The sequence below is a fragment of the Amblyomma mixtum genome, chromosome 5, assembly GCF_055824585.1.
Source record: "Amblyomma mixtum isolate Tamu chromosome 5, ASM5582458v1, whole genome shotgun sequence".
In the NCBI taxonomy this organism is placed as follows: domain Eukaryota; kingdom Metazoa; phylum Arthropoda; class Arachnida; order Ixodida; family Ixodidae; genus Amblyomma; species Amblyomma mixtum.
Window position 1 is genome coordinate 150,091,849 of NC_143016.1, and position 144,179 is coordinate 150,236,027.

Sequence of the window (144,179 nt, forward strand, 5' to 3'; positions counted from 1 at the left end):
GCATAGCACCCCTGGTTTTACTTGATGATCGCTGGAGCGGCATGAAGGCGCCCAACTTCGAAGATATTAAAGTGGCGTATTTTCACCGAATGCTACGTCAGCTCTGCAGCCAACGGATATGAAGCATCGACAGGTAACTAAGACTCATGCTGCCTTCTCAGATGTATTGCCTACTATATGGTAACCTAAAAGTGATATTATTACAAACTGCTTCAAGAAAGCTAGACGACAGATGTTTGGATTCTGCAAAGGATAGGGACGCATGGAGTTTAGACACTCGTGACAGAACTTTTTGGAGCTGATGAATTTTCGGAATATGTCACTTTTGACGACGACGTTGAGAACAGTGAAGAGCTGAGAGACCAGGAATTCGCAAACATAGCCAAAGGCCCGCCGCTGTATGTGTAACATGACGAAAGCATTCACGATGAAGGTAGGAGAGCACAGAGTACGTCCCTGGCTAAACTGAGCTCATACGTCGTCATTTGACTCACTGAAACTGTCAAGGTTTACTTCCAACTATAGAAAGACAAATGCTCTACTTAAGTCTTGCAACTAACACAAATGCAGCGGAATGTTACTACCCGTTTGCTGAAACGACCGCGCCAGATCACCTTTACGTAGTTTTTTTTAACAGATAAATAATGTGCGCCGAAATTTTGTTGTTAAAGATTTGATTTTGGCAAAGAGATATCGCGCGAACCCATTCACCACACCGAAACAATAAAGGAATTCTTCAACAGTAAGACAACTACTTTAATGATAGTCGTAACTACGCACTAAAAATGCAATGCACAGTTGGTCGCGGTTCATTTAAAGACTACGACAGTCGTTTTCAAGACAAGAATAAAAGTTTCAAGACATTTTGCCTAAAAATAGTCTGTTATTTCTCCTCTAATTTCGCAGATATTACAGATTTCTTTTTATGGTTTATGCGATTGCATTGTAAAGTACAGCAACCACATATGAAACTACAACCTGCCATGAAGAAACCTTAAGTAAATTTGAGCAGGGTGGGATGTTCAGAAGCGTTTGCTATAACCAGCAAGGTTTTGGGTGATGTTTGCGAATGTAGTGTTAGGAATGTAGTCACCGCAGATCGCGACAGTAAGAGTGAAATTGGTAGAAGATGAGAATGAGGCCAAGTGCCTTTAACATTATTGTGAGGTCACCAACAGTAGTTTACCGTTATCTCTAAGCTAGAAAGCATGGACAATTCTGTTTGTAACGAACCCAGGTCTTGATGGTGACAGGGGTGTCACAAAACAAAAAATATCCGCTAAGAAGCTATCGGTAGTGTCGTTGTCGCACTCTCTGTGTCAGTGGACTCAGGGCAGCTGGGGCGTTTCGTTTATTGGTTTCGTTATCTGCTTGAAATGTCGGAAAGATATTCCAGGCCACATTTCAAAAAATATTCCAGTGAATATAATAGCGCATGCTCCTGTGGCTGCTTTTTAAACTCCACATGAATTGGGAAAATTTTCCAGTGTTCCAGTTTTATGGAAACGATTGCAGTGTTCTCTGAGCGCCCTTCCTTTGTCAGACCATTCACGTATGCATCAACAGAGACCTCTTATGCTCTCGGGAATCACGGGGTCGCAGTGGCTAGCCAGGAAAAGAGAACCAGCGTAGCAGGCACTCGGAACTTAATGGTGAGCGCAATGCGTTGCCTGTCATTATTCTCTTCACAGTCGGATCAAAGGCGCCGCTGTGAGAGCTGTTTTCATCGCCTCGGCGGTATAGCGTATGGGGGTTATTCTTGTAGTAACGCTCAAAGGGCTAGAAGCAGTTGTCGCTCTCTAGCCCCAGCGTGCCAGCCCTAGCAGTCAGAGCTGTGACCCCCAACACGCGGTGCAGTAAGTCGCAACCACGGCGGGTTCGGGCCAGAGGGGACAAACACGAGCATGCTACTCGGATGAGCGTTTATTGCTCCCGAGCAATACAATGCAGAAGCAACAATACAACCGCCGTAACAAGGGAGAGTGTTCCGCTCGCGTACGGGGGTGAAAAACACAAAGGGCAGAACGCACGCAAAAATGTGGGGGAAGGAGGTTCCGCTCACCTCGCGTGGTTCCTAGCTCACGGCCCGCGGCGGTCAAGTCACACACGGTGGCCGGGCGATAAGGGCAGCGGTCTCCGTGGCAGATCTCTGATCCGTGCGTGTGCACGGCTCCCGCCAGAAGACGAGCGAGCCTCGGGAGAAACGCGTCTCCTCCCGGGCTGTGGAGAGGAGGTCTCTCCGTTGTAAGAGAGGAAAGAGTGAAAGTCTCCGCCGCGGCGTCGCGGCGGGGAGCGAAAGGAAGCGGGGGTGGCGAGAGTGCCCTCCCTCGCAAAACCTCCCGAACGGCGCGCGCTAATTACGCGCGCCGTTCGGGTGATAATCGCGTGATAATTACGCGCGGCCGTTATAATGGGGCAGGGGATTCATGTGTATCCCCACATCCCCCCCTTCTTAAAACTGCCCTACGGCCGAGAAGTGACCACGTTCCCAAAGAGGGTGTACCGAGTGGGGCCGGCGAAACGCCGTTTAACTTTAAAACGAATTAAGAAAAGATTCAGCTCACAGCCAGCAGTGCCGTCGTCGAAGGCTGTGGACGCCAGTGCAGGAAGGCAGTGTAGACGACCGCCATGGACGACTGTGGAGCCCAGGGTTGAAGGGGGTCGATGACCGCAGGTCCCGTGAGTCGGCTGGGGCAGCCTTGCCGGGACCCGCGGGCGGCAGGCAGGCTCAGGCAATTACGCACCGTGTCGTCCCTTTGCACAGCGTACGGCAGGCCTCCACTCAGCTGGTTGAACCGCTCGCTTTCGGCTCGCCTTTTTTTTTCCTCTCGGTGGGGGTGGCAATGGCACGCCGACCCATTTTCCCTCTGCCGCGGAGGGCTTGCGAGGCGGGCCCAGCGGGGCACCAAGCTTCTCTCGTGGGCGAAGTCGCTGCCGCGGGGACGCGGGGAACTCCAAGGCGGCTTCTCTGCTGCAGTTTTCGCCATGGTCGACATAGGCCCCGGTTTCTCCGAACACCCGCTCGCTCGTCCCGCGGCCGACCGGAAGCTGTTTTTTTCGGCACGGTTGCTCGGTGGTGACAGCGGGCTCTTGGCTTTGGAATGCGGCCGCCCTCCAAACGGCCTGGCTCTCGGTGTTCGAAGAAGCAACGGTTGTTGCGGCGTCCGCTGGCTCTCCTCCGGGCACGCTGTGAAGGCTGGCCTGCGGCTGCAAGGCCGTCTTTTCTTTCTAGTTACTCTCCAGATTTACACTTTCTTTTTTTTTTAAGCTAGTCTAACTCCGCTCGGTCTTTTCCGAAGATAGAGCGTGTGCTTGCTCCGGAAGCCGTGGTGCGAAATATGGAAGGAGTGTTCCGTCCATATTAAGCAGGAGAAATTACTCCCTGCGCGTTGGTCACAGTTGTTTCTGCCGCGGGCGCAAGTTGTAACGAGGTGCTGGGCTCTGTTGTCGAGCCTTGCCTCTCGGTGCGGCTGCCTGCTGGCGGGGAAGGGTGTTCTCCACAGGCGACTCGTTCCCTCTGTCAAAGTAGGGTTTGAGATCACAGACATGCACTGGCCCGCCGGTCGGTCTTAGCGTCAAGTCCGCCAGCCTGTAGACGAGAGAGGAAAGTTTCTCCCGAACTACATATGGTCCCGTCCCTTTCGGCGCCAGAGAAGCAGAAAACCGCTTACTGGCGCCGCTGTGAGAGCTGTTTTCATCGCCTCGGCGGTATAGCGTATGGGGGTTATTCTTGTAGTAACGCTCAAAGGGCTAGAAGCAGTTGTAGCTCTCCAGCCCCAGCGTGCCAGCCCTAGCAGTCAGAGCTGTGACCCCCAACCCGCGGTGCGGTAAGTGGCAACCACGGCGGGTTCGGGCCAGAGGGGACAAACACGAGTATGCTACTCGGATGAGCGTTTATTGCTCCCGAGCAATACAATGCAGCAGCAACAATACAACCGCCGTAACGAGGGAGAGTGTTCCGCTCGCGTACGGGAGTGAAAAACACAAAGGGCAGAACGCACGCAAAAATGTGGGGGAAGAAGGTTCCGCTCACCTCGCGTGGTTCCTCGCTCACGGCCCGCGGCGGTCAAGTCACACATGGTGGCCGCGCGATAAGGGCAGCGGTCTCCGCGGCAGATCTCTGATCCGTGCGTGTGCACGGCTCCCGCCAGAAGACGAGCGAGCCTCGGGAGAAACGCCTCTCCTCCCGGGCTGTGGAGAGGAGGTCTCTCCGTTGTAAGAGAGTAAAGAGGGAAAGTCTCCGCCGCAGCGTCGCGGCGGGGAGCGAAAGGAAGCGGGGGTCGCGAGAGTGCCCTCCCTCGCAAAACCTCCCGAACGGCGCGCGCATAGCATCGCGTGATAATTACGCTCGGCCGTTACAATGGGGCAGGGGATTCATGTGTATCCCCACAAGCGCAGGTGCGCGCTGCAGAGCCCCGCCCCGACGGAACTGCGAAATGGACATGCCGAAGAGGCAAAGATGGAACAGTCTTTGTGGTAGACAGATCGGCATATATGAAAGTGACATCCGCGGGCGTCTCGAGGTAAGCCGGTTTGATGTGGTCCAGCGTAACAACCTCTTCGGTATCATGAAAAAGTATGGTCGCTGAATTGGTCAACATCTGTAGTAGACAAAACGGGCCATCGTATCCAGGCGTAAGATGCGAATGTACAACGCCTCGCCTAGCAAAGCGGCTGCCCTGCCTCTCACACCGGATTATGTTGCGGATCACGCATGGGGTCCGTTTCCTGCCACGTTTACCACTGACCAAAGGCGTGGCGCAGAAGGCAGGAATCAAATCACCAGTGTAAAAATCGGAACTTTTACATACGCACGCACACGCAAGTAGACGGGGTGAGTGCGGCGCGGGCTGTCAACTGGAGGATTTGTTCGAGCGGCAGATACTGAAATGTTCCCGTAACTAGGAGAGCTCACCTTTCCGTTTTACTGCTTGCTTATATAAAGCTCGCTGCGGAGCGCGCCTCTGCGCTGCTAGCTGCAGACACCGACAAAAGCAATACCAGTGGCCGACGAAGGCCAAGCTCCGCATCTCCGTGCTTGCCTGCTGATGATCACTTCATTTTCGCCAGTGAATAAATGAACTAAAAACATGGTTACGAGTCCCATTATTAATCCTTGAGAGCATACATGTCGTTTATATTTTTTTCCAATGTGCGCAATTTCTACTGAAGGAGGTGACATGTCAACAGGTAAAACGTCGAGGATGCGGATGCAGTGAGGGCACGGCCAGTCAACATGTCTTTTCGGTACTAGTGCAGCTGCATGTCTTAAAGTGGATTTTCGCCCAAAACACTTCAACATGATGTACCGATGAAACCCTCTTCTTATGATATAGCATTAGGAGGGACATGAAGACGAAAATTGTTGGGTGGTGGCTTAGACCGCTGCTTGGGCGTGTGGATGTCCATAGCCGAAGCGGACGCCTTTAACCCTCTCTCCCACTTCGCTTTCGCATTTTCTCTCTTCGTCTCTTCCTAAAAGAAGAGAGGGGGATTTTCTCTCTCCAGTTTGGCGCCCATATCCCTTCGTCACCTATATTCGCCCCCTATTTTTCCTCTCCCTCCGATCACCTAAAAGTTGACAGTGTGTTTTCTCTTCCCGCTTTCCCACCAGCCGACGTAGGGAGGTGGCAGGCAGTGCGGTGAACGGTGACAAGGACTACAGTACGAAATGGACAAAGCAGCCAATAAAGTCTAACGTTCTAAAATTACGCGGTGAACAACGGGCCTACGTACAAAATCGACAGCCTTTAAGAACTATATGTGCGCACATTATGCTTCCGAGAGATATTTCTCGTTCAATTACACCGGAAGAGAAACCTAGGTCTCACCAGTCCTGTCGGTGACTGTGCTTCTTGAAGCAGCCACCTGCCGACGCTGTGATGGATCGCTTTACGACTGCGCCGGTAGCGATATCATGACTCGCCGCGATCTATTAATGTGACACATTTTTGGTGGTTGCGTAGTTGGAAGTGTTTTAGAATTGGAATATATTGAGGAGTGCAAGACGGTGAAATCAAATTGGAATACACTGATGAGTGAAATGATTCTAAAGAGTTTCTTTCGCGTCAAGCCAATTGATGATGCCTCCCCCCATCCGTTTTTTGTGGCTTATCGGCACATCGGGATCAATAAAAACATGTCCACGGGTCGTGCACTGTCGACAACAGCGAGGTCCCCAGCGGTACGCTTGCAAAAAAAACTGAACGACACTGGGAGCTTGACCTGGCCAGTCGGTAACTTATGTCGCCAATACTGTGGTTTCACATTCGTTACATGACGGATTTTGTTAGAAATGTTGTTGGAAGTAGAGTCCTCAGTTCGAAATAAAGTGTCTGTCGGCTGTGGCTTGCAAAGCACCCAACGCCACCTGCCACCGTTGGCTGATGGCAAAGGGGAGAGTAAAACACGCCTCTCATGTTTCAGAGGAGAGAAGGTGGGAGAGAAATTAGGGGAGGGAAGACGATGAGAGGTTGGGAGCTGGCGGGTGCGGGACATCTTTAACATATATTTGTCGCACACTCGTTTGATACGAAATGAGAGCACATAAAGGCATGTAAGAGAACGCAAAAAAGATATGCCTAATGGTGCCGCATTTCTACCGTATTATTCCCATTGATTCAGGGAGCATTACAGTGCATACGGAAGACAAGCACTAAAGAGAAGGGCATAGGACAAGCCCTATCATCTCATTTTATTTGCAGCCAAGGATATCAAAATCTGAGGAAGAGACGACACATGCGCAGTATGTATCACCATAAACAACCCCCACTGAAGAAAACTTTTGGAGTTACAATTCAGCCAGAGACGTATCGTACACACATTCACTTTACCTCTTTCTTTTAGTTGAAAGGCTTGCAATATTTCTCTTGCCTATGTTTCACAGCCTGTGCCCAGAATTTTTATCTCGAGTAGCGGCTGCTCACACCGTCTGCAGTAGGCGCAGTGCTCAGATAAACGCGTCCCTCCATACATTAACCAGCCAAAATGTTCCCCTAAGCTGTCATCATCGTAATGTTCCGTCTGGCTATGCACGACTTCCTGCAGGACAATTGAATTTCATACACGAGCCCTGTCACGTATACCACGATTAGCATGCCTCTGCATGCACCCGTTCTTTCTCACATCGCGCGCGATTTGCGAGCTAAATTTGACGAGGAGACGTGTATGAAATTGCATTGACCTGCGGTAAGTCCTACATAGGTCACACGGGGCGTTACGTTAAAGACAGCCGAGGGGGACATTAGCGCTCGATAATAGATGGAAAGACGCATTTATGTTATAACTGCTCCCACTGCAAACGGAGTGAGACACGGTTGCATGCGATATATTTTGGGCAGAAGCTGTGAAGCCAAGACACGAGAAGTGTTCGAAGCCTATCATCTAAAAAGAGGCAAAGTAGTTGTGTTAACGGTAAGACTGTGGCGCGCATTAAGACTGCCTTGTTGTAGCATGAACAGTTTGCTCGAGTGGCTATGGCGACGAAAACTACGCATGTCTTGCTCTCACCTTATGTTTTGCGTTCCTAGTAAGCAAATAAAGTCAAACGAAAGTAGGCTGTGGTCCCGTTTCCCTCTTGTCCTTTGCGTTTTTCTTTCGTGTGCGCTATAGTGCTTTCTTAAACTACTAAATATCAGGCCATCTGCAAAATCCGTTACTTGCATTGATCATGTATACTTTATTGGCAGACTCTTGGTCACTGACGTTCTCCCTTCTGGCGTCAGAAGATTCTGAGGGAAACCCTGGACAAAGTAAAACCGCTGAAATCTTGCTGTCAATTCTAAACCCCCAGTCTCAATGAGATGCTAAAATCTATGCACTAACAACCGAAACGACCGAGCTAAGTGTGAGGTGTTACAGTCAAGGCTGGGTATATCGAGCCCGAGTATTTAGAATTTTTGGGCATTCAGAAAACGCACATCCTTGAAACTCCTGCGTAAAAGTATAAGTAGCGCTGTATATCGAACTCCAATTTTAAAGTCTATAGAAGCATCGAACAGCGTGCCTCAACCCTGCGATTAGCGCCTCATATAGCAGCGCTTTGATCCCTTCCTGCTCTTTGACACCGGTCTTCTACTCAACCTTGGACACCTGCCGGCAGCGCTAATGCTGTCCAACTGCTTGATATGGTGACCGTGGGGTTTGTTCAAGGGTGCCCTTCGGACTCTTGTATCCGTTTTCTACTTTACGTCGTAGCAGTGTGGTGAAACCAAACAATTAAGGCCTAACGGCGGTCCTAGCGTTCCATGTTTCGCTAGTGAAGGCGCTGGAGAACCCAACGGTTCCTTGATTTTAATCACCGATTATTCTATTTGTTGTGTACTTGTAACAAGATTGGACATCTTATGCCAACCAGTGGTTAGTTACCAAGAACCATCTGCTGCGGCTTCGATGTGAGTCAGGTAAGGCGGAGCAACGGCTAGCGAACGATGAGCAGGCAGCACGTCGGCAGGCGGCACGTCGCGGCGAGAAGAGTTTCGGTAGCGTGGGTGCCGCGTACTCTTGCTTCTGTTTTACAATCGAGCTTATCTGCTGCCATTTTTTATATATCGAATTATAGATAGATCGAAATCTGTCGTGATCCATTTCGAGTTCGATATATCCGGGTCCGGCTTAGAATGACTGGACTTCGTGAGTCCATAGTAGAGAGAGGGCAAGTAGATGGGCTTCTTGCACACATAAGTCAACTAGGGAGAATAAAGCATCTTAGAGATTGCTAGCACTTCGACAAGGGGACTGTTCTTCATCGGGGCAAAGGATTCATCTTTAGTGTGTGTGGGGGGGGGGGGAGGGGGTATAAATCAGGCCTTCACTCCGAGGAGGAAGGTCCGGTTTAGGGGAGGAGGATTTGAAGTGGGAAAATTATAGGATGGGGTGCGTGGATCTTATCCACGCATGACGGCTACCTACCAAAATATGAAAATAAAATACTCCAGCTCAGCAGAACAGGAGTCCGGGGAATGAGAGGGTTGAGAGATAGAGAACGCGGGCTTCAAAGTCAGTGTGTCCACACATGTACAGCTGCGACAGGTGGGATGGTATGACTCGTTGGGCGACCTGGAAAAACCATAACGCCATATTTCAGCCGTACGGACGGGCTAAATACCGTGAATCTAAAAAAAAAGGAGACGGCTGCAGAGCGACAGAGCGGAAGGAAGGCGGAGGGCAAACAAGGGAGAACAGGAAGGGTAAAAGAAATCATAAAGAGGCGAAATAGAGCACTAAAAATACTCATGTAACTATTTTTCTTATCTTTTTTTTTTCCTGCGAACACGTGCAAGACCTTTTTAAAGAATTAAATCAGTGCCGTAATGTAGCGGAGAGATTCCCTGGAGTTTTCTTAGGAGATTTTGATGCCTACTGGATGAAAGGTCTTTAATTTGTGGATTAGGAGTACCACGCTGTATTTCTATCCCATCAATTTCCAGGAAACGAATTGTTACATAAAGGTTACGAAGGGCCGTTGGTTCAAACGTGTTATAGGGGCACCTAGTGAGCGTGTTGCGGTGCGTATGACTTAGTAACGCGTGTTTGGGATGCGTAATGACCTTATAGTGCTAAAAAACTAATTAGGCGTCAGAAATTGCGCGGAAGGAAAGAAAATGTCAGGGTGCATCATTTCACTGAAGTATTTGTTGTGTATGACTATCTAGTGGCGCAGTATATCAGACAGTTTAACCTAGATGGTGATTCGTGATTAGTGCCTGGTAATCGAAAAGTGTTACTTTTGATTGGTAATCTGTAATGTGATCGAAGTCGAAGACCGTCTGCGGTAATGAAATCGCGGCTTTGTAATCTGTGGTAAATGAGAAAGAAAAAAAATTAAAAGAGGGAAAAAGCGCTACCACCTCTGCTCTTAAAGCGAAGCTTAAGCGTCCTCTTAGTTTTTATTACAGTAATGAAACCAAAGCATAGGACATTTTCTTCCTCAGGCATTGCAGATTAGCTGTGGATAGAATTGGCGAAGATATCTGCTAAACAATCGCAACTAAAATTTTCATGTCTCGGACATTCCATGCGACAGCTACAGTTGGTGAGAATTGGTCAATGGTATTATTAATTAACGTTCAACCTGTACCGCTACGCGACCGCAGGTAGAGAAACCATGAAATCTTATTTCAATGTCAAATAGCTCTAAAAGGAGGGGCCACGTAAAATACATCTCCGTCGCCGTTACTTACGCATCATCCAGTCTACACTGTGATTAGCGTCGAGATAACTCTCGCAGATTATCTGGACTCTCAGTGGCTCATGGGGATGGCAGCCTGATATTAGTGTAGACGTCTGATGGAGGACAGCTAAGGGGACTGCTTAAAGGAGCTAAGCGTCAAAGTATTAATGGGTTGGGAACGGATATTTGCTCAACTCAATGATGCTAATTCTCCCCCGGCTGAAAAAGCCTCGTTGCAGTGGAAACCGACCGTCGGCACATCTGTACTCCATTTCACACATCAGGTGCAACGCTGTCACAGCTAGCGCTCTTTTTTGCGCAACCAGCATTCGTGACACGAAATAGTGCGTTGCTTGTGGTGAGCGAAAAATTAAAACGCTGTTATTGCGAGCGAATCGATCGAGGTCTGTGTTTTTGTAGTTTGCGTTTGTCCTCTTTTCCCATTTCACGTTATCGCTGTCTACGCTGGCAGCCGTGTTTACTCCTTCCGTCCGGCTCCCTTTCACATTTGAGAAAATAGCGTCCAGCTGAGCTGCCCTGACCAGCCCTCCTCTACGCAAATATGTACTCTCGTACCAGGATCCGTTTTCCGGAGAAGCCTGTTCGGGAAGTACTGAGTGCTGTGAGCGAGGACACTGGAGTATCTCCCCGTACCGTTGCAAAAACCAAGGCGGAGCGTCTGTGCGGGCCTTTGGCGTCTACAAAGAAAAGACCTCGCGACGTGAATATTTCAAGCTGGCGAACAGTGAAGAATGACAGCTTCACAGTCCATTCCATCCATCTGAAAGTGCACAGTATGTACTATCGGGGACAAAATTCATATACTCCACGCGGCGAGTGCCGAAGCAACGGAAAACTGCGGCATTTTGGCGAGCTAAAGCATGAAACATTGAAACGAGCCATGCGACATGCTTGCTGATAATAAAGGCCTCGAACTGGCTGTCTCCATCCCAGATGGCGCCTATAGATGGCGTTGCAACGCAGTTTTTCATTGCTCCGGCTCCTTCCGCGTGGAATATACCACTTCTGTACCCGATAGTACGCGAAGAGGGAAGTCCCAACACTGGACAGAGTGCTAAAGGCTGTGAATGAAGACGACGACCTGTCGAACTTCAAGAAAACCACACTGTGGAGGTTGATAAAGGAGATCTTATTCACATTTGAAAAAGAAAACGGAACCTTGCGCTGATCGAGCGAAGTGGCATCATTGCCTGGCGTCACAGGTACCTGCGGGCGATCAACGAATACCGTGGACAGGGCAGGTACGAGTCGTTCCTTGCTTATTTTCTTGTGCAGCCCGTTTAGACTGGCTTCACATAGAGCTTGATGTTAGCTTTGCCACCTCGTAAGAGTAACAGTGAGTGTTGCTTCGGAACTACACATTTAGAAGAAATCGTCTTAACCACGTTCCTGTTGCCGACTTTTTGCGTACAGGTGACGTTTCACGGCGTTTTGCACTGCGTTTGGGTGGGGCACGTGTCTGCCTGGGTCAGATTTAATCGCTCAATCTCAATTGGTGCGGCAAGGAAAAACAACAAAACTGCGAAAAATGTAGACTGCAACGGCCAGGCCATCCCGTCGTCACCGTAGGAACGAATGAACACCCACTGTACACTGCCCGTTGCTCCGGTGGTGCGAGTTACTGGCGCTACTGCTGCGAAGTTTGGCAATTTTTGTTCGCAGTCGCCGCAAGTGAAGAGATTTCAAACGTTGTCGAATTATTCAAATACCCCGTGCAAACATACAATGAATATAAACTGTCTACCAAATGCCGCCTAGGCGCGAAATATAAGCACGAACAAGGGAGCAATAAAGCCGAGATAATTCTTTTTCTCGAGTGTCTTTGAGCGGCTGTTTGTGAGACAGTGGCCAGCAGCGTGTTTGTTGCAGTGTGTTGCCTACTTACATGCTTCAGCGTGTTTGTGTCCGGCAGGACAAGACTGTGAAGTCTTCTCAGGATGCCTTCATGAAAGGTTTAACAACGGGATTGACTGCACCTTCGGGAAAAGGGGCCTGTTTGATCCTTGTACTTGCTGGGAGCAGTGCAACAGGATTCGTAGAAGACGCTGGTGACTTTTTCAGAGCAAAAAAGGGAAACCACGCTGACTACCACTCTGAGATGGATGTCAGCTACTTTGAGAAGTGGTTCACCAACAAGCTTTTGCCAGACAATCCGGCCAATAGCATTGTCATCATGGACAATGCTCCATATCATAGCTCTTGAAAGAGCACATACCAATTCTATGCGCAAAGGTGATATTCAGCTTCGGCTTACAAGGAAAGTTGTTCCGTGGCCACAGGACATGATGAGAGTAGTACTGCTGGAGCTTTCTGAAGACGTAACACACCCAGCGTTATGTACCGCATCGACACTCTGGCTGCTATCCATTATTAAGACTGGGGCACCCCACCGCTGCCACCAATGTTGGGACTGGGAGTCCGAGCCAGGAAACGGTCGAGGCGACGGTGAGTAAAAGGACGTTTATGTACAGTATGTACAAGGGCATTTACATGATACAAGGGTCAAGAGCACCACGGGCAGGCACACAGAAGAAAGGCGGCCCCGGCGGCGAGCGTAGCTCCGGCGTGATGGCTCTTCTGCTGCCCGTCTGCTACTCGGGTTCAGCGCGGCTCCGTTTTTATAGCCGCTGGTAACGGTTACGGCAGCCAGCCGTTCAAATCCTCCAATCACTGGCCACCGTTCAAATTAGACCAATGGTCGAGAGCCGGCGAGCGGCGGAGGAGTTCGCACCGACGGAGAGGAGGACAGGAGGAAGGGTCCGTGCCGGCGCCGCGGCGTCGGGGTGAGTCACGCTGCATGTCGCGACTTGTCCGAGAAAGTCTGGGCCTGCTTTGAGCGTCGGCGAGCGCGCAGCGCTTGTTTCCAGGGGGGCCAGCCAGCGAAATGGGAGCTCCGGCACTACAGCACCACCGCCGCCAGACAATGCGCCACGAAGACGAGCTACTTCCGCGTGGCTCGGATGCGGGGCGCGCTCGTACGCCAGGCTCCTCCAAGTTCTCGTCCGGTGTTCAGCCGCAGGTAGCTCCAGGCTCCTTCCCGAGAACGGGTCCCTCTCGTCAGGACAGGATCACTGCTCCGCAGCTTTGTCGCCCAGGTGACTGGATCAGCTTCGCTCGGTCCTTCGGAAGAGCTTGCTTCTCAGCATCGGTCGTTGATCGTTCTGCATGTTGCCAAGAACCGACCGACAACAGGCAACACCCAACACGAGCAAGTGCCTTCTGTCACCCGTCAATACACCAGACTTCAAGTAAAAAAACTCTGCTGGCTATATTTCTGTCCCCTTTTTGTTCCCTCTTCTACAAGAGACACATGTGGGATACAAGAACTCCAATGTAATTAACTCAGACAAAGTGTCAAACACATGAAACACTCGGAATGAAATGAATGCAAAATAAATTCGCTCTCTTGAGATCACTCGGCCAGAAGACACTCAGCTGAGGCCACAAATGAGGATATCAATTTTTCCCCGATCTACGAGCGAACTTAACAGCGGTTCGCGAAGAGACAAAATGTAGGTCACGAGGAGGCGGAGCCAGCCTTGCTTAGAACACACGGCTTAGTGCGTCTACGTTCGCGTTTTCCTCGCTTCTAACGGACGGTAAACGACACCCGCTACAGCGGAAACTAGTGACTCTGCCTCTTTCGCTGTGCTGCGCTTTTGTCTCTCTCTCTCTCTCTCTCTACTACCGTGGTAGCTAACGCCTCTGCCTCTTTCGCTGTAGACGCGCTTTTCTTTCTCTCTCTACTACCGCGGTAGCTAATGTCTCTGCCTCTTTCGCGGTATACGCGTTTTTCTTTCTCTCTGTACTTGTCTTTCCAGTTTCTACGGGAGCTACAGTACGAGAGCGATTCGCTTTCATAGACTGGCAACTTGTCCCTTTCTTTGCGCTTCGCGCGCCAGTCGCGACGTCCCATAGCGAGTGCGCAACGCTTCCGATGGGACCTTCCTTTCTTTTTCTTTGTTTTTGGCGGCAAGTGAGACCTTCCACGAGTCTTTAATTTCTCGCGCACCTGTTTGCCTTTCCGCTCGATGTGTGGTTCGCCTCTACCCAGCCTGTTGATTTTACGCGTACTGGAGAGCGTTATCCTGACACACGGCTTCCCATCGCGATAACCGTACTTGGCCGGGCGCTTAGACGGTTTGTTGCAAATTTTCTTGCCCCTGTCACTGCGGCCTCGTACAATCTTTCGCTCTTTGAGCCGTACTCGCGTTTTCCTTGCGCGCACGTGCCGCTTTCTGTGGGAGCGCGGTCTCTCCCGTGAATGCAGCGGAAAGCGAGAGCCGTTATGAGAGCACGCGCCTTTGTGCGTCTCGCTCTCTCTGTGCTGGCGGCAAAATTCACACTTGTCCCGCTCCTTAATTTTTCGCCTCCTGGGCAGCGCTCTATTGTATCGCGGTTTCAACCCTTGATACTCTTTCCCGAGTGAATGCGTGTATGCTTTCTTTTTCCAGTTTATTCTACTGCCCAGATCTATGTGCCTCGACACACTTATGCGCTTCGCTTTGCGCAATAGTGATGCCTCGCACCTTTCTCTAGCTCCGATTGTGACGCTAGCTTCAAGGCTAGCAACGTGACTCACTTTACTAGAGTCATTTTGCCGGCGACGTTGGCGCTTCCGAAGGTGGCAACCCGTTTTCGCGCGTTTGCCCTTTCTCTCTTTTTGGCAGCGCCCGTCTTTCTCATGCCTGCCTTTCATCTCTCGGCGGCACCACGCTTTCTTTTGCCTGCCTTTCACCGTCTTTCGGTGACAGCTCTCTCTCTTGAGCTTGCCTTTCCTCCCCTTTCGACGGCAGCACTGTTTGTCTATCACCTTGTGGTGATAGCTCACTTTTCGGAACTGGCTGGTACTTTCCTTCCGGTTGCAGCTTTCTTTGTTGTGCTTTCCTTTCATTTTCTCCTGAGGAAGCACATGCTGCTTCCGTAGCCTAGGTTCCTGCTGTCTGACAATACCGCTCTGATTGTCAGCCGATTCACCTGCGCTACCTAGATCAGGCCTGTCTTTGGCGCCTTCACCAAGTTCCTCAAAGCTGCGCTGTTCCTCGTCAGCGTCTCTGAGTGCGCATTCGTCCTCATCTTTCTCGGACGGGTTGACGTCTACCGCCCCTATGTCGTCTGGAACGTTCTGTTCTCCACTGTCGTCCAGCACATTAGTTTCTTCAGGTGCAGACGAACCAGTGTTTTCAACTGACATTACTGCTGACACGCAGCTCTCGTCATGCTCCTGACGCATTTCAGCCGATTGCGGATGAGGGTCGGCTCTGCACTCAGTCGCGATGTTCTCGCTACTGCAGCTGCTTTCTGGAATGTCGCAAAGCTCAGAGCAGTGCGAAAGCACGGGACTCGTTTCGCCTCGCTCGCTAGAGACACCAACGCACAACTCAGCGTCTGCAAACTCTACATGCGTCCGTATCCGTTGATCGGAAGTCTCAGGTTTCTGCATTTCTGTTGAATGCGATGCACAACACGGTGTGTCATCCTCGTTTACTTCGCTTGCGTCGGCGCAGGCGTTTTCATTAATGTCCAGATGGACGTCCTCTTTGCCCTGTTCGGCAACTTCTCCTGCTTTCGACGCGCTAGGAGATTCGCTTTCCGGTAACTCCGCCACAATTTCAATAGGAGAGACCTCTGTAAGTGCATCGTCCGATGCTGTGACAACCTTATCCGATGGTATAGAGGTTTTCTCGGTTGGCGAATGCGGGACAATTCCCTGTGTTACAGCAGCAGTCACATCTGCCACGTACGAATTACCTTCCTCTGTGCCGCACTGGCAGGGCTGCTCTACAGCGACGCATTCTACCTCTGTGTCACGATCTTCCGACCCTTCAGCATTTTCGAGCCACTCTAAAATGTCGGCTTTAAACTGGTAGGGAAAATCGTAAAACGATGGGGTGTTATTCTCTCGCAGGTACCTTTGGCGAAGGTCCAGCGGTGACACGTTATACCTCGTCAGTAAGAAGCTTTTCAGCTCATCGTAGTCCGCCAAGCCGTCGTCCAACAGGCGCTTCACAACGTCATACGCTTCGCTAGAAAGCAGGGCTACCAACTTCTGTGCCCAACCATTCCGCTCAACGCGCTTTCTCTCGCAGACGCGCTCGAACTCCGCCAAATATTTCGCCATATCTTCGGCGATCACGAAGGGCTGCGGCCTGTCTCTCAGCTGCCGACCGTTAGTCTCATGCAGAGCGGACAATGTTTTATATCTCTCGAAATCGATCTCATGCGCTTCAAGCTCGAGGCCCCTCAGTTTCCTGACGCGAGCACGCCGTTTTGTCTCAAGCTGCTTCTGTTTTTCGGCCTCCTCGCGCTCACGGCGTTCTGTGATCTCTTCCCAGGCCTCATTAGCTTCCTCAGCCGTTACATTCTCCTTCCGCATGACCTCAAGAATTGCATGCTTTCGTTTTGCGGGGCCCAAATCAATGCCCAACTCTTCACAAATTTCGATGAGTTCCTTCACTGTGAAGTTCTCCATCGCGCACAATAGCCTCTTGTAGTTTGCCCTTTTCTTAGAATTCCCTTGCCGTTCACTACTATAGAGCTACTAGTATGACACGCGCAAGTAATTCTTTCCAACAACGCCTCGTTTACTCCCTCTGCACCAGCTTTCGTTTCAAAGCGCTCCGACTTGGCTCGAAACTGCAAAGCTCTCTCCAGTGCAACACACACAGCCCTACTCTAGACTACAATCACGTGTGCTAGAGCAGTCTGGCGAATTGAGGGGAAAACATCAGGCACTCACCGCGCCGAGATAGCTGACGCCGGTCGATCCCGCAGCTGCCATCCAATATTAAGACTGGGGCACCCCACCGCTGCCACCAATGTTGGGACTGGGAGTCCGAGCCAGGAAACGGTCGAGGCGACGGTGAGTAAAAGGACGTTTATGTACAGTATCTACAAGGGCATTTACATGATACAAGGGTCAAGAGCACCACGGGCAGGCACACAGAAGAAGGGCGGCCCCGGCGGCGAGCGTAGCTCCGGCGTGATGGCTCTTCTGCTGCCCGTCTGCTGCTCGGGTTCAGCGCGGCTCCGTTTTTATAGCCGCTGGTAACGGTTACGGCAGCCAGCCGTTCAAATCCTCCAATCTCTGGCCACCGTTCAAATTAGACCAATGGTCGAGAGCCGGCGAGCGGCGGAGGAGTTCGCACCGACGGAGAGGAGGACAGGAGGAAGGGTCCGTGTCGGCGCCGCGGCGTCGGGGTGAGTCACGCTGCATGTCGCGACTTGTCCGAGAAAGTCTGGGCCTGCTTTGAGCGTCGGCGAGCGCGCAGCGCTTGTTTCCAGGGGGGCCAGCCAGCGAAATGGGAGCTCCGGCACTACACCATGGCGCAAAAGTGCTTTGTTTGCCACCATACCACTGCGAGGTCAATCCCATGAACTTGTCTGGAGCCAGGTGAAGGGATACATCGGAAGTGGCAACAAAAGTTTCACTTTGGCTGAAGTGGAAAAGCTTCTGCCGGAAGCACTGGCGTCTGTAAGCCAGGAAAACTGGCTGAAGCATGGCAACGCGATATGATTGTTGACGCTAAAATTGAACCGGTTGCCTTAAGCACTTGTGACTTGTGCAACTCCCCTTGTGATGAGACCACCTCTCATTTCAGTGATGAAGATTTAGGTCGCATCGAGTAACTTCTTTGACCTTGAATGGATGTGTACTATACATGCTACTGAGAAGAGAGAGATAACTCACCTGCATGCTGTGACTACCTTTGTGAGTGTGTGGGCGGAAACGTTAAAAATATGTGTGCATATGAGTATGTGTGTTGATCAGTCTACTGAGGAAGTAAATAGGACTCATCGGCATTCTGTGACCACTCTTGTGTGTGCATGTGTGCAAAAGTACATGCTCAATAGGATCAGATTGTATCAGGCAGTAACTTATAGCGTAGGTGGTGAGGTGTGTGTGAAGGACGTGGTGGTGGGGGGTGCGTGGTCGTGTTAATAGTGCGTGCATAGGAGTAGAATATGTAAGGGACTGCACATAGTACTTTTCCAATTAGAACATGAATTCTGGTACACGTCGTCAATGTGTGCAGGTTTTGGAAGATTCATTGCAGAAAACTACAGGGGAACTTAATCAAGCGTTGTGTCAATTATTCTAAAATTACCTGAAATTTTGAGAGCAAATCCGATTTGTTTAAAATAATTTTGATCATGTACCGTTTGATTTGTTCGACTAATGGAACAAGAATCTATTCAATTTGCTGTCCAAAAATTTCGAACAATCACACCCTCCTAGGAATGGGCTTCATTATTTTGTGTGTGAGGGCTGGGAATGATTTGGGTGTCTGATCTTCACATCCTGAAAAGTGAGTTCTGATTTGGTGTTGTCTTACATTACTGTAAATCTCTGGTCGTTTTGACGTTATGCAGTGCTGCAGTGCCAGTGTTGAGGTAGCGGGTACTGTATGTTTTCTCCTTAATTTCTGAGAGGTGCGAGTGATTTCAAGCTGGCTCTTGCTCAGTTCAGTGTGAATTTGTTTGTTTCGAGCTATGTCTTCATGAGTACATGTCCCAGGAATTTGATTTCGTGGACTGAAAATGCACTGCTTTTTGAACCCTGTCCAGACACTGCTCAGGTTCTCGTTGTATGAAATATTGTTGTTCGATGGCCTGCACGTTTTTTCCCAATTTTGGAGCACTTGACTGATTGTGTGTTAGTTTACCTCCACTGCCCGTGTCCTTTAATTCGTATGCATTGTGATCCATGACACTGGCTGTTTCCAGAATAAACCATTTCTCGCAATCACTGCAAGGTCAACATTCTTTATTGTCTTGTCTCATTTATTCTTTACTCTTTGCAAATATTTCTTCATAGCGTTGTACAACTTTTCTGCATTCTTACTCGAAGCTCCCACAGCTCGAAACTCTTTTTGCCTGGTTGGATGAAAATCCTTCCTGAGCAGCTTCTGCTCATCAAGGAGAGCAGAGAAATCTGTACAAGCTCACTTGCCTCTGTATTGCCTTCATGTACATTTGTGCACTACAACAAATCTGTAACTCTTTATGCAGAGCTATTTTCTGTCCCTGTGTGAATCAAGACTTGTGTTCTAAATTTAACACTTAACTTGGGAAAACAGGCCATAGGTGGCGTGTGTAAAAATAATTTGACCCATCAGTTTAAATATACTGCTCTTTTGCCACCATAATGACCCAGTTATAGAGCTCCCTTTTCAATGGCAAAGGAAGACGCGCTTTGCTTAAGAACGAAAAATATATTAACAACAACAAAAGTATTGCAGATATGTACAAGAATCTTACATATATACAGTCAGAAAATACGCAATTATGAAGTCTAGAATATGTTTTCTGCGCTCCTGTATGATAAACCAGCTTTCCTAATTAACAGGCTTCTTCTTTGTGAACTTTACGATGAATAAAAATTAATTGGTCTCGCCATGTCGTTTGGGCTATTCTACAGCACACTGCCAAAGTCGGCCCCAGACTCTTTTGGCGAAGTCTGGATCCGCAGCTAACCGATTGCAAGGAATAATTCTTAAAACACTCCAGGGGCCTTAAGAGAGGCCCACAAAAGAGTGGGCACCTCGACAACGGCGAAATCGAAAGTTGCAGACAGCCACTTGTTAATCGGGCTACGGCGGAGCACTTCGCCCTGTGCTAATTAAACCCGACGAATGAACACAATCTTTCTCCACAAATCTCTGACTTCTATCGAAAAAGTGTAGTGAAAATGCTGCAGAATCTGGAACAAAACCGCCACAGCTGACCAAAAGCCGGTGGGAGCTCAGTGACCGCGAATTTCGGACTGCTCACATTAACGCGGTATGCATCAAATGAACAGATGCATGCAGTTCATTTCAGAACACGGCGTAATATTCAAGCGATTCTGACCAAAACTAGATTTCTAATTCAATCACGCGAAATGGAACTTTCGATGAAAAAAAGTGTGCGAAAAAAAAATTTCACCATGCGGCAATTGAACCCACGTACCCCCCGTGGCCTGTCGACTCTCGGGAGCGACGAGTTAGAGCACACGGCCACAGAAAAGCGCGGAGGGATGCGCCTCTATTTTTTTTTTCTGCGGGCTGCTTCCGTAGCCTTTACAGCGTTGCATTTCATGTTTGAAACAGGGTATAGCATCCTCACGGACGCAGCAAAAATCATTGAAAAAAGCTATCAAAGACGATTAGGAATTAGAATAGAAGAAGAACTGGAACAGAATCAAGAGTGGAGTACTACCATGTTTACTTCGCGTAAATTCAATTCTTCGCCCATAAATTTTTTGCTTGTAGAATGTTGTGCTTTCAAGACAATTTATGTTGCGAAAGTGAAAACCAGGAATTCGTCAGAGGCGATCTTCGATACAAGGGGTTTGGGATGCAGCGAATTTTTTCTCCCCAAGCGACCCCTGCTCAAGAAAACTGCGAAGTCCTCAGGAACTGTTCTCAGTGCATGCACATAGTTTAGAAAGAGAACCCATGTCCTTATCGTTAAACGTGACTACTTTTAATTTCTTAAAGCAAATATCTGACTACGTAGATACCTGCTGCAGTTCAAAATATCCAGGCAGTTTGTGCTGAGCGGAGTGCGCAAAGTCTAAAACACGTCGCAGCTGTAGGCCCGGTGTAGCTCCATAGATGCAGAAAGCTGAGCCGCTGTTGCACAGAAATCAACAGCGCTTGTTCTGAGGCGGCACACACGTGATGATATATGTACCCACCTCTTCATGTTCGACTTGTACTTTCTTTCAAGTTCAACGTTTCACTTTTTTTTACCGATCATTAGGGAACGACAGGAACGTCATGCTAAGACAACAATGCAACCTATCAAAACGGCTTTACTGCCTGTCCTTCAGGCAGGATGAAGACGCTTTTGCTGTGCTGGAACATTTTAAAGGAATGTTTTCTTCGATTGTTGCATTGCCGATTATTATATTAACTTGAAAATACAGTTTCACGCAAACAACCTTTGCCTCGCCTACTGGGTAAACGCGGTGGAATGAGTGCTGAAAAGCGCACGCCACGTTTCTCTCATTAGGCTGTCTGCTGGCCGTACAGTTAAAATCGCAAGTGAGGGCGATGCACTCTACCGAGTCTAGACAGTGCGAAGACAGATTGTGCACCCATAGCGGAGAATAATCACTGATTAGTCTGTGACAGAATTGCCGACGATTACGTTACTTCCTAATGAAAAATAGCTAATAAGCTGTTCCAGCTCTTCGATAGACTGAGGCAAAGAGTTCGAGCAGGACATGTATGTACAATTACAGACAACTTGTTATTTTTCAGACATATTCCTTCTGCAACAAGCACTACACTAACAGATTTGATTGTCTTGAAGGCAGATTTGTGGTCGGAAAAAAGACGGATATATACTCTGCTTGCTGCATCAATGCCTGGTTCTCAAAGACGAGGTCTGCGCAAGTATTTCGCGAGGTTGTCAAAGTCGTGGGATCGCTTACGAGCGAGAGGAACGGGATGTTCTTCCGCGTCAATGGTAAGAAATTCCTGTTTGTGTCCGTATCTACTTTAAAATCCCCACCCAGCCTGCCATACTCGCAAGTGGAAATTAATGGTTGATGGCGAGAGTTCCCTCACCTTTCTCAGCGCTAACGCAAGCAGCCCATATCTGTCTCTCATCATCCCACGTACCTACAAGCGCGATTCAGGCGTCCAGGGAGCCAGTTATGAGCACTTCCTTTCCTTAAAGGGATCAGAGTGTAAAATGTCATCGCCAACGCCAATGAACACCATGGACTCCGACGGCTTAAAGTGTCAGCACCGAGTTTCTGGCACAATGTTGTCAATGCCAATGTATGCAGCGCACATCTGTTACTACCGCTACGTAGTTTAAAGCATGATTGAGGTGTGAACTGTTCCAAGAAGGCAGTTATGTGGCTTCCCTCTCCTTTCCAAGCTCCCGCTCTATTGGTCTCACAGCTTAAAGCACGACTAAGGTGTCCACTGCTGGTAATAACAGACAACGGCCACGCCGCGAAACACAGAAACGTGCGCCATAGAGCTGCGCTCTGAACGCAATAAAAACGTCGCTCGTGGACCGGCTCTCTTTCCTTGACTACGGTTTACAGCCTTTGTGATGAGTGTCCAGGTCTGAATTTTTGCGCTTGAACAGTCACTTCACTTTTCTTTGGAAAGGCTTCCAGGGGCATTACACTTGTCTATGATCTTTGATGTCTAAGCCGAAGTGAAGTACGAATAGAGGAGTTTAAGAAACGAAAGTGCTCATTATCATTTAAAGAAGAAAGCGGTAGCAACTAATGCAAAGAAAGCATAGGGAGTGTAATGTTTTTAATTGCCGCTCATTCTGGTTTTAAATCATCAGTATGATTATTAAGTTAAAAATAACTATGCAGAAAGGCGACAACAAGAAATCTCCGCCGCCGGAAACATGAATTCACCCTATACCGCGCGTTGTTCTATCACTGCGCTGTTACCGCTCTGCTCGCCATATGCGCAGGTCGTTGGTCCCAATACCAGCGTCGGCGAGGATGTCTTTTCTTCTACTCTGTTAAACTACCTTACATCTTAATTATTACGCTGCTCATTTTCCGCGCTAATCAAGAGCAGCTTTATAAAATTACAGCTGTTTCCATTTTAGTTCTTTCAATTGCTCGTTGGTTTTTTTCGCATAACAGATACCAGAACTGCCTTCAGCGTACAGGCAGTCAGGATATTTGTAAGTTTCTCTGTGTAAATTTTCTGTGAAGACAAAGTAGAGAAGTGACTGCCTCAGAGTTCTCTGGAGAGGGGAGCCAACAGATAGAAACGTAAACATGTACTAGCCAAAATAATAAAAAAGACGACTTAATTATGTTTCACCGCAGCAACTGGCCCTTTATTTATAACGATGGTGGATTTAAAGGCTTTGCTTCAAATACGGCTTAGGTGGCGAAATGAAGTTTATATGTAAGGAAAGTTCTCTCGTGTCCAGTTTTGCGTGTTAGCCGGAGGGTGCCGAAATGGAGATAAATTGACGTGTTTCAACTACCGGCCGGCACTTACGAGCGAACCAGGCGCTAGGCGTCGACTTAAGCACCGGGATGCTCTTTTCCCTGAGCAGGTGCACTATCCGGTGAGTGTTAGGGTGCAATGTGGGGCAATTTATTAGGTGTAAAAAGCTAGCAATGCAGGTGCGGCGCGCCTAAACAATCTCCACGCCCAACCCAAAGAGAGCCTGGAGACCATATGAACTTGTCCGTTCTGTGTCGAATGACTACCGCGCTCTATTGGCAAATGTGACGCTTGAAATGAAAACATCTGTTCTATGCCTGAAATTTTTTAAATAATTAATACTGGTATTGCTATTACCATTCATTTTTGCAAGAATAGTGCGGTGACGCTAAGGCAGTTCTTTGGCTAACATCTCTTAGTCTCGGCTTCATGGTCATTCATTTATAAAACATTTATCACGCAGTTGCGAGGGCAAAATCGTAAATTTTGCGGTGAAATTTTCTGAGCACCCAATGCTCCGTTTGCTGGCGAACAAATATCAACACTGGGGTAAAGAGTGGTAAAAATCGGTTTGCAGAGAGAGCATAAGCATAATGCAATAGCCCTTAGTGTCCTTTTAAACGCACACGGTGAGTTATTCCAAGGTGTTTGACTGGCGTTGCTTGCTAAGCCAATCAGGACATGAACTGCAAAGCATAATTAATGCGTTAGACAGGCAGAGTAGAACGGTGGGCCTAAAAATTAACATGCAAAAAACCAAAGTAATGTTCAACAGTGTAGCAAGGGAACAGCAGGTCACAATTGGTAGCGAGGGGCTGGAAGTAGTAAGAGAATATGTCTACTTAGGGCAGGTAGTGACGGCTGATCGGGATCGTGAGAGGGAAGTAACCAGAAGTATAAGGATGGGGTGGAGAGCATATGGCAGGTTCTCTCACATCATGAATGGTAGCTTAACGATATCCCTGAAGAGAAAAGTATACAACAGCTGTATCTTACCGGTACTCACCTACGGGGCAGGAACGTCGAGGATAACAAAGAAAGTTCACCTTAAATTAAGGACAACGCAGCGAGCTATGGAAAGAAAAATGATAGGTGGAACGTTAAGAGATCGGAAACGGGAGGGGTGGGTGAGGGAACAAACGGTGGTAAATGACATCCTAGTTGAAATCAAGAGGAAGAAAGAAATGGGCTTGGGCTGAGCATGTAATGCGAAGGCAAGATAACCGCCGGTCCTTAAGGGTAACGCAGTGGATTCCAAGAGAAGGCAAACGTAGCAGGGGGCGGCGACAGTTAGGTGGGCCGCAACTACGGTGGCCGCAAAGGGCAAAGGGCAAGGTTAATTGGAGAGACATGGTAGAGGCCTTTGCCCTGCAGTGCGCGTAGTCAGGCGGATGATGATGATGATTCCTTGAATGAAAGTTATTTTAACCGCCGCTATATCGTCACATAGTTGTTACTGCAGTCAGGCGAACAGGAAAACAGCGAGGGTAGCTTCTAAACAAAACTCTTTATTTTGGGCTGCAAAGAACTGAATCACTCGGCGGCGGCGTTGTAACAAGCGCGCTCTACGGTCGTCGAAAAGAATGCCCGCCGCTCGCTGCATTGCTCAATTTATTTTCGGCTGTGAATCACTACTTTCGTCCTCGTTTTTGGCGCTAAATTCATCAAGAATAAGATTCAACTTGCACAAAATTCTACCTTACTACCAGCAAGGAAACCTCGAGATAACAGTTGAAAAGTAAGTAAAGTAATCTGGAAAAACGTAGATGCATTTCTTCATGGCTGTGATCAACCGAGATTAGTCCGGTCGCTTGTCGCGTCCCGAACAGAAATGATAACGCGCCGTTCCTGCGACCTTGAGCGCAAAGGAACGAACACAACAATGATAGGTGCATTACCGCCCTCCCAAAGAAGCATCGCCTCGATGCTCTAAAATGAAAATAAACACGTAAAATGTAAACTTCGAGTCCTTTAGCGTTCATAATAAGGTTTAAGGCGTATGACATGTACGACTTCCTGTCGTGGCGCCAGGGATACCTTCATAGTCTAGGTCACCGATGCGGCGGACAGCCCTGTACGGGCCAATGTAGCGTCGCAGAAACTTTTCACTCAATAGACGGTGGCGAATTGCCTTCCATATCCAAACACGATCACCTGGATTGTAATGCGTGTCTCATCGGGACAGATTGTAGCGTCAGGTGTCGGTGTTCTGCTGGTCTTTAATCCGAAGCCGCGTAAGTACTCTGGCTTCCTCGGCGCGATGAAGGTAGGCGGCGACGTCGAGGTGGTCTTCGTCTGAAACGTGCGGGAGCATTGCGTCGAGGGTAGTTGTGGACTTCCTGTCGTATACAAGCTGGAATGGGTTGCCTCCTGGGCGGCAGTGTTAAAGGGAAAGATCACGTAGGCCAGAATGGTGTACCACGTCTTGTGTTCGGTGTCGATGTACATGGAGACCATGGTTGCGATGGTTTTGTTCAGACGCTCTGTGAGTCCGTTGGTTTGCGGATGATAGGCAGTTGTCCTCCGATGGGTTGTCTGATTATAGCTTAAGATGGTTTGCGTCAGCTCCGCTGTAAACGCCGTTCCTCTGTCTGTGATGAGCACTTCGGGGGCGCCGTGTCATAGAAGAATTCGTTCGACGAAAAATTGTGTTGAGTGGTATGGGGATCAGGAGTCCGGCTGGTCTAATCGGAGGCGTTTTGCGTCGCTGACACTCACGGCACGTTCGTTTTCGAGTAATGAGAAATGTCGGCAGATAGCCGCAGCCAATAGCACTTCTCCTGGATGCGGTCTAATGTGCGAGCAATCCAGAGATGCCCTGCAGTCGGTTCATCAAGACATGCTTGCATAATTTCTTGCCTGAGATTTTTGAGCACGACAAGAAAATGCACTGCCCCCTTGACCGCGAAGTTTTTCTTCAAGAGGACATTATTGTGAAGGGCGAAGATCTACAGTTAGCGCTTGAACCCTCGGGGAGGCGATGCGGTCTTGCCTTTAAGGTAATAAACTAGGCTTTGGAACTCAGGATCCGAGCGCTACTGGCGCTTATCGGTCCAAAGAATGCGTCGTCGTCTTCCTGTACTTCGGCCACGGGGGCTAGCGACAAGGAGTCTGCTCCGGAATGCTTGCGGCCAGATTTCTAGACTACAGTTATGTCGAATTCTTGAAGACGCAGGCTCTAATGAGCAAGGCGGCCGAAGGGATCTTTCAAATTAGCCAGCCAACACAGAGCATGGTCATCGCTCACAACCTTGAATGGTCGTCCATATAAATAGGCGTGAAATTTTGACGTGGCCCAAATAATGGCGAGGCATTATCCCTTGGTCATTGAATAGCTGGCTTCGGTTTTCGACAGTGAACGGCTAGCATACGCGATAACTTTCTCCTGCCTACCATTTTTTCTGAACGAGGACCGCTCCTAAGCCCACACTGCTTGCATCGGTATGACTCAGTAGCGGCGTTTTCATCAAAGTGCCCAAGCACAGGAAGGGACTGTAAGTGGCCCTTCAGCTCCTTGAAAGCTTCCACTTGCGGTATATTTCATTTAAAAGGCACGTCAGCATTTGTGAGTTGGGCCAAAGGTTCAGCGATTCGCGAAAAGTTCTTAACGAACCGCCAGTAATAAGCGCACACTCAGAGGAATCTGCGTATAGCTTTCTTGTCATTAGTCTGCGGAATCTGCGGTTGCAGCCGGCTTCTGAGGGTGTGGGCGAACTCCATCCTTGCTTACGACGTGACCGAGGAACAGCAGCTCCTCGTAGGCGAAGTGGCACTTCTCTCGTTCCAGTGTTAGGCCTCAAGACTTCATTGTTTCCAGCACTATCTGAAACCTTCTCTGGTGGTCTTCAAAGCTTGAGCGACGACAACAACGTCACCTAAGTAAACTAGACAAATTTACCTCTCCAAGCCTGCGAGCACCGTATCCATTACTCGCTCGAACGTCGCTGGGGCAGATCAGAGGCCGAATGGCATCACCTTAATCTCAGAGTCCGTCTGGTGTGATGAACGCAGTCTTCTCGCGATCTCTTTCGTCGACTTCAATTTCGCCAGTAGCCGCTCTTCAGGTCCATCGGTCAGAAGTAATTAGTGTAGCCCAGCCGATCCAAAAAGTTGTCGATGCGGGGGAGGGGGTAGGCATCCTTCTTCGGAATGGTGTTCAGGCGGCGGTAATCGACGCAAACGTGAAGGGTGCAGCCTTTCTTTTTTCACTGCCACGACTGGTGCCGCCCAGGGGTTCCTTGATTGCTGGATGACGTCGTCGCGAAGCATTTAGTCAACTTGCATGCGGATAGCTTGGGGTTCAAGCAGCGATACGCGGCACGGGCGCTCCCGCAGTGGTCGGGCTTGTTTGTCTGTGACAATGCAGTGCTTGGCAAGCCGGTTCGTCGCACATTCGATGCTGATCAGAAGCAATCGCTGTACCTTTGAAGAAGACTGCCTATTTGGTCTTGTCTGCTCCGGGGTAATGCCGGGTTGATGTCGAACGTGGGTTGATGGCTTTGGTCAGATGGTTCTGCGGGTTGTTCGGGAAATTCAAATATGTCTCTGATGTCTGACAGCTCGTCAAGAAAAGCAATCGTCGTACCTTTGTTTCGATGCCGGTATTATTCAGTAAAGTTGGTCAGCAGCACCTGGGCTTGGCCATTTCGGATTTGGGCGACTCCCCTTGCGACGCCCAGGAGTAACTGGGTGTTACCTTCGACGACGCCTTCGGCAGTTTCGGTGTCTCCAGTACCTATGCAGGCGAGGACACTTGTTCAGGACAGCACGCTCAATGCTTCGTCGAGGCCGTTTAAGGCAACGTGATGTGTCGCACTCGTCGCAGCAGGTATGGCTTTGTTAGTGGAAAGCTTGAGCGACTTAGATCGAAGGTCAATGATCGCCCGATATTGATGCTCATTCAGGAAGTCTACTCCCAAAATCACGTCTCGCGAGCATTGCTGTGGGACCAGGAAGGTTGTAGCATAGGCTCAACGATTTACTGCAACTCTCGCGGTGCAGCTCCCGTGTCGACGAAGGCAGTAACCGCGTGACCGTCGACCGTAACTTCAAGGTCACTTGTTCGCGTCCTCGTGCTGCGCGTTGTCTTCGGTGTGCGATCTCGGCTGCGTAAAGTAGGTGAGGCCGCGGTGGGCGTACTCCGACGTTACTTTTCTGGGCAGCGCTAATAGCTTCAAGTCTGACCGCGTCGTCGTCGGTGTTGTAGTTGAGGCATGGTCTTGCGTTTTCGTCGATGGAGGATCTTTGTTGCTGCGCGTAGATGCAAACTCACCTCCAGAGGCTGCTTTATTCAGTTTATCCTTCGAGGTTGGGGTAGCGTGCAGGCACGGCGTAGCCTCGGCTTGGAGACACAAAGCGCTGTGACGATGGCGACGGGGAACGTGATAGACGGCTCGGCTATGAGCATTATTCCCGACGCAAAGACTCCTCGATTTCGGCTGGTCGCTAGCTGGGTCGGGGTCGCGGGGCGTCGTAAGAGACCCTCGGATGCCCATTCTTCTGTGTGGGCACTGCCGGAGGATGTGACCGGTTTCGTCACAGTGGAGGCATAGTGGGCGGCGCTGGTCGCGAGTTCTCCATTGGTCGCATTTCCTAGTTCCGTTGCGTCACTCATAAAGTGGACGGGCGGGAGCTAGGGGTCGTCGTTCTTGTAGAGCTGGTGCTCGTCGAAGAGGGCTTGGGGGGTCCCGATGGGGTGGTGGACTGCGTAGTGCAGCGGCGTAGGTCATGGCTTTACCTTCCGATGCAGTCTTCGTTGACGGGGAGCCAAGTGCATGCTGTACTTCTTTACAAATGGTGTCCACGAGCGCCGCCGCCTGAGGCTGCTGCGTCTGCTGCGTTGGGGATGGTAGCAGCCGAAGACGTTCTTCGCGAACCATTTCGCCTATCAAATCTCGCAGGTTATCTCCGCTTGCAAGAGTATCTTGTTGGCGCCTTGCCGTCAGTTCTTCAAGTAGCCGGTTGTAATGACGGGTCCTGGCATCAAGGGTCTTTTCAATGGTGGAAGCTTCAACTAAAAACTCCGCGACGGGTTTTGGAGAATCCCGATCCAGACCGGCGAAAAGTTGCTCCTTTGCCCCACGCATCAGAAAGTTGAGCTTCTTTTCCTGAGCCATGTAAGGGTTAGAGCGCATGAAAAAGCGTTTCATTTATTCCACATAAGCAGTCACGGTCTCGTTTGGGTGTTGAATTCGTATCTGCAGCACAACCTCCGTTCTTTCCTTCCGTACGACGCTAGTGAACGTACCCACTAGCTGCTTCTTGATGGTTGCCCAGGTCGTGAGGGTAGATTCGTGGTTTTCAAACCACGTTCTCGCAGTGACATCCAATGCAAAATATACGTTTCTTAGCTTTGCGTTGTCATCTCAGGCGTTCAGTGCTGCCACACGGTCGTACATGTCCAGCCAGTCTTCTAAATCCTCATGTGGCTCTCCACGGAAAGACGGAGGCTCACGGGGCTGTCGAAGCACGACGGGCGTTGGCTGTGCCCCAGGTTCAATCGTGAGGGACTTAACAAGATAGCAGGTCAGCACCACCATATCTACCCAGCACATCCACCAGATGTCACGTAGTGAGTCTGCGGTCCGGCAAGCAAGAAAACAGCGGGATGGCTTCGAAACGAAACTATTTCGGGCTGACACTCGCTCGCAAAGAACTGAATCACTCGGCGGCGGTGTGGCAACAAGCGTGCACGGCGGTTGTCGAACAGAGTGCCCCCCGCTCGCTCATCGCTCAATTTAAAGCCGGCAAGGAAACTTTGAGACAACAGGTTAAAAGTAACTACAGTAATGTGGAAAAACGTAGGTGCAGTTATTCATGGCTGTGATCAATCGAGATTTGTCCTGTCGCTTCTCGCGTCACGAACAAAAATGATAACGCCCCGTTCCTGCGGGCTTGAGCGCGAACGGACACTACAATCACGCGTGACAATAATGCAATGCAGAACCCTTTGCTTCTTTTCGTAAGCATGTAATCCACCACTACAAGAACTTCGCAGCGCCTGAGTAGGTGCAACCATACACCTTTCTGAACAAAAGCAAAATTTCGTATGAGTATGGCCAAGAAAAGTTTGCGAAGAATGTACAGGTGCGGCCATAAGTAAACGGAGCACGCTATTGCGTTCTAAGTGCAATCACGCTTTCTCCATTGGTAATAAAGTAGCGTTGCTTGTTTACAAGAAAGCCCACCAACCTCCTCTACCAGCATGCGCGTACCACTGCTGGAAATTTCAATTAGGTTACGCGTGAAAAATATTCGAAGACAGTTGCGTGCTCCGTTTACTTTTGTCCGCGCCTGTACGTAACACTTCCGAACACCGTCTGATAAAGCATGCTGAAAATTCTCAGTTGCAGCTGTCAAGTAATGTCACATAGTATATCTCATTACTTCGGGACAAGAGATCATTCTAGTGGAAATATTGCTAAAATGGTTCTTTATACTGTTTTATTTGCTTGGGTTTTGAATAAAACGACTGCGTGGAAAATGAGAAACAAGATAAAATTGGTGATTGACATGTGCTCGCCTTTTTATATGCCCTGTTTTGTTTTGACTCTAGTTTTGGAAACACGGCCACTTCTGTTTGCTGTTAGAGTTGGTTTCTCTAACGATAAAACGAAGACATTAAGAGATGCGTAGTGAAGAGTGCGTGCCTTATTCAATGTTATCCCGCCTGGTATTGAAACGGCACCAAGCTGCCATTCTTTTTTGCTGATCGTTCCTTTTACTATGTTTTCTGCGATCCTTGGAGCCCCGTAAGTCTGAAGTTTTTGATAGCTCGTGTTGTAGGGCAGTCGCAATGACATTTTTCTCTACTGACAGCCGTTGTCGTTGCCGGCCGTTCAGTTGCTGGCTCGTCCCGTCTCGTTGCATTTGAGCGGTCCACAGGTCTTTTCTGGCAGATACCACGGATGCAAACCTGAAAAATAGGTCGAAACGCCGAATTTATCTACTGCCAAGTCAATCGCGCCACAGTAAGCGTTTGGCTCCGTCATATATAACGGTTATATAAAAATACATTACGGATTATTCTCGCAATGGTGGCCAAATGTCAGCACTGCTAAATTAATTGACCTTCATCAAGTCTATAACCTAACCTAAATATGAAAAAAACACTATTCTTTCTGTTGTATCAATGAAATCAGTTATATTTTGTCAAATAAGCAAGCACCAGCTTTTCAACCAAGCAGGTGCTGATAACTTATACCGCTAGTTTCAGCTACAGTCCTTAAATAACCACTGGCTAATTAAAGGAACATCAGTATTGCAGCATGTGCAATAATATTCGCAGTTGGCGCAGTAAATATTTTATAACTGTAGATCATTAGAAGGCAGGGATCACAACAATTGTGGTACACCTCAAAACGAAACTTTTAATGCCTGAGCATGATCCCTTGTCGCCGACTTTGATCCAATTTTTATTAAAACCATCGTCATAATTTGCGCGCTTCCATGATATGTTTTATTTCAAATCTACTGTTCCGTAGCCCTTACGACCGTATAGACGCGTGAGCAGCACATGCCAAAATCTCGCTGCGCGAATAAGAAATGAAAACTGCGTAGATTTTTGTGCAATTGCCTTCATGAAACGGAGTTTCCTGTTTACCTTGCCTTGGCCGCACGGCATATAATCCAAAGTGTTGTGCAGCTGGTAGTTAAAAACGTAGCTGCGATACAAAGCGCCGTTGTAGTAATATGGCTGGTACACTAGATACTGGCATTTCAGCTTGCACTGTTGGAGTGTAGGTGAGTTCTGAAAAAGAACAAACCCCGTTTTTTACTGACCATGAGGTAAAACTGTTAAATTACTTTAAAATTACTTTTTATGGACGCTCCCAAATATGATGCAGGTTCTGAAGCAGCATTAACACGTAAAACAACTGACCCTCACTTACAGAATACCGTTTCCGTTCTGACTGCTTTAAACACTCATCTTTTCTCGTTAGTGACTGGAGAATGTGACAGCGTAGGTCCAACCATTACTAAAAGTTAATCATTGACAATACTCTTTACTGCAGTTGACAGTGCGTCGGCTTACCTTCAAACAATTTGCTTAATTCTTCGATTTTGCTATTATGCGCTTCCGTACAATCTACTATTCATGCTTAATCTCGTTATTCTACCTACGCCACGTTACAACTACCAATACAATTTTCATGTCGTTTGCAGCGTATTTTTGCAATATTTACAACATAAGCCTTTGGGCAAAATTGTTACGTAGCTTTGCATTAGTTATTGCAACACATCCCATCATCACAGCTTAGAAATTTGGCTCTGGATAAAATGCATCAAAGAGTGACAATGTCATCGGCAGTTATGTTGCCCAGTAATTACCGCGCTGACAATATCTGCCTCACTTTCAGGACGTAATTATTGTAAATTTACGTACAAGATGCTGGGCCACCATGCACTGTGTAATCGTAAGCTTTGTCTCGGATATGTGAACGTGTCGCATTAACTTGCTTGAACATGAAAACAAGTGCTCTCGTGGCCACAGCTAGAGCAGGCAGCTCGCTGAGAGCAAGGAAGGGAAGAGTTATCTAGCAGGTATTTATAGATTTTCCTCACGGATAGGGTGGCCTTCTTGGCAGAAGGCCAGCATGCTTACAGCGGCGTGACGGCGGTGCCTTCGCGTGTGCGGCGAAACCACATCTCTTAATTGGTCTTAGTTTTGGTCTTTTTGCGTTGCCCCCGTCCCTCTGCTTGCTTGGTCGCCATTGCTCTGCATTATTCGCTATGTTCATTTGTCCTGTTCCTTGCGACACAGTTTCATATCCCTATGCACACAGTGCTGAGCTTCTTCAGCTGCAAGGTTGTTGAGAACCACTTTACAGCTTTAGGTGTAAGGCGAAGGGTCCCGGCCGTAAAGTTGGCGTCATTCGAGCAGCCGCAAGTACGTGACCATCTGTTGCAAATATCCCGTGCCTCGCGCTGATTTCATCGTCACCAGGCGGGGTACTCTGTCGAAAAGAGATGCTGAAAAAAGAAATTTAACGCCTTTAATTAAACAAAAATAGCTGAGGTTTGGCTTTGGTTAAAACCGGTAGGTTGCGTAAGCACAGCGCACAGCGCGCCCGTCTAGCAGCATCCTGAGCTCGCCGTTTAGCAAGCCGCTGTTCATGCTCTTCATCGGTCTCTTGCGCCGGCTGTTGCTTCCTGGCTGCTGCAAGTCGCCGTTACTTCTCTTTCGGTTTATCGGGTAGCATGTTGAATGAATCCAGCAAGCAAGCGAACGCGTTTTATACCCATTCTTCCCCCTTCTCCCTCACATCTGGCGAGAGAGCAGCGCAACAGCGCCTCCACTCAGTAGCGACGGCCGCTGCCGCGACCACCCGAGCAGCGGTCGCGACCACCCCACGGCTTGAAGTGAGGGGCCATCTACAGCCGATCTTGTTGCTATGGCAACGACGCTCCATCTGTTGCGCGCCCTGCCTACCGCCACGACCACCCGACGGATTTCAATTTCAAATATTTATTCCAACATTACACCATACAGATATAATGTCGAGGATGGCAGGCAAAAAGCCTCCTGGAGGCTTGACCGGTCCTGCATCCTGGTGTACACTTGGTCCTGCATCCTGGTGGACACTCCCCACTTGAAGTGGGGAGCCCATCTGCGGTCGCTCTAAAGGTGAAACCTGCCTACTGCCGTGGCCACGCGAAGGGGCTGAGACCTGGCGTAATATTACTTACGCAATAAAAATCTTCCAATGAGTGGATGCCGCAGCATTTTACGCGTATGCGCAGTTGCTGCCGTAGCACGTATGATACATCCGCCAGCGGCGACGTCGAACATCAGCCGCATCGAGAAGGGGGCCTCAAATGCAGCCGTGGCGAGGCGGTGCTGCCTCAGCTATGAACTCTTCACGGAAGTAGGAGGCCTGAACCAAAATCATGCGGCAGGTCAAAGGGGACGTACTCGCAGGACGCTGCTCGAAAACGCGTTGCGCAAGAAGGGGCTCAATGCTGCGCCTACACATCTCTAGTGCCGTGAAGCACTCGCTGTAACACTTCCAAAACATAAACACGTTAAACACAAGTTCGCATCGCAGCAAACAGAACCACTATAGAAGCACTAAGTGTAGCACTAAGTGTAGCACTAAGTGTAGCACTAAGTGTGGCACTAAGTGTAGCACTAAGCACTAGGAGCGCTAATAATTCGCACTACGACGGGTGAAATATCCATTAAATTCACGAGTGCCGATATTTTGAACCCTTTTTGGCACTGCTGACCTGCTAACCCCTCTAGAAAAGATCTGTGGGGAACGTAACGGCAGTGATACCCGCTCCCCAATCATGATTGTGATTTCCCTTTTATATTTATTGGTTTCCCTTTCTTCACTTGCCGCCCTTAACAAACCAGTTTGTGTTCCCTGAGCGGCTCGTTCTGCCGTGCGGAGCGAAGCCCTTTAGCAGAAAGTCGAGACCTTCGGACGTTACGTAAGGTTGCTCGCAAGAGCATCCATTTTTCATTTTTTAACGCTACAACAAGGGCGCTTAAATCCAATGTGTTCATTTCTCTAAGTTGTATAAACTGGAAGGAAGAAAGGCTAATCCTACGTGTGCCACTGACTGGACCTAAGGACTCGTGATTTAACCGACGAAAACGTCATACGATAAGCAGCGATGCTGTCCTCGCAGGAACTTCGCAACACATGACTTGCGAAGCTTGCATGGGTAGGTCCACGCCCTTTGCAAAGTTCCTGTTTACTAGATTTCGCATGTTTACAACTGTGCCATTCCAATTAAGTGATGTGACTGTATCAAAGAGAGACTGTCGACAGATGCTGCTGCATGCAACCAAGGAGGTAATTGGAGTATGTGAAGAATAACGTAATGCAAAAAAAATTCCACAAGGAGAAGCGGAATGAGGCAGCATGTTACTTTGCTAATTATCGGCATCGAGTCTCTCCGTTCTTGTTGGAAGGGGAAGCCAGGTTTAAATTTTTGTTGCGAAAGCAACATTACTGGAGCCCAGCTCGGATAGCCGCGTATGCTCGTGGAGGTGCGGCTGCCAAATGACCTTGAGTCACCGTTTCCTAGCAACCGCTTCAGCTGCGCTTCAACAGATGGCGCCGCGCCGCTGCCGCCTGTAGGGTGCCTCGATTCCTACCCGCCCTGCCGGCACGGCGGGCAGGCATCGCGGCACCCTACAGGCGGCAGCGGCGGGCAGGCATCGAGGCACCCAAGCCGCCTGTCGCCTACACACCCAGAGGGCGCCACCTTCGCACAGGCGCTGGGTTTCACAGCTCATGACTGCGTCGTGCCGGCCAGTGAGCCGGCAAGAGCTAAACCAAACGCTTAACCACAAGCTAAGACCAAAAGCGTATTGGCAAGAACGGAACGTACTATCTTGTGCCGTTACCTAGCAACCCGAGTTACTACCCGAGCTTAAACGAGTTACTCGGGTAAGCTCGGGTACTAAGTCGGGTAAGCTCGGGTAAGTTCGGACGAGCGTCGTGCCATCTGCGCGAGAGGTCGCTCGGGAAGAGCAACATGGGTTGCAAAATCCCGATGGGTGGCTGGGATCGCAACAGCCACCTGCCAGTGCAATGACGCATCGCTTAACCGCAGCGCCACTGCACTAGTAGTGGTACAGCAGAACTGGCCGGCATCTATGAATATGAAGTAGGAATTACCAATTCAGCCTACATGGACATTAACCCACTAAAGATATCATGCCACACCCCCAGAGTGGAGCTTAAGTGCCCCCTCCAATTGAAGAATGAACCCCTGCTTTCGCAGGTCTACTCGGTTTAACTACGTTAAGCCCCTATCAGTTTTTTACGTAGCGTTCCTTCCATACTGCTTGCAATGATTTAAGCAACAGCTGTCTTGCATAAAACGTCTGTTCTTGCTTTGCCACAAGTGCGGTCATGTTGTTAATTGTATCGTTTAGCCCTCGAGAGCTCTGAGACTTCTAGAAATCATTCATTGAATCGAAATAAAAGAAGTCTAAATTTATCAGCGGAAAATTTTGTTATGGTCCCATAAAGTGCGCAATATTAAATGAATCGCTGTAGGAAGCTACACTGCAGAAAGTGGAATGCAAAGGAAACAAGCGAATACAACTATCAACATGCAACCTGCCTTTGGGATAATAACAGACGTCATCGTGAAATGCCCACGTATGGCATGTCCACCCGTGCACCACACACAGAAGAGGTAAGAGAACTAAACAGTGTATTTGCCGGTCGTCTAGATAGAGATACGAAAAGGCTAAAGCGCTTAATATATCGGCAGTTTCAGGTTGTTTGATAAACATTTTTCGCGAAGTGCAAGTGAGTGCGGCCTGTGCGGGTAGCTTGAACCGAAAGACAGATATTAAACATGTGAGGGAGTTCAAATCAAGATTCTGTTAACTAAAAACTTTTTATCGTCATGGAGCAAAATATTTGAATTCAAGACTGGAACGTCGTCGACATTGAAAGTGAGCCAACTTTTTAAAATCTCCTAATTGGCACGATGGCTAGAGAGATCGAACGGAAAAAATGCATGAATGCTCTTTGAGTTGGCCTTCGCATCTTGCAGATTCATGAAATGACGTCGCTGTACGTCGTGTCCCCCCGGAAATGCCATAATATTCAGCGTTATAATTAAGACACGTGACTTGCGTTGAAATTTCCTGCATAAATTTTAAAAGTGAAGAGATCTCACCATCGTACAGCGACCGATGATCACACTAAAAAGTTTAGAAAAGCGTGTTTTCCATGGCCGCTATGTCGGATTCATACTGCTGATTGCGAGTTCTGAAAACTGAACTCGCCTTCAATGTCCAAGGCCTTCAATTTCACTTAAGCTAAGCCCTAAAACCTAAGTGAAAAATATGAAAAACTAATAGACGAATGCTGTGTTCGTTTCAATTTTATCAAATAAATAATTTCGAACATGTCAGATAATCAAAACCCTCAGAAAACGATGGGTCGAATCAGCGGAATGACCAGATGCATCGCCAAACACCGCGAAAGAATGAGAGAAAAAGACACAAGACACAGTTATGCTGGTGAATGCCCTCATAAGCCGCCGGATCGCCTTTGGTCTCTCTTGTCAAATGCTACAACAAAAGCGAACAGAAGTTAGTTAGTTAGTTATATGGGGTTTTATGGCGCATAAGCAACTATGGCTATCATGCGCCAAACACAAGGTTAAGCAGATTGATCCAATCATTCGACCTGCATACCGTATGGACCTAGACCTACCCTTCAGTACATCTAAGGTAAAGCTCTTAGCCCTCGGACTGCATAACACTTTTCACAAATTACTTAACGCAGTCCTCCCATGGCAGGAGACCAGGATCCAGACCACGTTGATGGCCAGAGACATCCTGAAATGGGAAGACACCACGGAAGGCCTCAGAAGCACTTGGATCAAATCAATCACTCTCGCTTGCGATCCGATACTACGTTCAGGTGTCTGCAGTACCAAAGCACATGTTTCACTAAGTGCAGGCAGACCGCTGCCTGGCCAGGGTGCCTGCACAAAAAGCTGGATACACCGAAGCATTGCATATGGGTGAGGCAGCATATCCGGACGGTGACGGTTTTTCGATGGCAGCCCTGGGCCAGTACCAACGGGGTGCCGATGCCCTTTATAGGAGCCGAGATCCCAGCCACAGCAAAGACCACTGCAGTTGTACTTACTACCAAATATTTTGAAAACATCGGTGCCCCTTCCCATACCGTAACCGACTCTCAACGAGCCTGCCACGAGTATACGACAGGCCGTTAACTCGAGCGGAGTTATCCTCTGGCTTCCGGCTCACCGAACATCACCGCATTGCGTACACTCCAGGCCTCGAGGACCTCGGAGGGAAAGAGAGGATTGGTGCTTTAGCTCGCGATCTTACCAACCGAGTGGAGCTACCTATACCCAGCTTCACCCCAATTCATTAAGAACGCTTTGAGACCTATCGGCTCGACCATCGTCAGATTTGTCCACCATCACACAGGCGCCTCACCTCAGAGGAAGCCTACGCCTGACGTCAAATTTGAACAAATACTTTCCAAAAGCTTTGTAGATCCCGCGCAGTCCATCCCGCTCAATAATAAAACACTTGCCATTGGTGCACCGCTAGTCCGACGCTGTTTCACATATATAATAGGAATGCCGAGATAAAGCGCAACTTTCACGACAGCTCGCCTGTTACTGCAGTAGTGGGAGGCGCAACTTGTATGGCATTAATTAGACAGGAGCCGGCCTGAGCGGCGTCACGCCACACGCGCAAGGCACGCCCCCTTATCGTTTCTTTCGTCATTTGGGCTGGCATGGCTTATTAAACAAGCACGAAATGAAAGCAACGCATTCACCTTCCTGATGTCCACCCGTCGCTAACAGAGCGTCGATACGTGGCGCCAGAAGTGAATTTCCTAACTCTACAACGCACTGAACAGACAGAAGGCTTCGACGCCAAGCTGCTAGAATGAATTTTCTGAAGCCGTCGGACCCACTTCACATCACAGGTGATGTCTAAAAAAATTGGCAGCTAATAAGCAGAACCTAGAGCTCTACTTTAGCGCAGTGAATCCAGACGGCGGGCTTTTGAGCGCTCCTGCAAAGACTGCAGTGCTGTTTACTTTAGCCGGTGAGGACTCCATCGAAGTCTTCAACAATTTACTTTCAACGAAAACGAAAGCAAAGCAGACAATAACACGGTGGTAAAAAAGTTCGACAGCTACTGGGGCGCCCAGACGAACGATGCGAACGAACGATACTTGTTCCGCACGAGAAGGCAGAAGGCAGGAGAAGCCTTCAAGCAGTTTTCATGTGACCTAAGAAAACTAACGCGGCACTGCAATTTTGAAGGTCTAACATACACCATTTTCCGCGACCAGATAGTAAACGGAATCAGTCATGAAAACCTCCAAGATAATCAACTGACATTGGTCAAAGCGGAACAAATATGCAAAGGAGCCGAGGCAGCAGTGCGTCAGAATGAAGCCTGAGCATAGAAAGAAAACGAAGTGGGCCCTGTAAAGAGGACTCAAGGAAGAAGAAGGCAAGACTTGTACACCATGCCAGGAAAAAAATCACTTTGCAGCATGTTATAGAAAAGCAGCGCATGTCGGTGAATTGAGGAATGATGATGATGATGACTACAATATCTTGGATGTTTGCGTGGACAGCGTTGAAAGGCGGCGGCACTTTATTAAGGTAAACGTTGGAAATGCAACTGTTCTCACTATCATCACAAAGTTTTACTCAAAGTTCAGTCAGAATCCCAAGCAATCCTACTGCTCCATTCTGACCACAAAAACATCTAGCCTACGCCGGCGCTCAAGTGCGGCAGTTCGATCGTACAGCGGATGCAAAATCAAGCACTTGGGCGTTATCAACCAAGGAGTGGGCATCGGCAACCGATGCTGTAACTAGCAAATTTTCGTGGTCAAGAAAAGATGACGGGCACTTCTTGGTCTTCAAGCGACCGAACGGCTCGAGTTGGTTTCCCAAAAAGTGGATTCGATGATAATGAACAGCGTCTAGAAGCTGCTTTAAGAATACCGATATATTCTTCAAGGTACCGGCGCCGTCCAACGCCAGTACAACATGGTGCTGCGCGGAGCCTCCCAGCTAGCCGTTCGAGACGCTCGGCGTGTACCTTTGATATTGAGGAAAGGTCAACTAACCGACGGACTGGGTAACTCCTTTAGTTACTGTCAAAAAGAAAGACGGAAAGCTAAGAGTCTTCATGGATCTGAGAATGATTGACGCTTGCACAAAGAGGGAGCATTACAAGATGCCGCAGAGGGAAGACGCGCAAGGAGAATTGTCAGGAGCGAAAGTATTCGGCCGTCTTGACGGAACGGCTGGTTTCCATCAAATGCTGCTTGACGACAAGACCTCACGTATTTGTACTCTCGCAACCCCCTTTGGCACGTACCAGTTCTTGAGGCTGCCATTTCGTATTTTTTTACTCGTCGGAAGTCTTTCAAAACATACTTAACGAAATCTTCGAGTCTCTCCCTGGTGTTCACGTGTACGTATACGACATTTTGGTGGGGGGAACGTCGAGGGAGCAGCACGATTAGCGCTTAAAATCGGTATTTAAAGCAGCAAGGCGGGCCGGAGTTGTACTCAGTCCAGAGAACTGGAAAGTTGGAGTCAAAGAAATTGTTTTTTTGGGCCATGCAATCTCTGAAAAGGCATAACGTGTAACCAAGCACTGGTGAAATCCATAACTGAGATACCTGTTCCATCAGACAAGCGTGCGGGGCAAGCTCTGCTCGGCGTAGCAAATCTTTTTTCCAAATATATACCGTTCCTGGCGGTAAAGACACCGCAATTTCGCACTTTGATCAAGCATGATGCGGTCTTCGAATTGACTCTCAGCCATACGCAAGAGTGACTAGAAATCTATAACTGCCTGAGCGAACCACCACTGCTTGCAATCTTCGACCCTGGCAAAGAAACAAAGGTGGCGTCAGATCTCAAATCGAGAAAGAAGCCATTTGCAGTGACGTTCGGCTGTAGGAAATTCCACTACTTCATCTATGGCCGAAATATGATATTTGAGACTGATCACCGACCACTGATTCAAATCGCTGAAAAAGCAATAGGGGACATACCACATAGACTTCAAAGATTTTTTCAACGCTTGCTAAAGTATAACTTCACTATGCAATACGAGGGGGTACCCAAAAGAAACCGGACTTATTTTTGTTTGCACTTACTTGTTCACATTTTAAGCACAGACCTTCAATCTCCTTCAAAGTATTCCCCACTTGCAATGATACGCTTGTCGAATCTTTCATTCCATTTTTCAAAACATTGTTTAAATTCATCTTTTGTGATGCTTGACAGTGCCTCCGTCGTTTTTTTCTTCACCTCAGCAACATCAGCGAAATGCTTTCCATTCACCTGTTTTTTCATTCTAGGAAACAAAGAAAGTAGCACGGGGCAAGTTCGGGAGAGTATGAGGGTTGAGAAATAAGGGTCATGCCAGTTTTGGTCCAAAATTATCGTAGAGACAGGGCTGTGTGAGCAGGGACATTGCCATGATGGAAAAATCGGTCACCCGACCGCCACAAATCTGGCCGCTTCCGCCGAACACTGTTGCCCAATCTTTTCGAATCATCCAAGTAGAAAGCCTGGCTAACTGTATGACCCTGCGGAACAAATTCTCAATGGACGACTTCTCTCACGTCGAAAAAACAAATCAGCATTGTTTTGAGGTTTGGTTTCACCTGACAAGCTTTCTTGAGGCGAGGTGAATTTGAAGTTTTCCATTGGCATGATTGTGGCGTTGATTCAGGATTCGATTCAGGAACACTTGAGTTGTCCCCATAGCATCGTCCTTGGACGTCTTTCTTAATATTTCAAGAGTTTCCATTCAACTTTTTCCGAGCAAAAATCAGAATTTCACCGGCGCACGCTGTTCACGAAAATCAGCCATTGCAAAAACGACACTCATACAAAACAGTCGTCACTCTAAAACTCTGCCTAAACTAGTCTGACCTCCTTCAACGATGGCACTCGGCTTACTGACTCTGGAATGTTCGTTCTATGCGCTCCTAGTGATAAAACGCGGTACCACAGAAGCTTTGCCGACCAAAAAATTTAGTCAGGTTTCTTTTGGGTACCCCCTCGTATGTTCCAGCAAACACGTTCTGCCCGAAATGCTAAAGGGGCTTGCGGACACGACTATTAAGGGCCCATACCTGTGTGCATGAAGAGAAGCTATCTGTGGAGGAGAAAGCCTACATGGAGAGCTGGTACCTTTCGCCAGCGAACTTTCTGTTCTGAAAGGTGTTCTGCTAAAAGGCAGCAAAGTTGTAGTGCCTGCGGTCATGAGAAAAGAGGTGCTACAACGGAGTTATGATGGCCACATAGGCTTGAATAAATGTAAAGCGAGGGCGCGAGGATTTGTGTTATGACCGGGCTTGAATATGCAGCTTACTGCCATGATACAAAAATGCCGAGTATGCAGACGCCATGGGTACAGCCAACCAGCAGTACCACTACTTACCAGCCCGGCAACGGACTACCCGTGGTATAGGGTGGGCGCAGACCTATTTCAGTAAGGCGCAGATTCCGTATCTGTCTGTGTGACCCTCTCTGAAATTTTCCAGAAAGAGAGAAGCTTAAAGACACATCTTCGGCAACAGTCATTGCGAAGGTGGGAGCTATATGGGCAAGATATGGAATCCCGGTAGAAGCGTACATCGACAGCGAGCCGCAGTTAGCAAGTCGGGATTTCGGTTTTTGGCAAGAATGTACGATTTCAGACATGTGGCATCGAGTACGGAGTTCCCGAGTGCAAACGATTTAGCGGAAAAGGTGTCCAGATCCTGAAACGGGTTTTGAAGAAAACCAAGGCAGCAGGCGAAGATTTATTTTTTCTTCTAAGTTACAGTTCGACTCCTGTATAAGATGGACCGTCCTCGGGAGAATTGTTACAAGGAAGACGGCTGAGGTCAACCGCGCCAGACTTCAAGGAGCAAACAAAGGTACCAGTGGAAAAACACGTCCATACGGAATGATCACGAGGCCCATTTTCGCCTTTTAAAGAAGGTCAAACTGTCAGGAGGAAGAACATGGTCGCACAAAGCGAGTGACCGTCACAATACTTCCGAGATCGTACAAGATCCTGACAAAATAACAAGGTCCTTCGACGTAACCAGCAACCTTTGCTACCCACAGGCGAGCCTTTCAACCAGGACGTGCTTGACAATGATGTCACTAAAGCTGATCACCAGACCACACCATCCACATCAGTTCCTGACCATACGAGCTCCACCGTTCCAGCTACAGCGCAAGCTTCCACTCCTCCCCCGAGACGATCCAGTAGACAGAGACGTCCTCCTCAGCGCCTGCATTACTACAGGAACTTTAGTCAAATCACCTGAAGCACGTAGTTCCTTTGGTGTTTTCTTTTTAAGTGGAAAAAGATGTATCGCATTGTGATAACAAATGAGCATGACCAGCGTCACCTTGTCGAGCCAACGAGCGCACATCCAATTGGTCCGCTCGTCGGCCAACCTTTTTGTGGCCAATTAAATGTTTTTTCTCCTCCTCGACCATGGAGCCAAGATTACACCCAAAGACATCACAGTCATATTTACTCTTAAAAGAATTGCATCTGTAAGAAGCAAGATGAGCAGCGGCGGCAACCTCACCACCAGCGCGTGGCGCGAGATCGCTGGGTTGATGACCGAAGCTCGGACCGGCATTTTGGCTAGCTGTCTTTAAGCTATTTTCCCGAAAATCCTGTTACAATTTTGTGGAGCTGTGCTGGGGACAGCCTTTGGCTTAAGTCCTGGAGCTTCGCCGCAGAACCACCGCTTCAGTTATGTCCACCGACGCAAGCCAGTCATCCTCCCCTTCGCCTAAGCCCATCGTTTGCCCTGGTGCTCTCCGACAGCGGGACCCAGTCAAATTTAGAAGGTCCGATGATCTCGACGTGGAGGATTGGCTTGCCTCCTACGAGCGGGTAAGCGGCCACAACCAGTGGGACGACGCCAGGAAACTGAACAACGTGGTGTTTTACCTCTCGCACGTGGCCAGCATATGGCACAGGAATTATGAAGCAGACTTTACCACCTGGTCTGCCTTCAAACGAGCCTTTTCAGATGTCTTTTGGCGCCCCGCAGTACGCAAGCTGCGCGCCGAACAGCGCCTGCGAATGAGAGCCCAACTGCACGAAGAATCTTTCGCCAGTTATATCGAGGATGTCATCAACCTCTGTACAAGGGTAGACACGTCTATGACCGAGGCGGATGGGATTAAGCATGTCCTGAAAAGCATCGAAAATGAAGCATTTCAGATGCTTATCGCCCGGAACCCTACCACCGTTGCCGATGTATTCACCCTGTCTCACAGCTACGACGAGCTCCGCAAGCAGCGCATTCTGGTGTCATCACCTTCCGTGCAGCCTGACTCTAACAGCCTCTCACAGCTCGCCGCTTGACCTGATCAAAGAATTTGTGAGTGAGGAGGTGGCTCGACAGCAGTCACTTCTTCACGGCGTTCAGTGACCTCCCCCCAAACAGGCTTCGACCCTCCAAGCTGTCATTCGCGAGCAAGTGTCCGAAGCGCTACCACCTGTTCGTCCGCCGGTCCCTGCTGCGGCGCTGCTCACTCACACCGACGCCGTCCGAAGATCCAGGGCCGAGCCGTTCATCCCGTTCTACTGGACGCCGCCCCCTGCCTTTCCAATCCGGCCACCTCCTGCTCGTGTCAACCCTTGGCTCACCCGTGACAACCTCCCCATTTGCTATGCATGTGGTGTCCCTGGTCCCGCTGCGCGCCTCTGCCAAAGCCGAGTGCTACCACCCGTGGATGACCCCAGAACCTATGTCTACGCGGAACCACAGCCCCGGCCACGTCTGTCGTCTGCCGAACGGCTTGATGCCTCCGATCGCCGCCCGTATTCCCGCCGCCGTTCGCCATTCCCGCGGCGCCGCTCTGCTTCACCACTGCGTCCTCATTCCCCTATGCACCAGGAAAACTAGTTGCCGCAGTTCCCGAGAAAAGAACTGCGTATTTGGCGGCAACTTTAAGGCCTCGTTTGTCTCCAGCGAATGTGCTCGACATTTCTGTAGAGGGCCACACTGCCTTGACACTTGTCAATACTGGCGCTGCTGTTTCTGTGATGAGTGAGAAACTGTGCCGCAAACTTCGGAAAGTGACGACGCCGTTATCAGGATTTTCGCTTCATAGAGCTAATGCGCGGCGAATCTCGCCTTTAGCCGCCTGCACAGCCAGGGTCATCATTCACGGTACTTTATACACTGTCGAATTCAACGTTCTCCCATCATGCTCGCATGGCATTATTTTAGGTTGGGTCTTTCTCTTCCGACATGAGGCCCTCATCGACTGCGCTCGTGCCGAGCTCGAACTTCTTCCGTGCAGTGCTACCTCGCTTGATACGTCATCTTCGTGGGGCAAACTGTCTGCGGCCAACCACCTCGAGATTCCTCCATGCTCATCGGTTCCTGTCCCTGTCTCCTGCCTCACTGCATCTGACGGCGCCGTCGTCTTTACACCATCCGACGTCTTCATCTCTCGACACCTTCTGCCTCTGCCATTCACTGTGCTCACTGTTCAAGATGGCTTCAGCCTCATCCCAATCTCGAACCTTTTTTGAGCCCCTGCATAATTCTCCGCGGCGAATGAATTGGCCTTATTCAGCCCGTCGACCCTTTCTCGAACCCGAACGTTGCGCCTTCCCACTAATTCTCTTACTTTGCCCGCATGTCCCGCTTTGGCCACAGACGACGCCTTTGCTGATTCCGTCGACGCCAGTCTTGCCACACCGCAAAGCGCCCGACTTTCGCTCTTCTTTCCACTTTCGCCACTTCTTTCGACGTAGCTCCGAACTGACTCGGCTGCACGTTTGCCGTGACCCACGAGATCGACACCTGAGCCCACTTGCCGCTTCGTCAACGCCCGTACCGAGTTTCGACAGCCGAAAGCCAGATTATCATCACTCAGGTGGACGAAATGCTTCAGCGAGGTGTCATTCAACCATCCAGTAGTTCGTGGGCCTCTCCTGTCGTTCTAGTGAAGAAAAAGATGGCACAATACGGTTTCGCGTCGATTATCGGCGCCTTAACATGATCACCCCCAAAGACGTATACCCGCTGCCGCGAATGAATGACGCCATTGACTCCGTCCAGGGCGCGGAATTCTTTTCATCTTTAGACCTGAGTTCGGGGTATTGGCAGGTCCCTGTGCCGGAGGCTGACCGTGCCAAGACCGCTTTTGCTACACCAGATGGCCTGTACGAATTTACCGTCATGCGTTTCGGCCTCTGTAATGCCTCAGCGACTTTCGAGCGAATGATGGACTCCATTTTATGCGGCCTGAAGTGGACAACAAGCCTGTGCTACTTAGACGACGTTGTCGTCTTCGCGCCTGAGTTTGAGACGCATCTTCACCGCCTGGAGCACGTGTTGACATGTTTATCTGCCGTGGGGCTAAAACTTAATCTCAAAAAGTGTCGCTTTAGCGCCGGCCAACTGACAATTTTAGGTCACGTCGTCTCTAAGGACGGCGTACTTCCTGACCCATCAAAACTTCGTGCCGTCGCTGAGCTCCCCAAGCCGTCGATTCTGAAAGAACTTCGCAGCCTTCTCGGCTTGTGTTTGTACTTCCGACGTTTAGTCCTAAATTCTGCCTCTATCATAGCACCACTTGCGAACCTTCTTCGGGGCGCCAACGACCTGTCCGGTTGATCACCTGACCGCGACGACGTCTTCATCACCTTACGCCGGCTGCTCACAGCTCCTCCCATTTTACGAAACTTGGGCCCTACTGCTCCCACTGAAATTCACGCCGGTGCCAGTGGCGTTGGCCTCGGTGCTGTCCTTACGTAACGTAAACCCGGATTTCCCGAGTATGTCATTGCTTACGCGAGCCGTGCACTCAAAAAACCGGAATCCAACTACTCAGTAACTGAGACGGAATGCTTGGCTATTGTTTGAGCGATCGGAAAGTTTCGCCCTTACGTTTAAGGCCGCCCTTTTGCCTTCGCCATGGATCATCATTGCTTGTGCTGGCTGGCCTCCTTGAAAGACCCTACAGACCGCCTCGCTCTCTGGGGCCTACGCCTTCGAGAATACGATATCCGTGTCATCTATTGGTCCGGCCGAAAACATAACGGCGACGCTTTGTCCCGCGCTCCACTGCCGCCACTCGTTGTCTGCCACTCGCCAGTCGGTTGCGCTTCGTTGTCGTTTCCAACAGATACCATGGGCAGCCAGCAACAAAAGGACTCCTGGATATCTTCGCTTGTACGTTTTCTCTCAAATTCCACGGCGGCACACGTGCCTCGTGCCTTACGCCGCCAGGCTGCTCACTTCGCCATTTGTGGTGGTCTCATGTAACGCCACAACTACGTCTTTACCGGCAGGAAGTGGTTGCTTGTCGTCCATAACCATTTGCGGTCGACATTCTGCGCCCTGCTTCACATTGACCCGCAATCTGCTCATGCCGGTGCCTTTAAAACATACACGCGACTCCATGCCCGCTATTACTGGCACGGTATGTTCACCTACGTCCGCAAATACGTCCGCTCTTGCCCTGACTGTCAACGTCACAAGCCGGCTCCTCACCACTCAGTCGGCCTGATGCAGCCTCTCTCTCGCGCTTCCCGTCCTTTTGACCGAGTTGGGATTCACCTCTACGGGCCCCTTCTTTACACTGCTGCTGGCAACCGCTGGGTTACTGTAGCCGTCGACCACTTCACGCGGTAACCCGAAACCGCGGCTCTTCCTGCTGCTACAGCACCACACATTGCCTCTTTCATCTTGCATCACTTCATTCTTCGCCATGGAGTGCCCCGCGAACTGCTGAGCGACCATGGGTGCGTCTTTCTGTCCGAGGTCAAGGAATCCTTTCTCAAACAGTGTAAGATCACTCACAATACCGCCACAGCCTACCATCCTCAGACTAACGGCTTTACAGGAGGGTTTAACCGCACCTTGGGCGATGTGCTGTCGATGTACGCGTCTTCCGACCACTCCGACTGGGACCAGATCCTGCCATTCATAATCTACGCCTACAACACCGCCTCGCTGACCACCACCGGCTTCTCGCCGTTTTTTTTTCTCTACGGGCGAGAACCTTCCTCAACGCTCGACCCTGTACTTCCTTCCCGGCCCGACGAGTCTGAGTGCACCACTATTTCGGACGCTTCCAAGCATGCCGAGGAGTGCCGTCAGGTCGTTCGGTCGTTAACATCCAGCGAGCAGGGGCGTCAAAAATTACGTTTTGACACAAGCCACACTGCTGACAGTTTTCTACCCGGCTCTCTCGTCTGGCTCCGCGTGCCGTCTACCACACCCGGCCTCTCCTCCAACCTTCTCCTTAAGTACCACGGACCTTACCGCATCGTAGAGACCACTTCCCCGGTCAGCTACATTGTCGAACCCGTGACACCAGCCACCGATCAACGCCGACGTAGCCGCGAGACTGTTCATGTGTCACGCCTGAAGCCCTACTATGACCCGTGTGTATTGTTGTCTCCCTGATTCGCCAGGATGGCTTCGCCTTCAGTCGGGGGTGATTGCAAAGAGGAAGATGAGCAGCGGCGGCAGCCGCACCGCCAGCACGCGGCGCGACATCGCTGGGTTGATGACCGAAGTTTGGAGCGGCATTTTGTCTAGCTGTCCTTCAGTTATTTTTCCGGAAATCCTGCTGCACATCTAATATTTTGAAACAAGAGGATATAAAGCTTTCAGGCGAGGTGGCAGAAAATAGGTGAGGTACTAAGGCGTTGGCGCTTCACCGAGTTTCCGTGGAGCTCATCTGCACGCAAGCACCGCACATGAACTGTACTTTAGCCACTCCGCCTGTCTCCACCGCCGATCATAGATCGAGCTGAAAAACTGGCACAGGCCAAGGAAAGCGGACTAAGTGGCCATTTTGTACACATGGCAGTAAGGTCTCACAACTGTATTGTCATTAATCCCAAAGAGAGGAAGAGCCACGTATGGCTATGCGTTTTGAAATGCAATAAAAACTAACTTTGCTCGCAGCGTCCTGGTTTAAAGAAACAGTGCCTACTTTCATCATCATCATCAGCCTGACTACACCCACTGCAGGGCAAAGGCCTCTCCCATGTCTCTCCAATTAACCCTGTCCTTTGTCAGTTGCCGCCACTGTATCCCCGCAAACTTTTTCATCTCATCCACCCATCTAACTTTCTGCCGTCCCCTGCTACGTTTGCTTTCTCTTGGAATCCACTCCGTTACCCTTAAGGACCAGCGGTTATCTTGCCTTCGCATTACATGCACTGCCGAAGCCCATTTCTTCCTCTTGATTTAAACTAAGATGTCATTAACCCGCGTTTGTTCCCTCACCCACTCCGCCCTCTTCCGATCTCTTAACGTTACACCTATCATTTTTCTTTCCATAGATCGCAGCGTTTTCCTTAACTTAAGCTGAACCCTCTTTGTTCGCCTCCACGTTTCTGTCCCATAAGTGAGTACCGGTAAGATACAGCTGTTGTATAGTTTTCTCTTCAGGGATATGGGTAAGCTGCCATTCATGATCTGAGAGAACCTGCCATATGCGCTCCACTCCATTCTTATTCTTCTAGTTATTTCCCTCTCATTATCCGGATCTGCGGTCACTACCTGCCCTAAGTAGATATATTTTGTTACTATTTCCAGCACCTCGCTACCAATGGCGAACTGCTGTTTCCTTGCTAGGCTGTTGAACATTACTTTGGTTTTATGCATGTTAATTCTTAGCCCCACCGTTCTGCTCTGACAGTCTAACTGATTGATCACGCTTTAAAGTTGTTGTCCTGCGGGGCTTAGCAAGGCAATGTCATCAGCGAATCGCAAATTACTCAGGCATTCTCCATTAACTCCTATCCCCAACAGTTCCCAATCCAGTCCCCGGAATACCTCCTGTGAGCAGGCAGTGAAGATCATTGGCGAGATCGTATCTCCCTGCCTGACTCCTTTCCGTATTGGAATTTTATTGCTGACTTTATGGAGAACTATAGTAGGTGTGCAATGGTTATAAATATCTTCCAATATTTTCACATTACACTCTTCCACACCCTAATTCCGCAATGCCTGCATGACAGCTGAGGTCTGCACTGAGTCAAATGCTTTCCCGTAATCAAAGAACACTATATAGGTATAGGGGTTAGTTATATTCTGCGCATTTCTCTATCACCTGATTGATAGTGTGAGTGTTGTCTATTGTCGAGTATCCTTTACGAAAGCCTGCCTGCTCATTTGGTTGACTAAAGTCCAAGGTTGTCCTGACTCTATTAGCGATTACCTTAGTAAATACCTTGTAGGCAACGGACAACAAGCTGATTGGTCTGTAATTCTTCAAGTCCTTGACGTCTCATTTCTTATGAATTAAGGTAATGTTAGCGTCCTTCCAAGCTTCTGGTACTCCCGAGGTCACAAGGCATTGCGTATACAGGGTGGCTAGTTTTTGTAGCACAATCTCTCCTCCGTCCTTCAACAAATCTCCTGTTACCTGATCCTCACCAGCTGCTTACCCTCTTGCATTGCTCCTAAGGCTTTCTTTACTTCCTCCTTCGTTACTGGCAGGATGTCCCATTGCTGTGCTCGACTGCCTCCCTCAGTAACTTGATGATTAGATTCGCTACTGTATAGATTTTTGTAGAACTCTTCGGCTAATTCAACTATCTTATCCATATTGCTGATGACATTGCCCTGTTTGTCTTTTAGCGCATACACCTGGTGTTTACCTATGCCCAGTTTTCTCTTCACTGATATTAGGCTACCTCCGTTCCTTAGAGGATGCTCGATTTTCTCCATGTTAAACTTTCTTATGTCGGCTACCTTGCGCTTATTTATTAACTTCGATAGCTCTGCTAGTTCTAGCCTGTCTATGGAGTTAGACGTCCTCATGCTTTGGCGTTTCTTAATCAGATCTTTAGTCTCCTGAGATAGCTTGCTGCTTTCCTGTCGAACCATCCAACCACCTACTTCTGCTGAGCACTCTGTAACGATAGCTGTAAGATTATCATTCATTGTTTCAACACTACGGTCGTCTTCTGCAGTTAAAGCAGAAAATATGTTTTGCAGCGACATTCTGAATTCCTCTACCTTTCTTCTTAATGTTAACTCGTTAATAGCCTTTCGCTTCGCCTGTTTCCTCCGTTCCCTCTTCAAATCTAAGCTAACACGAGACCTTATCATTCTGTGCCTACTTTATTGTACAGTAAAAGAGCATCTGCCCTCCTCTCTACAGAGCGCTCCTTTGTTTGGAAGTGTACGGTCATCGCAGGGAGTCTATTGCCCTCATCGACACCTCCTGTGACGATTTGTATCATACATTACCCAGCATATCCAAAAAATTTTACGTGAAGGCTATAAGCAGCAAAGGAAATTTTCTAGGCAAAGGATCGACGACCTGGGACAGTCGCACCGCACACAAGCGCGCACAACAGCGTCGTGTTCGTTCCGAAAACACTTCGTCGTCCTCCCATCGTCCGTAGCAATATAAAGCTTATTTCTCAAGCTCTTTGAACTCTACCTATAGGTTATAAGATAAGGTTTATTTTTACTACCTTTTGTTTTATGAGAACGTAACACACTCCACATTGAAGAATGCACGTGCTTACACGCTAATCGTTAGGCTTCTAACGGTCTCTCTAATTCGCCAAATTATGCGCAATATTTGCCACATGTGACCGGGTCGTTTCCTGACTTTTTTAAATTGAAATTTATTTGATGGACCGCATATCATGTGAACCTTTTGGTGGGCACCAGAGTTGAACAATTTTGGGGGGATTATGTTCCAGCCATAAATTGCATGACCATCTGTGAGGGGCGTAATGGGAAGCAAAAGGACTGATGCGATTTTTTACCTCGTCGTCATATCTGATTTTGTAGAAAATGTTGCCATAACTGTAATTCAGTTCGCAGTACAGAAATTTAGCACTTTCTCTGCGCCCTCCAAAGGCAACCCGTGTGATTCCAGACGCTTGAAAGGCGACTCTGGCCACTACTTTGTTTATTTATGATTTATTGAGTATTTGCGGCAGACTGGACAAAATATACGAAAATTTACTCTGCTGGCGTGTTTCCACGTTTTTTTTTTATTCATGATATACACATAAACTGTTGCGGGTCCTGATCGTTAAGAAACTTTCTCCAAACCTAGAGTCGAAGCTCAACTTGAGTTAAGCAGCGGTGACAACCAAAGCTGATCACAATGATCATCAGCGTATCTGCTTCTACAGGAGAACAAAGGCATTTCCCATATATCTCCTGATAACCTTGTCGCGTAGTAGTTGCGGTCGTCGCATGCCTGCAGATTTCCTAATCTCACCCCCCAATCTGACTCTGTGACGCCCCTTTATACGATTTCCCTCTCTTTGATCCTTTTCTGCTACCACCAGTACTCCTGTTAACTGGCTATCACCGTATATCCCCATTTCCTTTTCTTGTATTAGCGAATTTCATCTATCTTGGTCAATATCTTGGATTACGATGTAGTGAAGACCACTTGCACTTTATTTCTCTCGTCAAATAAAGGCTTGCAGTTTTAGCGGCAGAAGCTTTTTTGTTCCAAGTCTGCGAAATTTTAGAAAAAGACTATCCTTGAAAAAACGACAAGGACGAGTCGACGCACTCTATAGTAAACATAAATCGCCTCTAAATGTTTGCCTTTCTTGCAGTATATTCGAACTGTTCGTAACTAAATTGGACCAAAACTGGAATATGCACAAAAAATGAGTCTCTTTAGGATGCCGTATGAGTACATCAGCAATATTACGCAAAACATGCTTAATACTCCCGAATATTATTAGGGTATATTTTACAAGCAGATAATATCCAGATTATGAAAAAGTATTTTTTTTAATCGTCGAACAATATCCTGTGGTTCTGCAAACTCGAAGTTTGTGCATTATTTCTCTAGCCAAAGTGAACGGGCCCATAAATGTTAAATTATATAGTCGAGGTACATGCCTAACTTACTGTTGCATTTGTTAACTGTAATAGCTGCTCTGTTCTTTTATTAACACCTCAATATTTAGGAAATAAGCATTTCGTGGACTATTAAATGAAAATTTAGAAAAAAGAAAATCTACAAAACGAAAAAAATCTCTCGGTGGACAATAGAGGTGTTAGCGTTCTGCTAAAAAAATTTTCAGGCTTCTCATCTTAATGCATATTACGATTCGTGCCGAAATTTGGCAAAAACAGCAGTGCCTATGAGCGCGGGAATCAACCTGTTCAAGATGAAGAATTTTCTTCATTCGTTATATTTTTCTCGACAAACATAACTGCAGGCCCCTTCTTTCCCGTCATGAGGCGAAAACACATATTCAGGAAATCTAACATGTTGAGCAACTAGTCCCTGCATGATCTTATCCGAAATCACCCGGCAGTCCTACGACTGTTACAAAATAACTGACTAAATCTAACAAACGGCCTCTTATTGAACAATAAAAAGCACAGGCGCTAGCCTCGCAAGTTTCATTCTAGAGGACATCACACATCACACAAATGTGCATAGAATTGCAATGTAGCTTGAATGCGTTGAGTGGGTACAATACACTCACTGTTACATTTTTTTTTTTGCAATTATGAAAGAGGAAGATCCATCACTTAGCGGAGGAGATAATTATGTTGCCACGGGCCTGGCTCGAGCTACCTGCGCACTAAGCCGTGACGAGGACGAAGTGGTCGCCTTTCTATGTGACCGTCGCACTGTTGTCCTTGTGACCAATTTTAGGAATGAACACCGCCATTTATTTGGTGGCACAGCCATAGCCCACGTCGACCCTGTCCAAGAGGTGGCTGAGTGTTTCGCATGCCTAGAAATCACACCTGGTGAAGCCGACGAAGAGGCAGTACGTGCCGTTCACATAAACGAGGCCTCTCGCCCGCAGAAAGGCAGCAATTGCAATAATTGTTGCTGCAGTTTAAGTACTGCTTCACCTCGTCGTCTAAGGTACGCCAGACGCCCATCACTAAGCATCGGATAGTCACGCACGATGGCGCGCGCCCAATACATCAACAGCCTTATCGCGTATGTCCCCGAGAGCGGGAGGCCACCCAAACGCAAGTGAAGGAGATGCTCAATGACGGCATAATCCAGCCATCGAATAGTCCCTGGTCGTCTCCTGTCGTTCTCGTAAAAAAGAAGGATGGCACGCTGCGCTTCTGTGCGGATTACAGAAAACTTAACAGCGTAACAAAAAAAATGTCTATCCGCTACCTCGTATAGATGATTCCCTCGACAGACTGCGCCAAGCAAAATACTTTTCTTCGGTAGATCTGCGCAGCGGATATTGGTAAATAGAAGCTGATGAGAGAGACCGGGAGAAAACCGCCTTTGTCACTTCGGACGGCCTCTATAAATTTCGTATGCTCCACTTCGGACTCTGCTGTGCTCCAGCAATGTTCCAACGACTGATGGATACCGTGCTCACCGGCCTTAAATGGCAAACATGTCTAGTATACCTGGACGATGTAATCATTTTTTCAACAACGTTTTCGTAACATCTGCAGCAGCTCAGAGTAGAGTTAGAAGCCGTCCGGTCAGTTCATCTTTCTCTCAAGCCGCAAAAATGCCATTTTGGCTTTACTGAACTCAAGTTTCTCGGGCATGTCGTCAGCACCGAGGGCATCCGGCCAGACCCTGACAAAATTTCTGCCGTTGCAGCCTTTCCGGTTCTCACTGATAAAAAAGCCGTCCGATGATTTCTAGGCCTCTGTTCGTACTACCGACGTTTCGTAAAAAAACTTTGCTAAGCTGGCCAGTCCTCTGACGCGCTTGACACGAGATGAGGAGCCATTTTTGTGGGGTGCCGAGCAGCAAACTGCTTTTGACGATCTACGACGTCAGCTACAATCACCATCAGTACTAGCCGATTTTGACGATGAAGCCGCCACTGAAATTCACACGGACGCCAGCAACGTTGGTCTTCGAGCGGTTCTCGTCCAGCGTCCAAACGGTGTCGAAAAAATGATCACTTATGCTAGCCGTGTACTTTCCCGCGCAGAGTGTAACTACTCTACAACTGAGGAAGAATGTTTGGCCGTAGTATGGGCCATCACAAAGTTCTGCCCCTATCTGTATGGCAGGCAGTTCCATGTTATTACTGACCACCACTCATTATGCTGGTTGACAAACTTGAAGGACCCATGTGGCCGCCTAGCGCGTTGGGCGTTACGCTTACAGCAATTTGACTTCACCATCATCTGGTCGCAAGCACACTGGCGCTGACAGCTTGTCGCGTTCACCCGTGCAACCTTACCAAGGTAACGCAGAAGAAGATGCATTCCTTGGTGCAGTCACGTCGTCCTACATCATCGCACAACAACGTGCGGACGACGAGTTGAAGCTGCTTATAGAGCATCTAGAAGGTCACCATCCCTCGATACCCTCCCACCTGGATCATAGGCTGTCATCCCTATGTCTTCGAGGCGGAGTGTTGTATAAGAAAAACTCCGCATCCAGTGGTAAGAGTTACCTCCTGGTAATACCAGCCACCCTCAGCCACGAGATCCTCCTCGCCTGCCGCGACGAGCCGACCTCTGGGCACGTTGGATTCACGCGAACACCTGCCAGACTGCGGCAGAACTACTATTGGCCCATCCTTCCCTCATGTGTGAAGCGATACATTCGGACCTGCCGTGCGTGACAGCGTAGGAAGACGCAGCCTCTGAAACCGCGTGGCATGTTGCACTCTATCATGCCTCCTAACACACCCTTTGAACAAGTCGGCAGGGACCTCCTCCGACCGTTTCCTATGTCGTCGAGAGGAAACAGATGAATAGCTGTTGCAACAGATTACCTGACGCGTTACGCCGAAACGCAGGCTTTCCTTCAAGGCACAGCGTTCGAGGTTGCGCACTTATTTATGCGTGCAATAGTGCTTCGACAAGGCGCTCCGTCCGTCGTCATTACAGACTGAGGGAAGGTATTCACAGCTCAGCTTGTCCACGACATCTTTGAGCTGAGTCACACCAGCCATCGAACTACGACAGCATACCATCCCCAAACAAATGGGCTCACAGAACGCCTGAATAAAACACTGGCCGACATGATTTCCATGTATGTGGAAGTGGAACACAGAACCTGGGACCAAATACTCCCTTACGTCACATTCGCGTACAACACAGCGACTCAAGAAACAACCAGCTTTACACCATTCCGTCTAGTCTACGGCAGAGAAGTGCGGATGATGCTGGACGCCATGCTCCCGTGCGTGGATGATGACTTGACACCAGATGCAGGCTCCTTTGTCGAACAAGCCGAGCAAGCTCGCCAGCTTGCTCGTTTGTAAATCACAGCTCAACAAGACACGGACTCCAAACGTTACAACCGGCGCCACAGGGAGGTTACCTACAACACCGGTGACCGTGTGTGGGTGTGGATTCCCGTCAGCCAAAAGGGATTGTCCGAAAAACTGCGGCACCGATATTTCGGACCTTATGAGGTGCTCCGTCGTGTTGGCAACGTGGATTATGAGGTTGTTCCCCCATGGAACTGTGTCTATCGGTCGTCGGCAACCACGTACTGACATTGTGCATGTAATGCGCCTTAAGCCATACTTCTCGCGTGAGAGCGATGACGCTCCACTTTAAACTGTGTTGTGTTCGGGTTCTGCGTTTTAATTTATTTTTTGTTCGTTTTCTGCTTTGTAGAGCCTTTGTAAAAAGTTTGGAGCCCAGGGGGTTTGCTTCTGAAGCGCACTGTCTGGTTCGTAATGCATCACCAGCGATTCCAAATTTGCCGAAGGTAAGAAGATTTCTGGTCCTGCCTTCTCCAATGGCTAGGACTACCACGAATGTTACAGGAGTCCCACTACGAGGCTTAGAAGAAAACCCCCTGGGGTCTAAATTTTTGGCAAAGACTCTACATACCCTCGCATCGGGACGACGCTCTTCTTTTTCGGGGGACTAATGCCACGGCCCTGGCTCGAGCTACCTGCGCACTAAGCCGTGACGAGGACGAAGCGGTCGCGTTCGCGTGAGGCGTGCTCGAGCTGGCTCTGGTCTGGGCGATTAAAAACCCCGGCCGTTCTACGGTCCCCCTCTACGTCTACGACTGTGCTCCGTCTGGCCTGTGACAATATAAGAGCAAAACCTTCTGGGGATAGAACCAAAGAACTGATCTTGTAGCGGGTACCATTCTATTACGCCTCAGAGCAGGACAGCAGAGTTGCTCAGGGTGAATTCTTGATATGCACTGTCGTGTTGGAGCAGATAGCTAGCGCTGGTGGTGTTGCAGTTATTGGCCGCTATTTAGATTGTCGGCAACTACACAATGAGGCTACCGTGACGTAGAGCCCAGGCGATGCTGAGAGAACTCTATGTTTATTGAGAGGGAACGCCATGCTTTTCACTTCTCCAATTTGTCTACCCAATCTACTTTTTTCTTCACCACGTATATTGAGTTTTATGCAGTGTATACGCTGCGTGATGTGTGGTTTTAAGGGATAGTTTTTAATGCTTTTTTTTTCAGCTACCATTTTTGCGGAATCGCGCGATGCAGCCGGACTTTGCGTAACCTATGTCTACTCGGTGATTCTGTTCCGAGCTCCAGTGCACAACCGACACAGGCTACAGCATAGTAAAACAAAACGTACCATGTCAGCAGTGACGTTGAGCTGGTTTGGAACTACTTGTTTGCAGTACTCATCGGGCGACACCTCCGTTCCCGGATACTTGCCATCTTCTCTTTTTTCTTCACGGGTAATTTTCCAGCAGTCCCAACCTCGCGTTCTGCGGTCAACAGAAAGAAACGTAAGCTCTTTTAAAACATCTTAATACGCATTATCAAGTGCGTTATTAATGTTTATTCTAGGCATTATCTGTGAAACCTGGTATAGGGTGAGTTGTTTCACTGGATTCCAATATATTCTTGTGCAATTTCAAGTCTGCACAAGAGGGAGAGAGGAAAACGTTTTGAGGCATAAAATAGCTGGGTGGGCTCTCATTCCAGGAGCGCATTGTCTTTTGCCCCGCTCTTGCCCCGTTTACCAGCAAAGTTTCGTGTGGCGAATATGAGTTGGACACCGCCGCCTCCCTGTCCTCAGTTGTTGGGTTCTTGATTCTTTGTATAGCTGGGTTTTCTTGCCAAGCCCATACCATATTGTATAAGTTAGCCAGCTCACTACTGAAGGCGCAATGCGGATCGTACGAATTTGCAAACATATCCCTGAATTTGAGAGGGTTTATATAAGTATTCGAATGCAATTTCCGTAAAATGGCCACTTGCTCCTTGCTCACATTTTTGTGGGGTTCGGCGTATAATGCCCCCGTCAGTTTCATATGTTAGAGTAAATCCCTATAGTTTAATAGCGGTTCTGAATAATTATGCTCCTGCGAATGTTGGGGGACCTGGCATAATCGCGTGCGGGCAGCGGCGTGAGCGTCTTCGTTTCCAACATCTGCAGAGTGTCCTGGAGTTCATGTGACTTAAAGTCTGTATTTAATCTATATAAAAAATGTATATTTAAAGCCTGTATCATCTTTAGTTCTAAGTATTCTGGGTGCGTGTTTACCAATCCTTCTTGTGATATAGTTAGGATATGCAGTCTGGGAGTACGCAGCTAGAGACGAGGCCCCCGGGAAACCATCGCTGATACAAACACCGCCTCCTCCGCCTGGCGGAACCCGAAAAAAATAGAGAAACGCTTCTAGCTTGCACGGCTGACACCACATACTGCGTGGCGCTGTACACTCAAAATCATCGTATATAAATATTTTTAAGAAAGAGAACTAATTCACAATTGCGAAAAAGGACTAGGAAACTAACCAGTAAGTATGCAGGACACGAGGACGAAGAACTACCGAGCTTTAAGCGACAGGTTTAAACAGTGGCCGGTAAAAACTGGATTAATTCAATGCAAACGAAGCATAATGTACAACCATATCGATACTGGAAGAGGCAGATCCGGAAGTAATTGTTCTGTAGTAGCTCAAGAGGCAGTGCCCTACTCTTTAAAGCCAGATAAGGGCGTCTTAGAACTCACTGCTACGAAAAGAAATATAGCCAAGAAGATGACACCTGTGCAGTCTGTGGTAAATCTGCCGTAATTACTGAACATATTCTTGAATTCGGTAGTATCTATCCGAATTTAGATGCAGACATAGTCACTCTCCCTGTGGCCTTAGGATTTAAACATACCAATGGTCTTTTGAATGAATCTGCGGTGAATATGAGCAAAAAGTGATTAGAAGATTGGTGGGCAAAACGCGGAGGTGACATAATATTAGAAGTGTAGAATTAAAAATCAATTTAAAGAAAATGTCGAGTATACATAACGGCCGATTCATAGCACCGTTACAGAAATATGAAGAAAAAAGTTAATAAAAGAACAGGGCAAGCATGGTTGCAACTTACGCCACCTCTTTCAATGGGGATGCTGATCTTCCATCCATCCATCCACCGCGCGAGTTTGGAATGTTTGGTACATCTTACTCATTTCCGGTGGCCGTCGGAACGAATTGTTGAGTGCAGGAAGCACTTTATAGGTAAAACCTTACAGCGAGGAGGAAGATTCGGCCACGGTAATCACCATGTTGATGGGGAACTTCTCAGGACTGCGTTTTTTTTAGTAATTAGAAGTTTAAACATTCCATTTCATTTACATGGTTTTCTCTACTGGCAGCGTACAGATAGCGCTAGTTGCTGAGTATCCAGGAGAGTTGAGCATGAAATATTATTATGCATTCTCCAATAAACAGAAGTTTTTGCCTCACGAGCGCCATGCTGACCACAATTGCATGCTTGACTACACAGGTGAAGGTGCTCGTTACCTGGTGTGGGACACCACCTTGTATTTATTTTTGCTAGTCAGGTCAACCTCGCTTACTACATCTCTGAGCCCCTAAGCGATTACCACATGAACTCCTTATTCTCTTCATACAAGTCGGCATGATGCCTCTGATGTCGCCTTCGTTGGTCATACGCACGACTCACATACAACCACCTGCGGGCACCTCGCGCTGGGGATCGAACCCAGCAGCAAACTTATGAACTAAGAGTTACCCCCCGCCCCCACCTTCCTCAAAAGCGAGACCTCATCGTAATAAAGTTTCCTTTTTGTTTTGCGAACTAAGAATACATTCCTACACGTGCGGGTATTGTTAGAAGTGTCCCCCAAATTTTTCATACATAACGAGAAGAGAGTATAGGAGGATATAACTACAGCACCATGGGTACTACCTGAGAGGTAACTAAGGAACGGTGATTACTGCGGCAGTTCAGCTTGCAGTATCTGAGTTGCCAAGTGGTGCCTCATTAAAGGGAAAATATTTTTCTAAAATAATGGCGTTCTCTCATGAACGAGGCGATATTTGGGCATGCTCTACAGCTTTCCAGTGCCCTATTAATAATGGTCTCCAGCATGTGCTCGACTGAGACAGAACCACACATCAAAGAACTTAACGCGAAGTACTATCTTATAAGGGAGTAATTACTCATTGGCATCCACCCAAGCGCAGCCATACGGCTACAAAGGAAAGCTATACAACTTTCTCAGAAACTTCGTAGTTAAAGAAAAATTCGTCCTGGTCCGGGGTTCGAACCCGGAACCACCGCCACACCGGAGCAGTCGCTCTACCAATTGAGCTAACCGGGACGGCAAGCTTATGGTAGGGCGAGAGCGAATTGATCAGTAACTCGAAGTGGGAAGAGTGTTGGTCAAATGTTTAGGGGAATCCCCCAAGGTGGAGTAGATTTCTAATAAGTAATTACCAATGAGTAATTACTCCCTTATTAGAAATCTACTCCACCTTGGGGGATTCCCCTAAACATTTGACCGAAGTACTATCTTATATGCTTCAAAAATCAGAATTACGACACCGGCAAGCGTGAGAACGATTCATCATTGAATCGAAAAAGTAAAGTTATTGTCATGATAAAATGCTAAAAGAGGCTCAACGGCATGCGAAAATGTCACCTTTGAGTGAACCCCGGACGTATAACAGCACGCTAAGAACACTTCAAGAACAGCTACCTATTTTAAAGCAACTGGAAGCAGGCTAGTGGGTTAGCCGTGGCAGCAGCAACCCATAAAAAGGCCGAGGCAGAAGAGCGTCGTTTGCATCCTAGCTTGATATTTTGCACGAAACTAAATTAGTGATTGCCAAGATGTAGTCATTAGTGGTCACGTAGGCTTTCTCTGGAACAGGTCCTCGTCGGGGGGGTTGGGGCGAGAGGGGTCCTCAGTCCAGGACTCCGATAGCTTCTGCTATCATGCGGGCCGCGCGATCAAACAGCCCAGACTATAGCTGGACAGAGCAGCTTCCCGTAAGGTGCAGGTAGATGCCAGGGGTGTTGGGAGGGAAGGTACCACAGGGTGAGTGCGGCACCCAGCGCTAGTGGGTGGTTTCTTCCTGCCGTGACCTTAGTCAGCTGACATCAAAATCAACGCGCTGCCACTGCTCGTGAAATTTTGTGAGCCTCTCTACGTGTCCAAGTACACACACAATTTGCAAAAAATATCTAGCCCCCTGGGTTCACCTGAGACCAAAGCAGTGCGGCTCATTTTAAGTGGCCAGCTTTTCAAATCTCTGTACGACAAGAAGCGCACTCAACGTCATCTCTGCGAAAAAGGGGGCTTAGTCTTCTGTACATATTAGAATGCAATCTCTTCGGCGATATATTTGAAAGAGCTGAATTCGTGCTGTTCCGCGAGATTGTGCCGTCGTCGTCACCGGCGTCGTTCGTACGCGCCGAGGCAATGAGGCCGATACTGCATCAAGATGAAGTAGGGACCTCGAATCATTGCTCCGAGAAATTACAAATATCACATTGCGCTCGTACTTATTTAGAAGGAATTTCCAGGTTAGAAATACGACCTTAGTGACATACCTAACAGAAAAATTAGAATATAAAGTTCAGGTAGCACTCCGACAGTCTGAAGTGCGTAGAGGCGAAAGCGTTTTCCGCATCACTTTGACTGCCTCTGTGACATTGGCGACGTCACAACTAGACGACGTCACACATAATTAATGACTAATTACTAAGTATTGACAAATTACTAATTGCTGGCTAATTTCTGATTAATAGCTAAATACTAATTGACTGCTAATTATTGACGCTTAAGCCTCGCCTTTAGGAGTGGAACGCAAGACCTTTTTGCGCTGCATGTCAATCCACGGAACGCCACCACCCGTTCGACGCGATGCCTTGCCCTTTGAACGCAACGCTTTTTGACGTAAGGAAATGGCGCAGTAATTCTCTGTCATCTTGGTGGACACCCAAACCGCACCGTAGAGGAAGGGAGGAAATGAGAGTGAAAGAAGGAATATAAAGAGGGGCAGTAATGAAGAAAATGAAAATTGTATTTGAGGAAAGGAAATTACGCAGTAACTGTCTCAGATATCTCGTGGACACCCGTCATCCAGGCGCTGGATGTAACGCCGGACAGACGGACGGGAGAATGAGCCAAAATTACCGAAGACGCTCTGGAAATTATAGAGTGTGCTTGGCAGAAACCTTGTCGTCAACTCACTGCCGCGTCTCCGAATCGCTTGGCGCGGAGTCACTGTTCCGCTTCGGAGCCATGCGTCTCAGTCACTCGACTGCAACGAGACGTCTGGTGAAAGAGCGGCGGTGCAAATGCCACCGGCGGCGCGCGCGAGCTTGTTCTACCGCTGTGTGACGTCCCGGTTGCTATGCACCGCTGCGTCCTCAACCGGCGCACCGGTTGTTAAGGAGGGGCGAGGTCGTGCCGCTGCGCGGATGTGAGGCTGCAGCTGGCAGGATTCCAGCGCACGGACCGACACCGCGAAGGTGAGCCATTAACGGCTTTCGCCTTAAAATCTGTAGTCTCCTGACCGCGCACACCTGGAAAGTACAGGAGAATGCAAAAGAACACAGCGCGGAATGGAAAGGAAAATTATAGGCGCAACATTTACACAGAAACAGCGAAGTGTAGATTCGAGAAAAACAGTGGTTAATGGCGTGCTGTTCGAAATGAAGAAAAAATGCACCTGGCCGTGACCTGTTAAGCTGAGAACAGACAACTAATGATCGGTAAGGGTAATAAAGTAAATTCCAAGGGGCAGAAAGCCAGTGCCGCCGCAGGTCAGGAAATTCACTAATCTGTAGCGGGGGGTTGCTGCTGCAGTAACAGAATACTAGGAGCGGCCTTCGTACTGTAGTTGGTGCAATGCTGCTGGTGATGATGACTGTGCAGACCAATGATGACTAAAAAGGCATGAATCTTCAAACCTAATCTTGGAACCGTTTAAGCATAAAATGAATTTTGACCAAAAACGTTTCGCCTGCCGCTCTCTGTATTTTTAAGCGCTCTTGTAGTCACGCATGGCATATATCTTTTTGCACTTTGCGTGCTCTGTACAGGTTAGTGCGATTTTTAAAAATATATGTTGCCGAGAATTGGGGTACTATCATGCCCTGTTAATACGACCCTCACTAATATGGACGACTCGAACAACAATTTTTCTGGGGACCAAACTTTATAAACGTATGGAAGCCTCGTTAGCATGGAAGCTCGCTGCCCAGATGATCTACAGGGTGAAAATGAACGGACCCCTTTGGAAACGAATATAGTTTTGCCATGTTATTTTGTATAGCAATGAGAATAATATCCCGACTACCTTTGATAGAGTTCCGCCCTTTCTATTTTTGGTGGAGAACACCAGCGAAAGGCAGTGCGGCAATGCAAATGCCTCAGTAGTGGCCTCTCATGCATGCGTGTTGTTTCACGCTTTGCTGTGGGAAGGTGCCTGGCTGACTCCATTTACCAATTGCGCGTTTCATGAATGGTACGGGAAAAGAAATTCTATCTGGGCCATACCTTTAAACTTACATTAACCAGCTGTGAGCCGAGAGAGTAAAGAGTTCTTTGATATGAATAGTCGCAGAAGGAAATATAAAGAAGTCACACCAAGAGGTGTCACGAAGCGCTTCATCCTTTCTTCAACCTGCACCGCGTGATTTTAAAGATTATCGAACTGAACTTGACATCACGCCACTGTGCGCACAGACGGTCCGTAATCACGAAAGTTTTTTTTTTTTTTAATATATACTTTGGTTTTCCTTCATGACTCTTTATTACGGACGCATGGCTTTATGGACACGTTTGCTCGGGAACCATGGTGTCCGTATTCACGAGGCATGATTGCAGATTGAAAGCATCTGAGGACAGTTAAAATGCACCAGTCGCTCATGAGATCACGAAAAAAAAAGTGGGTTTAGAAAGCTCCATGAACCCTTTGTCTACTCAGGAAATGGATTGCAAGCCTTCGCATCCATCGATATGCAGATATAGCAACCCGAAATTTTTTTCTCCGTGGTCTCTGAGCTTTTCCGTATATGGCTTCATGAAAACCTTTACTACCATCTCCTAAGTGTATTATTACCGGTGATCACAGCGCTACAAAATTTCGGTGCGCAACCCTTACAGTTACAGTAGGGTCATTTCTCTCCGATAACGGTTGTTTTCGTGCAATTACAATACTTTGCTTTGATTGATGATCGTATATTGGTTTTAATATTAGGAGGTTTTGAATTCTGTGTAGATGTCGAAGAACAAAGGTTGTCTGGAGTACACATTTTTCTTCAAAGCAAAGATAATTATAACCAAATATATGAGAAATGGCAACACTGCTTACCAGCTTGAACTCCTTAAATTCCCGTTGTAACAATTTCAAGACGGCGCACTTTCCCTTTAGTCAGACGACAGCTTCCACCAAAGACTCAATAAAACGGTCATTCAATGACAAACGCACCAGTCTTTGCGCTCGATGTTCCCCGATTTCTGCCGTAACATTTATGGCAGTTTATACCACTCTGGAAATTCTGACTTTCTTTTAAAAAATTTGCTTCTAAGCTAACTTGCCGGACATATGAGAACCCTGAGATTTTTCCTGATGAGTGCAAAACTTGGTCATTAAAAAGTTCCAAAATATTAGCTCTTTTATTCCTGGGCTGAAACATTTTACAGAGCAACGTAGACGTTGCACTTTAAGATCAGCCAAGAATGATGAGCCAAAAGAGGCGTTAGTCCATTTTTGTTTGCACATTTTCCCGAAAAATTATGATTTTTATGATGTATTACCAGATATACGCCATATTCGTGAGAAAATAGAACCATATTGTCAGGTAGTGGTGACTGCAGTCCGGAGAGCAGGAAGACAGCGAAAATGGCTTGTAAACAAAACTCTTTATGTGGACTCTCTTGCGCCCGCAAAGAACTGAATGAGTCGGCGGCGGCGTAGGAAGAAGCGCAATAAGCGGTAGTCGAATCGAATGCCCGCCGCTCTCGGCCATGCTCTTTTTAAAGGTGATAAAGAACATTCTAGAAAAAGCGTGCAAATTTACTAGAACATTCTGAAACAACGCAGAAACGGCTCCGCCTGGATGCGCCAGGATGGTTGCGTCTTGCATCCCAAACAAAGTGGTACCAAAGTGTGAAACAAAATGTGGTTTGGGGAGTGTAACGTCCCAAAGTGACTCTGGCTATGAGGGACGCGCTAGTGAAGTGCTTTGGCAATTTCGACCACCTGGAGTTCTTTATCGTCCACTGACATCGCACAGTACCGGACCTCTCCAACGAAATTCTACCGCCACGACCGGGATCGAACCCGCTTCGTGCGGGTCAGCGGCCGAAGGCTTTGACCACTGAGCCACCACGGCGGTAAAGCAATAAATCAGCGCGCCGATAGCTTTGAAGAATGAAGGAACAAACACAACAAAGACTCGCGGAAACATGATCGACTCTCTGGGGCATGTGCTACTTGTTAGAAGTGTTTTGACTCGAAGAAAGCAGCATACCTTCATGAAAAAGAAGCGGCGAAGTTGCAGAAAAGGTTTGGTTTGGTTTATGGGGTTTAACGTCCCCAAGCGACTCAGGCTATAAGAGACACCGTAGTGAAGGGCTCCGGAAATTTCGACCACCTGTGGTTCTTTAACGTGCACTGACATCGCACAGTACACGGGCCTCTAGAATTTCTCCTCCAAAGAAATTCAACCGCCGCGGCCGGGATCGAACCCGCGTCTTTCGGGTCAGCAGCCGAGCACCATAACCACTGAGCCACCTCGGCGGCGCAGAGAAGGTGCGGTTTTCCGGGTATTTAGCCTTAAATTTCATAGTGAGGAGCTCTAAGTATAAACAGAAAATACGACTCATTATATAGCTAACATTAGTGCATCTGTGCTCGTAATTTTTATCCGAGTCCTTCTTATTTTATGCGCGAAAATGTATTTAATGTTGAACGCCATCACCTCCGGGGATTGTTACCCCGCTATGCCACTGCACTGCGCAACACTGCAGCACTACTGCTCCCAATCCTAATGCATCCTGTACTCACACGTTCGGGCATTCGTGCGGCTGCACCAGGATCATAGCCGCTATTAGCGCTTCTCACGCGCTGTGTTTATAGAAGCATTGGCGCGCGGTATCACGTGATTCGGGCATCCGGCACAGCGCATATAGGAGCGCGTCTCGCCGATGGAGGTTCTAAGGGACAAGGGATTGTGATCAACAGAGCACAGTACTGCAAGCGGTAGCTCTAGGCTGTATAGGACAAAAATACAACCAGACGCGCTGTTACAACGCGTGGACACGGCACCTGCATTCGATCGTGGTACCCAACCCCGCACGACCGAACCGAAAGCGTATTAGTAATATTGAACTCGAATCCTCACTTCATCACAAAGGAAGAAACTTGTTTCTGCAGCTCTCAAGGTACGCGTGGAAACCAGAGTACAAAACTTACGACGTGTTCCTCTTAGCAGCTGGCGAGAGCGTGCCACGGGTTGGAGTGGCATTATGGGGCAGCAGCCATTAGGAGTGATGGCGTTGAACTTCAAATATTCTTTCTTGACTAAAATGAAAAATGATTTGCCAAAGATCACTGAGCGATATTAAAATTACATAAGCTATGCAATTAGCCGCATTTTGAATTTTTTTTTTGGAATGCCTAAGCGCGGAATTAGGCGCTGAATAAGTGGAAAATGCCACTCTTTTGCAACCTCAGAATTTTTAATAACTTTTTTTGCAGAAAAATACTGTTGAGCTAGTTGGTACATAATTCCGATGGCAAACCGCAGCGCTGTGACATGTTACAAGGAAGAAGATAGGGCCGGTGCTGCGTATCAATTCAAATGCACCACCCGCTTTAGAAGGCCAGCTTACGCTGCAAGCAATAACTAACCACTGTTCCTAAATAAGCCGAGACGCCCGGCGGGGAAGAGTACGTATTTCCCAGCTACTGCGGAAGTCTCCATCTTCCGAAAAAAACTCCTTCCAATGTCTGCCGTAGTACTGAACTATGCCGAAGGTCCTAAGGAATCCATCATCATAAACTATATCAGGAACATCCTGTATCAGTAGAACACTGTTGCTGCGCATTACTTTACTTTACGTGGACTTTTTTTACCCTTCTAACTTTACAAAATGCTCGAGTAAGTCTTTTTGGTTTGGTTTGGTTTGGTTTATGGGGTTTAACGTCCCAAAGCGACTAAGGCTATGAGAGACGCCGTAGTGAAGGGCTCCGGAAATTTCGACCACCTGGGGTTCTTTAACGTGCACTGACATCGCACAGTAAACGGGCATCTAGAATTTCTCCTCCAAAGAAATTCCAGCCGCCGCGGCCGGGATCGAACCCGCGTCTTTCGGGTCAGCAGCCGAGCACCATAGCCACTGAGCCACCGCGGCGGCGAGTATGTCTTTTTGCTTAACGAATAGTGTCTGCTGTTAGTCAGTACCAGTCCCTCCTTCTTCCTTGTCCCTTTTCGCGGCGATGTTCTCTGGCTTCAGAACGTATTCTTTTTTTATTCGATTTTACAAACACTTTTAGCAAGTACAACTTCACAGATCCGATGAAGGATTTGATACTGCTCACGAATAGTTGGTACTTTTTGCGCTCAAGAAAGTCAACAAAATGATGAAAACATTTTCTGTTGGTACTTGATTTTTGACTGACACTGAAGTGCAATGCTGAAGTGCAATACATTGTTCGAGGAAAAATTTCAACAAAGAAATGAAAGAAATAATTTTTATTATTTTTTGAACTCGACTTAGTTTTGTACTCTTCTCGAAAATTCAAACCGATGGCAGATGACCGGAATTTTTTTCCCCAGAAATATTTGGGGAGCACTCCTTCGATAGTTAAAGAAAGGGCCATAACTTTTCCTTAAGAAATCGCCGAACGCTGTCCGGGGGAGTGTAGGGCTTGCGTAAAGTCTGGTAAAGTCTGCTCCGTTTGGCATGGAGTGACCGAGAAGCAAAATTGCCCTTGACCTTATCCTGTCATTGCAACCTCTGCCAAAGGTGGCTCTCCACTTAGTTCACTAAAAGCCATCAGCCGCTTATTTCGCCCTGCCACTTTAAGTGGCTGCTTTAGTGCAATTTATTGATCTTTCAACTAAGATAATGTTTCTCGCTAGGTCTGTACTGGCAACTATTCATTCTTTGTTACTTAATGTTACATCGTTTTTTTTTATTCGCAAAACTGACTTTCGTCTCTTTCGTCCACCAAGAAACCTTCTTACAAACTTCCAAAGTTCATTCGCGTTTGAGAAGTTAAAAAGAAAAACTTACAGGACAACAAATCGCATTTGGGCAAGACTGCATTGAGAGAAGCGATGGCGATTAGGCCCGTTGTCGATGTAGCTCATGATGAAGCCACTCTCCCAAAGGCAACTTAGGGAACCTGGGTGTCCTGGCATTGAAGGCAGTGGCGGACTTTGATCGTGAGCAGAGCCGAGCCTTGAAAATGAGTGAAAGAAGAGCTGCTAGAGCTGTGTCTTTTCTGCGTTCTGTACGCGACATTACGGCCAAAATGTACTGCTTCGCAAACTCACACTACCGCCGTAACATTCGTTAGGCCTCCAGCACGAGTGGAACAAAAAAGCGCCACTTAACATGTGCTAAGAATCCTACTGGCCTGCATATGTGGAAGCATGTGTGATCATCTTTATTCCTTCTTTATTTCTACCTCTCTGGGAGTACGTATACTGCGCTATGCTATAACCCTTGCTGGTTCGTCAGTCTTCATAACACTGGAATGGAACTAAATGGACAATGATTTTCGGAGATGTCCGAAGCATGTTGACACATTACATGTTGTCATACGTCGCAGCGTTGCAAGTGCTTCACTGCGAATGTTCGGAGTTACTTGACAAGAAACTAAGCAGTTGTACTAAAGCTAACAGCAAAACTATGATAAGTGGAATTGGCCTCAATTTTCGTTTCACTCTGCATTGACTCTCAGTTAATAAAAGGAGTACTTTGAATGTATTCAGTCATGTAGTTTTATGTATCCTAACTAAATTGCTACAAAGTAACTTGATGAGCTGAAAAAAAAGGCGCAAGAATCAGGAGCTTTAGTTTATCGGCAAATCATTTTGGTCAAGGGAGAAATATTGGAATGCAGTGGCTTTTTTCTAAAGTGTGTATACCCCAGCTGATGATTAATATGACCTAAAGTCGCGTATATAAAAAGGGGAATTCTCACAGGTTCTCCGTTGTAAGGCTACTCAAGAAATAAAACGAACACGTGCTGTCATTGTCATGCATTACAATAAATTTGGTTGCCGAAGTAATGATAAAGTACAGTGTTCGAGAAACAAAAAAGCAGTTGTTTTCCTACTGACACAGTGTTCAGGACTAATGTGTGCGACAAGTTTTTTGCTCTCGTCCTGTACGCTGTGCCTTCCTAAGAAAGCGAAATGCCATCATGTCTTACACGTGCGCGATTTCGTGAGCCATGGTGTAAATTCCAGTGTAGAATCCGGCTGCATCCTCTCCAAGACCTACATAGTAATCGGTGCACACGCCAGCCTGGTAGGCAATGCCTGAAACAAAAAAAGCAACCATGTCTGAAATGGGGCAATGCTTCAGTGATGAATGTGCGCAACAAAAATGCAGTAGTCCGTGGAGTCTACTTAGGGCTTTGAAGGCGAAATCATTATTTTTATTATCTTTTTATTTGTTATTTGTTATTTTTCTCTTTCTTTCTAAAGACACACCTACTCATTAGCAAACAGTCGTACGGCAACCTATACACTGAGTATATGTGATGTGCACACCAAACCATCGAGGGATTTTTGGAACGCGCCGTGTCGACGGTGGTGCGTCGGACAGTGGAACGCCGCGCGTGCCAGCCACGAGTGTGTGCGTGTGCGCGTGCGGGGTGAGCGCGAGGCAGGCAAGAGGAGCGGAGAGCTGACGTGTCAGTAAACCGAGGTGTATAGGAAGACACCGCTGCACAAGTATGGTCATTCAAGCGTGGAAGTGGCTGCTGTCGGACGTTGCGTCCGTGCTGCCGGTGACTTCCCTTGAATCATCGACGCAGGCCTACTGCGTCCCTTTCGAATTCGGAAGTGGCAGCTGATGGATTGAGGGTCCTGGCTCCGGAGGCTTCCTTGGATAGGCTGCACAAGCTTACGGTGTTTTGGAGCGCCGTCGACAGGACCTGGCTACGGTTTTCCTGCTGCAGCTGCCCAGTTCTTGGGGGCGGCTGACAGGAGTTCGTTAGAGTCTCCCGTGTCCATCTCCGTTCCTCATCTCCTGGCTCTCTACCATCGCCTCCCCGGACGCAACGGCAACGACGCATCAGAAGTCACCAACCCGTGCTCTTGCTGCTCAAAAGGCATCACACTCTATCGCACTCAACTTATTTGAGAAAATTACCAGCGATGGAGCCGAAATATTTACGCATGCACTTTTACAGCATTAGCGCACGGCAATGCTGAAAACAATGGGCAGTATCGTTTTGAGAAACAGGATGTCGGCAATTGTCCTCAAACGCTGAACAAACGTGTGGGGTCCAGATGGAATTCGGCAAAACCAAATATGCAGCTGGTGGGAGTGATAAGCTTGTTTTTGGTGCTCGCGGCATGCGCTCTAAATATCATTGTATTGCAGTGGGGCAAGTATTTTAAGCGCAGGCTCTCTTAAAACAACGCATATATCGCACTTGCCTGTGCGAGGCCTTCGTCGAGCAGCGTGGTACTCAACGCGTGAATTACAGTTCCGTGAAGACTGGAACACTAAAATCTGCGCATGCTACATATTTACTTGTTATTTGAACCACCACGGGAGCAGACAGTGTTCAGGCTAAAGGGAGCGGCCACAAAACACCACATGAAATTGCACCCGTCTTTTTTTTTGTGGTTCCTCTCCTCTGGGTGCTCAATTAACCAGCACAGTCGTCTGTGCTGACAGATCCGAGAAACCCCTGGACAGTCTCGTGAAAGCCATCCATCATTGTCAACGACGCTGCACGCATACGCAGCGGGAGGCAAACAGCGGTGCCGAGCCTCGAGGGTCCATCCTTCCACAAAAAGTGCGCGAAATGGTCACGACCGTCCTTTCGCCCTTCGTGCCACCAATATTCATGAGCGACAGACAGCCTGTCATGTAGAAGATTGTCTGGAGGCATTCAGAACACGTTAGCTTGCAGTGTGGCTGTGCAACGGAGTATCAGCAGACCGAAAGTGGTGTGAGCGAGCAAAGCCCGGCAGGTAGCCCGCTAACGACTGCAGACGCAGCAAACACACCCAATGGCGAAAACACTCCGAAGTGGTTTCCCGCATCGCTTCTTTAGCTCTACCTACGACAGCGCCAGCACAAAGAGAAGAAGCAGCAAGAAACCTCGAAAAAGGACTGAGGCGTTCCATAAGACAACGCATACCGGTGCAGCGTTCTCAATTTTAAGAAGAAATGCGGCATATTCCGTTCAGTAACCTTCGCATTGCGCGCGCGTAATTAGCGCGTACCCTTTCATTTCATTGAGGCAGCCGCTAACACCGCTCTCGTTCCCTCTCCCTTTCTCACTTGAGGCATGCCTATAAAGCAAGCCTAGCCTGGAAAATAAGGTCAGTTTCTGCTGCCTTGGTGACTGTCGTTCTGTTCTGCGTGCCTTTGGGGCGGACACGGCTGTGGAAGAGGTGGCAAAGATCAATCTGAAAAATCGGCAGATAATTATAGGAATAGCACCACAACCACGCACACAGATATGCTCGCGGCTACGAGCATTCCACTTTTATACCCATTGAACAAAAACACTGCTTGTTTTTGCGTGTTTGTTAATACTCGATAGCACCCGTAAAAATGGGTTACTCGTGCAACCTGGCACGTGGCGGTTAAATTAATAATCGGACGCGATACGTTTCTCGGGAAACGCAACCAGGATCGCACAAGTGCTACCAGTGGGAGCACCTGTAATCCCAGGGCAGTGGCTCGGCAAAAGCAATATGGTTCGCAGAAATTGTAGCGGTGGCTGCACCTGACATCCCAAGGCACTGGCGCATCGCTTGCCCGCTGCACCACCGCGCCAGGAGTGGCATGAGGACTGCCAGTGATCAAGCAGAGACAGACGAATTATACATATATAGGCAATGACACCCTTAATGCGTACCAGTACGGCGGCGACTGCCTTCACAAAGTTAGCGCTTAGATCAGAAGGGGTGCGGCGGCGGCTACGTAGAGCTGTACAGAAGTAGAATTTCCAGCTGCATGACATCGGGTTTCATCATGCTGCAGTAAGCAGTAACTGCATTTGCAAAGTGAGCGGAAGGGCATGCGCCCTCTCACATGTAAGCTTTCTTAACTGTTTCTGCCGACTTTATTTACTCGGAACATATAAAGTAATTATTATTATTAGTAGTATCATTATCATTAGTTGTTTTCACTTCAAATCTCGTGCACACGGGGCACATCATGGTGGAGTGGTGCTAACTATTTAAAAAAAAATGCTGATGTTGATTATCCCTTCCTCAATTTTCATTCTTCCGAACGAGTGTTTGCTTATTGACGTATAGAGTATATTATTTCCGCACGCTCTCCATGTACCGCCTTTGCCAAAAGTAACCAGAGAGGCGCGAAGAGTACCGGCAGCGGCATTGCGGTCGTGAGGTGGCGCAGCGTTCGCAGGCTCTTGCTGGAGAACGCTCACTACGATGTTTCCGTCGATTACGTTGCTTTGCGGCCTCACGTTCACTGCGTGGCTGATAAACACCACGCAGCATCCAGGGAACGACCGTAAAGGCATAAAGCAACGTCATCAGTGGCAATCTCGTGGCACTCTCGCGGCAGACGTTCGCCAGCAAGCGCAGGCAAAGGCAATGCTACCTCACGACAGCGCTCCTGCTTACGGTCCCTGCGCTCGTGCCTGGTTACCTTTGGCAACGGCGGTACGTGGCGTCGTGCTCAGATGAGCGACCCTTGACATATTCGATTATTTAATGGCCCCACGAGGCCACTTCTCATTCATGCGTAATTAAGTTGGCGCTGTAAAAACCTCCCACATAAATGTGATGTTCTGGACACAGACAAGCACACATCTAAACACGCGCCAGTACGCAAGCGTGTGTGTGCAGCTCTGCAGTGTTATCTTTTTTTACTGTAGAGAGTGGCCAGGCATTTAAGAAGGAAGAAAATATTCACAAATTTCTTTGTTCCGGGGAAGTAGTCCCCTTTTTCGCATACAGTGGCGAAGTACTTGGAAGAAAGCGGCTCCATGCAAAGCCGTGATTCTCCTACGTCACTTGGCAAAGGTCATTATGCTATACTACTGACATCGGTACGAGCAACTTATGTTTCCTTATATCTCAGTCGTTTAAAGCTTAGAAGATTCCTGTTGATACTGTAAGTGCCGGATTCCATTACGCGAGCGGGATTGCAGCGTATATGGTGCCAATGACTTTTGCAAAGTTCCTAGCCAGCACTGCGTGTACGGCGGTTTCGTACGATGAAACATGAGAAAGCGTTAACAGATGACGAAAGCTATACATAGGCAGTTAGTAGGCTGTGCATGCTGAATGTATCAGTCGCGCTGTACTGTCACTATGGTGAGCATGCGGACGAAACTAGGACAAAACGTACGCACTTTACCTTTCTTGGTCTCTGTTTTGCCCACCTGTTCGCCTTAGTGCCTAGGTACCGCGTATTTGATACATTCAAAATGAACAGCTCGGTGCGGACATGTCAAAAGTGCACACTAAATTCCTGTTCTATCGTTAAACGCAACAAAACGCTTTCTTTTAATTTCTACCTGCCATACCATAAGCAGAAAAACGTGGAGAGAAGTTCTACTCTGCCAGCAAGCGTCAGCATTCATTTAGAGGTTTAAAAAAGCCGATTGTTTACCTATCCGATTAAATATACCGTATGATCTTTGTCCAGAAGATTAATTCAAGTTACATAATGCTCACAAGTAAAAAGAGACGTCATTCTTCACACACACTCCGCTTAACGATGCAATATTTCTAGTGCGTTCATATTCATGGTCTTTCGCGCAATTATTATTGCGATTTGTTGCTGTAGTTACTTGGTCAAGTGCGTCATCAACAGTGGGTTAAGTGACCAAAATCTTTTTCTGCCTTCTCATGGCAATTCGAATGAATTGCGTGTTTTGAGCACAGAGACACGAGCGGGTATATGGAACTGTAAACCCCGTAATTTCGAGTCAAAAGATAGGATATGGTTGCAATATAATTTTGCTCCCGCCATTACCAACCATGCAAAAACTGCGCCTCATGCATGCGCTTAGTATTGTAAGTGGTTTTTTCCTACCAAGCAATGCCGATATATCAGTTACTAGAATGCTAGAAACACACGATGTCAGCACGGTACATCGCTATAGTGGCTGCACGTGTCCACAGGGCAGATGTACTATAACTACAGCATTTGGATTTCGTCAAAGTTCAGCACATCTAAGTTGTCTAAGCAAAATTAGGTTCAAAATCAGAATGTTTGTGGAAGGGATTCGGGATACAAGAATGACCACCATTCTACCGCTAGAACGTTTTGAATTTAGCAGCTTAATTAGTGCACGGAAACGTGAACGTGACCCTCAAATGATGCAGAATCTGCAGAGTTAGCCATAAACCTGTATTGGTAATGAAAAAAGCTCAAGTAGCTAACAGACTCCGTTAAACGCTATGCCTGCCAGTGCATGCCTTCTCTAATCAGTACAAAATTAGAGCAGTATTACAGCCACCCAGAAGAGACTTCCATATCAGATTAAGTGCAATCAGCGAGGAAAGGAATTTTGTAAGGTGCGCAGGTCATAAGAGGCCATAGCTGCGTGAATTTCGCCAGTGAATGGAGGAGAATCGTCACTGATCTGCTATTCTTCAGAGTGAGTCTGCGGGGTGCCGCACCCAGTATCGATACACGATCGACTGCAGCATTCTACTCGTCTGGATATTGAGAAATTCAGACGAATATGACGACAATATCAGCCGCTTAGCCCTTCCGAGCGGCTTCTCAAAGAACTAGTGGACATTTTTCTTTTCGTGACGCAACAAACTGAGAGTGGAAAACCTGCCGGCATCTTGCCCTCCACATTACAGCAAAATACACCGTCGGCCCGCACCACATGAATATATACAACGCTCTCTAGAGCGCCATCTTTACGGAGGAATCCTGGCTGCTTCTATCACCTGAACAAAAAGCACTCATTCTCTACAACGATAACTGGTTGGTTTGGTTCGTTTATGGGGTTTAACGTCCCAAAGCGACTGAGGCTATGAGAGACGCCGTAGTGGAGGACTCCGGAAATTTCGACCACCTGGGGTTCTTTAACGTGCACTGACATCGCACAGTACACGGGCCTCTAGAATTTCTCCTCCAAAGAAATTCAACCGCCGCGGCCGGGAACGAACCCGCGTCTTTCGGGTCAGCAGCCGAGCACCATAACCACTGAGCCACCGCGGCGGCGCTACGATAACTGCCGTCGCCATCATGAGACGGCGCCCTGCAACGTCCATATAGGCAAGCCATTTCTGAATACCTTGATGACGTACCGTTTCTTTTAAACGTAATCACGCTATTCGGCTTGATTCTAAATCGTATAATGGGGCACTTGCCGCGCCCACAGAGACCGAAAGGTCTCGCATGGTCAGGGCAAGTATCCTCCTTGCCTTAACATGCTTTAGATTTTAAAAGCACTTTCCGGTAAAACCAAGGGCTTGAGTGTATGAATAAGATACCGCATTCTAATCTCAGACAGGCGACTCTCACCGAAGACGGAGCTTTGATCAGCTCCATCACCAGCCCGTATTTCAGGTAAATGGTTGTGTTCACATTGACTTTTGGGCGCATACCAAACGGCTACGCGAGACCCCTATTAACTTGTTAACTTGTAAATGTTGGCAACTGGTCCTTTTTGTTACCAACATCATGAGTTTGAATCTTCTGCCGGGAAGACTTTTACTTTGCATTTTCTCGCCGGTGAATGCACCTGTTAGAGGCGGCTGACCCTCAGCATAGCCAGTAAGAACTAGGCGATAAAATTTTGCTGTGAACACTATTTACATGCAGTTGTCCGCAATGGCCCTTTTAGGGGTGTGATAAGTGCTTTGCTACACGGCCACGAAACAAATCTCCTGTGTTTGTTAATTTTTGCAAAGACGGTACGCCATGTTTCGAGCAGCCCCTGATTCCCACTCATCTATAAAATATCGAAATTTGAATGGCCTCCTCAACGAAAATTCATGTGCTGCCGTAATACGCAGCGCCGAGACCATTCATACAGGCTTCAAAACCTGCCTTCCGTAAGCGCCGAACAAAGCGCAGGAGAGTAGTAAATGGGAGAGATGTTTTGTGTAGAGAACGAGACGACGTTAAAGTACCCCTGTGTAATTTTATTCTCATCTTCCCCTCTTACCTATGATATTTGTGCTCGGCTTTCCGTCCGCACCGGTGCTGTACAGATCTCGTCTGCGAAAAAGCAGGCAATACATATTTAACAGATCTCGACACGTTACAAAGCTTGTACAAGGATCCTTTACTTACCCTGTAACTAAGTACACGACATCAGGGTTTCCATATAAGTATCTATTTAGTACGGCTTGCTGTCGGAAGTTTTCCAGCCCCGAAGTGTCGTGAATATAGTTACTAGATCCTGCTATGTAAACATCAAACTGAAAATGCAATATCAATTAGAGCAGACGACAGCCGCATTCAGTTACAAATGAATCATTTCTTACGGGACTCCGCTGGACTCCAGTAAGAAGGAGCTTTATTGCGGGATTTCTTGTCTCATTGTACCTCATGTTGACCTGAAAAAATCAGAGCAGAAGTTTAAACGAACAAGACGCGCTACTCAGATAGCACAAGTAAGTAATGAGAGGATTATTATCATCATCCCACTTACTTCTACTTCATAACAAGCACCTGTCCCCCTGGAATCCACTTAACCATAGCATGCGCCGCCTGCGATCTTCCCATGCCCCAAACATCCTAACCACATTCGCTCTGCTTACTTGTGACCACCTGCTACGCTTGTCTTTCGTTATACTCCACTCTTTCACTCAGCTATCGCTTGAAAGCATTACTTGGAATACAAAAAATTCACAAACGATTATTAGCAAAAATTCACAAACAAGGTTTAACAAGGCTTGTTCCGGGGAAAAGGCTATTTTCGACGTGGCCATCATCATGTTGCCCACGGTACCACGTCAACGTTCACTATTCTGTTCTTCTGTACCAGCGAAGAAGTGTAGGAAATGTTTTTAATTCTTTATTGAGCGATAGCTAAGAAATGTTTTCTCGACGTGCTTTGCTGCTTGTGGGACCACATGAAAGGAGAACGGTAGAGTGCATGGGCCTGTCTACTGGCGCCAACTAGGCCATCATCACTGCCGCGGGCACAGAGAACTGAGTTGAAGGATATGATAAACAATCAAAAGAAAAGGTGCGCGTTGCAACAAACGCATCCGCCAAATGTGACGAGGAGATCTGCTGCTTGAGCTGCAGATACTACCAGGCCAAATTTTTGCCAACCGCGAAGCTCGTTCATCCGGTGTTCCCTTTTATAGAGCACCCGTGATGACCTTTCACTGGGTGTTCGAGCAAAGGATAACACGTTCGCTTGAAGGCCGCTATGCTTGATCTTGGTGTCTCCCTTTTCTTGCAGTCGCCTCGCATTCACCCCCGCTTCACGAATGCCATACTGAACGGCATCACAAGCCAGTTCTACATGGTTGCATAAACATCAAATTGGGACAATCAAGCGGTCAGACAAGCTTCTAGGGAAACGCAACAATCTTGTGCGAGTCACTATAAGTGTACAGTGGATACCTTAATGGGGAGATGTGGAGGGCGGCTACAAACAACACGAGAAGCAAGAGACAAGTAGAACACACAATAAGCAATATGATATGGGTACCAGCACAGGAATTTAAAAGAAAGAAACGATATGGCTGACAAAACAGCCCGAGCTCACACATGCCGGGTCCTAACACCTCCAGTCTCCAAACCGTCAACCCCTCTGACAGACGGCGAGTTCATAGGCCACCACCGACTACGAAAACCCACTAGGCAGAAAGCCACAACAGAGAGAAGCAAGCAAGCACGTACGCTTCTAAGTTCAGTGCGGTAAAACTAAATCTGGCCTGAACAATAGCCTACTATGCATGCCCAGACTGTGGGGAGGCATCTGGCAGCATCTACATAGTGTGGAACTACCCCGAACAAAGCAGTGAACAAGACAGGGAGGAAATCAGCCATGAACAATGGCAAACGAGGCTGGCTGACACAAAGCTTCCCTATAAGCGACAGCTGATCGCCCAAGCCCAGACGGCTGCCTACAACAATGATTTTCCCGATTCGGACGAACCACCCGCGTTAGCCCAAAGCACCAATAAAGTTTGTTCTCTATTTCTCTCACTCAAGCTGTCCAGCGACACCAAGTGAGGCAGCTTGAACATATTTCCGCGAATGTTTGTAGTGTTTCTTTGTTCATTGTTCAAAGCTGCCGGCAGGCCGCTTAATCGCTTTGTTTGTGATGCAAGACACGCCTAGATTTATCTCGATCGACCGCATCCAGTCGGAGTCGACTCTACGTTGTTCCAGAGTGTTCTAGTAACTTTCCAAGCTTTGATCTCGAAAGTTCGCGATCAGCTTCAAAAAGAGCACGGCCGAGAGCAGCGGGGATTCTGTTCGACGACCGCCGAGCACGCTTGTTGCTACGCCGCCGCCGAGTGATTCAGTTCTTCGCGGGCACAAGTCCGCCGAAATAAAGAGTTTTGTTTCGAAGACATTCTCGTTGTTTTCCTGTTCGCCGGACTGCAGTCACTACTACGTGACAATATGCATGCACTTATTGTTAGGGAACAGTATATGTCTTCTTGAAATCTGTAGAAAGGTTTTGAGCTGGATATTAAAACCAGAGATAATATTGGTTGATTATTTCCTAACTTTAGAATATGATTCCGGTTTATTCATACTGTAACGTGCAACACGAAGGAAAACCACCAGAGCAGAGACGAAAAACTGCGAAGGTTTCTAAGTGGTCCTAGCTCGCGAGCGAGAAGCAACCAACCTCTTCCTCTACTAGCGCATGTGCTACCTCTGCTTCTAAAATGACATGTATCACTGTCAATCTCTTCTGCAGCATCGACACGATGTGGCTAGAAGGGAAAAGTCAGCAAAACGGTAGAATAGAGTTGCAGTAAACCGCAGTTCTGTAAGGTAGCCTGTCGAGGTGAGGCTTCATACGAACAATGTGCACGACTTCAGTACGGTGCGAATGGCGCGATGAACAAGCCGTCGGGCGGACCCAACTGCATAAGTCACGCCACTGAGGCGGCGCACTATTTCATAAGGGCCGAAGTATCTGCGGAGCTTTTCAGAAAGTCCACGGCGATGAACAGGTATCCAAACCCACACAAAGTCGCCGGGCGCGTAACTGACGAAGCGGCGTCAGAGGTTGTGCGTGGCGGCGTCAGTCTGCTGTTGACGATTAATTCGTAGGCGTGCCAGCTGCCGCGCTTCCTCGCCACGCTAAACGAAGGTGGCTACGTCGAGGTCATCGTCAGAGTCACAGTAGGTGTCCACGGGCAACATAGCATCCAATGGAGTGTTCACCTGCCGACCGAAGACAAAATGGAAGGGTGTCGGGCTGTTTCGTGTAGAGCGGTGTTGTAGGCAAACGTTAAGTACGGCAGAATGGTGTCCCAAGTTCGAAACTCGGCTTCAACGTACTTACATTGAAAGTATGTAGGCTAGTGTGTGGTCGAGTCACTCTACCAACCCGCTTGTCTGCGGGTGATATGCCGCAGCACGTTCGATGGCTGGTGTTCGTCAGAGTCATCACGGACTGGGTTAAGCGGGCCTTGAAAGCAGTCCGCCGGTCAGTAACAACAACGGCGGGTGCTCTTTACGCAAGACAATGTTGTCTACGATGACATGCGCCACTTCAGCAGCAGTGCCTTTCACAAGAGACGTGGTCTCAGCGTCTCGCGTTAGGTAGTCGGTCGCAACGACTCTCCAACGCTTCACAGACGGAGACTTCGGAAAAGGACCAAGGAGGTCCACCATGCCCACTTGGTGAAAAGGGGTCTTTGGTGGATCGACGGGGTGAAGAAATCTGGCTGGTTTCAGCGGAGACTTCCGACGTTGGCAGTTACGGCATGTTTTTACGTTGGCCCGCGCCGATGGGACTAACCTGGGCAAGTAATACTTTTGTCAACCGCGAGAGTGTACGGCTCACTCCAAGATGGCCGCTGGATGGTGCATCACGTAAGGCACTCAAGATCTCAGGCCGCAACTGTGATGGTACGACAAGTAGGAACTCTTCTTTGTTGTTGCCAAAGTTGCTGTCAAAGAGAACTATATCGTAAAGAGAAGGTGTGGAGTCCTGGAAGAAAAACATGCTGAATGTGAGCATTGAAGCCTTCGAGGTAATCGATGAGCGGCGTGAACTCCGAGCTCGCCGTCTGCAGCTGCGCCGTTTCGGTGTACTAGCAGCGCACAGGAAAGGAAAATTATCGGCAGATTCTTGGGCATCTATTCGGATAGGCGCGCGCGACAAACAGTCGGAATCCTGATAATAACGGCCCGACTTGTAAACTAGTGTTAAGTCGTACACTTGAAACCGTATGCTCCATCTAGCCAAGGGCCCTTAGGGGTCTTTGAGGCTCGCCAGCCAGCATAAAGAGTGTGGTCGCTTACCACACGGAAGGGTCGCCTGCAGAGGCACAGTCGAAACTTGCTGATGGCGCATATCGCCGCAAGACATTCTTTCTCCGTCGTAGAATAATTGGTCTCGCAGCGCGTAAGTGTTCGACTGTCATAACTGGTGCCCGTTCTTCACAGTCTTGCCAATGGATCAATATCGTTCCAAGGCCAACATTGCTGGCATCAGTGTGGATGCCAGCGTAACAGCGTGCTCGTCTGAATGGCTGTGTATCTGAGTACTTTGCAGACGCCTGTGAAGCTCGACAATTGCAGCCTCTTCGTCACTCCTCCACAGGAAGGGCGTGTCATCGCGAGTCAGTGCAGTTAGCGGTTCAGCGATGCTCTAGAAGTCTTAAACAAATCACCTGTAATAGGCGCACGGGCCCAAAAACCGGCGAACGGCCTTCTTGTCAGTAGGGCATGGAAAACCTGAGACCGCAGCTGTCTTGTAGAGGTTCGGGTGAACACCTTGTGTGCTGACATGACCAAGAAAGCGAAGTTCCTCAAAGCCAAACCTGCATTTATCGGCTTTGATGGTAAGTTGAGCGGAGTTGAGCGCGTGTAGCAGATGCACTACTGCTCCAACTGTTGGTCAAAGTTGGTCCAAAATATAACGACATCGTCCACGTACACCATGCAGGACTGCCACTTCAAGCCGGGGAGAACACTGTTCATCATGCTTTGTAACGTGGCCAGCGCTGAGCACAGACCAAATGGCAGCACCTCAAACGCATACCGGCCGTCGGGCGTGACATGATATCGCCAATGCTGCTGACCACCTGCTTGCAAAAGGTGTTCTGAGGCTTTCAGTGGGACCAGTTGGCGATAAGATTTAATAGAGAATACCTAAGTAGTCTGCGACTCGCTGATGACATTGCAAAGCATGACCAATGAGTTCTACAGCTAAAGCAGAACAGTCGGTCTAACTAAAAATTAACGTGCAGAAAACCAAAGTAATGCCGAATAGCCTCGCAAGAGCACAACACTTCAAAATTGGTAGCGAAGTGCTGGAAGTGGTAGAGGAATACACCTACTTAAAGCACATAGTGAACGCTGATCCCCATCATGAGAGGGATATAACTGGAAGAATAAGAATGGGCTGGAGCGCATATGCCAGGTGCTCTCAGGTAATGAACAACAGGTTAGCAGTATGCCTCAAGAGAAAAATATACAAGACCTGTGCCTTACCTGTACTCACTCATGCGACAGAAACATTGAGGATTAAAAAAAGGTACAGCTTAAGTTAAGGACAAAGTAGCGAGCTACAGAAATAAAAATGGTAGGTGTAATATTAAGAGACCGAAAAAGGGCAGAGTGGGTGAGGGAACAAACACGAGTTAGTGTCATCCTAGTTGAAATCAGGGGAAGAAATGGGCTTGGGCAGGGCATGTAATGCGAAGGGAAGATAACCGCTGGTCCTTAAGGGTAACGGAGTGGATTCCAAGAGGAGACAAGCGTTGCAGGAGGCGGCAGAAGGTTAGGTAGGGGATGAGATTAAGAAGTTTGCGGGTATACGGTAGCCGCAGTTGGCAAAGCACAGGGTTAACTGCAGAGACATGGGAGTGGGCTTTGCCCAGCAGTGGACGTAGTCAGACTGATGATAATGATGATGCCTTGCGCTCGCAGCGTGTTGTAGCGATTCTATGCAAGACGCTGAATCTGCGGCTTTGCACCGACGACGGCTTTTTCATTGTGAAGCTCTACAAGAGTATAAATCTAAGCAAACAGCTGGGGAAGCGTTCCGGGTACCCGATCGAAAGGTAAACCACAATCGAAAGAAGGCAGAGTATGCATGTGAGCATACCGACACCGAAACAGGCCTATGAATTGCAAAAACAAAGGTCTGCCTCTCCATTTGCTAATGCTAATCCGCTTTCGCTAGTTGTTGTGTGAAGCTGGTACGGTTACCCCTAGTAATTTTTGCCCATGTGGCCATGCACATTAGTAGAAAACTGGACAAATATAATACCCGCGAAAACGCATAGGATTTGGTTTGATTAGAACGAACGCCTTTCACGTACCAATATGGGTACATGCAAGGCGGCGCACTAATGGTCAACGCTGTTGCTCCTGTCACTTAGCATGCGCGTCTAAGAAGCGTAGCCAAAGAGAATTTTGAACCGTAATAGCTTGAAATGAGTTTGCCAAGAACAGCAACATGATTCCTAAAAGCCTGCGCTTATTATTACCTTGGCAGCGAAGCACAAGGAGGAATGCTTCGCATTCAGCAGCGCGTAGCGGCACGAGGACAGAACACAGAAAGACAAACAAGCGCGTGTTTTTCTTCGTCTTTCTTTGCTCGGTCATCAGACTAATACGGGCTTCTGAAAACCATGCATAACAGACTAGCTCGATATCTTGCCCGATTCAAGGAGGAAAGCAATGTTTTAGGTAATAGAGACACCGCGTACCAGAGATGAATATCATCCGCTCATCAATGCCCGGTAGTTTCACGAGATGACCAAAGAGACTTATTGAAAACGTTTCCAGCTTTTTGTCATTTTGGAATACGTAGAGTTTTCTTGCGACGGCAACACTACGCCCACCGTTTCGCCTCTTCAGCGTAGCCACACTTTCGCCGTGGAGCGGCTCGACGAATGACCTTGAGCCGTCGCCCAGCAATCGCAGCAGCTGCCGCCATCGCGTTGTCCAGATGGCGCCGTTATGAAGAGCACGGAGATGGGTGAAGACAGGCGAAAACGATGGAACGAATGTGTAGTCTTCGTGTATAAACAACAGAGCTTAGCCAAAACTCCTAACCACAAGCGAATCCTAAGCGTAGCCAGGCAGCCTTTGCTTACGCAACTCAACGAGTTTTAACCAATAGCTAAACCACTGCCATTTTTTCTTTGTGATGCGTTCTCTGTTGCGTTAAGCTCCCTAATAACCTCCCTCGTACGTCCACGCGCGCGGGTAATTGTGGCCACAGCTTCCCTTGTCTTCGTCTGTGATAATTTTGAGCGCGATTGCTCGCCCCGGGTATACAGTGAGCATAAGAAAACTTGGGTGCTTTCTTAACCACAGTTCTAAAAAAGCGGTGGCATTTGGAAGTTGGTCTGCCTCACAAAATTCTAAAACACCCTGAATTTTTTTAAATAGGCAGACCCCAGAAAACGGATTAAAGTGGATTAGTGGACAGGGCTAGTATATTCCCATACGATAGTCCAATAAAAGGCACTCGGATATTCTAATCCTCAGATTATAAAATGGGCCGTGCTGTTGGCGTCATAACCGTCTGGACCAATCAATCTTTACGGAGAAGCCACAATTCTTTTTTTCGATGGCGACATCCTAAATGCTATGGCATTAAAATATATGAATATGCTTGTGCCAACTCTAGTGTCTTCGTTCCTAGCTCTGCCAGACCGACCTCACCTGGAACGTGCGACACTATTGAAAAATAAATGAAGCTAAAAGCTAATACTTCCGCTGGGACGGCGGTAATCGGTGGTAATGGGCGGAGATCCAAGGTACGAACGGTGTACAAGATACGCCACCTCTGGTGCCTCGTGGGTGCTTAGAAGCAACGTCACAAACAGGGCATGAAATTTCATGTAGTGACAGTCTCATTTAGTGACAATCTTCCTTGCGTTGTTGTTTTAGAGCGCACCTCTTTGGCGCCCAGTTTTGCGTTTCGCGAAGTCGCTGTTGTCCGTTGTAATAAGCAGTGGACACTTTAGTCGCGCTTTAAGTTGCAAAACCTATGGAGAGGGAGCTTGGAAAGCAGAGGTTAAAATTGGTGAATTTAATTTTGAGGAAAGGAAATGGCACATTATTATGTCTCATACATCTCGGTGGACGCCTCAACCAGAGAGAAGACTCCTAACTGCCCTCTTGGAACAGTGGGCACCTCAATCATGCTTTAAGCTACGTGGCGGTAGTGACAGATGTGCGCTGCATGCGTTGACATTGACAACGTTGTGCCAGAAACACGGCGCTGAAGCCATAGGCCGTCGGCGTTCATTGTGCCATGGGTGCTGGATATTGGCGTTGGAGTTAACAAGGTTTCATGCTCCGATGATTTTAAGGAAAGGAACTACGCAAAGCTGGCTCCCTGGGTCAGAGGACGCCTGAATCGCGCTTATAGGTACGTGGGGTGATGAGAGAGAGATATGTGCTGCATGCGTTAGCACTGACAACAGTGAGCGAACTCTTGCTATCAACAATTAACTGCTGCCTGCCAGGTTTGCAGAGTGGGTGGGGACTTTAATAGAGATATAAAGCTAAACAGGAATTTCTTGCCACTTATGCGGGAGAACATCCAGTTCCTCTCACTCGTAACGACTCCCACGGCTGTGACAACCTCGCCAAATACTTGCGCAGACCTCGTCTTTGAGAACCAGGCATTGGTGCAGCAAATCGAGCTTATATCCATCTATATTGTGACGAAGACGAAGCTGCAGTGGCGCGGGACGGAGCGCCCGCGCTAGGCCAGCGGCCATTAAATCATCTCATAGCCATCGTTCACCACGCCTCATTCTTCGGCTGGCCGCCGCGTTACATTTGGTGTGAGGTGCTGGGGTTCCTTCATCGCCATACTGGTCACGGAGCTTCGGCGTCCTGGGCATGCCGTGGACGTCGGCCGTGAGTACCTGGTCAGCGCCGCACGGCCGTGCCCCAGCCCAGCCGACCTGAACCGACCTCGCCGCTCACCCCAGCCCCGTCCCCTACCCGGACCACACGACACGACGACCCAAGACCCGACGGACCCAAGACCCTACCGACCCAAGACCCCACCGACCCAAGACCCAAACGTAAAGACACCGCCCCCCTGCCCCCGCCGTTGGGTGCGTCCAGAGACCTCGGCCGTCAGTTCCTGGCACCCTACGGCGCGGATGCTTCGTGGACCGGGTCTCATTCTCTCATCTTTCTCATCGTGGCGGCCAGCACTGCACCATCTTCTACATTTTGTTCGATCCCTCACTCAAGAGCATCGCCATTTCGCCGTCTGTTCGTCACCGATCGGGACGATCGCTCGGTGGCCCCGGGTAGTGTGACGAAGACGAAGCTGGCAGTGGCGCGGGACGGAGCGCCTGCGCTAGGCCAGCGGCCATTAAATCATCTCATAGCCATCGTTCACCGCGCCTCATTCTTCGGCTGGCCGCCGCGTTACAATATCTCCGACCACAAAGCTTCCTTCATGGCAATCAAGAACTGTGAGTGGAGTGTTTCTTGAAGAAGAAATATGCGTGAAAAAAAAAATAAGCTGTCTGTAATTGTACATACATGTCTTGCTTGAATTCTTGGCCTCTATCTATCGAAAAGCTGGAACAGCTGCTGAGCTGCGCTCAAATTTTGTATTGGGAAGTAACGTAATCGTCGGCAATTTTTTTGCGTTTGCATGAGGTGAAAACGTGAACAGCACGGATGCATTCATTCGGCGGGGTGATCTATGGGTAGTCTGGATTAGACCTCAACATTTTTGGATATTACTTAAATACGAACGGAGCAGCCGCAGAGGATAATAGACTTATTTCGCTAGAGGAATGTATAACTTCCTAACCAGGCCTCCTTTCAAACAATTAGAGAGTTTTAGTATGGTGAGCTTTGCGTAATTTCGGGCATAGCGGAATAGCGGGTCCAGAGTGCGCATGAGCAGAACGCTATAGGGTAAATAACGTTAGCGTACGCACGCAATTTTCATAAGATAGCATTGCGGAAGTTGCGGCTTTTGCGCCCTTAGCCTGAAAACATAGCGGCCTGCTTCCAAGCGAGAGCCGCCCCCTTCAGCCGATTCAGCAGTCCTTGAGATTCCGTTCGGCAAGTTTACCGGCAACTACTGGTGTTGTTGCCTTTTGTTAAGACTTGCCTTGCTTCGACACTTCGACGATAAAGTTTAAGCTGCAATTCAGCCCAATTTTTTAGATACACACTCCATGCTGGTGCACACAAGCCTAATGGGACCTGAAGCCGCGCTGCTACCACCTGCGATTGCCCAAAACGTAGCACGAACGTCCGGAGAGAAACTAAAATACATTTGTAGCAATGTCGCGGTGTTTTATGTACTGAAATGATGTAACACAACAGTATTAAATTTACAAACTTTTTTTAACATTATATGTCATGTGATGGAAAATATTCTTGCTCGAACGGATTGTAGTTAACAATGTCTTGACTAGATGGCGACACTGTTTTACGTTTATTATTTAATTTTATTTCGATTTGCAGGTTATTTCGCTGATGAAAATAAGCGCTTCTACAATATTTGGCTTAAAAGGCTCTGAAACTTCATACTTCGGCAAGTTAGCGGCAGTGGTGACCATTTTAGAAGGACCTTTTGCCCCTATGTCAGCAGATTGTGTTAACTTTTTCAGAACTGTTTTTCCTAAAACTGTATTTGAGGCTAAGTTGCTTGCGGCACGCTAACCTAATTTCTCTACGGTCCGCTATCACGCTAACGCTTTACTAAAACCAGCTATTGGTTGTACCCGAATCATTTTAAGTTATTTTTTATTTCTTTAACTTTAATTTCCGTGTATTTGACGCGTCAGGGAAACGAGGGATAAGTATCGAAGATCGCTCCGAATAGTTTCAGTTCTGTTAGCGATTTAATTTCCTCGTAATTGATTTTCAACATTAGGGAGCGACTGTTGTAGACTTTCCCCAACTATTTCCACTAACTCAATATGGATTCCAGTAAAAAATTCCGACTACAAAAGCTTTAAGCGAAATAAAGTAACCTTTCGGTACACCTCCAGATTTAGTTAGCATGGCGTCGTCGTACCGACCTCACACTACGTTTGCTAATCGTTCACTCCTCAAGCACAACACCCAACTACTTGTAAAACTTGCTTACACGCGTTATTCGGCGCTAAAAGAGATTACAGCGCTGCCATTTGGGACCCTTGTCAACCCTACGCCATCACTGACATCAAAGCCTTGCGAAGGCGTGCTTTCCAATTTATCTTCTCAGACCATTTCTTTTTTACAAGTGGGTCACGAATAAAAAAAAAACATGTTGAACAGCACGAGTTATCACATCGCTGAAAACATGCTGGTATAACAGTTTTCAATAATATTCGCGGCGATCTTGTTTTCAACCCCCTCTGGTTAACTTTCCATGAACAGACCATCCTTTGAAAAATGACACTCATTGTCTTGGAATTCATTGTAAAGTGGCACTCATTGTCTTATGCTAGCTCATTCATTCCTCGCACTATCATTGAGTAGAATGGCTCGCCCATAAGTTCACTAATATAGCTTAAAGCAAAGCGGTGCTACACTTCATCCACCATGGAGACGCGCAGGAATGTTGGGAAGACGAGATTTTTTACTGAGCCTTGTTATTGTTGGACATAAAACGTGGATTCAGCTGTAAAAATACGAATCTTTTCAAGGCAAACCTCGAAAAAATGCCTCGAAACCTCGAAACCTCAGCAAACCTAAAAAAAAAACATCGAAAAAATTCGACGAGAGCTATGTTGTATATGTGGTTTCGGTTCCGGTTTGGGGATCACCTGCCGCCAGAGGCACCAGTGTCGCTATGTGTATATATATGACTGTATGTGGCAATAAAGCGGGATTGTTTGGTTGCTAGCAGTTCGTGTACTTGGGCGGCACCCGCCGCTACAACAGACTTTCCGCAACTATTTCCACTAACTCAATATGGATTCCAGTAAAAAATTCCGACTACAAAAGCTTTAAGCGAAATAAAGTAACCTTTCGGTACACCTCCAGTTTTTTGAGCAGGCGTACAATGATCTGCAAGAATTTCCTTCTGTAGATGTTGGACGCATAAATACTCGTGGAAATACGCCTACGCGTACACCAGAATCCGACGAGAGCTCGAAGCGGTCGCACAACCGCCAGTCTCATTGTTACAACTGCGGTTCATCCCAGCACAATGCAGCATCAGTTCGCTGTCCAGCCAAAAGCAAGCGCTGTCACCATTGCGGTGTCTTGGGTCACTTCCGCTCTGTTTCCCAGAAGCGAGGCTCCGCTCCGGTGCGTGAGGTAGACAGCGAAGATTCTCCTAGCGAGGAAGTTTTGAGCATTCTGGCTGTGACGTCGGCCGCTCGCTCCGCTGTTCACGTCACAGTTTCGATTGGCCGTGCGGACATAACTTTCCTTGTAGATTCTGGGTCGTCAGTTTCCATTGTTGCACACGATCTTTTTAAGCAGCATTTTGAAGGCCACGTACTTTTGGCCCCGACTGTTCGGTTACTGGACTATTCAAAACAGCGAATTCCGGTTCGTGGCTGTTTCTTCGCTGACGTTACGTACAAAGCTAGCACAACAAGCCTTCTTTTCTACGTCGTAGAACAAGGCACCTCACTCTTGGGTATCGATTCCATCAAGGCCCTCGGTCTACAGATTGATGGGTCATCGCTTCAATGCCTTGAAACGACGCTAACTTCTAATTCATGAAGGGAACAGCGCCCTGACCCGACGAAAGCCGTGCAGGATATTAACCTCCCAAAGGAATTAGTTGGCCAGTTTGGATCTCTTTTCGATCCAGGCCTTGGCCTCGCGAAAGGTTTTGTGCATCACGTCAAAACGCGATCCACGGTGCAGCCAGTGCAATCCAAACTTCGGCGCCTTCCGCTCTCGCTACGACCATTGGTCTCGGAAGAGCTCCATCGGTTGGAAAATCTGGACGTGATAGAGAGGGTGGAGGCATCTGAATGGGTGTCACCCATTGTTGTCGTTAAGAAGAAAGAGGGAGGTATTCACCTCTGTGTAGACCTTCGACAAGCAAACAAAGCTGTCGTTATAGACAGCTTTCTCCTTCCTCATACTGAAGAGCTATTGCATAGTTTAGTGGGGGCTACAAAGTTTTCTAAGCTAGACCTCGCATCAGCTTACCACCAGGTCCTGCTTCACCCTGCGAGCCGCGATTTGACCGCATTTATAAGTCACGAAGGCCTCTTTCGTTTTAAACGAGTGTGCTTCGGACTGGCTTCCGCGCCTTCTGCATTTCAGAGTATGATGTCCAAAGTCCTGCAAGGATGTAAGGGCGTGCTCTTCTATATAGATGACATTATAGTCTTCGGGCGGGGCCGGCAGGAGCACATAAATAACCTTGCAGCAGTACTTAAGCGCATTAAAGAGGCAGGACTCAAACTGAACAGCAAATGTATTTTCGATACGCAGGACCTTTCATTTTTTGGTCACAGGATCACAGCAAGTGGTATTGTTCCGCTGGAGAAAAAGGTTGCTTCCATCAAGGATACACCGGCACCCACCAATGCAGCCAGCCTTCGATCGTTCCTGGGACTGGTCGAATACTACTCTAGGTTCGTTCCCAACTTTGCCGATATGGTTGAACCGAAGCGCGTTCTGCTTCGAAAGGGGCAACCATTTGTTTGGTCTGGCGACGTAGACTCCAGTTTACGAAATATCAAAGAGGCACTTGCGTCCAACATAGTCCTGCGGATGTTCGATGCATCTCTTCCAGTTGTTGTTTCCACTGACGCTTCAAACTGTGGGCTTGGAGCGGTTCTCCAACAGGTGGAGGGAGAGAAACTGCACACTGTCGCCTTTGCTTCTGTAGCGTTTTCATCTGCAGAGAGGAGATATTCAGTAGGAGAACGCGAAGCTCTTGCGTGTGTTTGGGCGTGCGAGAAGTGGCATGTTTAATTGTGGGGACGCCATTTCACGCTGCTTACTGACCATCAAGCCTTGGTCGCATTGCTGTCTACTCAAGGGCCAGGAAGGCGTCCTTTGCGGATAGCACGGTGGGCGGAGCACCTAGTGTAGTACAACTATACTGTAAAGTACCGGAAGGGTTCGCAAAATCGAGTAGCAGATGCGCTCTCTCGTCTCCGTGCGTCACCTCCTCAGGAAGAAGAGACTTTACCAGATGAAACTGTATCAGTTGCCCTTATATCTTCTTGCATTACCAGGGAAAAGTTTGAACAGGTCCAGTCAGAAGACAGCACACTGCAACGAATCAAGGCCTACATTTAATCGTCCTGGCCTGCCCAAAAATCTCCGCCGAGTGAGCTTCAACCTTTCTTCAAACTTCGCGATGAACTGTCAGTGGTGGACAATTTGATTTTGCGTGGCGAACGCCTTGTGGTTCCCGCATCACTTACAGCGCGGATAATTACCGCTGCTCATGAGGCTCACCCTGGAATTGTACGAACGAAAGCACGTCTGCGAGAAAAAAATTTGGTGGCCAGCCATGGACAGGCAAGTCGGGCTAGCTATTCAAACGTGTAGTATATGCCAGGAAGCGGACAAGAGCACGAAGGTTATGGCTGCACCACTGAACCCGGTCCCCTTACCAAAGGAACCGTGGCTAAAGCTGGGCATGGGCATCGTTGGCCCATTTGAGAGAGCACCACACGATTGTCGATATGCGATCGCGCTGGTCGATATGCGATCGCGCTGGTCGACAACTTTTCTAAGTGGCCCGAAGTATACTTTTGCAACCAAGCCACAACACGCACAGTAACAGGCTTCTTGGCGTCAGTGTTCGCACGTGAAGGTTACCCAGAGGTATGTAGAAAACCAGCGAAAAAGACGCATTCACAAGGAGGAGAAGTACACAGGACAACGCTGGAAGCACAACTGAAAATTCTTTACTTCGCCAACATCAGAACAGGGCGCACATGCGCGAGAGCACCACAAATGCTATCAAAACAGCAAAACACAAAACTGATTAAGCGAGCGAAGAAACATGTGGCAACCTATGTCCCATTCATGAAAGTGTACTCTTTTGCCGTGAACCTGACAGAGCTGTCGCTGACGCATTCAGTACCTAACTGCTTGATTTTAAAAGCTTCTAAGATTTCTCGTTATATCTGTGTTTTGCCGCGGCCGATGATTTTGACATTATGGAACAGAGGGGTGCAGTCTTTGCAGTGGTTGCAGTGTCTTGGAAGATTTGCTGTGTTGCCTGGCTGCAGCGAAGTGCGGTGCTGCCTCATACGGTCGTTGACGCATTGACCCGTTTGACCTATGTAGGCCTTACCACAGGACAGTGGGAGCGAGTAAACAACATCGGTTGTGCATTTGGTGAACATGCTCTGGTGTTTAACATTACATTTCTTTTTTGTGCTGATTTTTGAGATACGTGAACAAAGTGACGACAGTTTGGTGGGCGCAGAAAAGACTACCTTAACACCGTATTTCTTGGCTACCTTCTTAACGTTATGTGAGACTTTATGCAGGTATGGCATTACAGCAGGTCTGGATTCCTCACTAGGCGTTTCATCTCTTTTGTATTGTGACTTAAATTTACTGGTCAAGGTCTCAGCAATAGAAACGAGGACGTCCTCAGGGTAGCCCGCTGACCTCAAGCGGTCAAGTTGCGCTAAGAAACTCTTTTGCATACTGTGTGCACAAGACCTGCGCACGGGCCACAGTTTTCATCTCTAGAGTTCCAAGCTTTTCTGCAGGATCGCGGCATCCGTTTGCGGCATTCGTCCGTATACTACCCGCAAGCAAACGGACAGGTAGAACGGTTCAACAGAGTTTTTAAAAGCTTTGTTCAAGTGGCTACACTCGAGCAGCGTCCCTTACGCCAAACGGTAACAGAATACTTGGGCATTTACTTTGTACGCCGCATGCCACAACTGCAGTTGCCCCAGCACTTCTCCTGCATGGACGTCTGCCAAGGACTCGGCTCGATGTCGTTGGGTATCCGTCAGCAATATTTGCAACCGACCCTAGTTCAGAGCTCCACCGCCTACGCGAGCGGGTGAAGCAAAAGCAGCAATCCAGTAAACTATACACAGACGCTCGTAGGGCCGCAAGGGAAACCAAAGTGGATGTTAGTGACCTTGTACGAGTACGCAGACAGACAACTGCTTTTAAAGGTGACCTGGCTTTTAGCCGCCCAAGAAAAGTGATAAGAAAGCAGGGGAAATCGTCTTTCCAACTTGATGATGGAAAAACATGGAACGCTTCAAAGTTGTCAATGATGCCACGAGCTTCTGCGTCTCTCTGTGGGTGGGGGGAAAGGAGTGATACAAATGACACCGCTAGGGAAAACAGCTCACCGCCTACCTTGGAGAGAGACGTTTCAGAAGCGCCAACCGGATCTTCAGCTGTGGCTGCTGCGAAGCAGCCGCCTATGCCACCAGTGGCCGGCTGTGAGCCGGAAGAGACTTTGCCTGCCACCAGTGGTTTCTCAGAAGCATCGGGACCTCAGCGTAGGGTACAGCCATCAAGGAATAGACGACCTCCATACCGCTATGGACACTAAGTACAGAAAGACACGTTTTGCAGTGAACATGACCCTGTCACAATCTGCACGAGTGTTGAGTTTGCTGACATTGTGAAATATGGACATAAATGGAGTTGTGTCTTGTTTTCCTCTTTTTGTTTTATATTTTTGTATTAAGTGCATAAGACAAGCACATTGCTGATACTGTAAATATAATTCTGTAAAAGAGCACTAACGTACTACCACTACTAAATCACTAACCCATGTAGCTGTTTTTTTAAAAGGAAGGGAATATGTTGTATATGTGGTTTCGGTTCCGGTTTGGGGATCACCTGCCGCCAGAGGCACCAGTGTCGCTATGTGTATATATATGACTGTATGTGGCAATAAAGCGGGATTGTTTGGTTGCTAGCAGTTCGTGTACTTGGGCGGCACCCGCCGCTACAACAGACTTTCCCCAACTATTTCCACTAACTCAATATGGATTCCAGTAAAAAATTCCGACTACAAAAGCTTTAAGCGAAATAAAGTAACCTTTCGGTACACCTCCAGTTTTAGTTAGCATGGCTTCGTCGTACTGACCTCACACTACGTTTGCTAATCGTTCACTCCTCAAGCACAACCTACAGCTACTAGTAAAACTTGCTTACACGCGTTATTCGGCGCTAAAAGAGATTACAGCGCAGCCATTTGGGACCCTTGTCAACCCTACGCCATCACTGACATCAAAGCCTTGCGAAGGCGTGTTTTCCAGTTTATCTTCTCAGACCATTCCTTTTTTATAAGGGGGTTACGAATAAAAAAAAAACGGGTTGAACAGCAAGAGTTATCACATCGCCGAAAACATGCTTGTATAACAGTTTTCAATAATATTCGCGGCGATCTTGTTTTCAACCCCCTCTGGTTAACTATCCATGAACAGACCATCCTTTGAAAAATGGCACTCATTGTCTTGGAATTCATTGTAAAGTGGCACTCATTGTCTTATGCTAGCTCATTCATTCCTCGTACTATCATTGAGTAGAATGGCTCGCCCATAAGTTGACTAATATAACTTGAAGCAAAGCGGTGCTACACTTCATCCACCATGGAGAGGCGCAGGAATGTTGGGAAGACGAGATTTTTTACTGAGCTTTGTTATTGTTGAACATAAAACGTGGATTCAGCTGCAAAAATACGATTCTTTTCAAGGCAAACCTCGAAAAAATGCTGTGAAACGTCCCACACCAGCCAAACACCGAACTTTCACAAGCGTTCAATGTATTCAAAAGAACGCAGTACTGGAATAACTTAATTAATCTGCGCACAGCGGAACGTATGGCGGCACTACTACCAAATCCGTGGTAGAGTCCACGTTGTCGACAAAACACGAAACCTCGTCTTCCTGACATTCTCGCAGTGGATGAAGTGCTCTTCAAGAAACACGCATAGACGGTGTGGCCAGCTTCCCTCTAGATGATTTTTAGAAACGCTGCGGGTTCGCCATCGGACTTGACTACAGAAATTGACCAAAGAATTACGTCACATTCCCTTTAATAGAATCGTGCAGTGATGTTTTTTGGCCTAGTGGTTATGGTGCTCGGCTCCTCACCCGAAAGACACTGGTTCGATCCCGGTCGCGGTGGTCGGATTTCGACGAAGCCGAAATGCTAGAGGCCCGTGGGCTGTGAGACGTCAATGTACGTTAAGGAGCCCCAGATGGTCGATATTTACGAAGCCCTTCACTACGGCGTCCCTCATAGCCCGAGCCGCTTTGGGACGTTAAACCCACATAAACCATAAACCTTTCGTCATCTCTTGTGTTTTCACTATTCACGGTAATTTTCTCGTTTAACTTTTTCTTCCTGGAGCATATGAGGATTATTATTATGACCATATTGCTGCAACCTCCCATGCGATTCACTCTCTTTATGTGTAACGTGGACAAATTATTAATTGCTACATTTCACAGACTTGGGGAAATAATCCTTCTACTCAATATTAAAAATGCCATCGTAAGACCTACCTTGTGGGAATCCTAGCTTTCCGCCGTTGCCTTTGCGCGGCTGTTGCCGGCTTCCCGCGTTCTTTCTCCTCTTTCCCTTGCTCCCGCCTAAGGCGGTGGCGAGGCGGCTAAGTGACTAATCACTGTCATTTGGCCACAGCTGCGCTCCGGCTCCCCAACGGCCTTTGCCATTGGTGCCTTTTGGCGGATTTCGGGACCCGCTTGGGCGGCCGCGCACCGCGCGACCGTCCGAGCGGGGCCCAGAGAGAGATCCCTTCGAGACAGCGTAACGTGCGTACGCTACTTTTTGTCCGAGCCGGCATTTGCCGTTCGGACCAGTGCATACTCGAGATCGCCCGCACGTGTCCTCTGACCTGCAGCGGCTCGAGCCTGTCCAGCGGGGCCCAGCGACCTCCGACAGGCGTACCTTGCGTTGATCGCCCACTCTCTCTCGCAACCGGCCCAACGGTCGACACGAGAGAGAGATCACAGCACTGCCGCGGGGACATTCCCCTGCAGCGGCGTGTTAGCGGCGCGCATTGCTCTAGTCGCTTCGTGCGCGCAGCGGAGCCTTGCTCCTCGCGCGCCCCCGGGACGGGGTGACTTTTGAGTGTGTGTGTATCAGCTGGAGGACGACGTGAATAAACGTCTCCTTTGTGGACTTGCAGGCCTATTTCTTTGCGGCGAATCGCTCTCCTCCCAGCGGAGGTTGAGTGCACCGCAGCGGTGCCCCAGGGTGTGTGTGGTGACGGCTGATCGGGGCCCTTGGCACGCGCGAAGCCCGAACCCGCAGTGGTTGGTGGCCTGTGTCCACTCAGAAACCCACAACTGGCGCCCAACGTGCTAAGTCATTGGCGCTTACGCCTTTGATGGCACATTAGCCGAGCAGGTCGCCTTGCCGATCACGCTTGCGCACCATGTCTACCACCCCCAGCGGGGCACTCGGCAGCTACACGTCGGCTCTCTACGGAGTTGTAGCGTCGTTTGATCCGCTGTCTGCTGTTCCTTCGAATAGCCAGACACACACAACTTGGCCGCGGCCCCTCATTGGGGTCTACGGCGACACAACCCAAAATGTCCACCACGCGGCTCCCATTGGAGCTGTATCGGAAGCACCCTGCGGTGCATCCGCTGGTCACATGCCTCAGCTGTGGAAGCTTTCCGCCCAGTGCGAAAGCAGTTTGTGCCGCGCTGCCGCAACCGGCAGTTTCGAACAGCAGCAGCCGTGTCCCGCGAGCAGTCAATTCTGCTCTGGGAATGGCGAGGCGCTGGCCCGGTTCCGCGCCGCTCATCGAATTAGGAGCCTTGCCTTCCTCGTTAGTGCAGCACGCCCAAGCCTCCACTGAGGCCGGGGCGCAGGCACTGCAAGCCAGTGCCGCCCACATGATCCAGTCGCTGTCAGGGGCTGTTTGGACGCTTTTGGCCACGCCGAAGTTGTCTCACTCCGCGGTCAAGTTGCCCATGCTAACATACCGCGGGTATAATGACCTACTCAGTGCCCGGGATTTCCTTGAGTCCCTCACCCATTACCAGAGAACTATGGGTCTCACTGAGCAGGTGGTGCTTGCACACATTAACCCCGCAGCACTGACTGACCCGGCAGCTCGCTGGCATCGGCTTTCCGGCCACCGGGCAGCGACTCTCGAGGAGTTCCGTGCAGCATTACTGCGCGAATACCTGCCCGCTGACTACGGACGTAGGATGCGCCGAGAGCTGGAGCTCCGTACTCAGGCTCCGGATGAGCCGCTGCAAGAGTATGTTCGTGCGATGGAAGACCTTTTCTCAATCGCCGAGCCCAGAGTCTCGAACGAGGAGCGTGCCGAAAGGACAATCAGGCAGGCACATCCTGTCTTTTCGGCTTACCTGCGCGGCGGCCGATTCCGAGATTTGGAGGAGCTGGCCGCCGAGGCAAAGCGCATTCAAGGCGACATTCTCGCCGGGCGCGCCTATCGTCCGCCACCGCCGGCAAGCGAGGCCCTTGAGCCACGCTGTGCATGGAGAGGGGCCTTGCCCTTACCCAACCGGCGACCCCCCGCACAACCTGCCTTTGCAGCTGTTAGCGGGCAAAACGATGAATGGCAGTTGAGCGACAGAGCTCTCGATCCCTACTCGTACGGGAGACGGACAGCCTGCGCTGCACCGTTTTCTGAAGCGCGTGCTGATGGGCGCCAAGCGCTCCAAAGCACAGCGGAGGGGGAAACCCGACTCGGCCGACCCTTTGGTCGTGCAGCAGGCGGACCCAGGCATGGAGAGGCGCCATTGTCCCGCGACCAAGCTCGCGGCGGTGTGCGCTGTTTCCGCTGGCAAGAGAGGGGCCACTTAGCAAGAGATTGCACCGTAGCCAGGCCTCCTCCGAGGCAGGGAAACGGTGGCGGGGGTCGGTCGTAAAGGGACCACCGGCCCAATCTCTGCTAATACCCTGTGCGTACAGAGCAAGCTGCCTTGCTAATGCGCACGCGCAGTTTATTCCGTTCACCATTGCTGGCAGCGAATTTTCGGCGTTACTGGATACGGGAGCCAGCGCTTCCTTGTTCAGTGAAGAGGCGCTCTGTGCGCTTGCGGCACTGCCGTACGGCATTCAACCTTGCGAAAGGCGTGGCCCATTCGGCTGGCGCCGCGAGGCTGACTGTCAGGTGGGGGGAGCGGACGAGACCCACGCGTTTCATCCGTCTCCCAGGGCTCAGTGTGCCCATGATTCTCGGAAGGGACTTTCTCCTGAAAATCGGGATCGTGGTGGACATTGCGAATGCGCCTATCGCGACGGACCATTTTCCCAGCTTAAGGCGTTCATTAGCCCACCGGCGTCAGTATCTGCCTGCGCAGTGAAGCCGTTCGTAGAGTGCCACGCTCAGCGGACAGGGCCACGCCCTTGTGTCGAGCGTTCCGTCGTTCAGCCTCCCCTTTGGGACCGAGCGGCGCGGCACGACCAGGCACCACATCCGCTGGCCGCCTGTGCGGTAACATTGGATGACACACAGAAGGCTCGTTTGACAGCGCTATTGCGTCAGTACGATGAGCTCTTCACGTATCAACCTTGCTTTACCACTTTAGTGAGCCACAAGATCCACACTGGAGACGCGCTTCCTTTGAAGTGCAACCCCAGACCCGTCAGCCTTGAGAAAAGGCAGGTGATTGACGGGTTGCTGGATGAGATGCTGTCGGCGGACATTATCCGTCGCTCGTCCAGCGCCTGGGCGTCTCCGGTGGTGTTGGTGCCTACGAAAGATGGCACGCACCGTTTGTGTGTGGATTATCGCCGTCTGAATGCGCTGACTCGCAAGGATGCCTATCCGCTCCCGACGATCAGCTCAATCTTAGCAAACCTGGGCATTGCGCGGTACTTTTCCACGCTAGATGCCTCCAAAGGTTACCTACAGGTACAGATGGCTGACACTGACCGATCTAAGACCGCGTTCACGTGCCACAGAGGGCTGTTTGAGTTCACTCGTATGCCCTTTGGCCTCTGCAATGGTCCTGTGACTTTTCAGAGGCTCATGGACCGCGTCCTGGGAAATGCGAAATGGTCCCACGCCACGTGCTACCTGGACGATATCGTGATTTATTCACGAACCTTCGATGAGCACTTAGGTGACATTGCCGACGTGCTCGAGAGGGTACCGGCTGCTGGTATGACTTTGAATCCTGCGAAAGCCCAAATAGCGCGGACCCGGGTTCATTTACTAGGGTTCGCGCTGGGCGAGGGCTCCATTGAGCCTGATGCGGAGAAACGTCGAGCCATACTCGAATTTTCCGCTCCCCAAGGACGTACGCGGCCTCCGCCGTTTTCTGGGAATGACCAGTTTTTATCGGTCGTTCATCCCGTCCTGTGCCCGCGTGCAGGCACCCTTGACCAAGCTCTCGGGAAAGACTGCAGCGTGGCGATGGGGGCCCGAGCAAGAGCGATCTTTTCGCCTCCTGTCTAGTGCCATTGCCGAGACAGCGCAGCTCAGGCTACTCGACCTGACCAGACAGTTCGTAGTCCAGACTGACGCCAGCGATCTGGGTTTAGGAGCAGTTCTCCTACAGGAATTCGATTGCGTGCTGCAACCGCTGGCCTTTGCCAGCCGCTCTTTGCCGCCCTCGGAGAAGAATTATTCCGTGACCGAGGAGTGCCTCGCCATCGTGTTTGCACTGCGCAAATTTGACGTCTAGCTTGATGGAACGCAATTCGTGCTGCAGACAGACCACAGTGCGCTCAGTTGGCAGATGCGGCTCCGCGAGCCTGCGGGTCGGCTGGCGCGCTGGGCTCTCCTGATACAGCATTACGACTTTTCCGTGCAGTATCGAAAGGGGAACACGAACGTGGTAGCTGACGCGCTATCCCGTGCCCCACTTGCCAGCGGCGCCTTGACGCCTGTAAGCGGAGGGGGCGAAACAGCGGACGAGCCGCCGGACGGCAAGGAGGGGGAGCCCGCAAACGGGTTAACATATTCCGCTAACCAGGCAAGCAGCGCTTCGCAAAGCGGACGAGAGGCAAAGCTCTTCGTGAGCGCCTCGGAGGTGCCGACGCGAACGGAAATTTTGGCTGCAAACCTGAGTGGGAACGAGACCAGGCTCCCCTCTGTGATGACTGGAATCGTTTTCAGCCGCAGAGAGCTACTGAAAGCCCAGCAAAATTAATCCTTTTGTCGCGAGTTGAGCGACGGTCTCAGGGAGACGGAGCGCCGTGACGCTACTGGTATTGTAGCGGGCGCAGGGGGGCAGAAGCCAGCGTGTGTCGCGGCGAACCCCGGGGATTTATATTTGCTGGACTATGACAGGCTCGTGCTGAAGTACATAGCCTCCGATGACGAGTTCATTGATCCGTTCAAGGTGTTTATCCCCAAAAGTCTGAGAGGCGCACTGTTACGATTCTCTCATGACGAACCACTGGCCGGTCATCTGAGTGGCTCCAAAGTTTTTGCAAAACTGAGTTAATCGGTGACGTGGCCCGGCATGAAGCGCGACATATTCCGCTAGTGCCGTTCCCGCCATGTCTGTCAAGCGGTGAAGTCATGTGGCGACAAGCCGCCTGGAATGATGAAATCGATTGACAGTGTGCGTCCGTGGCAGATGGTCACCTGCGATTTGATGGCGCCTTTCCCCAGGAGCACGCAGGGGTTCATTTACCTGATGGTAGTCACTGACCATTTTTCCAAATGGGTTGAGCTGTACCCCCTTCGGAAAGTGTCAGCACGAGCGGTCCTGGGTAAACTCCAGGAAGTGTTCTGTCGGTTCGGCTTTCCGGAAAGACTGATCACGGACAATGCGTCCTATATCACCGCTCGGGTGTTCGGTAACACGTGCCGTTCCCTCGGAATCGAGCACTACACCACTTCACCCTACCATCGCCAGTCCAACTTGACCGAGCGAGTCAACCGAACGCTCAAGCCAATGCTTGCGGCCTTTGCCGAGTGTCGAAAGGATTGGGCAGACCATTTGAGTGAGTTCGCGTTCGCCATTCGAACAGCTGAGAATCGCTCAACTGGTTTCTCTCCCGCCTTCCTCAATTTCGGGAGGGAGCTGGCGAATCCGATGTCAAACGTCGTGCAGAGCCAGTTCGGGGATGAGCAGACGCGGCCAGACTGCTCAGCTTATGCGTCGACGCTTCGGGACCGGCTTGGTCGGGCTCTCAACAGAGCAAGGCAGAGTTTGGCGGCAGCCAGAGCCCAACAGAAGGCTCAGTATGACCGCAAGCACCGCCGCCCTACTTTTCAGGTGGGTGATCTTGTCCTGAAGCGCAACCACATTCTTAGCGATGCGAGCAAGGGGTTCTCAGCCTCGCTCGCTCCTAAGTGGCTTGGTCCGTACCGAGCGGTCAGACTCTGGTTGCCACTCGCGTACCTGCTGGAGGATCCCCTTACGGAAAAAACCAGCCGTGCCCACATCGCAGACCTGAAGGCCTACGCGTCACGGTCTGACGAGCTTGTGCCGGTACCCATTGGTATCAAAGGCAAGCGCAAAGGCACAACTGGTGCTGCGGAACGCAAGCGTACGGAGCACCGGTACAATCTGAGGCGACGGTCAACGGTGTGATTGATGCCGGACGGCGGACTCTTCCGCAACCGAAGGCACGCAGCCTCAGCTAGCTGGCGAGCTTTCTCGTCGGGCCCTACCCAGGTGAAGCACGGTGTGTTCCTTTAATTTTTCCCGCATGCTCACTTTCAGCCTTGTGTGTTTATCTATTTATTTATTTGTTTTAGTCAGTTTTTAGCCTCTTTCGTTTTCTAGTTGTTCGTTCTGTTTTGGTTGGTTGGTTTATGGGGTTTAACGTCCCAATGGGGTTTTCGTTCCAACGTTCCGAGGTGTAGATAGTCTATATGCATTTGTGCTGGCGTTGTTTTTTTTTTAACCGGACTTGTACATATGTAAACTTCAGCCACTCGCGCTTGCACCTCTCTTTTGAAGCGCAGAGTTTGCCTTCTTTTGTACAGCGCGTCTTTTCTCCCTTCCTTCCCCCCGTGAATGGTACCCATTACCCATTGAGCAGCGCGTGTGTCGTGGCGCGAGTTTTGTGCGGCCGATATGGAGGGGAAGTTGGCGGGGCGTTTGAGGCGGTGGGGGCGCGGAAAGTGCACCCTTTGACCCTCGCCGCAGCGCCTCGGGACGCTTCTGATGAGTGGATCGTTGTCGCCGACCGGCGTCCGCGCACGTGCCGGCGTATGTGTGTTTGTGGCTGTGTGCGCGCGTAACTATGAGCCGAGGCGACGCCTGTGAGTTGTGCCGTTGTGTGTTTCTACGTGAGCACGGGGACGAGGAGAACCCCTCGCTGTTGCCAAGTTTACACATCAGGACGCCGCCGAACGTCCGCGCCCGTTTCAGCCGGCGTGAAAGGGGTGCACTGGCTGTCTTGTGCCCGAACATGACGTCGTGCCCGAGGGCGCGAGGTTAGTGCTCTGCCGCTGCCCCGTCGTCATCAACGGAAAAAAGACCACCATCAGTCGTCGGCCCTACCAACCCGTTCAACTTGAAGTCTGCAAGCTGTGAGTCGCCGACAGGCCCACTGGGCCGCGGCATCGAACTTTGAGGCTGACATCCACCTGTCATATAGCTGTACAGTTGTATTCACATCTCCTTGTGTACTATGTATATAATCGACAAGCTGTGTAGTGTTCTTGAAGAGTATGCAAGTGTTTGTTTGCCTTGTTTTCCTTTCTCTGTGCATGTGTTGTTTTTATTTTGTTAGGGCTGCAACTGAAGACTAGCTTATTTTTTTGTGTATTGACTTCTTTAATTTGCCGCGTGCTTTCGCCGATGGTTAGGAGGGCATTTAAGGAGAGGGGGATGTGGGAATCCTGGCTTTCCGCCGTTGCCTTTGCGCGGCTGTTGCCGGCTTCCCGCGTTCTTTCTCCTCTTTCCCTTGCTCCTGCCTCAGGCGGTAGAGAGGGGGCTAAGTGACTAATCACTGTGATTTGGCCACACCTCCGCCCCGGCTCCCCAGCGGCCTTTGCCATTGGTGCCTTTTGGCGGGATTTCTGGACCCGCTTGGGCGGCCGCGCACCGCGCGACCGTCCGAGCGGGGCCCAGAGAGATCCCTCCGAGACAGCGTAAGGTGGGTACGCTACTATTTGTCCGAGCCGGCCTTTGCCGTTCGGACCAGTGCATACTCGAGATCGCCCGCACGTGTCCTCTGACCTGCAGCGGCTCGAGCCTGTCCAGCGGGGCCCCGAAACCTCCGACAGGCGTACGTTGCGCTGATTGCCCACTCTCTCTCGCAACCGGCCCAACGGTCGGCACGAGAGAGAGATCACAGCACTGCCGCGGGGACATTCTCCCGCAGCGGTGTGTTAGCGGCGCGCATTGCTCTAGTCGCTTCGTGCGCGCAGCGGAGCCTTGCTGCTCGCGCGCCCCCGGGACGGGGTGACTTTTGAGTGTGTGTTTATCAGCTGGAGAACGACGCGAATAAACGTCTCCTTTGTGAACTTGGAGGCCTATTTCTTTGCGGCGAATCGCTCTCCTCCCAGCGGAGGTTGAGTGCGCCGCAGCGGTGCCGCAGGTTGTGTGTGGTGACGGCTGATCGGGGCCCTTGGCTCGCGCGAAGCCCGAACCCGCGGTGGTTGGTGGCCTGTGTCCACTCAGAAACCCACAACCTTAATAGAAAAAAAAACTGGAAACAAATAACCACAAGCAAATTTAAGAAAGAGGAGTATAACATGTGAAGGTGTATCTCTTTATAATTCCAAGGATGTCATACTCGCTCACCGTAGGGGCCCCTAATCTTCCTTCTGTAAAGGAATCTCTCGATCTGAGAACCGTGCACACAACCCCACAGAACGCATATGCAAAGAAAAGCACATCCAGACTCTCTAATAGCTGTCAAGAAGTTTATATGGCGACTACATGCACACAATCTAAGAATAAACACAGCATTTTAGAAAAATGGGTAAATGCAGCACTGATGGCAATAGTAGTCCGGGCAAATAAAAGCTAAGAATAAAGTTACCCACCCAGTACCAGAGGCTAACCAAGCTAGTGTTGATACAGGTGTCATTGGCGACCTAGTCGAGCCTACTATACTTGAGTGAAACGGGTAAACTGCCGTCTCAGCCTGAAAGCGCAGAACATGCAGGTGAATGACTGCGAAGACGACTCCAGAAAACGCGTCCCGAGAAGCTCTCACATTTTCCGCAGCGTTTAGCGCCTGACAACACAAGCGGAACTAATTACATGAATACAAAATTATGTGGCTTTTTATGTTAATCAAAATAGGTCGGCTGATCTAGTAAAGAATAAGAGAAAGCGATGACGCATCGCTGCATCCAAGCTTTATAGGATGAAGGACTGCTCGGCAACAGACCCGTTGCGGCCCAAGAACCGAGGTCACGTTAGTTTTAATGCCTGGCAAACCCACAGCAGATGGTGTATGTTGACCTCATCTTCCCGGACTTTGTATGATGGACACCCAGAAGGGGAAACAAGCCTCGGAAGTGCGGCCACTTCGGTGTGAGGGTGACCCCTACACAGTCCCTTGGAAGCGCAACCTCGTCTGTACTGGTGAGAATAGGTGGGAGGATTACTAGATACGAATGGACAAGAGGACGTGATGCTTCATCTTCGTCAAAAATTGTGTGGTGGCATCACATGAGAGGTGCTGAAGCTAAGAAGGAGTGGCAGGTCGCCGGGAGGGTCGCAGGATCTGCATGGCTTAGCGAACTGAGGAGATGACGTGGATCGAATTCACTGCGTATGGGCTGAGGGATATGAGCCGCCAGATGGCGAAAGTTTTGGCCAAGCAATACGCCGCATCTGTGATGTCGGAGCAAGCGTAGAACTGGAATGGTGTCAGAGTAGATGATTATGTGGGTGGTACGTTACATAGCAATTGTGGCCACAGAAAACAGAGCCTCATAAACAGCTCCTCTCAAAAGCAGGAAGGAGTTTTGTTGAGTAGAAGCCCAGTTGTCTTATTAGGACCAGGCTTGCAAGAATAGCAACGTGTTCACCACACCAGCCTACGGTGGTGGCCATGTGGAAGAATACATCGCTAAACGGAGCTAGTCTGTTTGCGGGGGCGCTGGTTTAAATTAGTGCCTTTGAAAATCGCGGTAAATCTTTTTCTTCAGGCTACTGATCTGCCGAAACACTTGCGATGTTTCCGATACGAACTATTTCAGGTTGCAAAATAAGAAATACAGCATTTCCTCCTTGTTACGTATCGCAGCACTATCGGTACTGTTTATCGTCGATGCGTTGGAGGGGGACGACATTTTTTTTTCGTTATCTTGCGCAGGTGAAGGTAGGCGCCACAGAAATGGGTCTTTCTTCTGGACGTCAGGAACTGAAGGCGCGCACAGCTTCTTGACGGATGGATGGTTCCGCCAACTAACATTTCATCGCAGTCCATGATCTCGACATTGGGTACGGTTTATGGCGAACAGGTTCGAAACATTCGTCAATTACTCTGATGCTTGTAAGGCATCAAAATAATTTAACCTTTAAGAAAGACGAATGGCTGTCTCCGTGGCATCAGAGAAAACTCCGTACACCATCTTAACAGTGTCGAGGCAGCTATGGGTTTGAGTCGAAAGCGATCACCTAGCCCAGGGCAAGCGGGCCTTTTGGTGGTTCGTTTTAGTTAGTTTAACTTTTCGTTGGCAGAAGATATTCGGCGTTGTGGCGGAACAGCCTTCATATTCAAAGGTTCCTCTTTGCATTGTCCCCTACAAGAAACGAGCGGCATTCCTACTACGGCTGCTGTACGGTGTCGGCCTGATTAATTGAACCGCGAATATAATGGCTATGGTTACCTCGACCAATGGGCGGGCAATTAGTCGGCGTGACGTAAGAACTATTCTATAACTTGAGGTCGCTGGCACGGATGTGGTTGTGGTGTGTTGTAGAAAATAGCCTGGAGGTTCATTCTTCTCTGGGACCATCTCATAAAGGCTGGCTCACATGCAAGCGAATAAGCGATTGAGCGGCGCGTCGCAGCGAAAGTGTTCAACTTGTTGGAAACTCGGCGCTCAAGGCCGCGACGACCCAAAACAGGTTTCTGTGCCGCGGGGGCAGGATTCGCTAGCACATTCGCTTACATGTGAAACAGTCTTAAGATGTGGTCGACCGCTGCACGCTGAAAGCGTGGCGGGTGGCTTTCTGGCGCTCTGCGAGTGTCGCGTGTCCTGCGGCTTAATCGTTGTTCGTTGAGTAAGCGCATGGCGCTGTACTCGCTCCGTCGCCTGCTGAGGGCGGGCCTCTGGCTCCACACTCCAGACAGTGCCGGTATAGGTAATAAAAAGCTTTAACTGAAGCTGAACGCTGGCTATTATCTCTGTCTGTTGGCGCCAGGCGGAACCTACACCTGGCTGCTGACTTTCATCAACACTGGGTACTTTACACCGGTAGCTGTCCTAGCCTATGCAGTCTTAGCCTAGCTAGCACTAGGAGAGAGAAGAGCGGAACGGGAAGCAGAGGTGGAAGAAGAGTGGAGGAGCGATGTTGAGTGATGTGGAAGGTGGAGAATAGAAATAGGCAGGAAAGACACCGAGGAGGGCACGTGGTGACCCGAGCACCGAGAGCACGGTTGCACACGCACACAACCGCACATTAGAGGCGGCTCTCACTCTCCGCCAGTTGCGTTACTGAGCCCCTTCGCCTGTGGCTAGTAAATATGCGCGCAAGCCTAAGCAGTGATAACCGCCGCATCGGTGAAAAAAACCGGCTTTGGCGCAAAGGCAATGGATGCAGTCGACCGGTACGTCGTTCTCGGAATGCTGTACGCCTGTTGAGCAAAGCCGCAAACGTGCAGCACGTCGAAGGAAGGGGACCACTTTTAGAACATTTGCTGAAAATGCGTCGCCCGCCATTTTATTCCTTATCTCCATTAACTCCTTCCTACACCCGTTTTTCATGGCGCCACTAGGTGGCCACTGAGGAGAGAGACAGTTCCTGTGTCCTTCCTTTACTGAAAATCAATATTTCTTAAAGTCCGTGTCCCCAGATTTCTCGAGCCATAAAACACTCGTAGCAAACCTCCCTTATAGCAACCACACAGTTCTACACTTTCATTGAGCCCTTCGGGTAAGTGGCTGCAACTTTTCTACCAGTGGAGAGTTATACCAACAGCGGCATTCCAACGTGAGCCTCCTGTGCGCGAGTCTACCCCTCCGATGTGGTGTCTATGATGTCTTGTTCAGGCAAATATTATAGGCTCCCTTCTTTCGGCATGTCATCGGTGCAGGCATATTTATAGGGAAGGCACATGCAGGCAAGTGGAAGGAAGTCTCATTGCTCGCAAAAGACGAAAAGTACTCACAGAATTCATAGTTATGCAAAGGTAGGTTAAAAGAGCAGAGTCGTTCTTGAAGCGCCCATTATGCACACCATCGGATACGACAAACACCTCAATTGATACCATAGCGGGAACGCCCGTCTGCAAGCCATTGCTTCTTTCGGCAGCCTTCAGGGAACCTTATCAGAAAGGATCATATAGCACACTTTAGTGAAGGAAGCAGCCTAATTTAAATAAAACAGTCTAATAATAGTGAGAACAATGAGTTTGTTAACTGGGCTGAACACCATGTGCTTTACCTATTTTCTTTGGCAGCATAACGGTGTCGAATACGTTGTTGTTCTCTATTTCGAATATCATATGCGCCGTAAAGCCATCATCGCTTCTTTCAATTTCTGGCATTGGATGAATTCTCAAATTTGGTCCCACGACGCCTTCCTGCACGGGATAAAAAGGTACTTTGGAAGATAGACATCTGGTCATATTTTGTTTTCAATCGCCGAACAATTCAATCATGCGCAAAATGCTTTCTACTTCAACCGCATGCCAGGAATGTTAGGTTCCTAGACCGCCTAGCTAATTTTGCATTCAAAGTGAACGAAAATATGTTGAAGGCTACACTCACGACTTCCACTCCGCCCTCTTTGTGTGTAATGTGGACAGTAGCCCAGTGGTTTTCATCTTCGAGCAGATGCTCTTCAATGTCCTCCCCGTTGTACTGAAAAAAAAAGAGAAATTTCGTTCTCAAGGCGGACGCCTGCTCGCGCTTATTAATTTTGTCCTGTCGCTGACGAAAGTGTTTGGATATCGCCATCGCATCCAACTAAAACGCAGGGTAGAATAAACAATGCCAAGTTCGTAATCATTTTCTATAAAATAAATCAAGTTAAGCCAACGACCACACGCACTCTTACACTAAGGTTTCAGCCATGAGCAACTTTTAAGTTAATCATTTGTTGCTTTGTTAACGCAATATTTCGTTCACGTGCCTCTAAGAAACGTTACGGCGGTTGCTTAACCACTCGTTCTGTATACGAATGATTATTTTTCAGTATTTGGCTAAAAGCAGAGGTTAGTCAGGATCGAAGAGGAAGGCCTGCATCCAAAACTACCTAGATACGCCGGTCAGTAAATGCGAAAGTTCGAAGGGACAAAGATTTTTGACCTATCACGAAAATATCCTGAAACATAAAAAAGCCTATGCCAGAACAAAATTTGGCAGTGAATGTTTTAATACCTCCTCTTTATATTATTTTACGGCTCGGATTTACTTCGTAGAGGTGGCTAACGGCGTGCCAGATGAAAAACAACATAAAGAAATTTGAATTGCTGTGCTATACGCCTCTCCTTGGCTCTACATACGTTCTGCTATGCTGCCTCAGTCATCAACCTTTGTTACACAGCTTATCATTTTACGCAAAAGTTCGCCTCTTATAAGGTGTGACCTTCCCCTTGTCAGTTAGCACTTGTGTGCGTATGTCATCTTTCAATTTATTTGCGTCTGTTCACGCTAGAACTTTTTAGAAGGTCAGTATTCACCAGTACAGTTGGGAATATTTGATCGTGCGAGGCGTATCACAGACGATTCCGATTGCTCAAAGACAATAAATAGACAGCGCTTTGTCTCAGGACAGTAACTATGCCAAAATCAGTAAGGAATATTGAAAACTCACAACTCTCCAAAATAGTCAAATCAAGTATCAGGTCATACGATAAAACATCAAATAGAAATCTGCAATCTCTTAGCGAAATTCCAGTATATGAGCTATAAATGCTGATTGTATACATGTAACAAAGTGATTCCTTTAGTTAATAATTCACCGATAGGTTCACTGTAAATAATGATGCTTGTGGTTGGTTGGTTTATGAGGTTTAACGTCCAAAGCAAAATAATGATGCTTGCGTCGAGTGCTTCACAGTAGGGCAGGCACCCAAATATTTCGGGAATTACTTTTCATGCAAGATTGTAATGTAACTCTAGCCCAATTCACCTTTACACGAAGTTTTCTTTAGCTTCATTGAGCAGGGCAATCATCACAAGCTCACCATTTCGCTTATAAACGTGTAATTTGCCAATATGGAACGAAATGTGCTGCATGTCTCTTGTCGTGCGCAAGAACTCTGGAATTTGCTTTCGCGTTTGAGGAGAATAAAGCGCTGTTGCCAGCTTCGTCTTCGTCACAATATTTGCTGTTCACAACAGACTTTCAAAACATTTGCGAAAAAAAAAAACAGTGTACCAACGCCGTCAAAGTGACTAAGATATTGGAACGATTAGAATAAACCCACAACAGCCACTCCTAATAAAGAACATGAGGCTCAGGAACATAAGATCACAAAAGAGTATGAAAGAGTAGCTTTCAGATCGAATACCAAAAAATTTGATGACTCTTGGACTTGGAGGTTTCAAACATCGCTCATTAGCTTACAGGGAGGCGGAATTTCAGCTTACAGCCTAGAAAACAGTAAAATCTCATTTCCACGGTGAGAAAACACTGAAAGCATGGTTGCACGTTCGATAACAAGTTAAGAAAGTAAAATATACTTTAAAACGACACGTCGAAGCTGAGGTAGCTGATGCAAATCTAGATGGCTTCTGAGTAGCTGTTCATATATATATTTCCAATCAGGTACCGGGTAACAATTTCTGACAGGACGAGGGCACAGGAATATGCATCTCACACCCGTACTGGCAAATGAGCATAAAAATGCGTCAGTTGGTATCCGTAGGGTAGAGGACAAGCGTTATCACGCTGGTCACATTGTGACCTGTTTTTGAACATACTGAATCACAGTTTATTTTTTTTTGTCAAGCTAAGCAGCAGAAGAACTTCTGACGAACGCTAGAGTGGTCATCTACTGGGGGTGCCTCTATTACCTCGCTAGAGAGCTTTGCTATTATTTTTACTTGTTGTGATGGCGTGCATTTGCATTATGCCCGCAGTTTACTATTCGCGGGAACCTCCCGAGAGGCAGCATTCTTTATAAAAGCCAAGAGTTCTCTGTTCCTTTCATGTATTCAGATTGCAACCTGACAACTGCAGATAGGCCTGCAACCACTGGATTACAGCCGATCACCTTTTGTTCTAATTGGGATGGTCGCTCGTTGTGTCTTTCAATGTGAAAATGCATTACACGTCTGAAGTAGGAGTATTCGGCGTTCATCAAGTATATGGTTTTCTGTCCGACTAAAATTAAAATGAACAGTAGTCAATTATGGTCACATAATCGCATCAGCCAAATTTTTTAGTGCACATAAAACTCAGATTTGCATGCAGCTGCGCTGTTGTTTGTATCTAGTGAAGCAGCGCTACGGCACAGGGCCAAAGGTAAGAAAGGGACGAACACAGCGCTGTGTTCGTCCCTTTCTTCCCTTCGGCCCTGTGCCGTAGCGCTGCTTCACTACATATGTCCGACCAACTTGCCCACCAGTTCATGCTGTTGTTCGGCACCGCTTTTCCTGCTCGCGAGTCTATAAATACTTGCGTGGATAGGACTGTTTCATTTATCCCTGTGCATCAATTTGCTAACTGTCTGCGTAAGATGAACTCAGACACAAACTGACACGCACCTACCTTATTATACGAAGCTTCCGTGTACGAAACCTGCGTGCCTGATGTTGAGAAAATTGTGCCGACAAAAGGACAGTTTTTTTTAACATCTGATTGGCTACAGGTACTTTCAAGGGTACAGATCCTAGACACAGCCCTGGATTCTAAACACTAGTCTACTGATGCTCCAACAGCTCTCATAAAGAGCTTTCTATCATTAAGTCCCATCTTGTATTGGGGGGGGGGGGGGGGGGGGGGGGTTGGATATTTCACTATCCTGTATCTGTCTACGTAACCACGTTTCGTTACCCATGAGCACTTATGGGCTGTAGCTGAAACTCATGTACAAATTCATGGCAGCGAATGATATTACCGAAACTTCAACTGTTATGGTGTACTAAATGAAAGCCATTCGTTGCGGTTTTCCGTCGTTCCGATGTGGTTATCTCGCAAAGAAACAAGCAATACTTTCAATCATCCCACAGTAATGGATCGTCAATTATCACTGGCTTATTCTGCGTGAGAAGCATGCTATATCTTTCTTCATTGTCTTTTGTTTTACAGAATTCTTGAAAAATAATCGGTTCGCTTGTATTTCCTTAGAAAAGTTATCTATGACCATTCCATCAATTCCTTCTGCTTTCAACAGCCCTGCCGATTTCCTCTTTTGAAGCGAAACCTTAACTACGGGACCTTGCGCTTCAATCGCCAATCTTGTAAATTTGACCTTGAGCTTGAAACTGAAAGAAATTGATTCAATATCCATGACTGGGAGTCGAGGCCGCGGCAGCGGAAGCATATCGGCTTTGCGCGCCGCTCCGCGCGACCGCTAAGTTATCGCCGCAGCCAACACGCGTCGTGTTAAACTGCACCACACTCTCGCCCTGTGCACTGGAGAGCGTCGTCTTCATCAACTTCCATCTGCTCCGTCCCGCAGCACTGCCTGCTCACCATCGTCTTCTACGTAGCACAAATCCGTGCTTTGTAACAAGTGAAGGCGGGCTAGTTGGTGGTTGACAATGGAGTGCATATTGCAACCGCGCTAAAACGACGCAGGACAAGAAAGGAAAGCACAGGACAAGACGCGGAACTTCAACTAAAGTTTACTACGGGAAAACCACATTTATACAGGAAACGTAATCACACCAGATAAACAGCCGAAACCATCAAATAACACAGGCACGATGGCGCGCATGGCACAAGTTCACATCTAGGTAGTTTAACTCTTTCTTAGATAAAGATACTGAAGTGGAGCTGATGCAACGGTCATTTTCTTTTTTTATGCAGTAGGCTTCAAAGATTTCCCTGCTAAGCTGGGTCGTCAATTTTTTTAAGACAATTGTGTCGCGGAACCTGGGTGTGCAATTATTACAATGTTGACGATTATGCTATTTTCTTAAAAGGGGTGTCTCCAGAAGGGGCCATTACATTAGTGAACGGAATCCTTAAAATCTTCAGTGAGTGTGCCTTTGGATTGAAATTCACCCATGAGTTGCCATCGCAGGGATGCTTGCAGTTTTTGGACATATGTATTGTCACGAGTGCTAGTGGAACCCAGGTGTGTTGGAGGTACCAGCCTCGCTCAAAAAAAGGTATTTTAAACCACCAGTCAGCGCATTCAAAGCTTATTAAAAGGGGAATAGCAAAAAACTGCCTGCGCGCTGCTCTTGACAAGTCTTGCCCACATGAAATGCAGGATAGCGTGCGATATCAATTACAACGTCTGAGTAGTGCTGGTTTTCCTCAAGAGATGGTCACCTCGGTGATAGAAGCCCTTGCCAAGGAAGCCCGTTGCCCACCGAAGCACAGCCTAAGTGAAGAACCGCAACGCCGGAGACCCGTGGCAATGCCATACTTCCACCAGATCTCCCATCGCCTCAAAAAAGTGGCCATGAAATGCGATGTCCCGGTGGTATTCACGGCGCCCAAAAAGCTTTCGGGCATGTGCAATATGGTGCAGGGAAGGGCAAAAAAGAACGAGTGCCGCACTAAGCACGTAGACAGGTTCGTTCCCTGCAAAACGGGGGTGGTGTACAAAATACCCCTCTCATGTGGGAATTGCTACATTGGGCAAACTGGACGATGCCTGAATGTCAGACTTCAGGAGCATCGCGCCGCTGTTGAATCATTGGCGGGAGGCGGGGAACTGGCAAAACATTGTCGCCATTGTAATAATTGCACACCCAGGTTCCGCGACACAATTGTCTTAAAAAAATTGACGACCCAGCTTAGCAGGGAAATCTTTGAAGCCTACTGCATAAAAAAAGAAAATGACCGTTGCATCAGCTCCACTTCAGTATCTTTATCTAAGAAAGAGTTAAACTACCTAGATGTGAACTTGTGCCATGCGCGCCATCGTGCCTGTGTTATTTGATGGTTTCGGCTGTTTATCTGGTGTGATTACGTTTCCTGTATAAATGTGGTTTTCCCGTAGTAAACTTTAGTTGAAGTTCCGCGTCTTGTCCTGTGCTTTCCTTTCTTGTCCTGCGTCGTTTTAGCGCGGTTGCAATATGCACTCCATTGTCCGTGCTTTCGCTACGATTCGAATGTAGTAAACATTCTCTGTAGTTTTGTTCGTTCATGTACTTATAAACCTTCAAAATTACAGGTCGCGTCGATAATCAGACTGCTCTGTTGAAGGAAACACGAAGCTTTACTTCCAGTGTTTACTTTCCGCATTGAAAATTATTTCATAATATATTTCCTTCTAGAACTGGAAGAGACAGAACCAAATATATAGCCAACCCTGATTACGTGTCTTTACGAAGAGATCATTCACTTAAAGTTAAAGAACACAGATGCCGGACTGACCTTTTTAAGATGTCTTTTTCCCCCAACAAGGTTTCGGAATGGAACAAGCTGCCTGAGGAAGTAATGTCCGTGTTATCAAATGATTGATTTTCTTCCATGCTGTGACATTTTTTCTGTATAATAATTCCATGTTCTTTCTATCTCATTGTTATCTTTTTTTTTTGTAACCAGCTGCACGCGGTGGCATTTGTGTACTTTTTCTTCAACTCCCCCACTGTAATGCCAGACAATGGCGCTGTGGGTATGATGATAAATAAAAAAAAATAAATAAAAGAGCCATACCAAAATCTTTAGCTTTTTTGATCAATTGAGGAAACGGACGTGCTTTTTAATTATAATGTTTTGACGTTTTCAACACCTTAGAGCCTATTATCAAGTACATTAAAATCCGGTAGGAATCGTTGTTTCCAATCACATTGCTCCTTCAAGATGGCTTTCACGCTCTCGATTCGTGGGGATTCTGACCCCTGGCTAAGTTCTACGTCACCCGGCAACCCAAAAAGAGGGGAGCACTAAGAACATATGTTTGTGCACGGCTCCACGACAACTGAGCGACCAGTTTTGTTATCAAAATATGAGTAGTAAATAAATAACCCACTCGTGAAGAGCCGTCTAAGAAGGAGCCTGATTGCTGCTATCTGCTGCCGTGCCCATTAGATCATCGTTATATAGACCAATTTTCTTCCAAAGTTTCAAATGAAATTTTTGGGTTCGTACTACAGGAGGCAGAAAGATCATTGAAATCTTAATACGGAAGCCATTAAACTAGATGCCCTGTTTGTACACAGTTGGAAACCGTAGGAATTGAGACAGACGAAATAGCTCTCCACTGCCCTTCTTATCTACTGCTTTAAACAGTTCTAGTGTTCTTGATTCATCTCACATAGTTGTACTGTTCAGTTAGTAGGTAAAAACGATACTGGTGCTTGATTTCGCCGACTTTCAGGAGGGCACAGATGAATAACCACGCCATACAGAGTACGCCAAACTTACAAGGCGCGTCACTATTTCTCCGCCGTCATCCTCAAGCACCCGGAGTTGCCTTGCCGCCACTGATGCCCCTCTGAGGTACAGCGTCAAGTTATCGTGTAGATGCATCACCAGCCTTCCATCCAGTGAGCGTTCTTCAAGAATACGGGGATACACAACCATAGGCTCCCATGCCCCTGCAAAATGGGTTTAATTCATTTATGTTCCCTTTTATCGATAACCTCATACCATCATTTGTTATTGTTTCAAGCCTCTAAAGAAAAGGAAGCGCCCTAGAACCTCGTCTATTAACTCGAAATTTTCAGCCTAGATGTTATGAAGTTTTTTTTTTTTTACTGTAATTGCTCTCTTTTTGCTGTGCACTTGAAGTTCTGATGTAAACTTCCACTGTAATTTTTCTGGAAACATGCCGACATTCACAAAATGAGCCAACAAATGTAATTGAATTCAATTATTTTTTACATTTTACACTCAGAGATGTTTCGAGATAGCCTGTTCACACTTGTCGAAATACGTTGTGATAAATTGGACGTAGATAAAAGAAGGTTTTAAATTTATTTTAAGGTTTAGTTAGCCATTCTAGTGCGATGAAAAATGGTTGAACACCAGCTTTAACTTCGACAGAAAAGGAGAAACCCGTCACATCTACAAAACATATGATTAAATGAGGTCTCCATTGATGAAATGAAGTTTCTAACTGAGGTTTTGAAGTTTCAAGCATCATAGTGATGTTCAGATCTTTAGCGATATCATTGATGTTCAATATTCCAAGTGCTATTTGCTCGCAACCATGAGGAGGGAGTACTCAGACCTAAAGAATAAATATTAAAAGAAGTTTTTGGCTTAATATAAACCATCTTCTTAAGTAGATAGCTGTGCAACGCGCCGTAGCAGCAACCAGAGCTGTCCCTGCGGTTCGCATTAATTGAATGATTACTGTCATCACGATCGGCGCTAATGCACTCGTTAGTTGCGCAAGTTGTAATGCAAACACTAATTATTCTTTCTCCCCGACTACTACGTTCGTCTCGTTTGTGATGCGTTGACCAGTCGCCCACACCCCTACGTGCCTCTACAATACCACCAATCCTTATTTAATGCCCACCATTATCTCGCCCCTTTTGGCATTCCAGCAACGTAGCGACACGTCACATCTCGTTGCACCTGGCTTCGCATCAGCACGCACATCCGCCACTGGTCGCGCGAGTGCCTCAACTGTCAGCGGTCCGAAATGCATCGCCACACTACGATTCGTCTTGGACCATTCCCGTCCCTGGACGCCTTCTTCATCCACCTGGGCGTTGATACTGCAAGCCCCCTTCCTTCCTACGGGATCCTTCGCTAGTTGTTACCTGCACTGACAGAATAACCAGATGGCCCGAACCGATTCTCTTCCCGGACGTAACAGCGGTTCCCTTTCACCATTACGACTGACCGTGGTTGCCAATTCGACTCAGCGTTATTCACCAACCTATTTCGGCTCCACAGCGTCAGCAACGTAAAAATGGCATGCTTTCACTTGATATCTAAAGGTGTCGTCGCACGATTCCAGCGGCAACTGAATGCTTCACTGCTGGAGTAATTTTTTGTTTAAGCATGGTTTGATAGCATTCCTTTCATTCTTCATGGCATCTCCAACGAACTTCGGAGTGACTCTCCCTCCTCCTGTGCAGCAGAGCTAATGGTTGGTACCACTTTTTGCTTCTCTTGGAAATTCATTTAGTCCTTGCCAGCCACGCTTGCTGACGTTTCCAACCACTCCGGCCTTCTACACAACGCAATGCGCACTCTGGTTCTCCCACGCAAACGAGTGTACTACCGTCGTGTGTACTTCCACCCCAACATTCGGCGCTGCAGGCACGTCTTTTTTAGCCCCGACCCAGTGCCTTAGTCCTACGGACCCCATGCAGTGGCTCGTTCAGAGCCATCGCGAGTGCTCCTAAGTAGCTTCTCCTCCAAACGAACGGTGGGTAAGACACGGTCTCCTTTGACTTTCTGCATGGTGTCCGGCTGAAGAAGACACGCGCCAGCGCGCCTGTCAAGCGCGCATGAGATTTTCCGGCTGCACGACCGAATTACGGCGCCGCACTCGGCTCCAGCCTGGTTGTGCGGGTGGTATGAGGTGTATTTCAGTGTGAGGTGTATTTCGGGAAAAGGTTGATTGAATACAACGGTGCCCAAATATGGAATGGCATCCCTAATGATGTTAAAATAAAAATTAGTTTTTCACAATCTCTTAAAATATTTTTATTGAATCAGTAAGTTTCCGCCGGTTGAGCTGTAAATTTTGTACCCAAATGACTGCAAAATTTGTTAATATTTAATGTTACTGCGTACAGAGAGTGTATGCATGAAAACAAATGTATATATTAGCTATGTATGTTTTGATTTTAATATTTTGAAATTATTTATGTGAGAAGTGTTCTCTCCACCTGCCGCATTTTAGCAATTTATCATTGTGTTGGAGCCGACACTAGCCTTGGCTATGGTTCCAGTACCAGTGAACATAGTTTGCTGTATTCATTTCTGTTTTCAAATAAAAAAAAACCTGACGACGATTTGAGTGTGGGATTCTTCAGCAGACTCTTGTTAGACCTGTCCTTTCCTTTTCTGTGCCATGAAGTTCCTAAATCTCAGGTTCTCCCCTGAGGCTTCCCGAGATATGTCCCTCTTCCCTTCCCATTCAATTCACTGCTCGCTTCACCCGCCTCGGTGTCGCGAATCAGATTGGTGACGCGTTCCCGACTGCGGATGGGAAGCACTATCGCGTGCAGGTTCGAACAAGAAAATAAACAGATCAAAGAAAACAAAACAAAGCCGTATTTATGATATGAAGGAAAGGATCCGATAAGACACGAAAACAACAAGAAAAGCACGCACTAAACACGCGTACAACACTACAGATTAAAGGAAAAAGTTCACCGGATATAGTGTCCCAGGTGAAACGGGAATGCCTTGCATGCAGCAAGGACGCGGGTTGACGATCTGCGATTTGTCGCTGGCGTTGCGTAGACGGAAGCGGTGGTAGAGAGCCATGTGGTAAGGAGCGGACCCTTATAAAAATGGTCTCTAGACTTTCTATATACTTTTTATAGACTCTATAGCCATCCTTTAGACTTTTCCTTTTGTCTATAGACAGTCTATAGAAACTCTATAGATTAAAGTCTATAGCTGCTTTAATTTCATTTTGTCTATAGAAGGTCTATAGACTCTCTATAGACTAAGGTCTAAAGCTGCCACAATTTCCTTTCGTCTCTCTATAGACTGAAGTTTATAGCTGCCTCAATTGCATTTAGTCTATAGACGGTCTATAGACACTCTATAGACTAAAGTCTACACCTGCCTCCATTTCCTTTTGTCTATAGACGGTCTATGGACTCCCTATAGACTAAAGTCTATAGCTGTCTCACTTTCCTTTCGTCTATAGACGGTCTATAGACTTTGTATAGACTAAGGTCTATAGCTGTCTCAATTTCCATTCGTCTTTAGGCTGTCTATAGACTCTCTCTGGACTAAAGTCTATAACTACCTCAATTTCCTTTCATCTATAGACGGTCTATAGACTCGCTATAGACCAAGGTCTATAGCTGCCTCAATTTCTTTTTGTCTATAGACTCTCTATAGACTAAAGTCTATAACTGCTTCAATTTCGTTTCGTCTAAAGACGGTCTATGGACTCTCTATAGACCAAGGTCTATAGCTGCCTCAAGTTCTTTTCGTCTATAGACGTTATATAGACTAAAGTCTATAGCTGGCTCAATTTTCTTTCGTCTATAGATGGTCTATAGACTGTCTAATGACTAACGTCTATAGCTGCCTCAATTCGCTTTCGTCTATAGACGGTCTATAGACTCTCTATAGACTACGGCCTATAGCTGCTTCAATCTCCTTTCGTCTATAGACGGTCTATAGACTCTCTATAGACTGGAGTCTACAACTACCTGAATTTCCTTTCGTCTACAGAGTATACACTATAGATAGTCTGCTGTCTATAGACCAGTCTATAACAATCCTAATTTTATCTAACAATATGTTCTATAAAGTGACTTTCGACTAAGTCCAGAACAATGTCAATTTCTTTTTGCACTGCATGCTGACGGGACCTGCATTTGATGACCGCAACTAAGTCGGGAGTTCTCCACCTCCTTCGCTATTACGGAAATTAAAAAGGATTGCGTGAGGACATTACAACACCCTCCTGTATATTGTTTTCAGGAGCCTTGATAAGCTCCTTTCCGTTATACCGTGACGTATACTGTCTAAACAATTAAATATTTAACGCTAACAAGTAAGCCGAGGAAAGGCAGCCGTTCTTGAAGTAAGGGCGCCCGCAAACTTTACTACATCGAACGAATACGTTGTCCCTTAAAGGAATTGCTCGATACAATTCCATTCTATCTTTCGATCGTTACTGTCCAACGCGCTGAAATCAGAAACATTTCATCAACGGTTCTACATTTCTCTTTAAAATGTCCTGAAAATAAAAGTGGAAACATGGGTGTGAGAATTAAAGGAAGCGCCCATCCCTTAGAAGCATCTTAGAGGAGTCTCTAAGATCCTGGTCCTCTGTGCGATTAACATCTGTCATTTATACCTTTGCAATTTGTATTCACGTGAACAAGTTCTGCGACGCAACAATCACAAAGCCAGTATTTATTCATTCCTACCCTTGCACCTGTTGCTTCGGAGCCGATGACACGCTGATGTCGCGCATATCAGTTTTCTAAACAGGAACACATGAAAAAAGACGTTATGCTATGCAACATTATAATTATTATTTGAGAATTGTACCACACACTATTCGGTGGCAGATGCGGCGCGTATACGGACAAGCAGTTAGATTTCGGTTCTGTTTTCACGAAAACAAAAAAGGTTTTAAGAGGGTAAGCGAAGAATTTAAGCTTATAAACCAACTGCCTTCTGTGGTCTTGGATATCAGATCAAGCTGCACCCGGCAAGAGTGCGAGCGATAAAGATAAGACCGCGAAGTGGGTTTCTGTTTCACGTTTTACTCGTTTTACCGCGAGACGGCGGAAAATCATTCGGACTGCAAACAACCCTGCGCGTGGATGCATCGGTGGCGTTGGCGTGTTTTCTCGCGGATTAAGTTTTCTTCAAAATCCAACTTCATCGTCCGCTTACGGTAAGTCTACACGTTTATATTTTATTCATTTGGTCTCCTAAACCACTCTAAGCAGAGCTGTGTGTGCAGAATAGATTATGTGCGCAGCGACAAACGTCCTATCTTCGTTTCTAAGGCGGAAGCCATCGGGTTCTCGACTAATGCCGCTTATCTCTGCGCCGCGGTCTTTACTAACGCGCGGAAAGGCACTCTGTGTGATGCCCTTGATGATAAGCCGCTCCTCGCGAGCTCTCTACTAGATTTTTCGTGTTTCAAGGTAGATGCATAGAGAAATATATTGGTAAAGAGCGGACACTCGGCGAAATCTGGCCCCAGGAAATGACGCGCAATCCTCCTCCTCCAATAGATAATCTGCCGCCTCCCGGATGGCGCCACCAGTGGGCGCATTTGTTTTTCAGTCCCGGACTGTCCGGGACTACTTGCGGACTCGAGTCCGGTATTTGTTTTTCTCGGGCAGCCAGAAAGCTCCGCCCACCTGCTTGCATCGCCATAGCAACACGTTCGTTTTTAGCCTATGGCAGTCCGCGGGCTGCTTGGGGCTGCTGAGAAGGCAGCAGACGATAGCTGCGCGCCGCGCTGGCAGCCATATTAAGTTAGACTCCGTGTGCATTTTGAGTGCTTTTCGTGTCCCTGGAGGTCGATATCATGCGTTAAACCTTCACATGAGCTCCGTAGCTCCTCTCTGAGCCATCGCAAGACTTTTTGTTCTTGCATCGTCGTTTATTTTCTTGAAATCCACCGCACACGGACGCGCGTTCGGAGCTGCGAGCGCGTATTGTTTGCTCGTGTCGTCAAGAGGTTCTTGTTCGCTTGTTTTGCCACATGCTGTCTGTACGCTTACCTGAAAGCATCGCAGGTGAACCACTCGTATACTGGAGCAGCTATAGAGCTTGTTGTCAACATTTTTGCGGAGGCTTTCGTCTATCCGCCTTTCCGCAACGAGTTGGGCTACTTTGTGCGAACTTCGCCGCAAGCAGTAGCGGCGAGCATACCTCCGAAGCTGAGTTCTGTAATGCACCTACGCTAAGCTGACAGTACAGTCTTTAAATCGACTCAGTATCATGATCGAGCGCACGGCGTTGTTTCGGCGTTGCTTCGGCGTCGTAGTGGCCGTGGCTTGCATCGTCTGCTAGCAGATGACAGCGTCCTTGTACGGTAACCGAGGGGGAGCCCGACTCTGGCGCCGTGTTCGAAAGCAGCCTATGGCAAGTAGGTCATGTGACCATGACGCTTTTCCTGTCCGAGCGGAAGCCGAGACCTGCCAGCAAGTAGTCCGGGACTGGAAAAACAAATGCGGCCAGTCCTTAAACTCGCGCGCGCGCGCGGGCGGGTGGCCGGCGCGGCGGCTCAGACCCATCCGACTCCGAGCAGCTCACGACAGACCACCGTGGGGCAGTTTTGTGCGCGTGAAGGCGTGCGGCGTATTTGTTCGTGCGGGCAGACCGCAAATTTTTTAGTCTCTTTTGCCTTCGACGCAGAACTTCTCCTGTTTATGACGGCGGCAAGGTGAGACACGGGCAATTTCCTCACTGGCGTCCCAGAACCCTCCTCGCAGCGTCGCCTCTCCTCCTCCGCTCTTTTCTCCCTTTTCCTTTTTTTTTTCTTTCACGGCTGTTGCGCTCTTCGGTCTATTCCTCCGGCGAGTCTGCCTCCGCGCACCGCCGCCGCGAATCTGCGCGTCTTCTGAACCGCGGCCTGGTCAGCGCGCCTCTCAATGTGCTGACGCATGAACACGTAGGTGGTGGTGGAAACGTTTATTGCCAATGATGTAAATCGTAGGGGGCGCCTGGTTTGCCGCAAAAGTTTGCATGATTACGAGAATTGGTCTGGATATCGGGCGTGCAGCAGTATTGGGTATTGAGCAGTCCGGGTTTGTAGTTGTCGCCAATGTGCAGCCTGCGCTATGGTGAGGGACGGAGCGGGGGGTGCGTATTCCCTTCTTTTGTCTCGGTAATACGAGAGAATATCACGGAAGGAGACCAGGTAGTGCGCGGGCCGCGGGCGAACGGACCGTCGTGTGAATCGCCCTTTAACGCCATTTTAAGTACGTGCGCAGTCGCCTTCTTTGCGCGAGGAACGTGCCGGCCACACAAATGGCTCGAAGGGCAACGCGAAAATCGCGAGCCGGCCGCCCTAGAAGCTCGCCAGGAGCAGAACAGCTGTGAAAGACAATACGAGCAGAATCGCTTTATTAAGGCGAAAGCCTTTAATGCCTCATACTGTCGTGAGCAGGGAATGCACTACCTGGTCTCCTTCCGTGATATTCTCTCGAATTACCGAGACAAAAAAAGGGAATACGCACCCCCCGCTCCGTCCCTCACCATAGCGAAGGCTGCACATTGGCGACAACTACAAACACGGACTGCTCAATACCCAATACTGCTGCATGCCCGATACCCAGACCAATGCTCGTAATCATGCAAACTTTTGCGGCAAACGAGGCGCCCCCTACGATTTACATCATTGGCAATAAACGTTTCCACCACCTCCGACGTGTTCATGCGTCAGCACATTGAGAGGCGCGCTGACCAGGTCTAGAAGACGCGCAGATTCGCGGCGGCGGTGCGCGGAAGCAGACTCGCCGGAGGAATAGACCGAAGAGCGCAACAGCCGTGAAAGAAAAAAAGAGAAGGGAGAAAAGAGCGGAGGAGGAGAGGCGGCGCTGCGAGGAGGGTTCTGGGACGCCAGTGAGGAAATTGCCGAGAAATGTTTATTTGTCGAAGTACGATGCATTGCAAGCAATTTAGGCGGCCGCGCCGGCCGCCGTTGCCTGTCTGCAGTTCGTGAAGCGGCGCGCTCGCTCTGTGGCCAGCCGGCTATTGTTAATGGCATTCTTGCATTTAGTGACAAAGTTAAGGAATGAATGTTTTGTTTTTGCAAAAGTACGCTACATTTCAAGCACGTTATGCAAAATTATGCTGCATTTCGAGCACTCTAGCTTAGTACGCCGGCGCAGTTGTGAAGGGCGCGCGCACGCTGTGTCATGCTACGCCGTGGGCGGGAGCGGCGGGAGGAATGATGCTGCATGATGCAGCCTCGCCGGTCAATGCGTAGAAACAAAAAAAACCTGCCCACGGCCTGTGCCCCGACGCGCTGTGCCTAGCGGTTAGTTTTGCTTGGTTTCGCGCTTTCTCGGGACGTGACGTTTTTGTATGGCCCCCGACAATATGTCTCTTCTTTTGGGTGACATTTGTCGGTGTAAGGTTAAAATGTACTATCGTGCGCAAAAGTGGAGAAACCACGGCTTCGAGTGCAGGAGCGGCTGCCGGGCCGCACCGCGGCGCTGCTATCTCGCGCTGCGCGCTCGCTGCGAGATTGCCTCGCGTGACGCAAAACTTTTCCCCCGCTCTCGGGCTGCTGCTTATCACGACTGACAAACTTCTAGTGCGTCGTTCAGCTCTTCTGCTGCTGACGATCGCGTCGAAGGTATAGTGCCTAGAATATACTGGCTAGTGTGCCGAGGGCGCGCGCTCGCGTGGCCGCCGCGGTGATGCCTTCCCGAAGCCACCGCAGGGTGGCGCTGCCAGTCGCTAAGGTGCCACCGCGCAGCGTTCGCGGCCTTGGCCTGGCGCTGGAAACTAACCATGCGCTGCGCTTTTCGCTACGCAGCCCATCTTTCTCCGTGCTTTGAGAGCACTTTTGTTCAAAACCTTTCTCGACGGAAGATAAACTCAACGGCCTAACACTGTCCGTAGAAAATCATCAACCGAGATAGCGCCGCGAGACCGACGATGCGTTGCACAAGTACTATGGTTGTACCGATTTACTACCAGATCCAATCCGTAAAACTTTTATTCTTTCCACCGTACACTGAACACGCTGTACACTGTACAGCGTCATTGCACACAACCCCTGAAGTGAAAAAGAAAGGTAAATTAAATGCTGAATATCCAGTGAGAGGCCCAGCTTACGAACTTGAAACAAACACCGAAGGCTGACAGCTGCGGCCACAGTAACCCCGAAAACTCTCCGATCCGGATGCATTGCTGATACATGGGAACTTTCGATCACAATTTTACTCGATCCTAATTCAGTTGACTACGATCCGCGCATCTCAACCGCGACCGTAGGCTGTTGCGCGCACTGTCATGCTGTCATGCTCAACCAGCAGTATCCAGGTGGCTGGACCTCGCAGCGGCGACCATTCTTAAATCGCGATAAAAAAATTTTCACCCCAAACGGATCGATAGCGATCGGAAGCGCCCGTGTGACACTGGTATTAGGAAATAGCATCCATAGCTTTTGCAAAGGTTATGACCCAAGGGAGTTCAGTTCCACAGTCCAGTGCTACACTTCTGGACATGTTATGCCGATGTTTTTTTGCAGTTCAACCGCGCGTACTGGAATTTTGATATATCAGTCAGACAATATTTAATAGCGTCGTATATGTGCAAAAAAATCACAGGGGCTCTTTCCCAACATTGCATCTGTTTGCGATGATCGTATGTAATGAACACATGCAGCCTGAAGAGGACTCGTTGCATTTCATTTGGAAGTTAGAACTCGCTTTATACAGAAGTAGTTTTTATGCAGGTGTCTGCGAATTTTCGTTCCATCTTTTAAGGGAAGAAAAGGCAAGAACGAAAACAAAAAAGTGATCCTATCAGTGATTCTCTTCTACAAAGGGCTACAATATACTGCAAACTGTAAAGCTACAGCCATAATAAACAGGTAAAAATAACTGGTCACTGCTAAAAGTTTGTACAAAGTAAGCAAGGCACTGAATTATTTATTAACTGAACAAAATATCTGAAGTTGGTCGCTGGAGAGACCGTTCATCAACAGTTATAAAGAGAAGCGCCTAGAAACAGTACACAGCCATACCATTTAAGCAAGGCACTTTACATATACAGAAAGGAAAACACTGTATTGATATTAGCAAACTAGTTGCAGTGTCTGTACTTCAACAATTTTTTTCGTTCCCTTTGTGCCTCTCTGTCTTTGTTTACGTAATTCTTAGCAAAACATAAAACAACAATCCACAGCCTGGTTGCTGCCTCGTGTTCGGGGCAACCAAGTTTTTGCAAGGCCACTGAACTGAAGCAACTCAAGCACGATTAGTCGCTGCAACTTTCAGCTCATTTGCTCAAATCACAGCGCAAACAAAACCAAAGAAACGCGCAGACGCAAGCTAAACACAGTGCACAACACAAGGCTTGGCTGGGCAACTGCAGCAATCCAGCACCTTTACGACAGGAAGCGCCCTCTGGCGGCGAAAATTGGAAGGCAGCGCTGGCGCTGCCACCTCCTCCCATGCGGAGACCCCTCCGCTCGAGACACTAGCCAGTATATTCTAGGCACTATATCGAAGGGGAGAGCGCATCGCAAGGAATTGAGGAATAGCGCAGTGGCGCTTTAGTGAAGCAAGCGGGCGGTGACGTTGCGTCCACTTACTTCACTCCGCAGCGGCAAAGGCCGTTCTAATTGTAGTTGCAGCGACGTTTCGTATTTTCTCCCCACAGAAAGAAGAGTGGTTTCTTTTAAAGCAATAGTGACGTTTCGTATTTTCTCCCCACAGAAAGAAGAGTGGTTTATTTTAAAGCAATAGTGACGTTTCGTATTTTCTCCCCACAGAAAGAAGAGTGGTTTATTTTAAAGCAATAGTGACGTTTCGTATTTTCTTCCCACAGAAAGAAGAGTGGTTTATTTTAAAGCAATAGTGACGTTTCGTATTTTCTCCCCACAGAAAGAAGAGTGGTTTATTTTAAAGCAATAGTGACGTTTCGTATTTTCTCCCCACAGAAAGAAGAGTGGTTTATTTTAAAGCAATAGTGACGTTTCGTATTTTCTCCCCACAGAAAGAAGAGTGGTTTATTTTAAAGCAATACTGACGTTTCGTATTTTCTCCCCACAGAAAGAAGAGTGGTTTACTTTAAAGTAATAGTGACGTTTCGTATTTTCTCCCCACAGAAAGAAGAGTGGTTTATTTTAAAGCAATAGTGACGTTTCGTATTTTCTCCCCACAGAAAGAAGAGTGGTTTATTTTAAAGCAATAGTGACGTTTCGTATTTCCTCCCCACAGAAAGAAGAGTGGTTTATTTTAAAGCAATAGTGACGTTTCGTATTTTCTCCCCACAGAAAGAAGAGTGGTTTATTTTAAAGCAATAGTGACGTTTCGTATTTTCTCCCCACAGAAAGAAGAGTGGTTTATTTTAAAGCAATAGTGACGTTTCGTATTTTCTCCCCACAGAAAGAAGAGTGGTTTATTTTAAAGCAATAGCGTTAATAACCGCATGTCGAAAATAATGGTCATCGGCGTGGGTCGTGTCGAGCGTTTCGAGCCTCGTCAGCATTCTGCATCTTTCGTATCCAAAACTTCGTGCTTTATTGAGACGCTTTGGTGAACAGGCCAGCATGTTTAGGACAGACGCATTGCACATTCAGGCACACGCCGTCCTATGGCGCTGACAAAAGACCTGATCACAGCGCGTGGGATCTCTCCACTTTTCCGTACTTCCGATCTGGAGGAACTCACCCACCGAATGACACAGCGCAAAATGCAACACTGCCTAACGGTAGCCATTCATGACTGAAGACCCTAATAGAAATCATCTTTTGAAGTGTGCTTTCCTGTTCATGGGGAAAAAGCTTGTTCCACATCGCCGATTTGACTACGCTAGCACCTCGATTAGAAGGGGAAAATATCGTGCAGTCGTGTTCGCAAATCAACATAAAAACACACAACTCTTCTTCCTGTGGGGAGAAAATACGAAACGTCGCTGCAACTACAATTAGAATGGCCTTTGCCGCTGCGGAGTGAAGCGAGTGGACGCAACGTCACCGCCCGCTTGCTTCACTAAAGCGCCACTGCCCTATTCCTCAATGGGTCTTTTTCCAGTGGGGTGTCCCTCTAGCGGCCGCCACTTGCAAACCGAGTTGGGGGGCAAGCCTAGAAACGCCTTTCCCTTCTGTGTGTTGAGCGTGCGGAGCAAGCGTGTGTGGTGTCAGCTAGCGAAATAGTTTTTGAGTTCGCGCCGCGTTCCGCATATTTTTTTTTTCGTCATAGACGAAGCCGCACTGCAAATGCGCGATACTCTTTGCACACCAACATCACTTCGCCGTTTTCCCAACTAGTTTTTGCTGCGTCGTGTGTGGTCGTGTGTGGTCGTGTTTGCAGCATGGAGGCACCTACGTGCAGGACTTTCTTCAGCCTTTTCAGCGAAAACAACTGGAGTTCAAACTTCAGAGATGCGCCGGCGCTTAGCCAAGAATACGTACAACGTCATTTCAAGGCTGTGGACGCCGGGTTGTGCGAGCGGCAAATGCGCCGTGGCGGGAACTTCCTCCAGGACAAATATCTGAGGCACGTGCAGTGGCTGAGTGCAGAAGAGGCGGTGTACCTCAGAAGTACTTGTCTCCCTTCCATGAAGAGCGGGCACTACAAGCAGCTCGTTATGCTGAGCCGAGAGCCACTGCAAGTCGTGCAAGCTTTTTGCGAGTGTACCGCAAGGTAAGTACTTTCCTTCAACTACTGTAACATTGCACGATGATGCTTGCGCTAGGCCACTGCGTTACGCTCTCACTCCTCGCGGAAAACTGGCGAGTACAGGAGCAAATGAGCACCTTTTTACATTGAAGCTGTTCTGCCCGCACGCATGTGAACATGTTCGCAAGGGGATACCACCCGGCCGCGCGATGACCGGCGAGCAGCTGGCTTTTGCACCGTAGCGAGGGAACATGCTGCTCCTAAAACAAAATCCTATTTAATGCATCACTTCGGCTTATAAAACTTGTTCTGCTTTCACTCTCGTGTGCGCCGTGCTTGTGTAATTTAATAATCTCTCAATAGAGCAGTTATGTTGGCCCATTTTCCAAGCTGTTTACCGATCGATATTCAGGCAAAGACGTTCCCTCCAGCGAGTGCAGTTGCCACTTTCGGGTCATGTATTGTACGCAATTTTTTTGTTACTTTCCCTTCTCAATCAGGTTGAGCGAGACATGTCAGCACATAGCTGCATTGCTGTTTGCGGTTGTGGATTTAAAAACACCATCAACGACAGACCAGCAGTGTGCATGGATTGTGCCATATGCAGGTAAGTGTCTTTCATGCTCATATTGATGGCAATTAGTGAATTTCAGCCAAGAAATCACAAAATGAATGAGGTGTGAGATTTTTATTGTCAAGTGACAGAAAACATGTCGTGACATTTGTTTCTTCAGTGCGGCAGCCTGAACAGCGAACAGTTGTGTCCGCACTGCACAACCAAACAAAAAACTGACTATGTTTCACTGTTCTGCTCTCCGTATTACAGCGCACAAACAAGCACTGAGGCAGCATAGCTGTAGTATATCTCAGCCCGACCAGCCTCTTGATGCTGAATGCTGATCAGAAAGTTGCACAATATTTCAATGTAACAAATAGTTTAAACCTTCCTCCGTAGTTGAGCAGTTAGCTTCAGTGTGAAACATTGAAGCTGTAGCATAATTAATACAGATAAGATTTCTCAGCTGCATTGCACATACATTGGTAGCACGTCATTTTTATGCTTTGAACACACCGAAATCAAAAGTTCAGCTTAATATAGGCACCATAATAGGCTACCATAATTGAAGTAAGTCATTCATTTATTGAAGATTTTATATGTTGCTCAATCTCTCCTAAACGTATTTTGTGCAGGAAACAGCCGCCCACCAGCCATGCCACTACAAGAAATCCCGTTTTGGAAGGTGCGCACTGGTAAGAGGAAAAAGGGCAAAACACCGAGAGGCGTTGATTCAGTTTCTCCTGTGAATATTGATTCAGAAGCTCTCATCGCCCACCTCCAAACCCATGAGCCTGATTTGCTGTGGCTACGTTATGCACAGCCATCAGATGCAAACAATACTGACTGCCAAGCTGCTCAAGATGAAAACTCTCCATTCATCCCTGCAGTTGCAGACACAGAAGACCTGCTCCTCGACGAGAACAGAGAGCTGTTCCGAATAGAAGTGAAAAAAATTTCGCCGATCTCTGCTCAGGACAGAGACAACATTTGTTGTCAGACAGTTGGGCAGGCAGAGAACTCCAGGTGGTTTGAGGAGAGGCAAGGGCGCATTACAGCCTCATTTTTCAAGCGGGCAATCCACTGCAGAAAGGTGGACAGTATTTTGAAAGATATCTTCCAATATACTGCACAACGGCCTCTGGCCCAAAATGACCCCCGTCGGTATGGCAGGGAAATGGAGGCAGTGGCTACTCAGAGGTACATCGAAACACGCAGGCTGCTGGACATTACGGTAGATGTTCAACAGACAGGCCTGCATGTGCACAAGTGCCATCCCTTTCTGGCAGCATCACCGGATGGTATAGTGAAGGAGCCAACAGGAGAAGGGCTTCTTGAGGTTAAGTGCCCCTATTCTAAGAGGGGGCTAACAGCAGAAGGCGCATGCGAGGACAGAAAGTTCTTTTGCGAGATGCTGAATGGTGAACCAGCACTTAAGAAAAACCACAGCTACTACTACCAGGTGCAGGGCCAACTTGCCATCACAGAGTATGAATGGTGCGATTTTGTCGTATACACAGCCCACAAACTGCCAGGGCATGACATTCATATTCAGCGCATTTACTTTGATGAAGAGTTCTGGCGCAACAACATGCTGCCAGGTCTCCTCTATTTTTATGAGAGGGCCATCCTTCCCGAACTACTTACATGCAGAGTGAAGCGCCTAGGCAAACTGCACACAACTGGTGTGGGTCACATCCCATTTCGTCAGCACCAGCAAGGGTTCTTCAGGAGTGAACTTTGTGGGGGGTTAAAGATGGTCATTCGCAGGGTGACTTAAACTTTTTTCACTAAGGCCGAGCAAGATTACATTGCAAATTGTGGAAATAGTTTATTGGGGTTTAAGGTCCCAAAGCAACTCAGGCTATGAGGAACGCCGTAGTGAAGGGCTCCGGAAATTTCGACCACCTGGGGTTTTTCTGTGTCTGCAACTGCAGGGATGAATAGAGTTTTCGTCTTGAGCAGCTTGCCAGTGAGTATTGTGCGCATCTGATGGCTGTGCATAACGTATACCCCCAACAAATCAGGCTCATGGGCTTGGAGGTGGGCGGTGAGAGATTCCGAATCAATATTCACAGGAGAAACTGAATCAATGCCTCTCGGTGTTTTGCCCTTCTTCCTCTAACGTGCATCGACAACGCACAGTACACGGGCCCCTGGAATTTCGCCTCCATCGAAATTCAGCTGCTGCGGCTGGGCTCGAACCCTCGTCTTTCGGGACAGCAGCCGAGTGCCGCAACCACTGATCCACCATGGCGGGGCAAGCAAATTGTGGAAATGAAGGACGCCGTAGTGGAGTGCTACAAATCTTGACCACCTCGGGTTCTTTATTGTGCGCTTATATCACAGGGTAGATAGGCATTATTGCAGTTCACCTCCATGGAAATGCAGCCACCAAAGCCAGGGGCCAACCTTGACATCAGCAACAGAATGCCAAAGCCACTACAGCGGCTGCCAAGAAATGAAGTTTGGTTTATGGGGAAGAGACGAGGCTTGGGCATGTTGGTATGACATACTTAAGGGAAATAAATAGCGCACAAGAGAAGACGGGACAAGCGAGGAGACACAGACAAGCGCTAACTTTCAACAGACAGTTTATTGCAAAATCGGGAGCATATATACACATGTCCAGATAGGCAACAAAGAACAGGATCGAAGATAACATCAAAAAGACACACACCCCCTCGACAGCCATCTGGTTATCGTGCCAGATATGCAAGCTCTTTTTTCGACAAATTAACGGAAGGTTCGCTGACACAATCCGGTCCAAAGCGCACGATATTCGACGCTTCAACAATCTCCCTGGTGAGTTGGTCGCGGTGATGATACAAGATCACAGTATCTTCAAAAATTGGACGGCAAGGAGGGTCGCAGTCACATGTCTTACAATGCAAAGCCAAATGCCCGTCGACACCACCTCTGACTTTCTTCGCGTGCTCTTTTAGGCGTACGTTGAGGCATCTGCCCGTTTGCCCGATGTAGAATCTACCGCAGGACAAGGGGATCTTGTAGACTACCCCCAGCCGACAATGGACGTAGGACTGCCTATGTCTGATATTACAGTCGGGTCTACGCGTTTTAATCGGGCAACAGATTCTGCACAATCTCCCCAGCCTCTCAGGAGCCGTGAACACGACCTTCACATGAGACCGTTGACCCACCTTCTTGAGGTTGTGTGATACCTTATGCATGTAAGGTATCACCGCCAACTTTTCTTTCTCACTTCTATCCTTTTTCTTTTTCCTGTCCTCTGCTCTTTGTTCATGACTCAGGCGAGAAGCTTCCTTCCTTTTGCGATGCAAGCATTCAGCTACCGAAGCTATCACGTGAGTCGGATAGCCCGCGCCCAGCAAACGTGCAACTCCTGTGTCTCCTCGCTTGTCCCGTCTTCTCTTGTGCGCTATTTATTTCCCTTAAGTGGTTTATGGGGTTAACGTTATAGCGCCCGGCGACGCTATAAAGCGCATGCGCTGAGATCGGCGTTCCCGCGATAGAAGAAAATAAAGAATGACAGCGCATGCTCGGAGCGCACACCCGGCACGGGCTGTTCGGAACTATAAGCCTGCCACGTTGGTCATCTTGCTCTGGTGCTCCGCTGCGACCCCGCAAATCCTCAACAGTGGTGACCCGGCGAACCGTGCCTTCTATCCCAGCGGCATCCTAGCAAGGCGTACTGGCAGGACCCAAGTTTCAACCCGCCGCTCCCAGTGTTCCGGCCCGCAGGCGTCGGCGGGTGGTTCGCCCAACTGGAGGCTACGATGTACCTGAACGGCATCACCATCCAGCCGTTTAAACACGCAGTCCTTTGCGACATCCTCCCGCCCGACCTCCTGCGTCGGCTCACCTACTCTGCCTTCGGCTGCCGGCCATACAATGAGCTGCGTGCGGCCGTCTTGGCGGACTTCAGCGCCTACTACGTTCCGCCGCCGCTCTACGAAGCAGCTGACCCGTTTTCGCCGCCGCCAGCCTCTGGCCCTGCTCCGGCCTCGCTCGCGCCCACGCAGCCTTCATCAGAACCCGGCCCGCCTCAGCAGCGCCTCGCCGCCACTCCAGTCCAGCGTCTCCGGCCCAGCTTCTTTAGCACCGACCGCACCAGACGCTGCCGCATCGCTTCCGACAGCACATCCTGCTAGTCCGGACACGCTAGCAGCACTGTGCGACGACTCCACGGTCCCAAATCCGCAGTCATTCCCTCAGCAGCTCGGTGAGGTGCCTGGCCCACCGTGTTTTGCCACGTCAGCGAACTCAGCGACAGATGCGCCTTGCGCCACCCTGTTCAGTGCCTCCGGCCATACTGCCTCCCATAAGGACGATACAGCGTCTACGACACAGCCCGGTCAGCAACTTCTCTCATCTGCAATAGTGCCGCCGTCAGTCGAGCTCTTCCTCGACGAGTGCCCCATTCCGCCAACTTCTGTAACCTACTGCGTAGCATCGCTGCCAGTCAAAAGCTCACCTGCCGCCTCATCGCTCATTCCGCCAAAGCCGTCAGACACTGACCTGAGCAATCGTGCTAAAGGCGAAGTGAGATTGCCGCTACCGCAGCATATGCCACTTACCAGCCCCACTACCCCGGCGGCCACACCGCCTGCCCAAGAGGCCCCACCCCAAGCCCTTAGTACTGTCAACCACTTCTTGGAGTCTGACCCTGGCAGCTCGACACTGTCGCAGCAAGCGTCTGCTTTGGTGCCTGCCTTGAGGCACCTTCACCAACGAATGGCAGAGCTACCCACACCGAGTAGTGCAGCAACTGTCCATCCACCAGCTGTGTCTGTTGCTGTCAGCCAGCCGTCTGATGTAGCCGTCTCATCTCCACGGCCTGTCACTGCCACAACCTTATTGCAGCCACCCACAGAAGACCATGCCCACACGCGCATCAGCACTGGCCATTTGCTCCGGACTGCCACTCTCGCTTCACCCAAGCACCTGGCATTGAGCCCAGCAATTTCCTCCGGCATCGTCACAGCTGTCATCGTTGTGTCGACGGTCCCACCACAGCTGCTGTCAGTCCATGGAGCCGTTTCGGCCGCTCCTGTGCTTGTGACCGTGTACACGGCGCGTCAGATCCCCATCGACATCAGCTGCAACGTTCCAACATCGATGACACTTGTGTCAGCGGGCAGCACTACAGTCGGTGTCGGCCCGACCATGGTCTCCATTGCCCTAATATCCTTTGTCAGCTCTGCACCCTGCATCATTCGCTCCTTGCGCAGCAGCCAGGCTCGTCCACCTGAGCCGGCGCACTCCAGCCGACGGCTCTTCCCGGCCCCTGACCTGAACTTACCGGACCTTGTAGCGACCCCGTGGGGACACTGTTCCTCTAGCTGCCTGCTTGCCTGCCGTGGCTACTCCATCTCTGCCTGGCACGGGCTGTTCGGAACTAGAAGCCTGCCACGCTGGTCATCTCTCTCTGGTGCTCTGCTGCGACCCCGCAAATCCTCAACAACGTCTTGAAGTGACTCTGGCTATGAGGGGCGCCGTAGTGGAGGCCTGCGGATAATTTTGGCCACCCGGGGATTTCGACCACAATACACAGGACTCTAGCGTTTCGTCTCCATCGAAATGTGACCGCAGCGGACGGGATCGAATTCGCATCTTTTTGGGTCAGTAGCCGAGTGCTATGACCACTGAACCACCGTGGCAGCCGAAAAATGGAAGTGCCAGAGACGTAGTCAAGAAGGCAGTGTGAGGTGCAAGCCACTCGCCGCCTGGAACAGCCAAACTCATAAGTGGCCTGGCAACCCTGACTGTCTCCGTGCGTTCCCTCTCGGAGTGCCGAGTCGGGGAGAGAGCCTTCAGCCGCGAGCGGAGACGCCGCCGTCTGTATTTCAAGCCCTTTGTTTGTAACTGTTGTTCGACGGTAGAATAAATGCATCCGTGCTCACATATGGCGCAGTCGACGTCCCGAACCTCGGTGTAGCCCGCCCATTCGAAGCCGCAAGCCACTTCACCGAAAGCCAGAGTCAACGTGTGTCGAGCACCAGCAGCCGAAGCCCAACGCCCGTCTCACCGCCGCCGCCGCCGCCATGCCGCTCATAAACTGGGAGGAAGCCACCGCCTCGGACCTCGCTGGTTTTACAGCGCAATTCTTGCGAGATGAACTATCGCAACGCAATTTGGACAATACTGGTTCCAAGGACGAACTTATTTCTCGCATCCTTGCTGACACTGCCGCAAAACGAGTCCTGCTACCGGAAACAACTGTATCAGTCACCGAGACGCAGCCCGCTCCAACTCAAGGTGACCAGTTTTTCCAACCTATGCCAGTGTTCAGCGCCGACCCCGTACAGAATATGCAGATTTTGACCGCCTACCTTCAAAATCAACTAGCTTTGACACTGTCACAAGCCTCTACGAGAGCAGTGCACGTAACAACTTTGCCGGACTTGTCATCAACGCTTCCGACGTTCAGTGGCGACGGAGGGTTATCCGTAACCCGATGGATAGACGATCTCGAGCGCACCCAACAGCTTGCCTCTTGGGAACCTGCTGCCCTGCTAGCCATCGCCCTCTCAAGACTTCGTGGCCCAGCCGCTGACTGGAAGGAAATCACTGGCCACCAGCTAAAAACTTGGTCAGAGTGGAAGGAAGCGCTTATAGCGCAGTTCGGCGAGCGACTGTCGCTTATACAGTGGCAGGAACTTGTCGGTGCGCGTGAGCAAAGCCCCGGTGAGAACCCGATGGATAGACGATCTCGAGCGCACCCAACAGCTTGCCTCTTGGGAACCCGCTACCCTGCTAGCCATCGCCCTCTCAAAACTTCGTGGCCCAGCCGCTGACTGGAAGGAAATCACTGGCCACCAGCTAAAAACTTGGTCAGAGTGGAAGGAAGCGCTTATAGCGCAGTTCGGCGAGCGACTGTCGCTTATACAGTGGCAGGAACTTGTCGGTGCGCGTGAGCAAAGCCCCGGTGAGAGCCTGGTTACCTATACTCTCGCCAAGCTCAAGATAATTGGAAGGTGCCCACTTTCATTGAGTGACAAAGAGCGCATCGAATATTTAATTCAGGGCATCCGTGATGAGCAAGTGGCTACAGCGATCGTCGTTCAACGCCCGAAGACTGTCCAGGATTTGGTCAGCATCGCTTCAGAAGTTGATCGTGCCATGGACCACTCCCGCATGACTAGACTGTCAAAGCCATCCGCGCCAATTTCAAGTCGACAGCCGCATCCTATCACCTCCAGTGCTACAGCTACGACCGAGAGCACTGCAGACATCCGCCAGCCTTCCCGACCTATAAATAGCACCTACCAGCAACCAAACCGTGGAAGGCTGCCGCCCTCAAGAATATCCAACCTGCCACCTGCTAACCAAGAACATCGGTACGAGGCAATCTCTTCCAAGTATGGTGCACCTGCCTACAGACGAGGGCAAGACCTAAGCGAAGCAGTGTGTTATAGCTGCAAGGAAAAGGGCCATCTGGCTAGCAACTGCACTGAGAAAGGACAGCCCTCCCGAGACAAGACGCAAACAATCCCTAAAACGCCAACAGCTTGTGTTGGCCGCACTGAGGACCCTTTGCTTGGATCCATGCTTAGGTGTGCGGTTATCACTGCTCACGTCAAGGGCCTTGGAGAGATCAATGCCTAGGGACTGCTGGGAGCGAGGCTAGTAATCTCGACTGGAAAAAGGCCCATTCCTTGCGATGCGCGCTCCCCTTCGACGCGATCGTAACCAGCAGAAGAGCTGAACGACGCACTAGAAGTTTGTCAGTCGTGATAACCAGCAGCCCGAGAGCGAGGCAATCTCCCAGCGAGCGCGCAGCGCTAAAGTCACTACGCAGCGCGAGATAGCAGCGCCGCGGTGCGGCCCGGCATCCGCTCCGGCAGTCGAAGCCGTGGTCTCTCCACTTTTGCGCACGATAGTACTTTTTTGAAAGTGGGCGAACAGCGAAGACGACCGTTCCCGCGCAGCAAGTACGGGACCGTAGTTTTCAAGACTGGTGGAAAAAAAAGATGACGCACGAAAAGCTCAAAAACCTTACTCTTGTAGTACGTATGTATGTACTTGTGAAAGACTCCGCTATCTGCGCTCGTGAAAACGCACATTTCACCCGTTCATCGACAACACAGGAATACGCTTTTGAAAACCGGCAAAAAAAAGGCAACGCGTCGGGCTTTCTAAACTCTAAAGTGCTTGAAAACCAAGAACTGTTGCGCCGATAGTTTAATTTTCTATGCTTCTTAAAACATACGTTGCACCCGTCTATTTCTCAGTGCTCCTAACACATTGTGTACTTCTGGTTCGTAGTCCGTGTTGTGGCCGTCTTTGTACGAAATATTCTCGAACAAACCACGTACTCTGCTGTCCACCTAGGTTTTAGAAGGTAGACAATAACGTCGGGGAATGTAGAAATGCTTGCAAAAAGTTGATTGGTATCTGCCGTGTAGTAGGGTATGTGTATTGTACTTTGCGCAACGACGTTCAGCACGCGAGGTTCGCAAAAACATGTTAACTCCGCTCGTAATTTCGTTCCCTCGCCGCTTTCGCACCTTTTCATTGTTTACAGAGTTACAATAAGGAGACTGAGAATGACCACACTTGCGAATTTTTCAGGTGATGCCACCCGTCGGCAACACCTGTTTGCCGTGGTGCCGCAACAGGATCACCTTGAGCAGGAGGCCAGGAACCATCTTCTTCCGCATCCCACGGCTTTGTTTATGTTGCACAAAATAAATGTTCTCATTGCACACAACACCTGGTGTCTTTTGTGGAGTGCTATTATTTGGCAAAGGCTGTGATGCAGCTGCGTTCATGGCTGGTCAGAAGCACTCGAAATCTATTTAATTATACGCTGCCAACGGCGCAGCGGTTCGCGGCGTATGCTAACATTCAAACCGCGCGCCCTTGTAACCGGAAACGGAAATCGCCGCAGGCAGCGAGGCGCAGCACATGCAGGCATTCAAACTGCGCGCGCCTGAAACCGAAACCGGACGTAGCGAGACTGCGCCCGCTTGGTGCGCTGCAGTCAAATGGGCCGCTGGGCCCTACGGGAGTGTCCGCTCTTTACCAATATCTTTCTCTATGGTAGATGCGCGGCCAGAAATGTCGTTAAGCCTGTGAATGATGGCCTAAATGGAACTGTGCGTTAGTTAACGCCGTGTGAGCCCAATTTACTTTTTACCTCCGAAAACGTACTTACATACACTCTCGTTCTGTGGTGGATTACATTTATTTTCTAATCTTTGTGTATCGCCTGTCTGGACCATGGTGTGCTATTCTTTTTTGAGGGGTGCATTGCTTCCTACGTGTGGACGCTCGCTCGGTGTGCGTCGTGGACGCCGACGTTTCAGCAAAGGTGTCTTGTAACGCTATAGACTGGAGCGCGAGACGTTTGTCAAAGTTGTAGTCAAGCGGCGCTGGAGGAATGCTTATAGTGTGATGGCTGAATAAAATCCGTTGCCGGCGCGAATGGTCGGTGTACTCAAACACCGCGAAGAATCCACAAGCTGCATCTCGTCTCCCCTTCGTTGCACATGCATGGAAGTGAAGTGAAGTCTTTATTTCATAGCAAAGTGTACAAAAAGAAGTACTGGTCAATCTAAGCACATCGTGCTTGTTAGAAGACCAGGCAGCCAGTGTTGCATCCTTATACATTCACAATATTCACATAATGGGAAAAAATAATAAAAGGTAAATACAAGTAAGACAATCCTATGCGAAGAAAATATAAAAAAACGAAAAAAAAGAAACCCATCAAGTTTCCCACTTGGAAAAAAAAATCACACATTACAAGACAAAGTTGAACACCATTTCCTTACTTCTCTCAGCATTATAGCTCGTGGTTTTAAATCGTACAGTATCTCACTTAGTTCATTGAATATCTGAGGTACATAATAATTTCTGGCTTTCTTTCCATAGTTTGTAAAGACTCGTGGTTTAACATATTTCTCTGTTTTTCGTAGTAATACATCTTTCTTTACTAATAGCTTAAAATTGTTAGAATAGTAGCGGGTCAACTCAGTATACTTAAATAGCTCATGCACTGGAAGCATTCCTAGTATGCGGTATTTCTCATGTGTCTCTATATGCTCCCATTCCGTTCCATAGGCTATGCTATTGACAATTCTTTTAATTATTCGGTTAATATTTTGTTTCTGTCACAGACCAGTGGAATGTGTCTCGTCAGCAATTCTCTCGGGGCGGCAATATAAATGCAAGCTGTATGCTGTTACGATGTGACATGTGTCATGTGATGCCAGAATTGGACTTCATGTGGACGTCGACAGTGAGTACAGTGCGGTGCGCGTGAACTGACAAGCGTCCGCGAGATCGAGTGCAGATACTCTTGCGTGTGTGAAGAGACTGTCGTGACTGTGCGGTGGTCAAATGATTGAATAGCCGCTTGTATGGATGTAGGTTGTAACATGTACGCCACTTTTGAGTGCTCATTGCTTTTTGTGTGTGTGTGTGACGCGGAACTGTTAAAACCTTTTTTTTTCCAGGTTCTCGTTGTTGATAACGATTTGGCGCTGGTCTGTGCCTAGCAAAATATTATGGTATAATATTCTTTAGTGGGGGGCTGTGTCACAGACCAGTGGAATGTGTCTCGTCAGGAATTCTCTCGGGGCTCGGCTGTCGGCGAACGAAGCCGACTGGAATTCCAGGAGTGGAAAGTTCTACAGCGGTGGTACGGGTGCGCTGTTTTTTTTAAAGTGGAGAATGCAGGCATAGCCGACTCGACGACGCCTGTCACGGAAGACTGACCTTTTGCGTTCCCTCCTGCTCTCCCGCGCGGCGCTCTGAGGGAGTTGAGCGGGTTAATGCGTCCCCTCTGCCCCGTCGTCACCGCGTTGACAAAAGCGCCACAATGATGAGGGAAAGGGAAGAAGTATGCTATCTGCCGGCCCGTCCAGGTTGCAGAGGGCGGTTGGCACAGTCGGGAGGAAATAGGCAGCTGAAGAGGTTGGGTGGTGTGTTTGCGGGCGTGGAGGGCCGAGTTACCGCGCCGAGGCACGCGTTCCATCGCACAAGGCCCGCCGCCGTCGAGCCATCGTCGCATCCACAACCACCCGAACCAGAGTCATCGCCGCAGCCCCCGTATGTGAATTGTCCGTCGGACTTTCTGCTTTTCTAGCTCTAACTTTTTGTATATTACTTCTTTTCATGCCCTGTACGCCTTCTGTTCTCTGTAGTTGGATTTGTGTGTTCTTTGTATTGTCTGTCTCCTACTTGTCGCGTTTCGTGTTTTGTATAGTTTTACGGCTACTCCTCTGTTTGTTTTTAAATGTTTTTGTGTTTTCCTGCATGCGATTAAATATTTGTTTTAAACCCGCAACCCCTTGAGTTCCTTTGGAGTACTGACGCACCGACACACGTGCACCACGCACGGGCTGACCGACCTCAAAAAAATAAATGTTGTACAACGCTCGCTTTTAGGCCACAGGAGAGCGTAAAGCGGCCCCTGTGCCTCAGCGGCTTGCACCAGGCAGCCGGTTGACGGGCGATAGTTGTGACAGTTTCTTGTGGTCAGAACACGTACCATACAAGGGGATACCGTATGTGATAATTGTTCCGGCTAATGACTTATATACAGTTCTTCGAATATTACAGGGCTTTTCCCTCGAAGGTTATACATCATGGCTGCGACAGCCCTCAGTTTTCTGCAAACGCAAATGACATGGTCACTCCAGGATAGGTGCTGGTCAAAAAAAATTCCTAAATACTTGACCACTGGCTCGAACTGTAATGGTTGGCAGATGCACGAATTACAATTAGAAGAATGCAAATATATGTCCCTATTTAACGAAAGCGCCTTATGGCGATTTCTGAGGCACATTAATTTCGTTTTTTGTGCATTTATAAAAATTGAATTATGAGCGGACCAATCTACTATCGCTGATAAATCCTCTTGAAAGCTTTGATATCCCGTATTATAATCCTGAATTTCCAGAGCAATTGCAGTGTCGTCTGTGTACTGGAAAATTTTTGATTTCAGCGGTAGCAGGCCGAGGTCGGAAACATATATGTTGAAAAGTATCGGTCTGAGGGTGCTCCCGTGGGGCACACCAAACTTTATTATTTGTAGTTTACTGCATGTCTCTTCTAGTTTAACACACTGAAGTCGGTCGGAAAAATAATTTACAAAAAATTGATAAAAGCGTCCTCTGAAACCTAGCTTCATTAATTTCTTCAGTAATAAAATGTGTTCTACCGTGTCAAAAGCCTTGCTTAGGTCTAAAAATAGAGCTAAGACTACGTTATTATTTTCTATTGATGCGGTTATATAGTCGGGGAATTCCTCTAGCAAAGAAGTTGTGTTTTTATTTTTTGTGAACCCGTATTGCGCCATGCTATTCAGAGAATACTTTTCGTAAAAGGATTGCATTACAGAGACAATATGCTTTTCCATTATGTGTGCAATAGTGGAGAATATCGCTATCGGCCTGTAATTTGTGCACTCGTTTCTTTTACCGTTTTTGTCTTCGTCCATGTCTGTCATCAGAGCCGCTGGCCTGCGGGCACTTCATTTTGAAAGCTGGGTAAAGGTCGGCTCGACAATAGGTGGCTTACATTTCGTTCCGAGTGGTTGGTTCATGAATCCCGCTCACGCGTGCACAGATTTCTCGAACACAATTTGCGCGAGAGGCAAAGTACACGTATATGTTTCTGGTTTCAGACTGCTACGATACGAAAGCGCCGATGTAACTCGCCACTTATTTGCGCCTAAAATGCAATTCAGCTCTCGTGTTATTATAGCTGCGCCTGTTGAAGGCGCTAATTGTTTCATTGAAATACTTCCTACTTTGAGCGCGTTGAATGCTTTTGCTGATTTTTTTAGCAGCGTTAGGTTAGGCTACCTCCATGCAAGAAACACATCTCTTTACTGCGCTGTTGGGGCGGCACTTGAAGGAAAAACTATGTGAATTTCAGACGGTATTTTATCGTGGCAGTAATATGTTGTATCAACCTCGCGACTGCTTTCGAAACGGCGCAGCTGCAGCCTCTGTGTGCTGTATGAGTTTTCTGAATAATGAGCGCGGCGTGGAAGCGCTGCAACCTGCTTATTCCTTACAGCGCGCGCTGATGTATGAGTATGCTGTTCCGTCTTTGTGCTTCAAGTTATAGGCGCAAATCTGTGGTGAACTGTTTGCTCCTGCCAGCTGGTTTTGTATAGCTTGTGCCCGTTTGAGTATCGGCTTACGTATACCAGGCCAAATCTTTTACTTGCTCTGGTGTTGCATCGCTAAATGCACCTCGTGAAAAGGTGCCTTTCGGCTACACTGCTGGCATATTGATGCTGTAATTTGACGCTTGAGATGGCATTTCTTGGTTTCTTTTTGTTAATATAATGTTTGAGTGGAGTACTTGCCTGTTTAGATCAAAGTTATCAGAAATATTCATCATCTGCCTCTACGAAGAGGCGAAACAAACGGAATACGCAGCAATGGTTCTAATGGCGCATTTGCTCTTACTCTGGGCAAACGACTTGTCCGCCATGAAAGGAGTGGTAGTTTACCCAGAGTATAAGGTCATATGGACCAGATCCATTGCTGCGTATGCCGCTTGTTTCAGCTTTTCGTAGTGGCAGACGAATATTTCTAATAACGTTGATCTAAACACGCAAGTACTCCACTCAAACATTATATGAACAAAAAGGAACCACGAAATGACATTTCACTCGCCAAATTACAGCATGAATATGCCAGCAGTGTATCCGAAAGGCACCGTTTTTACAAGGTGCATTTAGCGATGCAACACCCGAGCCAGTTAAAAATTTGGCCGGCCGTACCAGGCTTCACGCAGGGTATTTTTAAACGCTTCTTATATAGCAGTTATAAGAATAAATGCTGCAATATTCTCTTTTTTGGATCCCTGTGTAAGGTGCACTGAATCTATTTTATGGAGGTGACATTCTCGACAGCTCCTTGCGCGTCAATGCAGATATGTGGCACAATTGTTCGAAGTCTTCTGTTACAAATAATGTAAAAGGATTGCCATACAGAGATCAGTATTGGCTGTAACAGTATTGCCGTACATAAATCAGTATCAGTACTGTATTCAGAGTAGAGTGCTCCAGGAATTATGGGTCTTTGTTACAATGTATGATCTGTCTTGTATTTACTGAAATGATTGAGCCGGCATGATAGCTCAGTGGCTATCATGTTCGTCTGGCGACCTGAAAGATGCAGGTCCGATTCCGGCGCACGCGGTCGCATTTTAAGAGGCAAAATGCTAAAGGCCTGTGTACTCTGCACAGGTGGCCGAAATTATTCCGCACCGTTTCACTTCAGCGTCTCGTAGCCTGTGTTGCCTTGGGTCTTTGAACCCCATAAAACCAAATCAAAAGATCAAGATTGCCTTCCTAGAATGGCATAGCCAGGATATGCCTTGCATTGTAAAGCAGATGTGTAGAGATTGAATGGGAATTTTTTTTCAGTTCCTCTTATGTTATTTTTTTCCTTTGTGCTGTACAGGTGAACATGCCCAGATGAATGACTGCAGAAAACAGGCCGCAAGAACGCTTCTGAGGAAACTAGCCGGACTGTTACTTTCAACATTTATGTTACTGTGGTGCATTCTTATTGTGCATGTATTGCATATAGCCTGGATAGCTTGGAAATAAACTAAATTTGTAAGTACATTGATTGTGTCATTTGTGAACTCTGTCTGGTGACCTTTTTCAGCGGTTGTAGACTGTCTGTGTATAGGCAGTCTATAGATAATGATCTACTAATAGTTTAGTAGACAGAGGTCTATAGACTGTCTATAGACTGTCTATACGCAGAGGTCTACAGCACTGCCAGGCCATACACCTACGGAATGTCTAGAGACAGTATGTAGACATGTCTACTGGACCAGTAGACATTTGTCTGTAGACTGTCTATAGACAGTAATCTACAGAAAGTCTATGACCATAAGCCTGTAGGTCGTCTATAGTCCGTCTATAGACAAGTGTCTATAGATGGTGTATAGACAACTCTATAGGAAATGTATGACCATAAGTCTATAGACCGTCTATAGACTGTCTATAGGCCTGTGTCTATAGACTTCCTATAGATTTTCAGTAGACATTTGTCTATAGACAGTCTATAGACAAAAGTCTACTAAAAGTGTATGGCCATAAATCTATAGACTGTCTATAGACCAGTCTATAGACTTCATAGACTAAAGGCTATAGACAGTCTATGGACTGTCTATAGAAATTTTTATAAGGGGAGAAGAACGCAGGAAGGCACGGATGGATTCCAGTCAGCCGCCATAAGAACTTCGCAGGAGCAGAAGGAAAAGCGCAGCCAAGTCCCGTCGACGGCGTCACGAAACGCCGTAGGCTTATGCAGGCTATCCAAGGAAGCCTCGGCAGCACGGATCCTCAATCCATCGGCTGCCACCTCCAAGCTTGAAAGGGACACAGTAGGCTAACGTCGGCGATCCAAGAGGTCCCCGACAGCACGGGCCCAACGTCCGACGGCTGGCACCCCCACGCTTGAATGACCAGACTTCCGCTGCGGTGTCTTCGTTCACACTAGGGTTTATTGACACATCAGCTCTCCGTTCCTCGTGCCTCGCCTCGCACACACGATTCGCACATGTACACGCCCAACGCTGGGCTAGCACGCGCGGCGCTTTGCTGTCCGCGCACAGCTGTCGACACACCGCGTTTCCAGAATCCGCCGACGATTCCGTGTGCACATCACATTGCCCCCCCCCCCCCCCCTTCGGAACAATTTTTTCGTATCGAAAAAAACTGCCATTTCGGTGCAAACAACATTTATGTTCATGTGGTGAACTGACAAGTTAGATGCTGCCGACGTTACCGAAGGTACTTTCCACAGTGACACAAGGAGGCACATGGAAACATGCACAAATGGAACATGGGGTCAAACATTATACATTTGGCAAAAAGGAAAATAAGAGCCATAAAAAACATCAGACACAAACTTTAAACACGCCTGTACCATAAAGGTGAATATCTACACACTGAACATTCCATAACCGGAGAACGAAGGAAGAAGAAAGTAAACGACCCACAAGCAGTACCACACTGCATTTGCACAGGTCACAAACACCGGATAGTAGCACTGTGAATTGAGTATCACCCTACGGCAATTCACAAACGGTCTCCTATGTAACGGTCTTTTGGGACGCACGCTCTTCGTACCGTTTGAGCATGTTGATGAAGAATAACTTCTTAGTGTCTTCCAAGTCGATCCAATAATCCGCGTCGTTCTTATTTTACGGAAGCCACACTAGGCTAGGTGTGAGTTATATCTCGAAGCCTCGGAGAGCCCCAACTGCGCATGCGCGACGAGCGTGTGACGACAGTGCAGCGCGGAGCCACCGCATCTACTCCCCTGCGCGGGTGACTCAGAGGTACCGTCGCCGCTGCGCGAGATGTACATTCTGCAGAAGGACTGACGTCTCATGACGCACAGCTGTGGCGCCGGGGCCACCGCGGGCTCTTCCGCTACGCGGGTGGCTCAGAAGTGCTTCCGCCGCTGCGATTTCCGCGCTGCTGCTTCCGCAATTCTACTCGGGATGGCCATTGGTTAAACAGCACCCATTTGTTTTTGCCAGTAACCAATGGACCTTTCCACTGCATCAGGAGTGTCTTCAGGCTACTCGGCCAAAGAATGAGGGCATGGTCTTCAACTCCTAAATACCGCTGTTTGCTGTTCGTATCATAGCATTTGTTTTGCGACTTTTGTGCACAAATAATTTTTGATGTGCCACTCTCAAAATTTGCTCGAGACGTTCTAGAACGTAACCTTATATCGTCTTCGTATCCTCCTAGCTCTTACCATATCCAGAGGTTTCTGAGGACTGTGAGCGGTTCTCGCACATGTCGTCGAAATGTCAACCCAAAAGGACAAAACCCTAAACTCGCCTGGGGCACCTAACTGTATGCGAACAGAAGCGGAGCGATATAATGATCTCATGTTTCGGGCTACTCCTGACTGAGCTTCCGCAGCATCTGCTTGAGTGTGTCGTTAAATTTCTCCACTATCGCATTGGACAAAGAGGTCATGCGGAGATGTTTCACCGCCAAGAGATCACTGAGCTCTGTCATCATTTCTAAAGTGAAGCAGGAGCCCTGGTCAAAAAGTATCTCTCTCAGAAAACCTATTCGTGAAAACATCTCCGCCAGACCTTCTGCCAGCGTTGCCGAATCAATATTTGGTAGAGCCACGGCTTCAGGACACAGCGTGGCAAAATCGACGAGAGTGAGAGTATATAGTAGAACCCCGTTCATACGTTTTTCACCGGACCGGGAAAAAAAAACGTACCAGCCGGGAAAACGCAGCAGTGAGGAAAGCACCGAAAATTAATGAAAGCAGTGCAGCTTTGACTTGAAACAATTTATTTCCGCAAAGTGACCATAGGACTTTAAAAAATCGAGAATGGTGGATTGTAGTTCCTTTCGCTCGCTGGAAAGAAGAACGCCTGGAAGTCCGCATTGCTGTCAGCGTCGCTTTGCGGTG

The 144,179-nt window shown here is 48.6% G+C and overlaps 1 protein-coding gene across 1 annotated transcript; it reads right to left on the reverse strand.

Annotated features, from left to right (window-relative positions):
• Window positions 1-30,847: 30,847 nt before the first annotated feature.
• LOC149344138 (venom metalloproteinase Antarease-like) lies at window positions 30,848-115,632 on the reverse strand. The gene is made up of 13 exons (XM_089547159.1): window positions 115,533-115,632; window positions 113,635-113,807; window positions 106,905-106,997; window positions 106,579-106,717; window positions 106,304-106,458; window positions 76,501-76,572; window positions 76,307-76,434; window positions 76,179-76,231; window positions 69,249-69,357; window positions 68,102-68,269; window positions 57,164-57,299; window positions 31,727-31,873; window positions 30,848-31,039 (listed from the first exon to the last, which is right to left on the reverse strand). Exons 1-13 carry the CDS (start codon window positions 115,630-115,632, stop codon window positions 30,848-30,850), a joined length of 1,665 nt encoding a protein of 554 aa, XP_089403285.1.
• Between the last annotated feature and the right edge of the window lie 28,547 nt (window positions 115,633-144,179).

Coding starts and splice junctions, on each gene's coding strand:
- LOC149344138 (XM_089547159.1), bottom strand. CDS start 115,632: ATGCAGAAAGTCAAAGGAGACCGTGTCTTACCCACCGTTCGTTTGGAG. Junction 76,435..76,500: donor CTGGAGTCCAGCGGAGTCCC/GTAAGAAATGAT, acceptor TTGCATTTTCAG/TTTGATGTTTACATAGCAGG. Junction 31,874..57,163: donor TCAACGTCACTGCTGACATG/GTACGTTTTGTT, acceptor GTTCTTTTTCAG/AACTCACCTACACTCCAACA.